Source organism: Megascapheus bottae, chromosome 37 (assembly GCF_031878675.1).
Source record: "Megascapheus bottae isolate mThoBot1 chromosome 37, mThoBot2.hap1, whole genome shotgun sequence".
NCBI lineage: Eukaryota > Metazoa > Chordata > Mammalia > Rodentia > Geomyidae > Megascapheus > Megascapheus bottae.
The window spans coordinates 5898029-6042207 of NC_143545.1; the positions used below are offsets into that span (position 1 = coordinate 5898029).

At 39.1% G+C, this 144179-nt stretch overlaps 3 pseudogenes; all 3 read left to right on the forward strand.

Annotated features, from left to right (window-relative positions):
* Window positions 1-963: 963 nt before the first annotated feature.
* On the forward strand, window positions 964-42987 carry LOC150042148 (vomeronasal type-2 receptor 116-like; annotated as a pseudogene).
* Window positions 42988-79562: 36575 nt separating this feature from the next.
* On the forward strand, window positions 79563-80569 carry LOC150042149 (vomeronasal type-2 receptor 116-like; annotated as a pseudogene).
* Window positions 80570-90013: 9444 nt separating this feature from the next.
* Window positions 90014-98385, forward strand: LOC150042150 (vomeronasal type-2 receptor 116-like; annotated as a pseudogene).
* Window positions 98386-144179: the final 45794 nt, after the last annotated feature.

Below are 144179 nucleotides of genomic sequence, written 5' to 3' on the forward strand. Positions count from 1 at the left end.
GGTAAACTGAACACTAACCAAAAACCTATACCTAACCATAACACCGATTTGACCTGTACTCCAATCCTGAACCCTAATCCTAACCCTACCCTAGACCTAACTTGAACACTAACCCTAACTCGAATCCGAACCTAACCCAAATATGAACCCTTACCTAATACCTAAACTGAACCTGAAAACCCAGACTAACTCTAAACTTAACGTGAATACAAACCTGAACTCTCAATATAACCCAGACCCGAACATTGTCCCTAACGTTAACCAAACAGGAAGCTGAAACCACAAATTCTACATCATTCTGAAGAGCCTGGCTGTCCTTGCCAGAAAAGCCAGGCTCTGGCGATTCCAGAGCTCTGAGGAACACAAGTGTGGCCCACACAAGGAGACAAGGCAGGTGGACAAAGATCTGCTCTGTGTGCAGTGCTCCTTCTCTCAGGAGCACGAGTCTCACAGCCACCATCCCATGGAAACGGCTGCTGAAGAGCAGCAGGAGGCCATTTGCAAGCTGATGCGCACCATCTGGAACAAGGTACAAGAAAACAAGAGGAACATCCACAAGAACAGGAGACTCATCGTCCAGTGGGTTCGCTATGTGAACCTGTACAACCAAGGAGGTTTTTGCAATGCTAGATCGGGAATGCCACGAAGAGGAAAAGCAGCATTCAGAGACTTCTCAGCCAAGGAAGACAGGGTTTTGGCAACTAGGCCAAATGGAGAGCCAGATAATTAAGAAGAGGCGCCAGCTCCAAGAAACCTACCAGGAGCTGATCCAGACATACCAGAAGCCAGACCTGGAACTTCTCCAGGCTGTCAAATTAACACAGGAGAGTTGTAAGGGAGTGCTGGTCTTCATCCCTGGCCCTCTGAGGCCACAGGTCCATACTCTTCCAGTCCCTGGAATACTGAAGATATTCAGCCAGTACCAAGTGGGCATTTCCTTGTGAGAGGTTGCCTGCAATCAAGATGAGCTGCATGCTCCTCCGAGAGGTTGGAGCCGCCCCTGGAGACGCACTTGGGAATCCTGCTGAACACTCCATCCACTCGACCGCCTTTGGGGCCCAGGTCTTCAGCTTGGGGAAACATTACTGGGAGCTCAGTGCCAATGGTTCTTCCACCAGGGCTGTGGGAGTCTGGAGGGACTCAGCGGTATGGAGACACCTCCTCATGGATGAATCTCAGGACCTCTTTCTTTCTTAACTATGAAATCCAACACCTATTACCATCTGTTCACCACTTCTCCACTTGTGTGTCACTACATGGAGATTGCCTTTGGACCTTGTTGGTGTCTTCCTTGACCTGGACAGTGGGAGTGGGAGCTTTTGGAATGTTTCCAAGACATCCCTTATCTGGAGATACCCCAGTGGCACTCTCCAATTTCCGGTCAGGCCTGTTTTTTCACAGGGGCAACCCACTGCAGTGAGTGGAGATGCTTTCCAGGTGTTGGGGACTCTTCACCTGAGAACCTGTCTCACAAGTGTTCGCCATCCCAACTCAACAAACAGGTAAGCCAGGAGCTCTCTGGCCTGTGGTCTCAGCTATGGGGAAATGGTGAACAGGAAGATCACAGTCCAGAAGAGACCATGCCAAAACACAAGAGCCTCTTCCAAAAACAAAAGCCATAACAAAGCAACAGCAAACCAACAACACACCCCACCCCAAATGAAACCAAAACCAAAAAGTGAAGGACTCCTCCCCCCTAACCCTAAGCAAAAAAGCAGGAACACCAAAGGAAAAACAAGGAAAACCGTAATGACAACCAAATGAAAGCAACAAATACGCAAGCCAAGTCAGGTTTTGGTCGTTTGGCCCAGTGCAATGGAGTACTTGCCTCGCTGGATCCCATTCCTTGGGACCACATTCCTAGAGAAAGCTGACTGAGATCCTCCTGTTCCTACTTTCCCCATAGGTGAGATGACCCTAGTGCCCTGAGGGCCCTAGTGCTCCTGGCTTCCATGTCTGTTGAGTTGGGATGGTGATATCTTCTGAGATGAAAGCAGGCCTCAAGGGGTGAAGACCCTGCCCAACAGAGGTTGCTAAGGAGTTCCAAAAATAAACTGTAGGAGGATGCCCCAATACCATGCCATACACTCCCTCAGCTATCTTTAGGAAAGACAAGGCAGGATGGATGTTTCCAGCGAGCTTGCCCACCTTGTTTGGTTAAGTCATAAAGTATGAGATGGAGATAAATGAGTTGGGGGAGGAGGAAGGAGAAAAGTAGTTTTGGGGAGGGGTGTCTCAAGTCTGAACATCCTAGCTACTCAGGAGGCTGAGATCTGAGGACTGCAGTTCAAAGCCTGCCTGGCAACTACAGGACCTGAGACTCTCACCTCAAAAGAATCATTAGAAAAATGGGAAATTGGGCTTTGGCTCCAGGGGTAGGGCAGTAGCCATGAGCTGTAGTTTAGGGACATGGCCCAGAGTTCAAGCCCCATAACCCACAATGCAAGCAAGGAAGCAAAGAAACCAGACAAGAAAAAGGCCAAAATGGGAAAAAAAGGAAGAGCCTTTTGGCCATGGGGTCAAACCTCACTTTCACTGAAAATTCCCCTGAAATGGCTAGTGGTCAGAAGCATTTGCCTGAAAAAGGAATTGAAAGGTGTTGTTGCTGTTGCTGCAATGTAAATTCCAGCACCTATTGATATGTAAATCAATTTCCTGGCACAGGTGCATCGTTGCAAACCCTTCTGGGGGCCCTGTCCATCCCAGCATAAATAAGAGCATTGGTCGGCCTATCAGGCCTCTCGGAGAAAGGGCCACCCCAATGACACCTTCTGTGTTGGGAGCTTGGATAGCACCTCTGAGTGTGAGAACAATAGGATCTGCCCTTTTCATTCTTGTTCATCTTCGCTTTGGTCTTTTATCTGGTCAGTTGTTGGGTCCGTGGTTCGTTCAGTCAGTAGGTCAATCGGTCTCGGGCGGTCAATCGGTCTCGTTGGTTGTGGAGCTTGTATTGCGCCATTGAGTGTGAGAGCCGTAGGATCTGCTCACAAGTTGTTGCCATCCCAACTCAACCAACCGGTAAGCCAGGGGCTCTCTTGCCTGTTGTCTCAGCTATGGGAAAGGGTGATGACTGTTCTAGACAAACCTGAGGTCAAGCTGCCTGGGGCAAGTTGCATTAGGGATTAAGGATTTTAGGAGTTTCATTAAAAGTAACTGGGCAAAGAAAATGTTAGTGTCAACGCTTGGCATAATGAAAGTGCTAACAAAAACTTACCTATTGTCATATTTTAAAAGAATTTCCTTCACATATAATGAGGCTTATTGTTGCCCAAATTTCTATGTGTCATTTCACTGGATAGTTTGAAACAACACAAAGAAGACTTCATTTTTAATAGGATTTCATGATCAGATCTAACTGTAATATAGATAGGAATTATTTTCTCTAAAGGCAAGACAAAAGAATGCATGTCTTTCTACCTCTTCCTACGTCACTTCATTTGTTACTCCTGGGACTTGAACTCAGGACGTGGGCATTGTCCCTGAGCTTTTTGTCCCTCAAGGGTTGAACTCTCTATATAACTTAAACCACGGTTTCACTTCCAATGTTTTTCATGTATTTTTATTGTAGTTAATAGAAGGGTTACATGATATTTGCCAGATAGAAGGTGCATTCATTCACATACATTGATACCCTTTCTCATGTCTTGGTCCCCATGCTCCACCCACACCACTCCCCCCCCCAACTTGTTTGTCCCCCCTTCCATATCCAATTTCAAATAACCAAATACAAATATATCCAATATATCCGATTACAAAGTGAGATACTGTAACAATATGAGATAACCAAGGGACAGCAAAACAGATGATAGATAACATAGCACGTTAAGGACAACAATCACTCATTATATGGCTAGTGTTTCTATATCCTAGAGGTCCTTTCATTTAGCATCATACTATATGGCATTATGTATCTAGGTTTTGCTCTATCACAAATCTCTGCTAGAAGAGCCCAAGTTTTCTACTGAATATGACGAATGAGGGAGACCATTGAGCCTATGTTCATTTGCTCTGGCTTACTTCACTTAATGTGATTTTTTCTAAGTCTTTCCATTTTCTAACAAATGGGGCAATGCCATTCTTTCTGACAGCAGCATATAATGCAATTGTGTACAAATACCCCAAATTGTTGATCCACTCATCAACTGAGGGACATCTGGGTTAGGTCCATATATTTGCTATGGTAAATACTGCTGCAATGAACATCATTCTGTTAGTGGATTTTGTATGTCCTTGTTTCTGGAAATTGGGTAGATGCCTTGTAGTGGAATTGCTCAGTCACATGGGAGCTCTATGCTTACTCTTCTAAAAAAATGCCATACTGCTTTCCTTAGTGGTTGAATGAATTTCCACTCCCTCCAACAGTGTAGTAGTGATCCCTCCTAGCCACATCCCCTCCAGAAGCTGTTGTTATTAGTTTTCTTGATCCTGGCCATTCTAACAGGCGGTGAGGTGGAATCTTAGAGTTGTTTTGATTTGCATTTCTTTTATGACCAGAGATGTTGAACATTTTTTCATGTGTCTACAGGCCATTTTTATTTCTTCTTCAGAGAAGACTCTTTTTATGTCTTGGCCCATCTTTTAATGGGATGGTTGTTGCTTAGGAGATTAGTTGTGGAGTGATTCAATTTTTTGAGCTGTTGATATATTTTAGATATGAGGCCTTTGTCGGTTGTATGGTTCTTCTCCCATTCCGTAGGCTTCCTAATTAATTTACTAGCTATGTCCTTGGCAATACCAAAGCTCTGCAATTTAATGCAGTCCCACTTAACCCGCTTTTCTCTAATTTGTTATGATTCTTGGTCCTTATTAAGGATGTTTGGACCTGTGCCAAAGAGGCGTACTGTATCTCCTATTCCTTCTTGGAAAGCTTTCAGTGTGTTGTCTTTCACTTCGAGGTCTTTCTTCCATTTAGAATTAATTCTAGTGCATGGTGACAAAGAAGTATCCTACTTTAGTTTTCTGCAGGGGTTTAACCAGTTCTCCCAGCACCAGTTGTTGAAGATGCTGTCTTTATTACATTCTATTTTTTGGCTTCCTTGTAAAGGTTAGGTGGCCATAGGTCTGTGGTTTTATATCTGGGTCCTCAGTTCTATTCAATTGGTATTCAGGCCTGTTCTTGTGCCAGTACCAAGCTCTTTTGATAATTATAGCTCTGTAATAGATTCTAAAGTTTGGTATTGAAATTCCTCCTGCACTGTTCTTTCTGCTACAAAGTGTCTTTACTATACTGGGTCTTTTATTATTCCATAGGAAATTTTGGATTGCCTCTTCTGTTTCTTTAAAGAATGACATTGGGATATTTATGGGTATTTTAGAAATGAGGCCTTTGTCCGTTGTTTGGTTGGTGAAGATCTTCTCCCACTCTGTAGGCTTCCTGATTAGTTTACTAGCTATGTCCTTTGCCATACAAAAGCTCTGCAGTTTAATGCAGTCCCACTTATCCAGCCTTTCTCTGGTTTGTTGTGATTCTTGGTCCTTATTAAGAAAGTTTCGACCTGTGCCAAGGAGGCCTAGTGTATCTCCTATTCCTTCCTGTAAAGTTTTCAGTGTGTCAGCTTTTACCTCCAGGTCTTTGATCCACTTGGAGTTAATTCTAGTGCAAGGTGACAAAGAAGGATCCAACTTTAGTTTTCTGCAGGTGCTTAACCAGTTCTGCCAGCACAACTTGTTGAAGAGGCTGTCTTTCTTCCATTCTATTTTTTGGCTCCCTTGTCAAAGATTAGGTGGCCATAGGTCTGTGGTTTAATATCTGGGTCCTCAGTTCTATTCCATTGGTCTTCAGGCCTGTTCCTGTGCCAGTACCAATCTGTTTTGAGAATTATAGCTCTGTAATAGAGTCTAAAGTTTGGAATTGAAATTCCTCCAGCGCTGTTCTTTCTGCTAAGAAGTGTTTTTGCTATACGAGGTCTTTTATTATTCCATATGAAATTTTGGATTGCCTCTTCTATTTCTTTAAAGAATGACATTGGGATGTTGATGGGTATTGCATTGAATTTGTAGATAGCTCTTGGCAAGATTGTCATTTTCACAATGTTGATTCTTCCAATCCAGGAGCATGGGAGCTTTTTCCATTTCCTTAGTTCGGCTTTAATTTCCTTTTTTAGGGTTTTAAAGTTTTAGTCAAAAAGGTCCTTTACATTCTTAGTTAAGCTAATTCCTAGGTACTTTATTTTCTTTGAGGCTATTGTGAAAGGAGTTTCTTTCCTGATTATTGCCTTGTTCCTCTCACTGCTGGCCTAAAGGAAGGCAGTTGATTTTTGAGGGTTGATTTTATAACCTGCTACTCTTCCAAAGTTTTGAATCAGCTCAAGGAGCTTGGGATTAGAGTCTATAGGATTCTTTAAATACAGAATCATGTCATCTGCAAAGAGGGATAGTTTTATTTCCTCTTTCCCTACTTGGATCCCCTTTATGCTTGCTTCTTGCCTTATTGCACTGGGTAGGAATTCTAGTACTATGTTAAAGAGGAGTGGAGAGAGTGGGCATCCTTGTCTCGTTCCTGATTTTAGAGGGAATGGCTTTAGATTTTCACCATTAAGTGTAATACTACCAGTAGGTTTCTCATACACAGCCTTTATTACATTGAGGAATGTTCCATGGATTCCTAGTTTCTCCAGAGGTTTTAACATAAAGGGGTGTTGGATCTTGTCAAATGCCTTTTCCGCGTCTATTGAGACAATCATGTGATTTTTTCCTAGCTCCTGTTGATGTGTTGAATTATATTAATTGATTTGCGTATGTTGAACCAGCTTTGCCTGCCTGTGATGAATCCAGTTTGATCATAGTGTATAATTTTTTTGATGAGTTGTTGTAGACGGTTGGCCGGTATTTTGTTGAGAAGTTTTGCATCGATGTTCATCAAAGATATAGGTCTATAGTTCTCTTTCTTTGATGAATCTCTGTCTGGTTTGGGGATGAGGGTTATACTGGCTTCATAGAATGAGTTTGGTAAGGAATCTTCATTTTCAATTTCGTTGAAGAGCTTGAGGAGTATTGGTGTGAGCTCTGCTTTGAAGACCTTATAGAATTCAGCTGTGAATCCATCTGGCCCTGGGCTTTTCTTAGGTGGAAGTTCTCTAATTGCCATTTCTATTTCAGAGCTTGAAATAGGCCTGTTGAGTTGGCTTAGTTCTTCTTGGTTCAGTGTGGGTATGTTAATATTGGCTAGGAATTCATCCATTTCATCTAGATTTTCAAATTTGTTGGCGTAAAGGTTTGAGAAGTATTCCCTCATGATATTCTGGATCTTGGTAATTTCTGTCGTGATATTACCATTTTCATCTGCGATTTTGTTCATTTCGATATGCTCTCTTCTTTTTTAGGTAAGATTTGCCAAGGGCTTGTCAATTTTGTTAATTCTTTCAAAGAACCAACTCCTTGTTTTGTTGATTCTTTCTATAGTTTTTTTGGATTCCAAATCATTTAATTCTGCTTTGATTTTGCTTTCTTCTACTGAGATTAGGGTTGGTTTGTTGCTCTTTTTCCAGGAGCTTAAGGTGAGACATTAACTTGTTGGTTTGCAATTTGTCCAGCTTGTTGTTGTAGGCACTCAGCGCTATAAATTTTCCTCTGAGTACTTTCTTTGCTGTGTCCCAAAGGAGTTGGTATTTTGTGTGCTCCTTACTGTTATATTTCATAAACTGTTGGATTTCTGTTCTTATCTCTTAGATGACCCATTGGTAATTCAACAATGTGTTGTTCATTCTCTATGAGTTACAGGGTTTTTGTTGGTGGAGATGTGTGTTCAGTTCCAGTTTGATGCCTTTGTGGTCTGAGAGTGTGCATGGAATAATTTCTGTGTTTCTGAATCTGTCCAGGTTTGTTTTATGGCCAAAGATGTGATCTATTTTGGAAAATGTTCCATGTGCTGCTGAGAAAAACGTATATTGTGTTGTTGCTGGGTGGAATATTCTGCAGATGTCTGTTAGATCTAGTTGGTCTATATAGCTGTTCAGTAATAAGGTTTCTCTGTTGAGTTTTTGCCTTGTTGATCTGTCCATAGGTGAGAGTACTGTGTTAAAGTCACCAACAATCACTGTATTTTGATCTATGTATGGTTTCAGTGTAAGTAAAGTTTGCTTGATGAAGTTCGGAGCTCCGGGATTGGGAGTGTAAATATTTAGGATCGTTATGTCTTCCTGGAGGAAACATCCCTTTAGCAGTATGAAGTAACCTTCTTTGTCTTTTGTTACTAATTTTGGTTTGAAGTCTATTTTATCTGATATGAGGATGGCAACTCCAGCCTGTTTTTGGGGGCCGTTAGCTTGGTAGAGTTTATTCCAACCTCTCACTTTCAAAAGACGATTGTTTTTTTGGGTAAGATGTGTCTCTTGAAGACAGCAGAACGATGGCTCTTGCTTTTTGATCCAACTAGACAGCCTATGCCGTTTAATTGGGGAGTTAAGTACATTGATATTGAGAGTTAGGATTGAGAGATATTTTTAGGTCCTACGATTTTTAAAAGCTTTTATTTGGGCCTGTGTCTTGACAGTTCTTGTGGTCCTTAGATGGTATGCTGTTTGGGTTCCATTTCTTTCCCTATATTGCATTTATTTTGGTTTTCTATGTATAGTACCTCTTTGAGAACTCTCTGTAGTGTTGGTTTTGTTGGGACATATTGTTGCAGCTTTTCCCTGGAATGGAATGTTTTTATTGTTCCCTCAGTTATGAATGAGAGCTTAGCTGGGTACAGTATTCTTGGTTGGTAGTTATTTGACTTAAGGGCATGATGTATATGCTTCCAGTCACTTTTTGCTTGCATGGTCTCTGGTGAGAAATCTAGGGTTATTCTGATTGGTTTTCCTTTATAGGTTACTGAACCCTTTTCCCTGGCTGCCTTTAGGATCCTTTTTTTGGTTTCTATTGATCCAGTTCGGGTAACGATGTGGCGGTGGGATGTTCTTTTCTGGTCAGGTCTGTTTGGGGTTCTAAAAGCTTCTTGTATCTGGATGGGTCTGCCCTTCTGGATATTTGGGAAATTCTCTGAGGTGATTGCCTGAAGTATATTTCCAATACCATTGACCTCTTTCTCCACGCCCTCCTCAATACCAATTAGCCTTAAATTAGGTTTTCTAATTGCATCTTGGACCTCCTGAAGCACTCTCTCATTTTTCCTAGATTTGGATTGACTCATTTTCTGTTCTTTCTCTATAATAACTAAATTATCTTCAGCCCCCGAAATTCTCTCCTCTGCATTGTCTTTCCTGCTATCAAAGCTATCTACTTTATTTTTCATCTCCCTTACTACTAATTGCTCATTTTTGATGCCTTGCATCTCTTCTTTTAGTTCATGTATGGATTTCTTTAGCTCCTTGATTTCCGTTTGAGTGGTGAGCTCAGTAGCTTTATTTTCTTTGAACATTTGCTGGAGTTCGGTCACCTTTTTATTTGTGGATTCTATGAATTCATCCATCTTTCTTTGAAAAACCTTTATTATGGTCTCCTTTATGGCTTCTTCTTTTTCACTTATCACCTGGTTTATGGTTTCCTCTTGTTCAGCTATGGCTTCCTCCCTTATCTCTTTCTTCATATTTTCACATTTTTTCATTAATGATGTTTATCAATTGCATTTGTAAAGCACTTGGAAGACTCTCCTTTAGGTTTGCCAGTGACTGTTCCATTGGCTGTTTACATTGGGTGGGGTGGGTGGGGGATGAAGTTTCTTGATTTGACATTTTTCTTGAGTTTCTTGTTCTGCCCATTTGAAAATGGGAGCAAGATTAATACTAAACACGATTATAGTTTTTCAGATATAACCAACCTAAACCTCTGTAGCTGGCAGACTCTAGATTTTCACAAGTTTTGATTGGTGTTATCACTCTTTCTTTTTGTGCAGTTACTGACCACTCTAATAATCCATTGATAAGCGATTTATACCCAAAACAATAAGCCTCTCAATCCAGTCTCTATTGTCTTTAAGTCCCTCTGAGCCTAGAGAATAATTCAACACCTAGATATACAGTGTTGCTCAACAGCTATCAAGTTTAGATCCAAGCAGTATACGGGTTGAAAGACGAGCAGAGGTCCAGAGATAGAAAAATAGAATGAGAGAGGTCAGGGGGTAAGTATGTAGCGTATTTGAGTACAAAGTTTGGAAAGTATTAGAATAAAACTTATGTGTTGCTGCACGACTAGCTTTTAGCCCAACCAGTGGCCTCACAGTGGACCATGGGATGGATCTGCGAGCTTCCGTCTGGGCGCGGTTGGCGGATGTTTTCCTGTGCTGCTTCCAGGGGGCGGCCCCAAGCCAAGGGTCTGGGGATTGAGAGTTTCCGGGGCTCTCAGCAGGACCAGCAGGAGACCCCTCTGTTCCCAGGGGCGGGGCCCAGCTGGGGATGTAGGCTCCAAGGGCGGAGCCGCGCCTTTTCGGTTCTCAGAAGGTGAGCTTGGCTGCTGGTCGGCCCTTCAGATCCCTGCTGTGGTTCCACTGCTTTGTCAGAGTCTGTGACTGTGGGAGGCCCCTCGGTGGTGTCTTGCTCAGGATTCCCAGCTGGAGGATGCCCAGCTCAAGAATTGAGGGGGGACAGATGCTGGCTCCTATTTACCCGCACCCCCTACCCACTGTTGTAAGGCAGGGTCCCAAAGCCCTCCACTCTCCAGATCCAGTGGCCTGGGAGAGGAGCCTGGTGGGCGGCTGGGAGCTGGGACAGCTCTGCCTCCCCTGGTGGGGTGCTGAGTCTTAGGGTCTGCCCGCTATTCAGACTCCAGTAAGAGGGCTGGGGGTTGAGCCCGTTGGGCAGGTGGGAGTTGGGACAGCCCCGCCTCCCTTGGTGGTGTGCTGGATCTTATGGGTAGCCCGCCTGTCAATCTCCAGTCAATGGCCTGAGGGAGGGGGATATTGAGGGAAGGGACAGGATTCTAAATTCCTTGCCCCCCTGCTCCCACCAGTCTTTCTCGGGCGGGGTGTTGGGGTCTGAGTTAAGTTCTATTGCTTGGCACCCGCTCCGCTTTCCCGATGTGTTTGGGGACGTGCCCTATTACTCACGCCTCTGCATCCGTCTGCGGGTGTTCCATGGTGGCGGGGAGTCTTTCACTCCCCTCGGGTCTCCGCGCTGCCTGTGTTCTGCTTCTGGGTTCCGCTGCTTGCTGTTCTGGTTCCACATCTGGGTTCCGCTGCTTCCGCTTTTCACGGCTTGGTCCGGCGCCAGGTGCCGGTTTCCGCGGCTTTCCGCTGCTTTCTGAGGCTTTCCGCGGCTTTCGGGTCTTGGATCCAGCGGCGAGAGGTGGGGGAGGGGTCCTCGCGTTCCGAATTCTTTGAGAAAGTTGGATGTGAGCTTTATCTGGATTTCTTTTCCAGTTTGAGTCCTTCTCCGTTGCTTTTTGAGTTTGTTTTTGTGGATTTCTTAAGGTAGTTTGCTCGTGGGACTCCCTGGTTCTCTCTTTTTGCCAGAGAGAGCTAGGCTGCGTCCCTATTGTCTCGGCGCCATCTTCTCTGGAAACCCATAGTGTTTAATTTATTAGATGAGTTGTTGTAGATAGTTGGTCAGTATTTTGGTGAGAAGTTTTGCATTGATGTTCACCAGGGAAATAAGTAGATAGTTCTCTTTCTTTTATGAATCTCTGTCTTGTTTGTGGTGAGGGTTATACTGGCTTCATAGAATGAGTTTGGTAAAGAGCCCTCATTTTCACTATCCTTGAAGAGCTTGAGTAGTATTGGTGTGAGCTCTCCTTTGAAGACCTTTAAGGATTCAGCTGTGACTCCATCTGGCCCTGGGCTTTTCTTCGGTGGAAGGTCTCTTATTGCCATTTCTATTTCAGTGATTAAAATAGGCCTGTTTAGTTGGGGAAGTTCTTCTTGGTTGAGTTTGGTTATGTTAATATTGGCTAGAAATTCATCCATTTCTTGTAAATTTTCAAATATGTTGGCGTAAAGGTTGGAGAAATATTCCCTCATGATGCTCCCGATCTTGGTAAATTCTGTCGTGATATTACCATTTTCATCTGTGATTTTGTTTATTTCGGTATGCTCCCTTCTTTTTATGGTAAGATTTGCGAAGGTTCTGTCAATTTTGTTAATTTTTCTAAGAACAAACTCCTTGTTTTGTTGATTCTTTCTGTAGTTTTTTTTGGACTCCAATTCATTTAATTCTGCTTTGAGTTTAATAATTTACTTCATTCTACAGGAATTAGGCTTGGTTTGTTGCTCTTTTTCCAGGAGCTTAAGGTTGCACATTAAATTGTTGGTTTGCGATATTTCCAATTTGTTATTGTAGGCACATAGATTTATAAATATTCCTCTGAGTAATGCCTTTGCCGTCTCCCAAAGAGCTGGTATTTTGTGTGCTCTTTTTTGTTAGATTTCATGAACTGTTGGATTTCTGTTCTGATGTCTTCGATGACCCACCCATTGGTGATTCAACAATGTGTTGTTCAGTCTCCATGAGTTACAGAGTTTTTGTTGATGGAGATGTGGTTCAGTTCTAATTTGATGCTCTCTTGGTCTCAGAGAGTGCAGAGAATGATTTCAGGGTTTATGAATCTGCCCAGGTTTTTTGTATGGCCTAAAATGTGGTCTATTTTTGAAAATGTCCCATGCACTATTGAAAAAAATCGTATATTGTGTTGTTGTTGTTGCTGGATGGATTGCCTCTTCTATTTCTTAAAAGAATGACATCGTGATATGATGGGTATTGTGTTGAATTTGTAGATAGCCGTTGGCAAGATTGTCAATTTCACCATACTGATTCTTCCAATCCAGGAGCATGGGAGGTTTTTCCATTTCCTCAGTTTTGCTTGAAGTTCCTTTTTCAATATTTTAAAGTTTTTATCAAAAATGTCCTTTACATTCCTAATTAAGTTAATTCCTAGGTACGTTATTTTTTGAGGCTATTACAAAAGTAATTGTTGCGCTGATTGTTGCCTCATTCCTCTCACTGTTGGCATAGAGGAAGGCAGTTGATTTTTGAGGGTTAATTTTATACCCTGCTACCCTTCCAAAGTTTTAAATCGGCTCAAGGAGCTTGGGAGTAGAGTTTATAGGATTCTTTAAACACAGGATCATGTCATCTGCAAAGAGGGATTGTTTTACTTCCCCTTTCCCTATTTGGATCCACTTTATGCCTGCTTCTTGCGTTATTACACTGGCTAGGAATTCTAATACTATGTTAAAGAGGATTGGAGAGAGTGGGGATCCTTGTCTCATTCCTTATTTACTGAGAATGCCTTTAGCTTTCCACCATTAAGTATAATACTAGCTGTGGGTTTGTCATACGCACCCTTTATTATACTGATGCATGTTCACCAACCATACAATGGACAAAGGCCTTCTTCTCTGAAGATGAAGGAAAAATGCCCTATAGACATATGAAGAAATGCTCAACAATTCTGGTCATAAAAGAAATGCAAATCAAAACAACTTTAAAATTCCACTTCACTCCAGTTAGAATGGCCAGGATCAAGAAAACTAATAAGAACAGATGCTTGAGGGGATGTGGCCAGGAGGGATAACTACTACACTGCTGGTGGGAGTGTAAACTCATTCAACAACTATGGAAAGCAATATGGCATTTCCTCCAAAGTCTAAACATAGAGCTCCCCTATGACCCAGTACTTTCACTACTTGGCATTTACCCAATCATCCGGAAAAAAGGACATACTAAATCCAGCAGAACAACAATGTCCATAGCAAAGATATGGAACCAACCTAGATGTCCCTCAGTTGATGAATGGATCAACAAGATGTGGTATTTGTACATGATGGAATTCTATGCTGCTGTCAGAAAGAATGACATCGCCCCATTTGTTAGGAAATGGAAAGACTTAGAAAAAATCATGTTAAGTGAAGTAAGCCAGACTCAAAGGAATTAGGCTCAATGGTTTCCCTCATATGTCATAATCAGTAGAAACCTTGGGCTCTCCTAGCAGAGATTTGCAATAGAGCAAACCCTTGATACAAAAGGCCATATAGTATGATGCTAAATGAAAGGATCTCTAGTATATAGAAACATAAGCCATATAATGAATTATTGTTGTCCATAAGGTACTATGTTATCTCTCATTTTTTTGCTGTCCCTTGGTTATCTCATGTTGTTACAGTATCTCTCTTTGTTACCTGATTTATCGGATATATTTGTATTTGGTTATTTGAAATTGGATAGGGAGGGGGGAAACAAGATGAGGGTTGAGGGTGGGTGGAGGGAAATTGGGACCAAGACATCTGAAAGGGTGTCAATGTATGTTTATTAATGCACCTTCTATCTGGCAAATATCATGTAACCCTTCTATTTATTACAATAAAATATATTAAAAAATTATCTTTTGTTTAGAACTGATTATATATAATGTGTAATACATATTTTAAAAGATTTATATTTACAGTATTTTATAATATGTATTATATATTACATATCATAGACTGAGTATGACATATATAGTATATTATATATAAAATATTTTTATGGAATGCTTTTCTATAAATAGTATATATTTTTGTTATTTAAAATTACAGTGTTTCCAAAAAATCATGTGCTTCTTAAACTATTGGCATATAATAATAACAATACAATATAATTTTGTAATAAAAACTAGGTGAGGTGAGAATCTAGAGCCAGTGGAATGCATTTTGGAATGGAAGTTGAAGCATCATTGTGTTCTAGGATCATGGTTCTCACTGTTGACAAAAGCTGAATGTATGTCTACCCTGACATAACAAGGGCAAATGCATGTAAGATATTCACTAAAATCATCTGCATAGATCACAATCCAGAATAGGTGGGAATTAAAAACTATCAAAATATCAATTGCATTACAATGGATGAGTAGAATCTTAGAACAATTATTTAATTGAGCAGTACAGTGATGAGACAACATAAACCACCAAACACACAACAGTGTAGGTGATACAACTAAGCAAAATGAGGGCATATGATACACTTCTGTTTATGTAGGACTAAAAAACTGACCATGTGCTTTTATCAGTAGCTTCTGTCTATGATCCCAGCTACTCAGGATGCTGAGGTCCGATGATAGTGGTTTGAAGCCAGCCTAGGAAAAGTCATGAAATTTTGCTCATAAATGGGTATGGGAATGATCACAATATTTCTTTCATCCAGAAATGTCTGAACTGATTCAGGACATTTGTTATGAAGGTCTCATAAGCCTTTTTGTTTGGTCTGATATCCAGAAAGTCTGGGGCCTTTTGCCTTCATATACCATCAGTGGTTCTTTTTTCTGTAGTTATTAGAGAACTAGCTCTCAAATGTCAAGAAATCTTGTTTATAACTCTGGTTTGCCAGCTAAGCTGAAAGGTCATGAATTTTACTTTCTCAGTGTTACCAAAGGAAGAAAAACTGTCATAATGGCTTAGTGTGTGTATCTTGACTGAGATTTTCTTTAAGTAGATTAAATAGGATTGTTGCCAGAAAAATTACATGAGACTTAGCATTTAGTGTAATACAGGTGCTTGATGTGAGGCAATTCACTGTTTGAAAATGTTTCTCAGTAGCACATACAACATGGTGATAAATGAATAAACAATAAGGAGCAGAATTTTCTTATGAGAGTCAACTATAGCTGGGCACTGGTGGCTCATACCTGTAAATCCTGGCTACTCAAGAGACTCTTTTTTCTTTCTAATTATTTGGAGTTTTATACACTTTACTGCCTGGCTGGCTTTGATCTGAAATTCATTTCAAGAGAATGAGATCTGAGGATAAAACTTCAAAGCCAACTCAGGCAGGAATGTCTATTAGAAACTTTACCTCAAATTAGACACCAAAAATCCAGAAGTGTGGCTCAATTGGTAGAGCACTATCCTTGAACAAAAGTGCTCAGGGACAGTGCCCAGGATCTACGCTCAAACCCTAAGACAGGTAGACATATATAAGCAAAAAACGTGAAACACCGGCCGGGAGTTTGGCCTAGTGGTTAAAGTGCCTCCCTAGCATGCATGGAGACCAGGGTTCGATTCCTCGGGCCACATATATAGAAAAACGCCAGAAGTGGTGCTGAGGCTCAAGTGGTAGAGCTCTAGCCTTGAGAAAGTCCAAGGACAGTGCTCAGGCCCTGAGCTCTAGCCCAGGACTGGCAAAAAAACCTGAAACACCAAACAGAATGACATTGCAGATGTATCAAACATCAATCATCTAATAACAAGGAAAACCAGTATTGGAGTTACTGCCTACCTCTAATCATGTCTTTATCTTATATTTCTTACAAATTTGTTGTGGTTTCACATATTGCAAAGTGTATGATTTGGTGACTTAGAATTTTGGATTGTGGGGCCGGGAGTTTGGCCTAGTGGTAGAATGCTTGGCTAGCATGCACCAAGACCTGGGTTCGATTCCTCGGTATCACATACACAGAAAAAAGCCAGAAGTGGTATTGAGGCTCAAGTGGTAGAGCTCTGTCCTTGAGAAAGTCCAAGGACAGTGCTCAGGCTCATCCTCCTAATCAGCTAGGATTAGAGCTTAAGTTACTGGTCCTTGGCTTAACCTACAATTTGGCACTGATTTTCTATTTATATTAATTCCTTTTCTCCATGTATTTCCTAATTAATATTTTTATTGAGTAGTTTAACCTATTAGTTCTACCTAGATTTTGTACTCTTTTTGTGTGCGTGTGTGTGTGTTTTTACTTTCTTGGGCATTTCATTGTACATCTTTAACTTATTACAGTCTAGCATTGAATCTAATTTTATTACAATTATAAGGTATTATAAGATATTGTGTTATAGAATCAACAAGAGCTGCCTAGCTCTTGTATCTTGTGTAATACAGCACAGCCCTGTCCTCTGAAATTAGTGGTGTCAAAACATCACCATCATCAACATCAAAACAATAACCACAGTCCCGATAAGGTCAGGGACATGGCTCCTGTGATACAGGACTTGTCTAGCTTGAATAAAGCTCTGTACCTACAGCATTTTCAAAACAGATGCCAACATAAAATGATTGTAGTAGGGCCAGGGTTTTAACATTGCATACACCGAAACAACCTTGTTTTCATCCCCAGTAGAAAAAAACAAAATCTATGAACTCCTGGATTTGTGCACTTTTTTCCCTTTGTGGATAGGTTATAAACATTACAATGCTTCTTAATCTTTTAGTTCAACCTACTAACCTTCCAAGATTTTTAAATAATAAAGACCATTCTTGATTATCTACCAAAGTTATTACAATTTGTGGTTTCAGTTATTTTATTCTGCTTGTAGGATTTCTGTTCACATATTTTGAAGTATGAAATCTGGGTTTTGATTACTACTATCCCCACCCATGTTTTTTGTCAGTCCAGGTGCTTGAACTCAGGGTCTGGGCATTATCCTTGATCCTCTTTTGCTCAAGGCTAGTGCTCTACCCTTGGCCTACATTGTCATTTCCAGCTTTCTCTGTGGTTAACTGAAGGTAAAATCACACAGAGTTTTCTGTTTGGGCTGGCTTTGTATCATGATCCTCAGATGTCATGTTCCTGAGTAAAAAGGATTAAAGATGGATGCCAATTCTTACTCTTTTTATGTTCCTGGGAAAACATTATTTATCTTTTAATTCTGAGAGGTATTTTCTACCAGATAATAACTTCTAGGCCCAGAGAATTTTTTTAAAATTCTGGTTTGTTTTTCCTTGTAGACTTCACTATTTCACTAGAAAATATGTGGCTGTTTGCATCCCTTTTATATGTAATGTTTCTAATCCCCAAAGACTTTTTAGACATTTTATTAAGTGAAATAAGCCAGACCCAAAGAAACATCCATGATTTCCCTCAATAGTAATTCTTAGTACACACCTAGGACTCTCCTAGCAGAGGATCACAAAATCTTTGTAGATATGGTCATATAGGATGAGGGCAAGCGAAATGAACTCCAGGATATGGAAACAAGAGGTTTATCTTGGGAATTGTTGTTCTTAATATACAATGTGAAATTATTTCTGTTCTCTTTTTTCCCTTGTGGTTTACATCATGTTGTTACTGTATATGACATTGTTATGTAGCATTTTGTAAATGCATTTATTTGAAAGAAGAAAGGGAAAGTAGAAAAAACAAGATGATTGGGAGAGGGTGGGGAAAGAGAAAAATGGGAAAAAAACCTGGGAAGGGGTAACAATGTTCAAGAAGTAATTTACCCACTATCCACGAATGTAACAGTTACCCCTGTATATATCACCGTGGAAATAAAATACAGTAATAAAAAAAATTCAACAGCAACAAGAATATAAAAGACATTTTTTAATTTCAAGGGTATTATTATGTAAATTTGGCCTTAGATATCTTTTCATTAATTATGTTAGAATATTCTGTTTCAATCTCAGCATGTATAAGTCAAAAATAAATCAAATTTGGGAAAAGTTTGGCCAGAATTTCTTCAGAACGTTTCCATCATTTCTTCTGTGCTCTGTTTGAGAACCAGGTAATTACTTAACCAGTTCTTTCGTAAGATGAACATCATAGCATTATGTTCTTCTTTTGTGGTCACGGGGCTTGAACTCAGGGCCTGAGCAGTGTCTCTGAGAATATTTTGCGCAAGGCTATTACTCTACTTCTTAAACCAGAGATCCTCTTCTGGCTTTTTGGTGCTTAATTACTATTTAAAAACTTAAAAGCTTCATGGACTTTTCCTGCTTGGGCTGGATTTGAACTGTGATTCACAGATCTTAGGCTCCTGAGGAGCTAGGGTTACAGATGTGAGCCACCAGTTCCAGCCAGCTAATGTTCTGTTCATATTTGGGTTTATTTTAAATAATTTCAATGTCTATGTCTTTAAGATAGTCAATATTTATTTTGATATATTTCATCCTTTCTCAAATTAATCCAGTATATTTTGATCTGAATATAGATTTCATCTTTGATAATTGAATTCACTTCTTTTTCTTTTTCTTTTGTCCTGATCTGGGACTTGAATTCAGAGCTTGGGCACTGTCCTTGGAATTTCTCAAGGCTAGTGCTCTACCACTTGAGTGTCACAGCACACTTCTGGTTATTCCTGCGTATGTGTTACTGAGGAATCAACCCCAGAGTTCTTGCATGCTAGGTTAGACAAGCACTCTACCACTGGGCCATGCTCCCAACCCCATTCTTTTTATGTATTTTCTAGCTTTCTATTTCATGTGCTCAAGCCTGGCTTTGCCTTGCCTTTTTTGCCTTTCCTTTCTTTTTTGTTCTGGTAGCAGGACTTGAACTTAGGGAATCACACTCTTTCTTGGTTGTTGGCTCATGGCTCTACTATTTCAACCATGCCTCCAGCTTCTTAATGCTCAGGCTGGCTTCAAACATTCATCAGATCTCAGTCTTCTGAGTAGCTTGATTACAAGTGTGAGCAGTGTTCACATGGCTTTGAAATTTTTGCTTTGTTTGTTTTTAATTGTTGTTATTTTAAGTCAGATCCTAGATGTTTTTCATTTTGAAGGGGCTTCTGGATAGTTTGAGAAAAAATTATCCGTGTTTATGTTTGATATTTGTTCTTGGATATGTTGAAGATATTTGGGAAGTTGATTCTTTTGGGTCATGATTTAAATTTTATAAACAAGGGCCAAAGAAATGTTTCATCTAGAGTTAATTATTTACATATTACTGAGGCCAAACCCTTGTTAGTATTCCATAAACTATAAAATTTTCCATTTGGGGGATTTGGTTAAACACATATCTTGGCATTTTTGAGGTATAAACATTGCTCTCCTAATAATTTCTGTTGGATTTTTCCAAAGCCTTGGGTAATTTCCTTCTCTACTTGGTTAATTAATAGTCAAATGAAGATTGTAGGCATCCTTCTGGAGTTTCTGATCGTTGTGTGTTTGTGCAGCTCTCTCCTCTCCTGTGCTCTTATAACCATGGAAATATTTCCAAGATTCTCAGATCGTCTTTCCTCTGAGTGATTGGTAGACACCCAGGCCAAGGTGTGTGAAGACATCCAATGAAGTCAAACAAATGCTCTCTAATTAAACAGGAGTCTATAAGGTTTTGAGGACTTTATATTTTTCTCTTCCAGTGTGTGTGTGTGTGTGTGTGTGTGTGTGTGTGTGTGTGTGTGTGTGTGAGAGAGAGAGAGAGAGACAGAGACAGAGACAGAGACAGAGACAGAGACAGACATCCCCAGACAGAGAGATAGAGAGAGAGAGAGACAGAGAGACAGACAGACAGACAGACAGACAGACAGAGAGAAAAATCCTTCACTTCTTGAAGCTGTTTCATATCTATTTTGTTTATTTTCAGATTTATTGATTAGGAGGTAAGATAAATCTATAATCTTCTGGGTTTTTTTCTTTTGTTGCTGTTTTATTTTTCCTTTGTGATAGTCCTGGGGCTTGAACTCAGGGCTTGGGCAGTGTCCTTGAGTTAGTGCTCTACCACCTAAACTATACAAACAGGTCCAAATTTTCAGTGATTAATTAGAGATAAGTGTCTCATGGAGTTTATTGCCCTGGCTGGCTTTAAATTCTAATCCCCAGATCTCAGACTCCTCAGTAGCTAGGATTACAGACATGAGCCACTGGTGTCTTGCCATAAGTTCATATTATTTTACTCTATTTTTATATACATGGAAATAAAAATTAACTATAATGAGAAAGTGATGACATGTAAATTGTCAAATGAAGTGCAGAAACTAACATTTATTGACTGTGCCTGTCTTGGGCTCTGCTCCGGCACCATTAGCTCAGCCAACATATGAGAGTAGCCACCATATGAGAGTAATACAATGAACTTAATTTATAGTTAAAGCAGATCCCAGAGTGTTTTATATAGCCATTCATTCTCTAAATGGCAGAGCTAAGAATTAAACCTTAGTCTGCTGACAGAGTGCAGTCTGGTTTCTTGTAAAAAGACATCCTCATACTAGACATTTATTAAAGACTTTACACTAATGAATTCACCTACTTGAAAGTGCATTGAAAGCTAGGCATTGGAGGCTTGCATTTGTAGTTGTAGTTGCTCAGGAGACTGGGATCTGAGTACAAAGCCAGCCCAGGTAGAAAAGATCATGAGGCTCTTATTTACAAGTAACCATCACAAAGCCTGAAGTGGAACTTTGGCTCAAGAATGAAGCACCAGCCTTGAGTGAAAAAGCTAAGAGTCAGAACTTTAGCTCTGAGTTCAAGCGCCAATACTGGCACATACACACACACACACACACACACACACACACACACACACACACACACACACTTGCACACACAGATGTCTGAGCAGTCTATCCTAAGCTTGCTTCATGGAAGCTCGTGTAAGACCTGTTTTTCTCATTATAGTCAATACCTCACATAATTTTACGAAGAGAATAAATGAGAAATTGTTATGGATCTAAAACTAACTAAAATATGATGTATGTATGTATGTATGTATGTAGGAAGGTATGTATATCTCTACTTTCTTCTTTAATTCAGTTTCATTTTTCTTTGCCATTCCTGGGCCATGAACTCAGGGCCTGGGCAATGTTCTTGGACACTTTTTGCTCAAGACTAGCGCTTTGTCACATGAACTATAGCACCACTTTCAGCTTTTTCTCTGTATGTAGTACTCAGGAATTGACCCCAGGTGGTTTTGCATGGTAGGATAGTACTATACCACTAGGCTATGCTCCCAGTCTCCCCTGACTTATCTTCTACTTATCTATCATCTATCATCAATTTTCCTGCTATGTATCTATCTATATATCTATCTATGTATCTATCATCCATCCAACCATTTATCATTAGTCTTTTTGGTATCTATCTTCCCTCCATAAATCCACCTATCATCCATCTATGTACCTGTCTATATAGGTATGTATGTACACACGTATGTATGTATGTATGTATGTATGTATGTATGTATGTATGTATGTGCATGTGTGTATGCATATATGTAGGTATGTTTATATATATGTATGTATGTATGCATGTATGTATCTCTCTGTCTGTCTGTCTGTCTTTCTGTCTGTCTATCTATCTGTCTATCTATATGTCTATCGGTCTGTCTGTCTTCCTGTGTGTCTCTATTTTCTATTGTCTGTTTTTGCTATTCATTTGAAATTCTCATGTTGGTATGTTAGACACTTTTTACTGATTAGCCAATGGGTATATTTCTTTCTGAATATTAAAATGTGATGTGGTACATGTTTTTCACATGATTTATTTGAAGAACATACCTGAATTATTGCTGTTCACAGCCAATTCAGAAATTGAATAATTGCATTGCTCAATGCTACTTGATTTATACTGACCTAGGATAGTGTCTTATAAATCTATTTCCTTTTTAAAATTTATTTTATTATTTTTTCCAGTCCAGGGGCTTGAAATAAGGGCCTAAGTACTGTTCTTGAGTTTTCTAAAGTCTAGAACGTTACCACTTGAGTCACAGCATCATCTCTGGCTTTTTTTGTTTGTGCCACCAAGGACTGAACCCAAGTTTTTGTGCATGCTAGGCAAGCAATCTATCACTAGGCCAAAATTCCAGCCCCTCTCTTTCCATTTATATGATAATTTTGTCCTGACACAGGGAAGACACAGACTTTGACCTTTTCAAATGACCCAGGAGTAGCTGATTTTGGAATTCTTTCAGCTTCATTTTAGTCTTGTGTGTGTGTGTGTGTGTGTGTGTGTGTGTGTGTGTGTGTGTGTGTGTATGTGATCTCTGTCTCCCTAGAAACAGGTAATTCTCTATCACCATACTATAGTGCTTTCGCTTGATCCTCTGCTTCAGCTTTCCAAAAATGAGGTAAAATCCTGGAACTCACTTTCTTTTACTAAGTTTTTAACATAGTTTCTATTGTAATTAATAGAAGGGCTACATTGTATTCACCAGTTAAAAGGTACATTACTTCACAAACATTGATACCCTTTCTCATGTCATGGTCCCCACGTCCTTTCTCAAGCCCCCACCCCTCATCTTGTTTTCTCCATTTCCATATCCTATTTCAAATAAACAAATAAGCATATATACAGTCTATCAGATAACAGAAAAATACTGTACCAATATGAGATAACCAATGGAGAGGAAAGAGATGAGTGGTAACATAGTACATTAAGGATAACAATCACTCATTATATGGCTTTTAATACTACATCCTGGTGAACCTTTCATTAGGCTTATACTGTAGGTCCTTATGTATCTAGTTTTTGCTCTATTGTATATCGCTGCTAGGAGAGCCCAAGGTTTCTACTGATTATGAAAAATGAGGGAAACCTTTGAAACTATGATCCTTTGAATCTGGCTTATTTCACTTAATATGATTTTTTCTAAGTCTTTCCATTTCCTTACAAATGAGGTGATGTCTTTATTTCTAACAGCACCATAGAATTCCATTGTGTATAAATACCACATCTTGTTGACCACTCATCAACTGAGGGGCATCTGGGTTGGTTCCATATCTTTGCTATGGTAAATAATGCTACAATGAACATTGTTGTGCTAGTGGATTTAGTATGCCCTTGTTTCTGTATGATTGGGTAAATTCCAAGAAGTGGAATTGCTGGTTCATAGGGGAGCTCTGTGTGTAGTCATTTGAGGAACTGCCATACTGCTTTCCATAGTGGTTGAACGAGTTTGCACTCACACCAGCAGAGTAGTAGTGATCCCTCCTGTCCATATCCCCACCAGCAACTTTTTGTTACTAGATTTCTTAATCCTGGCCATTCTAACTGGAGTGAGGTGGAATCTTAGTTTTGTTTTGATTTGCATTTCTTTTATGGCCAGATATGTTGAGCATTTCTTCATGTGTCTCTAGGCCATTATTATTTCTTCTTCAGAGAAGACTCTCTTTATGTCTTTGGCCCATGGGATTTTTGTTACTTTGGAGATTAGTTTTGGAGTCATTCAATTTTTTGGGCTGTTGATATATTTTAGATATGAGGTCTTTGTATGTTGTATGGTGAGTGAAGATATTCGCCCATTCTGTAGGCTTTCCATTTAACTTGCTAGCTACGTCCTTTACCCTGCAGAAGCTCTGCAGTTTAATGTAGTCCCATTAATCTAGACTTTCTCTGATTTGTTGTATTTCTGGGTCCTTTTTCAGAGAGTTTCGGCCTATGCCATGGAGACCTACAGTACCTCCTACTGCTTTTTGTCAAGTTTTCAGTGTATCTGCTTTTAACTCAAGGTCTTTGATTCCTTTTCAATTCATCCTGGTGCAGGGTGACAAAGAACAATCCAATTTTAGTTTTCTACAGGTTCATAACCAGTTCTGGCAGTACCACTTGTTGAAGAGGCTGTCATTCTTTCATTCTACATTTTTGGCATGCTTATCAAAGATTGGATCGCCACAGGTCTGTGGGATGATATCCAAGTCCTAAGTTGTATTCCATTGGTGCAGCTCTTGTCCCAGTATCAAGCTGTTTGGGTTGCTATAGCTCTGTAATACAGTCTAAGGATTGGTACTGACATACTTCCAGTGCTGTTGTTTCTGCTGAGAATTGTTTTTGCTATATGGGTCTTTTATTACGCCATATAAAATTTTGGATTGCCACATCTATTTCCTTAAAGAATGGCATGGTGGTATTGATGAGTATGCAGTGAATTTGTAGATAGCCCTGGGCAAGTTTGTCATTTTCATGATGTTAATTCTTCCAATCCAGGAGCATGGGAGGTTTTTCTATTTCCTAAGTTCTGCTTTAATTTCGTATTTCAGGGTTTTAAATTTTTCATCAGAAGTTCCTTTACATACTTAGTTAAGTAATTCCTAGGTACTTTATTTTCTTGGAGGCTAGTGCCAAAATAGTTCCTATTCTGATTGTTGCCTCATTCCTCTCATTGTTGGCATAGAGGAAGGCAGTTTATTTTGGGGGCTAATTTTATGCCCTGCTACCTTGCCAAAGTTTTGAATCACCACAAACAGCTTGGAAGTGGAGTCTATATGGTTCTTTAAATACAGAATCATGTCATCTGCCAACAGGAATGTTTCACTTCCCCTTTCCTATTTGGATCATATTTATGCTTGCTTCTTGCCTTATTGAACACACTAGGAATTCTAATACTATGTTTAAGAGAAGTTGAGAGACTGGCCATCCTTGTCTTGTTCATGATTTTAGCGGGAATGTGTTTAGTTTGCCCCATTAAGTATTATGGTAGCTGTGGGTTTGTCATACACAGGAGTATTGGATCTTGTCTCAAACCAACAGTTATATATTATACCTTAACAGCTTGGATAAAGAGCAACAAACCAATCCCAATATCAATAGAAGGAATTAATTATTAAAAATCTTTGCAGAATTTAATGAATTTACAGACAAAACACATAGAAAGAATAAACCAAAGAAGGAGTGGCTCTTTGAAATGTTAACAAAATTGACATACCATAAATAAATTATCCCCCCACAATTGGCAGCATACCAAATTAAACAGAATGATTTAAAAGAATGGAAATATCATTAAAAATTTACCAAATACAAACCCTCATATAGGAATATTTTCCAAACCTTTATGCCAACAAATCTAAGCTTCTAGAAGAATTGGATAAATTTTTATGCAATATTGACATACCCCAACTCAACCAAGAAGTCCTAAACCAAATAAACAGACCTATGTAGAGTACTGAAATAGAAATGGCAATAGGAGACCTCCCATCCAAGAAAAGTTCAGGCCCTATGGATTCATAGCTGAATTACATAAGGCCTTCAAATTCGAGCTCACACCAATACTCCTCAAGCTCTTTAATGAAATTGAAAGAGAAGACTTTTTACCAAACTCATTTTATGAAGCCAGCACAACCCTCATCCCAAAACCAAACAGGGACTCATCAAAGAATGACGTCTATAGAACTATATGTATGATGAATGTTGATGCAGAACTTCTCAACAAAATACTGGCCAACCATCTTCAACAACTCATCAAAAAATTATGCACTATGATCAAACAGGATTCATTAGAATAATGTAAAACTGGTTCCATACACAAGTCAGTAAATATAATTCACATCAACAGGAGCAAGTAAAAGAATCACCTAATTATCTAAATAGATGCAGAAAAGCTATTTAATAAGATAAAACATGCCTTCATGCTAAAAGCTCTGGAGAAACTGGGAATCCATGCAGCATTCTTCAGTATAATAATGGATGTGTATGACATACACACAGCTAGCATTATACTTAATGGCAAAAAACTAAAGCCCACTCTATCCACTCATCTTTATGTACTATTAGAATTCCTAGCTAGAGCAATAAGGCAAGATGCAAATATAAAGGGTATCCAAATAGTAAAAGAGGAAGTGAAACTTTCTTCTTTGCAGTTGACATGATTCTATATTGAAAGAATCATATACATTTCACTCACAAGTTGCTTGAGCTGATTTGAAACTTGAGCAGGAAGCAGTGTATAATATTAACCCTCAAAAATCAACTGCTTTCTTATTTGCCAACAATGAGAGACAAGGCAGAAAATCAGAAAAGCAACTCCGTTTGCAATAACCCCAAAGAAAATAAAGCACTTAGGAATTAATGTAACTAAGAATTTAAAGGACCTTTATGATGAACACTTTAAAAAAACTGAAAAAGGAAATTAAAGCAGAACTGAAGAATTGGGAAAACTTCCAATGTTCTGGGATTGGAAGAATTAACATCATGAAAATGACCATCCTGCCAAGGACTATCTACAAATTCAACGCAATACCCATCAGTATTCCAATGTCATTCTTTGCGGAAATAGAAGAGGCAATTCAAAATTTAATATGGGCTATTAAATAACCCTGTATATATTGTTACAATATTTCACCTTGTTATCTGATATATTTTATATATACTTAATTGGTTATTTGAAATTGGATAGGGAAGGGTGGACATCAAGATGAGTGAGGGGGATGGACATGGGGACTATGACATGAGAAAGGGTATCAACATTTGTGAAGAAATGCACCTTCTATCTGGTGAAAATAATGTAACACTTCTATTAATTACAATAAAAATATATGGAAAAAAGACCCTGTATAGCACAAACAATCCTTAGCAGAAAGAACAGCTGGGGAGCAATATCAATATCAATCTTTAGACACTATTACTGAGCTATAGTAAGCAAAATAGCTTGTTATTGCCATATGAATAGGACTGAGGACTAATTTCATAGTAGTGAAGACCCAGAAGGCAACCTCACCTAATCTTTGTTAAAGGAGCCAAAAAATACAATGCAAAAAAGACAGCCTCTTCAACAAGGGGTGCCGGCAGAATTGGTTAAGCACACACAGAAAATTAATGTTGGATCATTCTATGTCACCCTGCATCCGGATCAATCCCAGATGGATAAAAGTCCTTGAGGAAAATCAGATACTCTGAAAACTTTACAAGAAGGAATAGGAGAGACAATGGGTCTAATTGACACAGGTCAAATTTTCTTAATAATGACTCAGAAGTACAACAATCTAGCATGCTAACATCAGGTCACTTCCCTATGTGCTGGTTCTCTTTATAATTTAATAGGTTTTAATTGTTTGTCAGCAGAAATTCAAACATATATGGAATACCTTACATTTGGAAATCTGCATCATGAAATGTTTATCCTCCAGAGTCTTCATGGAAACACCGTTAAGTGATTTAAGTTCATTTTTTCCTCTTAAAAATGTAATTAATGTGTAACTATATTCTGAAAAGGAGTTGAATTATGTTGACCAAAGTGATGTAAATATTCAAATTCAGTGTCCTGTTTTACACATTTTTATGTGTCCAATCACAACCAAACTATTTTGTTTGGGTAGATATGATCCCTTCCTTAGTTATTTAAAAATATAATTAGATAGTTGGATCAATGATAAATAGATATGGATATGTAATAATATGTAAAGATTGTATGTATACATTCCAATGAAAAAATCTTCTAATTATGGAAAACAGAATTCCCTCCTTAGATCTTATAATGTGACTATCTGGAGTTCAGTATAATTTATTATGTCCAAGTGTATATTTTTTTCTTTTCCCACCTACTGTGTTTACTTATACATTTATACAGATATTTTAGATAGAAAACTATGAAGGAAACAATGCAACCAATATATCTGTGGGTCTGGCTTACTTCATATAATATTTTTCCACATCTTTCCATTTCCTTCTGAATGGTGCAGAATCTAACGGAAGTAGGGAATTTCAATATCACCTTTCTTGATCCATTTGTCCTTTGTGGGACTTTATCCTGAGTCCTGGAAGCAATGCTAGCTGCTGAGAAATTCTTAGCCACTATGTTGACTTCAGCTCTATATGCCTCCCACCTTTGCACACCAAAACCAACAAATGTGCTGATTATTTCCTCACAGACCTTTTTTCTCTATGAACACACTTCACACCTTGGAAACTGTAACCAGGCATCCCAGGATACCCTAAATTGTGAATGATCCTCGTTTTTCTAGTACCCATATATTAAAGAGCTAAAACTTAAAGCATTACAATATGGATAACAAAAAAGGAAACATTTTGTTTAGGTAGTAACTTCAAAGAGCTCACAAAATAAAAGCAAGAATTGACAAATGGATTACATCAGACTCTTTAGCACAACAAGTAAACAATATGTGGTATCAGGAACATCATTGTTTCCTTAGGCAATAGTAAATGGATGCATGTGTGGAGGCATCTGCATGTGGAATTCTTATTGAAACCTGCTTGAATCAACTACCAACGTTCTGTAGCTGTTTTGGGCAATGGGTGTGTGAATTGACCATCTGAGTATGATGCACTAATATCTTTGGTTGACATCTCACTACATACAATTTTTTCTACCCATTTCACTGCATACCTAAAATGGCATACTCTGATGCAATCCAGCTGAATCATGAAAATGGCTTTCATGGAAATAGTTTCTGGACACAGACATTAACCAAACACATCAAATATACCCTCCTCCATGGGAGTCACTCTCTGGTGTCTTGGAGGAAATCATAGCACCTGGGATTGTGAAGGAGAATGTGCCAGCATGTTTTCCAACTCGTGTTTTTCTCCTGCATGCAAGTCCAAAAATGCAGAGCCCCAGGGAAGTTGATTACTCATTCTTCCTGGGAATTCCCTATAGGCTTGCACATCTACTTCTACAGCATACATCTCTATCAATAAAAGACATATAAGTACATATACAGAGATTTATGAATACACATGCCTGACCCAGTGGACCCCACTTCCAGCCAGAATTTCAGCTGGGCAGATGATTCAGAGATGTACCATTTGATTCCATACACATTCTTCTTCAGTTTCCTCTCTCTGTCAGTTTCTTGGCTGGCACTAGCTGCTTTTCTACAATGAAGCAGCAAGCACACATGGATGGAGATGTGATGGTTGATGGGTTTTTTGCTCTCTACACTTTGGGAACCAATCGCAGAAACAGTGATGATTCTGGAGATGAACAGTACATTCCGTAAGTACCTCAACATTTCATTTCCATTTGCGGATTTGTTTTGGGGATGGGCATGGCTGATGGAATTCTATGTTTACACACGTATACTCTCTGTATCCTCTACCATCACCTCCTATCCCTATGCAAGGGAAACACCTTAGTTTCGTTATTTTATCTTGAATCTACCTTTAAGTGATTTTCTGCCTGTTTGTTGAAGAGGATCCTTAGTTTCCTTTTGTGTATCATCTTTCCAGGACAGTAAGCTCTTCATAATTTTTACTTGTTTTATCTCCTTTTTGTTTTTGTAGAAGCTCCTCCTTTTTTCTTTTTTCTTGATACTGCATTTTCAAACCATCTCCTTTACTATTTTAATTGAGATTTTATTATAAAGGTGAAATATAGACAGGTTAAATTTATGTAATTCAAGTAAGGAGTGCCTCTTTTTGAACAGTGTCACTCTTTCCTCATTTTCTCCCACTCTTTGACCTCCTAACTCCACTCCACTCCCCACATCAAACTGTAAAGTTCACTTCGAACACAGTGTCTCATATCACTGAGTTGGCTCATCCTTTGACCTACTCTTTCTGCTTGATTATTTCATTCCTTTTACTAACTTGAAGATTGTTATTTCTAGTTCTTTGAGATTCTGTGTAAATTCTTCAGTTTAATGTCCATTCCCTTACTTTCAATTATTTTTATTTTTATTTTATTTTAAGTTTTTAAATCTTTATTGTACATGATGAACAGAGTAGTTACATAATTCAGATAATGAGTATATTTCTTTTTGAGCAGTGTATATCTCTCCTTTATTTTCTGTTATAACCATTCATACTTGACTCCATGCCAAGTTGTACAGTATGTTACCACCATACTATCTAATGTCTGCTGAATTGGTTCACCCTTTGTCCTGCCCTTTCTGTGTTTCACATTCTATTCCCCAAATCAGACCATCTTATTTGCAAGATAAAGTAGAGAAATAAAAACGATGATGAAAGGGAGTAAACAAAAGAAAAAAGATAGGGAAAATATCAGAAAAAAAGAGGAAAAAAGAACAGCAAATAGTACTATAAAAATCTTGCGTTCCTTGAGATGTAGTGCAGATTCTTTAGCTCAGTATCTGTCTGCTTGATTTAACAAAAAGTTACAGTTTCCTGTTATTCCTCCCACCCCGTTTTATATACATATGGTTTTCATTTTCATTTGTTCCAAGGATAAGTTTATTTAATGGAATTTGTCTTGAAAAACAATTCACTATCATAAATTATTTATTTAATTAAGTTGAACACTTTTCTCATTATTATTTTACTATTTAATTATGATACACAAGTGATTCATTTAACTTTCATACTATGTGAATCTTTTCCTCATTAATTTCTGGCCCTCTTACCGTATGTCTGCATGTGTGCTCAATACACTTTCAATGTTACTTTTTAAAATCTGGCTGACTTTGTGTCCCAGAATACTCAGTATGTTGATGAGCAAAGTTTTATCCAGATGTTGAACAAAATATTCTGTGAGTCTGTATGAGGCTATCAAATCTTCAGCTAGTATTTTACTGAGGACTATTCAAATTCCGATTAACATAGTTCAGTGGTTGGATAATGTGTAAGTAAGTACACATTTCAAACTGCAATTTCATCTTGCAAATTTGATCCTTTCATTACATTACAATTGTGTCACTTTTTGTCACTTAGATTCAAGTCTATTGGATGTGATATGTTAAGATATGGCAGCTTTCTTTTAGATTTCATTTGCATGGACTACCCTTTCTTATACTAACTGACGGGCGTGATGGTGAAGTGTGTTTCTTGACATCAAGGTATCCGTTGACCTTGAGTTTTGCTACATTTAGCCATTCTAACTCTTTTTTGGCCATCGGGGCTTGCATTCTGGGTCTGGGCATTGACACACAGTTTTTCACCTCAAGACAACCACCCTACCCTTGAGCCACACCGCCACTTCCAGTTTTCTAGCAATTAACTAGAGATGAGTTCCTGAGCTGGCTTTGAACTTTTATCCTTAGATCTCAGCCCCCAGGATAGTTAGGATGAGAGATGTGAGTCACCGCACCTGGCCATTCTAAATTTATTGGTAGAATTTCTGGCATTTCCATTCACAGTCATGGTTGACAGATCACATCGCAAGACAGCAAATATGTGACTTGTTCTCTGCGTTACCTGAAGCTACTTCCACATTGTTTTAAGAATTGTAATTAATAGAAGGGTTACATTATATTCGTCAGATACCCTTCTCATGCTTTTATCCGCCTTTCCTTCCCGCCTCACCCTTCCCTCAACTTTTTCCCCCTTCCCGATCCTATTTCAAATAAACAAATAAATATACATGTAATATACTGGATAAAAGGTAAGATACTGTAACAATATGAGATAACCAAGGGACAACAAAAATGATGAGAAATAACATAGTACATGAAGAACAACAGTAACACCTCATATGGGTCTTGTTTCTATATCCTGAATGCCTTTTCAATGTGGCATTATGAATGTAGGTTTTGCCCTACTGTAAACCTCTGCTAAGAAAGTTCAAGATTTATATTAATTATGAAAAATGATGGAAACCATTGACCCTATGCTCTTCTCAGTCTGAATTACTTCACTTAATATGCCTTTATCTAAGTCTTTCTATTTCCTTTATGTCGTTCTTTCTGATGGCAGAATAGAATTCCCCTGTTAATAAATACCACATCTTGATGACCCAATCATCTGCTGAGGGGCATTTAGGTTTGTTCCATAGATTTGCTGTGGAAAATAGTCTTGCAATGAGCATCATTGTGCTAATGCATTTAGTATGTCCTTGTTTGCGGACCACTTGGTAATGCCAAGTAGTGGAATTGCTGGGTCATAGTGGAGTCTTTTGAGAAACCACCGTACTGCTTTCCATAGTGGTTGAATGAATTTGCACTGCCAACAATAGTATAGTAGTGAAACCTCCTGGGCACATCCCCACCAGCATCAGTTGTTATATTGCTTGATCCTGGCCATTCTAACTTGAGCGAGATGGAATCTTAGAGTTGTTTTGTTTTGCAATTCTTTTATGGCCAGAAACATCGAGCATTTCTTCATGTGTCTATAGGCCACACTTATTTCTTCTTCAGAGAATACTCTAAGTCTTTGGCCCATCTTTTAATAGGATGGTTGTTTGGAGATTAGTTTTGGAGTGATACAATTTTTTGAGCTTTTGATATATTTTAGATATTAGGACTTTGTTTGTTGTATGGTTAGTGAAGATCTCCTAATCTGTAGGCTTTCAACATTAAAATTCATACCTGGTTGGATACAAGCAATATACTCCTGCAATAACTTCTACTCGGGTAGGTGAGCTACAAATACTATAATTTGAAGGCAGTCCAACTAAGAACTTTTGTGAGACTCTTAAATTAATTTAACCACGGGGAACGAAAGGCTGGGGTTAGTGACACGTGCCTATCTACTGAGGAAGCCGCCGTCCTCACATCTAAGATTACGTTTCTGTTTGAAGTTGAACCTGTCAGAAAATTGTTTGAGATTCTTATCTCAATTGGCCACCAAAATCTCCAGAAGAACCGTGGGTCAAGTGGTAGAGTGCTTCCCTTATGCGAAAAACAGTCTGAGACCGGGAATTTGGCATAGACTTAGATTTGCTTGCCTAGCATGCATGAACACTTGGGTTCAATTCCTCAGTACCACATACACAGAAAAAGCTGGAAGTGGTGCTGTGGACCAAAGAAAGCACCTAGGTCTTCGTTCATGGCTCAAGACTGGGAAAAAAAGCCCAAGGTCAATGCACAGACCCTGATATCAAACCCCAGGAACAGTGTCAAAAAAGTAGACATTAACACTGATTGTTTAGAATAGCAATGATTTAGAATACCATCATAAAATAGAAGTCCCATATTTCTTAGCAAGTTTTTAACACATTTCCTTTTTTTTGCATTTTTTCATTGTAATTAGTAAAAGGGTTACATGATATTTGCCAGATAGAAGGTGCATTAATTCACATACATTGATACCCTTTCACATGACTTGGTACCTGTTTCCCTCCCTCCCACAGCCTCCACCCGTCTTTGGTTTTCCCCCCTTCCCTATCAAATTTCAAATATCCAAATACAAATAAGTTCAATATGTCAGACAACAAAGTGAGATACTATACCAATATGAGATAACCAAGAGACAGCAAAGGAGATGAGAGACAACATACTACATTAAGGACAATAATCATTCATTATATGGCTTTTGTTTCACTATCCTGGAGGTCCTTTCAATTAGCTTCCCATTATATGTTCTTATGTATCAAGATTTTGCTCTATTGCAAGTCTCTTCTAGCAGAGCCCAAGGTTTCTACTGATTATGACGAATGAGGGAAACCATTGAGCCTAAGTTCCTTTGAGTCTGGCTTACTTCACTTAATATGATTTTTTCTAAGTCTTTCCATTTCCTAACAAATGGGGCGATGTCATTCTTTCTGACAGCAGCATAGAATTCCATTGTGTACAAATACCACAAGTTGTTGATCCACTCATCAACTGAGGGACATCTAGGTTGGTTCCATATCTTTGCTATGGTGAATAGTGCTGCAATGAACATGGTTGTGCTAGTGGGTTTAGTATGTCCTTGTTTCTGGGTGGTTGGGTAAATGCCAAGTAGTGGAATTGCTGGGTCATAGGGGAGTTCTATGTTTAGCCTTTTGAGGCACTGCCACACTGCTTTCCATAGTGGTTGAACGAGTTTGCACTCCCACCAACAGTGTAGTAGTGATCCCTCCTGGCCACATCCCCTACAGCATCTGTTGTCATTCGTTTTCCTGATCTTGGCCATTCTAGCTGGAGTGAGGTGGAATCTTAGAGTTGTTTTGATTTGCATTTCTTTTATGACCAGAGATGTGCAGCATTTCTTCATGTGTCTATAGGCCATTTTTGTTTCTTCTTCAGAGAAGACTCTCTTTAAGTCTTTGGCCCATTTTTTAATGGGATGGTTGTTACTTTGGAGGTTAGTTTTGGAGTGATTCAATTTTTTGAGTTGTTGATATATTTTAGATATGAGGCCTTTGTCCATTGTTTGGGTGGTGAAGATCTTCTCCCACTCTGTAGGCTATATCCGTTGCATACAAAAGCTCTGCAGTTTAATGCAGTCCCACTTATCCAGCCTTTCTCTGATTACTTGTGATTCTTGGTCTTTATTAAGAAAGTTTCGACCTGTGCCAAGGAGGCCTAGAGTATCTCCTATTCCTTCCTGTAGAGTTTTCAGTGTGTCAGCTTTTACCTCCAGGTCTTTGATCCATTTGGAGTTAATTCTAGTGCAAGGTGACAAAGAAGGATCCAGCTTTAGTTTTCTGCAGGTGCTTAACCAGTTCTGTCAGCACAACTTGTTGAAAAGGCTGTCTTTCTTCCATTCTATTTTTTTGGCTCCCTTGTCAAAGATTAGGTGGCCATAGGTCTGTGGATTAATATCTGGGTCCTCAGTTCTATTCCATTGGTCTTCAGGCCTGTTCCTGTGCCAGTACCAAGCTGTTTTGAGTATTATAGCTCTGTAATAGAGTCTAAAGTTTGGAATTGAAAATCCTCCAGCGCTATTCTTTCTGCTAAGAAGTGTTTTTGCTATAACGGGGTCTTTTATTATTCCATATGAAATTTTGGATTGCCTCTTCTATTTCTTTAAAGAATGACATTGGGATGTTGATGGCTATTGCATTGAATTTGTAGATAGCTCTTGGCAAGATTGTCATTTTCACAATGTTGATTCTTCCAATCCAGGAGCATGGGAGCTTTTTCCATTTCCTTAGTTCTGCTTTATTTTCCTTTTTCAGGGTATTAAAATTTTCATCAAAAAGGTCCTTTACATTCTTAGTTAAGCTAATTCCTAGGTACTTTATTTTCTTTGAGGCTATTGTGAAAGGAGTTTCTTTCCTGATTATTGCCTCGTTCCTCTCACTGTTGGCATAAAGGAAGGCAGTTGATTTTTGAGGGTTGATTTTATAGCCTGCTACTCTTCCAAAGCATTGAATCAGCTCAAGGAGCTTGGGAGTAGAGTCTATAGGATTCTTTAAATACAGAATCATGTCATCTGCAAGGAGGGATAGTTTTATTTCCTCTTTCCCTACTTGGATCCCCTTTATGCTTGCTTCTTGCCTTATTGCACTGGCTAGGAATTCTAGTACTATGTTAAAGAGTAGTGGAGAGAGGGGGCATCCTTGTCTCATTCCTGATTTTAGAGGGAATGGCTTTAGATTTTCACCAGTAAGTGTAATACTAGCAGTAGGTTTCTCATACACAGCCTTTATTACATTGAGGAATGTTCCATGGATTCCTAGTTTCTCCAGAGCTTTTAACATAAAGGGGTGTTGAATCTTGTCAAATGCCTTTTCCGCGTCTATTGAGACAATCATGTGATTTTTATCCTTGCTCCTGTTGATGTGTTGAATTATATTAATTGATTTGCGTATGTTGAACCAGCTTTGCCTCCCTGTGATGAATCCAGTTTGATCATAGTGTATAATTTTTTTGATGAGTTGTTGTAGACGGTTGGCCAGTATTTTGTTGAGAAGTTTTGCATCGATGTTCATCAAAGATATAGGTCTATAGTTCTCTTTCTTTGATGAATCTCTGTCTGGTTTGGGGATGAGGGTTATACTGGCTTCATAGAATGAGTTTGGTAAGGAATCTTCATTTTCAATTTCGTTGAAGAGCTTGAGGAGTATTGGTGTGAGCTCTGCTTTGAAGACCTTATAGAATTCAGCTGTGAATCCATCTGGCCCTGGGCTTTTCTTAGGTGGAAGTTCTCTAATTGCCATTTCTATTTCAGAGCTTGAAATAGGCCTGTTGAGTTGGCTTAGTTCTTCTTGGTTCAGTGTGGGTATGTTAATAATGGCTAGGAATTCATCCATTTCATCTAGATTCTCAAATTTGTTGGCGTAAAGGTTTGAGAAGTATTCCCTCATGATATTCTGAATCTTGGTAATTTCTGTCGTGATATTACCATTTTCATCTGCGATATTGTTCATTTCGATATGCTCTCTTCTTTTTTTGGTAAGATTTGCTAAGGGCTTGTCAATTTTGTTAATTCTTTCAAAGAACCAACTTCTTGTATTGTTGATTCTTTCTATAGTTTTTTTGGATTCCAAATCATTTAATTCTGCCTTGATTTTAATTATTTGCTTTCTTCTACTGGGATTAGGGTTGGTTTGTTGCTCTTTTTCCAGGAGCTTAAGGTGAGATATTAACTTGTTGGTTTGCAATTTGTCCAACTTGTTGTTGTAGGCACTCAGCGGTATAAATTTTCCTCTGAGTACTGCCTTTGCTGTGTCCCAAAGGAGTTGGTATTGTGTGTGCTCCTTACTGTTAAATTTCATAAACTGTTGGATTTCTGTTCTGATCTCTTCGATGACCCATTGGTGATTCAATAATGTGTTGTTCAGTCTCCATGAGTTACAGGGTTTTTGTTGGTGGAGATGTGTGTTCAGTTCCAATTTGATGCCTTTGTGGTCTGAGAGTGTGCATGGAATAATTTCTGTGTTTCTGAATCTGTCCAGGTTTGTTTTATGGCCTAACATGTGATCTATTTTGGAAAATGTTCCATGTGCTGCTGAGAAAAACGTATATTGTTTTGTTGCTGGGTGGAATATTCTGCAGATGTCTGTTAGATCTAGTTGGTCTATATAGTTGTTCAGTTCTAAGGTTTCTCTGTTGAGTTTTTGCCTTGTTGATCTGTCCATAGGTGAAAGTGGTGTGTTAAAGTCACCGACAATCACTGTATTTCGATCTATGTATGGTTTCAGTGTAAGTAAAGTTTGCTTGATGAACTTTGGAGCTCCGGGATTGGGTGTGTAAATATTTAGGTTCGTTATGTCTTCCTGGAGGAAAGATCCCTTTAGTAGTATGTAGTAACCTTCTTTGTCTTTTCTTACTAATTTTGGTTTGAAGTCTATTTTATCTGATATGAGGATGGCAACTCCAGCCTGTTTATGGGGGCCATTAGCTTGATAGAGTTTATTCCAACATCTCACTTTAAAAAGATGCTTGTCTTTTTGGGTAAGATATGTCTCTTGAAGACAGCAGAACGATGGCTCTTGCTTTTTGATCCAACTAGACAGCCTATGCCGTTTAATTGGAGAGTTGAGTCCATTGATATTGAGAGTTAGGATTGAGAGATATTTATTAGGTTCTACCATTTTTAAAAGCTTTTATTTGGGCCTGTGTCTTGATAGTTCTTGTGGTCCTTAGGTGGTATGCTGTTTAGGTGACATTTCTTTCCCTATATTGCATTTATTTTGGTTTTCTATGTATAGAACATCTTTCAGAATTCTCTGTAGTGTTGGTTTTGTTGCGACATATTGTTGCAGCTTTTCCCTGGAATGGAATGTTTTTATTGTTCCCTCAGTTATGAATGAGAGCTTAGCTGGGTACATTATTCTTGGTTGGTAGTTATTTGACTTAAGGGCACGACATATATGCTTCCAGTCACTTCTTGCTTGCATGGTCTCTGCTGAGAAATCTGGGGTTATTCTGATTGGTTTTCCTTTATAGGTTACTGAACCCTTTTCCCTGGCTGCCTTTAGGATCCTTTTTTGGTTTCTACTGATCCAGTTCGAAATACGATGTGGCGGTGGGATGTTCTTTTCTGGTCAGGTCTGTTTGGGGTTCTAAACGCTTCTTGTATCTGGATGGGTCTGCCCTTCTGGATATTTGGGAAATTCTCTGAGATGATTCCTTGAAGTATATTTCCAATACCATTGACCTCTTTCTCCAGACCCTCCTCAATATCAATTAGCCTTAAATTAGGCTTCCTAATTGTATCTTGGACCTCCTGAAGCACTCTCTCATTTTTCCTTGATTTGGATTGACTCATTTTCTGTTCTTTCTCTATAATAACTAAATTATCTTCAGCCCCGGAAATTCTCTCCACTGCATTGTCTAACCTGCTATCAAAGCTATCTACTTTATTTTTCATCTCCCTTGCTACTAATTGCTCATTTTTGATGCCTTGCATCTCTTCTTTTAGATCATGTATGGATTTCTTTAGCTCCTTGATTTCCATTTGAGTGGTTAGCTCAGTAGCTTTATTTTCTTTGAACATTTGCTGGAGTTCGGTCACCTTTTTATTTGTGGATTCTATGAATTCATCCATCTTTCTTTGAACAGCCTTTATTATGGCCTCCTTTATGACTTCTTCTTTTTTACTTATCACCTTGTTTATGGTTTCCTCTTGTTCAGCTATGGCTTCCTCCCTTATCTCTTTCTTTATATTTTCACATTTTTCATTAATGATGTTTATCAATTGCATTTGGACAGCACTTGGAAGACTCTCCTCTAGGTTTGCCAATGACTGTTCCATTGGCTGTTTACATTGGGTGGGGGAGGTGGGAGGTGTTGTTTCTTGATTTGACATTTTTCTTGAGTTTCTTGTTCTGCCCATTTGAAAATGGGAGCAAGATTAGTACTAAACATGATTATAGTTTTTCAGATATGTCCAACCTAGACCTCTGTAGCTGGCAGACTCTAGATGTTCACAAGTTTTGATTGGTGTTATCACTCTTTCTTTTTGTGCAGTTACGGACTAGTGTAATTATTCACTGATAAGCGATTTATATCCAAAACAATAAGCCTCTCAAACCAATCTGTATTGTCTTTAAGTCCCTCTGAGCCTAGAGAATGATTAATCACCTAGATATACAATGTTGCCCAACAGCCATCAAGTATAGATCCATGTAGTATAAGGGTTGAAAGAGGAGCAGAGGTTCAGAGATAGAGAAATAGAATGAGAGAGGTCAGGGGGTAAGTAGGTAGAGTATTTGAGTACAATGTTTGGAAAGTATTAGAATAAAACTTATGCGTTGCTGCACGACTAGCTCTTAGCCCAACCAGTGGCCTCACAGTGGACCATGGGATGGATCTGCGAGCTTCTGTCTGAGCGTGGTTTTTGGACGTTTTCCTGTGCTGCTTCCAGGGTCGGCCCCAAGCCAAGGGTGTGGGGATTGAGAGTTTCAGGAGCCCTTAGCAGGACCAGCAGGAGTCCCCTCTTTTCCCAGGGGCGGGGCCCAGCTGGGGACGTGGGCTCCAAGGGCGGAGCTGCGCCTTTTTGGTTGTCAGAAGGGGAGCTTGACTGCTGGTTGGCCCTTCAGATCCCTGCTGTGTTTCCACTGCTTTGTCAGAGTCTGTGACTGTGGGGGGGGCCCTCTGTGGTGTCTTGCTCAGGATTCCCAGCTGGAGGTTGCCCCGCTCGAGAATTGAGGGGGGGCAGATGCTGGCTCCTATTTACCCGCACCCCCTACCCACTGTTGTAAGTCAGGGTCCCAAAGCGCTCCACTCTCCAGATCCAGTGGCCTGGGTCAGGAGCCTGGTGGGCGGCTGGGAGCTGGGATAGCTCCGCCTGCCCTGGTGGGGTGCTGAGTCTTAGGGTCTGCCAGCTTGTCAGTCTCCAGTCAGAGGGCTAGGGGTTGAGCCCGTTGGGCGGGTGGGAGTTGGGGCAGCCCCGCCTCCCTTGGTGGGGTGCTGGGACTTATGGATAGCCCGCCTGTCAATCTCCAGTCAGTGGCCTGAGGGAGGGGGCTGTTGAAGGGAGGGACAAGATTCTAAATTCCTTGCCCCCCTGCTCCCGCCAGTCTTTCTTGGGCGGGGTGTTGGGGTCTGAGTTAAGTTCTATTGCTTGGCACCCGCTCCACTTTCCCGATGTGTTTGGGGATGCGCTGTATTACTCACGCCTCTGCGTCCGTCTGCGGGAGCTCCTCGGTGGTGGGGAGTGTTTCACTCCCCTGGGGTCTCCGCCGCAGCCTGTGTTCTGCGTCTGGGTTCCACCGCTTGCTGTTCTGGTTCCGCGTCTGGGTTCCGCTGCTTTCGCCGTTCGCTGGCCTGGTTCTGTGCTGGTTTCTGCAGCCGTTGGGCTCCCAGCCTGGTGGCCTCCACTGCCGCCACTTTTCGTGGGTTAGAGCCGGTGCCCGCCCCCGCTTTCCCCGCGTGGAGCCGGTGCCCGCTCAAGCCGCTTTTAGTGGCTTGGTCGGTTTAACACATTTTCAAAGTAACACAGGAATCACTTCATGTGGTTGAAATGTTTATTTTGCTTCATTGTGTGGAGGCTTCATTCAGTGGTTAGTTGGTCTACTATTTTAAGCATCTTCAAGGAATCCTTGAATGAGCCTGTGTGAGAAGATTCTCACTTCATGGCCACTAGAAAGTAAGACGATATTATGGCTTGGCCTAGTGGTAGAGTGCTTGCCTAGCAAGTAAGTTACCACATACACACAAAAAGCCTGAAGTGGTGCTGTGGCTCATGTGCTAGAACACTTGCATTGAGAAAGTTCAAGGATAATGCCCAGTCCCTGAAGTCAAGCCCCATGATTGGCAATAAACAAGAAATAATATGCTTAATGGAACATTATGTTAAAACGATATTTTTTGGAGTATTATGTAAAATTCTGAGCAATTACTGACACATATCTAATTTTCTTCAGCCTATTCACTCTGTCTGCAGTGAGAGTTGTGGTTCTGGATTCAGAAAATCTCCTCAGGAGGGAAAGGCTGCCTGTTGCTTTGATTGCACATTATGCCCAGACAATGAGATTGCTAATGGAACAGGTAAGCTCATGTCTTAGGGGGAAATTCATACTGTCTCCTAGTATCCTCATCCATGCCAGTCAATACAAATTCATAATTGCAGATTCAAATTCTTCCTCCTTCACTTAGTAATTTAATTGTGACAGTGGTTGCTACTTCTCTTCGGGGGAAAAAGAAGACATGGGCTCTGATTTACATGTAGGATTTTTTCTGGTCTTTTGTATGTATGTTTACTCAACTACTCAGTAATGTAACATTAACTTCTATCACATTACATGCAAAGAATTTTTAAGAACAAATCTATATCTTCAAGATTCCCTTTGAACTACAAAGAAAACACAGATTTTACACATATTTACTTCCTATTACTTAGAAATCTTGGGGCAGCAGTGCAAGTATTCTGGGTTGGGTTGATTTAAGGATCAGGCACAGAGTCGGGAGTTTGGCCTAGTGGTAGAGTACTTGCCTAGCATGTACAAAGACCCAGGTTCAATTCCTTGGTACCACATACATAGAAAGGCCTGAACTGGTGCTGTGGCTCAAATGGTAGAGCTCCAGCCTTGAGGAAAGCCCAAGGAAGTGCTCAGGCCCTGAATTCAGACTCCAGGACTGAAAAAATAAAAAAAATCAGAATCAGGCACAAGTATTGTGCATAGCATGACTGTATATCTCCAAAGAGTGAATTGATTATCTGTTTCCGTACAGATGACTAGAAGAGACAAACATAACAACTGGAAGGAAGAACCACAGTGTGCTACAGTGACACAAGAACATGCAAGGTTTCCTCCACAAATGTTTCTTTTTTTGCCAGTGCTGGCCCTTGAACTCATGGACTGGACAGTGTCCTTGAGTTTCTGAAATTCAAGGCTCGGTTTCTACCATGGTAGCCAAAGCACCACTTCCATTTTTTCCAGGTATGTGGTCCTAAGTTATCAAACCCAGAGCTTCATGCATATTTGGCAGGCACTGTACCACTAGGCAACACTCCTGGCCCCAAAATATAAAATTTTGAATGAGGGTTGGACTTGTGTACATAAGTCTGAGAGTTATGTCCGCATGAAGAAGAAATGAAATAATTTGTAGGGTATTGAAAATGGCAGTAATATGAACAATCATCACTGGCAGTAAAGAGTTTCACTCAGACTAAAATATGAGAATGTAAGAATTAGGGTAAGTACATGAAGAATGCATAAAAGTAATACTGAGCATATCTGGTAATATTTACTTTATGCTACTAAATTTTCACATGTAAGACTGTTTGCTTTTTAAGTACTTAAAAGGGACTAATGAGAATTTGATTTTCTTATGAGATTTGCATCAGTGTGTGCAATGCCAACAAAATTTGCTGACACAGGATGCCAAAACAGTATGCCAACACAGAGAGGAATCAATGCTTCCAAGAGCTGCAAGTTTCTTGCCTTATGGAGAACCTTTGGGGGTGGCCTTGGCTTGCATGGCTCTTTATCTACACTCACAGCAGTTGTTCTGGGGTATTTGTGAAATATAAGAACACTGACATTGTCAAGGCTAATAACCAGGCTCTCAGCTACATCCTGCTCATCTCCCTCATCTTCTGCTATATCTTTTCCTTGCTCTTTATTGGCCATCCCAACACAGTCACCTGCATTGCACAGCAAACCATATTTGGAATTGTGTTCACTGTAGCTGTTTCTGCTGTCTTGGACAAAACTATAAGTGTAGTTCTGGCCTTTAAGGTCAGTCTTCCAGCAAGTAGGATGAGGTGGCTACTGGTATCGGGGCTCCTAACTTCATCATTCCCATCTGCACCCTGATCCAGGTGACTCTCTAAGGAATTTGGCTGGGAAACTCTCCTCCCTTCATTGACACAGATGCATACTCTGAACATGGTCACCTCATCATCTTATGTAGCAAGGGCTCCCTCACTGCTTTTAAATCTGTCTTGGGATACCTGGGCTCCCTGGCCTTGGCCAGCTTCACTGGGGATTTCTTTGCCAGGAACCTGCCTAACACCTCAATGAAGCCACGTTCCTGACCTTCAGAAAGCTGTTGTTCTGCAGTGTCTGGCTCACTTTCCTGCCTATTTACCACAGTGCCAAAGGGAAAGTCATGGTGGCTGTAGAGGTCTTCTCTATCTTGGCCTCCATTGCTGGGCTTCTGGCCTGAATCTTTGCCCCCAAGTGCACATCATTTTGTTAAGGCCAGACAGAAATTCTCTGCATGGCTTCTGGGACAGAAGATATCTTCAAGGGGCCAGGAGTTTGGCCTAGTGGTTAAAGTGCTTGCCTAGCATGCATGAAGACCCGGGTTCGATTCCTTGGTACCACATATACACGAAAAAAAGCCAGAAGTGGTGCTGAGGCTCAAGTGGTAGAGCTCTAGCCTTGAGAAAGTCCAAGGACAGTGCTCAGGCCCTGAGCTCAAGCCCAGGACTGGCAAAAAAAAAGAAGACATCTTCAAACAAATAGACCCTCTTAAGCCGAAATTTAAGTATTTGACCAAATATACTCATTTGTGTTCTTGGAATCACTTCAACATATGAGTAACATTCATTTCTCTAGTAATGGTACAGTCACAATTAGTAGCCAGAGCTAGATAAATGTGAATTTTTTCTGTATTTTTTGTTTTTTTCCATTTGCTCTTTATTAACCTTCCATCTCCTTTCATCTTCACTATTATATTTTGTGTGTGTGGGTGTGGGTGTATTGTGTGTGTGTATGTGTGTGTATGTGTGTGTGTGTATGTGTGTGTGTCTGTGTGTGTGTGTTCATGTGCGTGTATAATAGGGCTTGAACTTGGCCTGTGTCGCTATCCCCTCGGCCGGCAAGGAAGACTCAACAAGTGAGACTTCTTCTCGAGCAGCAGTTTATTCAGCAAGCTTACAGCTATGCCAGGTCGACCCCGACTTCCTCAATACCCTGGGCTTTTATAGGCCCATCCTCCAATCACGTTTGCTTTCTTACAATTCTATAGCCAATAATATAAGTACACCTCTATAGTACATTCTAAACAAGTAGTAATATGGCATTACACATACTTCCAATCATGCATAAAGCTCATGAACAATCACATCTTTTCCTGGAAACTTTCAGACAAACAACTCAGTGGCGCAACTACAAAGGCGGATGCCAGCGCCATCTTGTAATGGCGAATGTAATAGCTCTCTACATCTCCCCCTTTTTTCTTTTGGCTGAAAGTATAGAGAATTCGAGTAGGAATTCAGAGACTGGCCAGATCTCCAAACGCCTTCCCTATTTTCTCATACTGAGGGTAAGGGATCATGCCTGTCTTAGGTTGGAGAGATGCCTCTTGGTTCTTACCCGTCTTCAACATCCGATACTCGAGCATTGGAGTCTGTCTTAGGTTGATACCAAGACCAATCTCTACTCTTACCCGTCTTTGACTACTGATCCAGCATACCCAGCCACACTTGCGGGGATTCTTGTTGCTGAAGAGCCATAAGAGCTTGTTTAATGACCATGTGATCACGTTTTCTTTGTCTGATAATTTGTCTGCGCAAAACCAAAACAAACCAACACAACAATCCTAATCCAACACATAAAATAACAATTAAGGACACGCTCCCAGCCCATTCTTTAACCCAACCAAGGGATTGAGAAATCCAATCTACCAATTCTCCCACAGTAGCAATGTTTACACGGGTGGAATTAACAATCATAATTTCATGCCGTAATTGATTAGTAAGATTTTCAAACTCTTGAGTCCAAGATCCTTGAAGCATACGACCCAATTCCCGGGATAAATTTGCAGCACAGGAAAGATTATAATAATCCAAAGAAGTAATACATAAACCAGATGTGGTTCCTACACACATTAATTGAGCAAATTGAAACATATAATCCATTTGTTCTTGCAACAAGTCCACTCTTTGATTTAAAATCATAAGTCCTCGGGCCAAATGCTGATTCACTTGCACTTGAGTATCCATAGCTTGTGAAACCGCTTCGGAAAGTGTATTTACAGCAGTCGCAGTCTGAATGGAGGTAACCATAGCGGCAGCAGATGCAACAGCAGTTGCAATCAACGAAGACACCAAAATAATCAAAGCAGTCACTCCAAAATCACGTTTTGATCTTCTTTTCAATTTCACTATTAAATTCTTTTCAGAAGCTTCTACTGGAATAGGAATAAAAGTAGGCATACGCATAACCACAGCAGAATCAAACTCACTAACATTCCAGTACTGACTTAAATATCATACAGTAGAGGAACAATTTATAATTCCATCAACAACATCAAATGAATTAAAAATAACAAACATAAAAGGAAACCATACACATACAGGGGTAGGGCCATAACTGCCATTAAATGCACAATAATCTAGGGTAACATTATTTCTTGGTGCCATAGTTGTACAATGACATGGAGTTGATGCCTTAGTTGTACAAGAACACGAAGTTGAACTGGGGCAACATGGCCCTGAACCGGGACAGACCATCATAAAATCACTTTTAATGGTACTATTACAATGCCTAACCTCTCCTCCATTAATAAAAGCCAAAGCATTACTAACACTACAAGCATATTTCCCACAAATTAGCCAAACATCAAAAGGATTCTCAGTATCTTCATCTGCTGTTTGAAAAATATAATCACGTCTACATGGAGCATGGGTAAAATTCCCAAAATCAGCAATAGCAGGGGAAAAACGAAAACCAGAAGCAACATGAGCATATCTAGAACTCTGACAACCTGTCCACTCCCAGGGCCACCAAGCACCGCTAGTACATTTTGGAAACAATAAAGGAAAACTTTTTGTAGATCCATATTGAATTTCCCCAATTTTCACATGATCTCCATAAGATGGAACATACCCCGAATATCCCACCAATCCTTCCTTTTGAGTTAGCGTAGAAACTGTTGTCAAATCACCATTTGGCTGGGGATAAAACATTCCCATATTTTGTCGAAGAAGAATTATACAGGCACTCAAATTCATAAATAAAGTAAAACACAAGGTTCGAGTTAAATTCAAACTTAAGGAAAAATTTCCACGTCCAGAATCATAAGGAATAGAAGGTAATTTCAAGGATCTGTTAGTGGTGAATATATATGGATATACTTTGGAAGTACTAGTCACTGGCATTGGCAGGGGGAACGTCTTCATTATTGCCCACAGTACTCGAGTCTCCATCAGTGGCCACAACAGCATCATCAGTAGCAGCAGCATCGACAGGATTTTCATGACGCTCATCCTTCTGCACTTTCCTCACCAAACGTTCCGGCACCCAAATAGGATCTTGTGATTTCTGTGAAAACACACAAACAGCTCCTCGTACCCAAGAGAGCACGGGGTCTGGCCCATTCCATTGGCCAGTTAATACATCCTTCCGTTTTACAAATCCTTTATGCAATCCTATAGCTGGTGAAACATGTCTATCAGCGGCAGAATGGCCTTGAATATCCAAATTTAAAAAATTTAAAGTAAAGAGGACTAAGGAAATTCTCTCTTTAGGTGTCCTCTTATGTCCAATTCCCTCCTTTTGTTTTTGTAAATAAATTTTTAAGGTGCGGTGAGCATGTTCCACGATACCTTGTCCTTGAGGATTATAAGGCAGTCCATGTGACAACTGCGCTCCCATGTTTTGGCAAAATTGAAGGAATTGTCTGCTAGTATAAGCAGGGCCATTATCAGTTTTTAATAGATAAGGCATGCCCCAGGAAGCCCAAGCTTCCAGGCAATGAGTAATTACATGATGAGTTGTCTCTCCACTTAAAGGAGTGGCATGAATAATTCCTGAACATGTATCAATTGAGACATGTAAAAATTTCAACTTTCCAAACTCCATAACATGGGTGACATCCATTTGCCAAATTTTTAAAGGAAGAAGACCATGAGGATTAACACCCAATGACGCAACCGGTAGGTGGGTAACACATTTTGGACAATTTAACACAATTTGTCTGGCCGCTTGCCGGGTTAACTTAAACTTAGATTGTAAAGTACGGGCATTAACATGAAAATGACTATGAAATTCCTGAGCTTGTCGTTCCGGGGTAAAAACAGTAAAGGCCATTTGCACACATGTGCACTTATCCACTACATCATTACCCAAACTAATTGGTCCGGGTAATCCTGTATGGGCATGTATATGAACTGGAAAAAATGGAGCTTTGCGGGCACAAATTAATTCCTGCAATTGTGCAAATAATTTATAAACACTACTACTTTTGCTGATAACCCCAGCAAGTTCTAAACTTTTCAAGGCATTTACTACATAAAGGGAATCAGAAATAATATTAAAAGGAAAGGGACAATTCTGAAATACAGCAATAACAGCTTGTAACTCCACCTTCTGTGCCGATCCAGGTTGAAAGTGACATAAAACTGGTTGCTGTCCTTCAATTAAATAGGCCCCTAATCCATTCTTAGAGCCATCGGTAAAAATATTAACTGCTCCAATAATAGGTTGTTTTGCTGTAACTACCGGAAAAACCACGGGATGTTCTTTAAAAAACTGTAAAAAAGGACTCTTAGGATAATGATTATCTATTTTTCCTGTAAACATACAATTTAAAATAGCCCATTCATCGATGGTGGCACTTAAAACTTGAATTTGATCAGAAGTATAAGGAACTATAAGAAGATTAGGTTGACAACCAAAGTGTTGTATACTAAATTTAATACCCAAAATGGACAAATTTGCAACGGCTGTGGGATAGTATTCAATTGATTTTGCAGGTGACAATTTAGGGTGAACCCACGCCAAAGGTCCAGTCTGCCACAAGACTCCTGAAGGCTGTTTAAAAGAAGCCAAAATAATTAAAGAAATTTCTAGTCCTGGTTCTATTCTTTGTAAAAATGCTGAATCTAATCTTTCTTCCAAGACTTCTAAAACTCTTCTGGCTGCAGGGGTTAACATTCTTGGTGAGTCTAAGGCAGAATCACCTTGTAATATATCGAATAAGGGCTTTAATTCACTGTTGCTCATAGGGAGGGAGGTTCTAATCCAATTAATATCTCCCATCAATTTTTGGAAGTCATTTAAGGTCTTAAGGTTGTCTTTTCGTAGTTGTCATTTTAAAGGCCTTACTTTTTGAAATGTTATAATGCTCCCTAAGTACTGAGATACTTTATATTTCTGAACCTTTTCAGGGGCTATGAATAAATTCTTATTTTCCAAATATTTTATTAATAAGGCAAAGGCTTCATCCAATATTTCCTGATTTTTAGAGGTCAACAAAATATCATCCATATAATGTAAACACCTCACTAATGGAAATTCTTTCTGTAGGGGGAGTAACGCGGTATGTACATACAGCTGACACAAGGTGGGGCTGTTAGCCATTCCTTGGGGCAATACCACCCATTCAAAGCGTTCATCCGGACTTTCTTGATTCACAGAAGGCAGGGTAAAAGCAAATCTACAGGTATCCACATCATTCAACGGAATGGAAAAGAAACAATCTTTTATATCAATGACAACTACAGGCCAGCCCCGAGGTAGAGCAGAAAGTAAAGGCAGCCTTCGCTGCACTGGCCCCATGATCTGCATTTGATTAATAATAGCACGCAAATCATGCAATAATCGCCATTTTCCAGATTTTTTCCTAACAACAAAAATAGGAGTATTCCAGGGGGAGATTGAGGGACGAACGTGTCCCAGTTCTAATTGTTCCTGTACTAAATTTCGAGCCGCAATCAATTTTTCAGAGGGAACCCATACAGGTTCCTCTGTTTTCCAACGAATGGGTATAATATCCTCAGTGGCCCCTAGGGAAAACCCAGGCCTTGAATTTTTGGGAGTTGTACTACTGATACTGTTTTCCCAGCCCAGAGCCTGGTTGAAATCCCATCTTAGACATAATTCTTTCTGCTTTACTAAAAGAGTTATTGGTAAGTTTAAAGTTCATTTGCTGTAAAATATCTCTGCCCCAAAGGGAAATAGGGACAGCAAGAACAAATGGTTGAAATATACCTTTATGCCCTTCCTCATCTTTCCAATTTAAAAAGGCAGCACTTAATTGTGGATTAGAGGCATAGCCCAAACCTTGAAGCGTTTGGTTAGTTATTTTCAGGGGCCATGACGCAGGCCAATCGTGTTGTGAAATAATACTTTTGTCAGCCCCTGTATCCAAAAGGCCCATAAAATTCTTTCCATTGACTGTTAATTTACACATAGGTCTTTCACTGAGATCCAGGGACAAAAATGCTGCTGTGCCTGAAGAGCCAAAACCTTGTTGTCCTCGAATATTATCTTTAGCAGGAAAAATTTTATGATGACTAGGAAGTAATAATAATTGAGCTATACGATCTCCAGGGGAAATAGCTGTTATGCCCCGGGGAGACTCAACCATAATTTTAACTATTCCCTGATAATCTGAATCTATCACTCCTGGATGAATATTCAAACCTTTTAGGGTAGACGAAGAACGTCCTAATAAAAGTCCTACTGTATTCTCAGGGAGGGGGCCTTTAAAATCTGTATTAATGAGTTGAACTCCCATCTTAGGAGTTAATATGAGTCTGGTGGTGGAACAGAGGTCAATGCCTGCGGAACCCGGAGTGGCTCGCCTCGCTGACTCGGATGTCTGAGGGTCGGCCATGTTTCGGGAGGCGGCAGGGAGGCAGTTGTCATTGCCCCATATATTTGAGGGCCCTGGGGACGTGGGCCCCGGAGGCCGTTTTTTGGCAGCTGAGAATCTTGTGGGGGCAAGGGCCGTCCTTCCTTATCCTTCACTGAACGACATTCACTAGCCCAATGGTTGCCCTTTTTACATCTGGGACAAAGACCTGGTAAAGCACACCCTACTGGTTGGTCCCCAGTCCTTCCTTTTTCAGGACAGTTTGTTCTTATATGTCCTGGTTTACCACATCTATAGCAGCTACCACTTCCCTTTTTTCCTTGTCTAGTCATTTTAACAACCGCTGCAGCCAAACCTGCATTGGTTAGAGGTCCTCCAATTTCTCTACATACTTTCAACCAAGCCTCAATTCCTTTGGTCTTATAGGGAGTGATGGCAGTCCTACATTCCTTGGTACATTGCTCATATACTAGCTGTTTTACTAAAGGCATGGCTCTATCTGCATCTCCCCAGACTTTACTGGCTGCCTCAACCATTCTGGCCACAAAATCAGAAAAAGGTTCAAGAGGACCCTGAATAATTTTGGTCAAATTTCCAGCCACTTCTCCCCGATTAGGGAGGGCCTTCCAAGCTCGAATGCAGATAGCATTAATCTGAGTATATACTTCATTTGGATATCCATTTTGATCATTCACGAAATTTCCTTGGCCTAGAAGCATGTCTCTGTTCCAGAACGGTCTGCCTGCCTCCACGTTTCTCGCTTCCTGTTCATTGGCAAATTCCATCCAAAAAACTTTCCATTCTAAATACTGTCCAGGACTTAAGCAAGCTTTCGCTAAGGAAGACCAATCTGTGGGGGTCATGGCATATCTACTAAGTGCCTCAACAAGGGCTTGCGTAAACGCCGCATTAACCCCATAGGTTCTCACTGTCTCTGCTAAAGTTTTAACAGTTTTGTAATCTAATGGTTCATGATATCTCTGTTGATTTGGCGACTCAAAAACAGGACAACCTAAGCAAAGATCATTTTCAGCCTGTCGCCAAACCTCTGCGTGGCGTGTACGCCCTGACCCCCTAATTGGTGGGGGGTCTGGAGGAGGTGGAACACTTAAATCTTCCCAATGTCCTGTACGTAAATTCTTTCGGGCTTCTTTTGACCTCATTAAGCATGCCTCAAAAGCACCTTCCTCAGCCTCTAAATCATCCATCTCCCCCTCTTTTGGCAGAGGCGGATAGATAGAGGGTATCACTCTTTCAGTTATCCTAGTAGGTATTTGTCTTTCCATGGGCTCCTCCGTCACACTACTCTGCCTAGACAGGGACGAGAATCTATTCTCTTCTTTAAATTCCTCTAGAGCTATCTTTCCTTCCACCAGGGCAGTGCCGCACCATTCATCAGTCATGCAGCTCCTAACTAATTTCCATATAGGCTTCACTCCTGGTCCGAGTCTGCCCTTTTCCGCAGCTCTATCTAAATCTTTCCCTAGCTTTTCCCAGGCAGGGAGTGAGAGGTTCCCAGAAACTGAGAACCAAGGAGCCACCTCTTCTATATTTAATAGAAAGAGTCTGAGTGTACTTTGTTTCACTTTCAATTCCTTTGCTCGCAAAAGAGCATCTAAAGCTGTTACTAATTGTGTAGATTCCGAGGCCCCCATCTTATTATGGAGAAAACCTCCTGCTCTTTCTTTATCTACAGAAAAGAGCAAAAGGAATTGGTCCCCTCTGCCCAGGACTTTAATTGGTCCTACTCTCCCAAGACCTTAATAGGTCTCTCTTATCTTGGACTTTAATTGGTTCCCCTTACCTGGGAAACTTACCAGTGCACCGCCTCGAGTTCTGAAGTCTGTTGGAAATGAAAGGGCCCCGTACAGGCCACCAGATGTCGCTATCCCCTCGGCCGGCAAGGAAGACGCAACAAGTGAGACTTCTTCTCGAGCAGCAGTTTATTCAGCAAGCTTACAGCTATGCCAGGTCGACCCCGACTTCCTCAATACCCTGGGCTTTTATAGGCCCATCCTCCAATCACGTTTGCTTTCTTACAATTCTATAGCCAATAATATAAGTACACCTCTATAGTACATTCTAAACAAGTAGAAATATGGCATTACACATACTTCCAATCATGCATAAAGCTCATGAACAATCACATCTTTTCCTGGAAACTTTCAGACAAACAACTCAGTGGCGCAACCACAAAGGCGGATGCCAGCGCCATCTTGTAATGGCGAATGTAATAGCTCTCTACAGGCCTGGCCACTGTCCCTGACCTCTACAGTTCTAGGATACCACATTCCCCTTTAGCCAAGTCCCCCTTCCCATTTTCTAGAAGTTAATTGGAATTAAGAGTCTCAGGTCCTTTTGTTCCCGGGCTGCTTTGAAACTTGATCCTCAGAGCTCAGCCTCCTGAGTAGCTAGGATTATAGGCATAAGTCACCACAACCAGCTTCACTATTATATTTTCACTTCTGACTTGTTTTCTTATATTGCTTTATTAATAACTTGTCTAAAATTTCTTATTTTGTGTCAGTTCTGGGGCTTCAACTTAAAGTTTGGGTACTGTCACTGAGTATTTTTGTTCAAAGCTAAGTGCTTTACCTCTTATGCCACAGCCTCACTGTTGGGTCTTTGGTGGTTAACTGAAGATAACATTCTCATGAGCTTTCTTGTCCAGATTGGTTTCCAACTGTGTTAATCAGATCCCAGCTCTTGAGAACCTAGGAACTAAATTTTAAAGAACATTAACTTCTTGCATGCATATCATTAGGCTGCTTAATCCTCAAATACATTTCAATAATATTTTCCTATTAACATGTTCCATGATTTCACATACTCATTACTGCATTTTATTTAATAGTTTCTATTCCCACATCTGCTTTTGCCGTATTTATAAATCTGTATGTTTGAATGAATTTACCTTGCCCCATCCTCTCTAGTTCCCTTCCATGTCTCTTTTCTTTTTCCCTATTTTTCCTCCTCCTACTTCTTCTATATGGTTTTCTATAAGGCTTCTTTTTCTATATGGTTTTAGAATTTCAGTATTGCTTATATATTCTACAAAAATATAATTCTAAGGTATATCACAATGTATTAGATTTATGAAGGAATAGCTGAAGAAAAATGTAGATTCCTAAGTTTGCTTATAAATTGCTGGATATGCTTTCAACATATCTTTGTTTAATTATTTTTTTCATATATTTTTATCATAATTAATATAAGAGTTACATTACATTCGCCAGATAGAAGGTGCAAGGTGCATTAATTCACAAACATTGATATCCTTTCTCTTGTCTTGGTCCCCATTTCCCTCCCCCTCACCACAACCCCTCATCTTGTTTTCCCCCCTTCCCTATCCAATTTCAAATAACCAAATACAAATATATCCAATATATCAGATAACAAAGTGAGATACGTAACAATATGAGATAACCAAGGGCCAGCAAAAGAGATGAGAGATAACATAGTACATTAAGGAAAACAATCACTCATTTTATGGCTTTCGTTTCTATATTCTAGAGGTCCTTTCATTTAGCGTCATACTATAGGGCCTTATGTATCTAGGTTTTTCTCTATAACAAATCTCTGTTTAATTATTTTAAAATTATGGACCATACTTATATTAGATATATACTCGTTTATCTGATGATTATAACAACGTTACATTTCTATTACCTTCTTTTTTGTAATGCATTATTCACTATTTTAAATAGACTGAATTATTGGGCTGTATACATATTTAATGAAACATAACTATTTAAGACATGGTGTCACATAAGGGACATCCTTCCTGTTCCTTTTAATTTTACCTTTATAAATTTATGTTTCTAATAAGTAAGTGATTATATACTGACAATCACTTACTGACAGTGGACTTCTATTACTTTAGTTTAAAACTGGAAGTATAACAAAGTATTGGCCAAAAAATAACAATGTGCTTATGTTCCTTTTAAAAGGGATATCATTGAGCAAATATTTCTAAATTGTTAATATTTTATAAGAGATGGTGAAACTCTTTGTTTCTAATGAAGCTCATTTTTTTATTTCTTTTAAATTTTATCAACAGAGTTGGTTTGTTATTGTTGAGTTAAACACTGCTTACACATTCAGTAGCAATCCAATTAACAATTATCACAATATACAAACTCCCCGATATCAACTGTGCAGAGGTCAGAGTGTATGTTGACTGAGTAAGGAAAAAGAGACAAGTGATGGTCCTTAAGACATACCATCCGTGTTGTGCAAATGTTATACCCACTGTAGACAGAAGCTCTGGTGTTCACAATAGTAATAATAAGCATAAAAATCAAGCGGACAGGCCAGAAGTTTGGCCTAGTGTTAAAATGCTTGCCTAGCATACACGAAGACCTGGGTACCACATACACAAAATATGCCAGAAATGGTGCTGTGGCACAAATGTTAGAGTGCTAGCCTTGAAAAAGCCCAAGGACAGCGCTCAGGACCTGAGTTCAGGACACAAGACTGGCAAAAAAATCAAGAGGGTATGTAAAGGCTTTCTACTCCCTGAAATGATAGTTCATGAGATGAGAAGGCCACTCAAAGTGATAGCAAGTATTTCAGGGAAGTACATCTTAAATACACATAGTATTTTATGTATTTATAGATTCAGTGAAAAGGGCATATGTATGACTGGACTGAGTCCCCTTTCATTAGGATGATGTCCCCAGGCTTCTGATCACCTCATTTTCACAAAATCCGAGTAAAAATCCATTACCATCATGGTTGAATGATGTCACATACTTTAACATTATAATTCCTGCTGAAAGGATATAGAAAATATTGTCTTACACACACAAGAAAAAGTAAAGAAAAAAAGGAACAACTCTTTTAGATGCAGAAAACCAAGATCAATTACAATTCATAGCAAACATACTGGTGATAAAAACAAGATACATCTATTACCCTATCTATTGAGGAAGCTGAGATCTGAGGATCATAGAGCCAGTTTAGGCAGTAAAGTCTATGAGACCCTCAAGTACAATTCACCATCACCACTCTCCAAATTAGAAGTGGAGCTGTGGCACAAGTGGCAGAATGCTAACCTCTGAGTGCAAATGCTCAGAGACAGGACCTAGGCCCAATGACCTCTACACACATCTACACACACACACAAACACACACACACACACACACACACACACACACACACACACACGGACAGGAACATGTGAAGTGGACTTTCAGGCACCATCTGGGGTGGGGTAAATCTTTCACTTAGTCTTCCACATTTGACTTCATGTGATGATCCTTGGATCCTATTGGCCTTCACATTCCTAGTCTTCTCTTGATTAAAAGAAAAAAATGACAAGCAAGGATGTTTTTCAGATAAAGATCAAACAAAATTCTTTGAAATAGGAAATTTAAGTAGCCAAGTAATAGGAAAGTAGCAATCACATTTATAATCTGGAAATAAATACTGCATTCTAACATACTTGTATCAGAATCGTACAACACATACTCTTGGTCCTTCATAAGCTTCAAAATCTAGTCTCATTACTTTTGCCTCAGTACTTCTCCTGTAGTTTTAAATGAACATGTGGCCTTTATTTTCTCTCCTTACCCCAATGTGATAGCAGAGCTGAAACACTGACTTACTCTAAGAGAGACATGAAAAGGCTCTTTAAAATACAAGGAACGTTCCTAGGAAATTGGTCATAATGCAGTACTAAGACGGTAATGCAAATATATTGCAACAGTCTCACACATTCTAGTTAATGTAAAATTGCACTGACGACTTTACTGATAACATTTTATTAAAAGCTCCTGATTCCTTCGAATGAAAAAGATTTTCACATTTCTAGTAGAAGAAATACTGTGTTTATGGACTAAGGTTTGATACTTAGTTTACATTAAATTTTAGAAAAAGGGGACTTAAAATCTTATGTATTCTTTTTTTATTATTTTTATTTTATTTTTCATTGTAATTAGTACAAGGGTTTCATGATATTTGCCAGATGGAAGGTGCATTAATTCACATACATTGATACCCTTTCTCATGTCTTGGTACCCATTACCCTCCTCCCCACACCCCCCCCACCGGTCTTGGTTTTCCCCCCTTCCCTATCAAATTTCAAATAACCAAAAACAAATAAATTCAATGTATCAGATAACAAAGTGAGATACTATAACAAAATGAGATAACCAAGGGACAGCAAAGGAGATGAGAGACAACATAGTACATTAAGGACAACAATCATTCGTTGTATGGCTTTTGTTTCAATATCCTGGAGGTCCTTTCAATTAGCTTCATACTATATGGCCTTATATATCAAGATTTTGCTCTATTGCAGATCTCTGATAGTAGAGCCCAAGGTTTCTACTGATTACAACGAATGAGGGAAACCATTGTGCCTAAGTTCCTTTCAGTCTGGCTTACTTCACCTAATAAGATTTTTTCTAAGTCTTTCCATTTCCTAACAAATGGGGCGATGTCATTCTTTAAGACAGCAGCATAGAATTCCATTGTGTACAAATACCACATCTTGTTGATCCACTCATCAACTGAGGGACATCTAGGTTGGTTCCATATCTTTGCTATGGTGAATAGTGCTGCAATGAACATTGTTGTGCTAGTGGATTTAGTATGTCCTTGTTTCTGGATGGTTGGGTAAATGCCAAGTAGTGGAATTGCTGGGTCATAGGGGAGTTCTATGTTTAGCCTTTTGAGGCACTGCCATACTGCTTTCCATAGTGGTTGAACGAGTTTGCACTCCCACCAACAGTGTAGTAGTGATCCCTCCTGGCCACATCCCTTCCAGCATCTGTTATTATTCATTCTCCTGATCCTGGCCATTCTAACTGGAGTGAGGTGGAATCTTAGAGTTGTTTTGATTTGCATTTCTTTTATAACCAGAGATGTTGAACATTTCTTCATGTGTCTATAGGCCATTTTTGTTTCTTCTTCAGAGAAGACTCTCTTTAAGTCTTTGGCCCATCTTTTAATGGGATGGTTGTTACTTTGGAGATTCGTTTTGGAGTGATTCAATTTTCCTTTTTTCTTTTTTTGCCAGTCCTGGGCTTGAGCTCAGGGCCTGAGCGCTGTCCTTGGACTTTCTCAAGGCTAGCACTCTACCACTTGAGCCTCAGCAGCATTTCCGGCTTTTGTCTATGTATGTGGTACCAAGGAATTGAACCCGGGTCTTCGTGCATGCTAGGCAAGCACTTTAACCACCAGGCCAAACTCCCGGCCCCCTGATTCAATTTTTCCAGCTGTTGATATATTTTAGATATGAGGCCTTTGTCCATTGTTTGGTTGGTGAAGAACTTCTCCCAGTGTATAGGCTTCCTAATTAATTTACTAGCTATGTCCTTTGCCATACTAAAGCTCCACAGTTTAATGCAGTCCCACTTATCCAGCCTTTCTCTGATTTGTTGTGATTCTTGGTCCTTATTATGAAAGTTTCTACCTGGGCCAAGCAGGCCTAGTGTATCTCCTATTCCTTCCTGTAGAGTTTTCAGTGTGTCAGCTTTTACCTCCAGGTCTTTGATCCATTTGGAGTTAATTCTAGTGCAAGGTGACAAAGAAGGATCCAGCTTTAGTTTTCTGCAGGTGCTTAACCAGTTCTGCCAGCACAACTTGTTGAAGAGGCTGTCTTTCTTCCATGCTATATTTTTGGCTCCCTTGTCAAAGATTAGGTGGCCATAGGTCTGTGGTTTAGTATCTGGGTCCTCAGTTCTATTCCATTGGTCTTCAGGCCTGTTCTTGTGCCAGTACCAAGCTGTTTTGAGAATTATAGCTCTGTAATAGAGTCTAAAGTTTGGAATTGAAATTCCTCCGGCGCTGTTCTTTCTGCTAAGAAGTGTTTTTGCTATACGGGGTCTTTTATTATTCCATATGAAATTTTGAATTGCCTCCTATATTTCTTTAAAGTATGCCATTGGGATATTGATGGGTATTGCGTTGAATTTGTAGATAGCCCTTGGCAAGATTGTCGTTTTCACAATGTTGATTCTTCCAATCCAGGAGCATGGGAGGGTTTCCCATTTCCTTAGTTCTGCTTTATTTTCCTTTTTTAGGGATTTAAAGTTTTCATCAAAAAGGTCCTTTACATTCTTAGTTACGCTTATTCCTAGGTACATTATTTTCTTTGAGGATATTGTGAAAGGATTTGCTTTCCTGATTATTGACTCGTTCCTCTCACTGTTGGTGTAAAGGAAGGCAGTTGATTTTTGAGGGTTGATTTTATAGCCTGCTACTCTTCCAAAGTTTTGAATCAGCTCAAGGAGCTTGGGAGTAGAGTCTATAGGATTCTTTAAATACATAATCATGTCATCTGCAAAGAGGGATAGTTTTATTTCCTCTTTCCCTACTTGGATCCCCTTTATGCTTGCTTCTTGCCTTATTGCACTGGCTAGGAATTCTAGTACTATGTTAAAGAGTAGTGGAGAGAGTCGGAATCCATGTTTCGTTCCTGATTTTAGAGGGAATGGCTTTAGATTTTCACCATTAAGTGTAATACTAGCAGTAGGTTTCTCATATACAGCCTTTATTACATTGAGGAATGTTCCATGGATTCCTACTTTCTCCAGAGCTTTTAACATAAAGGGGTGTTGGATATTGTCAAATCTTATGTTTTCTTAAAGAATGAAACATATATACTGTAACAGCCCTTTGGTTAAAGGAAAAATAGCCTTCTTTTTTGGGGGGTTTTTGTTTTCTCTTTTAGTCGTGGTGTTTGAACTCTGGGCCTGATATTTAGCTCAAGGCTATTGCTCTACTACTTTGAGCCATAGCACCACTTCTAGTTTTCTGGTAGCTAATTGGAGATAGGAGTCTCATGGACTTTTGTACCTTGGCTGTCTTTAAACCACAGTTCGCAAATGTCAGACTGCTGAGTAGTTAGGATTACATGAGCCACCAGCACCTGGTTTGAAAAATGAATTATACTGAAAAGTGAACAAGAACAAAAATTCAGTGCCTTGTCATCCTGACAAAGAGTTAAAATTTCCTGATTTCGTCTGAGATTGGGGAGAAAAGGGTAAACTATCCAGGTGGAAATATTGGGTTTTTCGTTTTGTTTTTGTATGTTTTCATTTTGCCATTCCTGGGGCTTGAACGTAGGGCCTGAGCACTGTCCTTGAGTTTTCTTAAGGCTAGTGCCCTACCACTGGAGTCACAGAACCACCTGCTGCTTTTTTTCTGTGTATGTGGAACCAAAATTTGAACTAGTATTAGAGAGCAAGCACTCAACCTCTTAAGCCACAATATTGACTTGGAAAATTGGGGCTTTGCCAATGTTCTGCCATAAAACAGATTTCCCAAATTCCTGACCACGTCAGAACTGTACAAAACCAAAGATTCATACATTGAAGAAAAGTGAATCTGAGATCCGAACTAATATTATTCTGCTCTTCACATATCCACTCTTCAATGACAATGAAAAAATAAAATATCAATGTAAATAATATAACCATGAACAATAAAACAAGGAAAAATTTCTCAATAGAAATGAATCAATTTTCAACAAATCTCAGACACAAAACTTATAAGACAATACACTAGAAATTTGTAAATGTAATGAAGGTGTTCACAGGCATGACAATGAAAAAAAAGCCTCAGAAACAAAGGAAAATTATGCGTGTATAAGAAATATCAAGAATAATTAGATATCATCAGAGAGACTACAGCGAAATTATGCATGTATAAAGTCACTTTAAGGAAGCCATTACTACATTTTCTCAGTGGAGCACTAGGAGAAGAGGACAAAAAAATACATTCATGGGGCTGGAATTTGGTATACTGGTAGAGTGCTTGCCTAGCATGCACAAAGATGCAGGTTCGATTCCTCAGTACCACATACATACAAAAAAAGCTGAAAGTGGTGCTTAGGCTCAAGTGGTAGAGCTCTAGCCTTGAGAAAAACCAAGGACAGTGATCAGGCCAGAGCTCAAGTCCAGGACTGGCAAAAAAGGGAAAGAAAACCTAAAAAAAACATTCATGGGGATAACAATTAATGAATTCATACAGCATGAAGAAAAGTAAACTGAAGAGACTATATCACCAGGTTCTGAATTTTAGGAACTGTTTAAAGGAATTTTCTAGAGAAGGAAAATGTATGTTATCTCTGAGTAAAAAAAAATTCTTGGCTGGGAGTTTGGCATAATGGTAGAGTACTTGCCTAGTATGAAGGAAGATCAGGGTTTGATTTCTCTGTACCACATTCATAGAAAAAAGCTGGATGTGGTGCTGCAGCTTAAGTGGTAGAGATGTAGCCTAACCATGAGATAGTCCAAGGACAGGGCTCAGGCCCTGAGTTCAAGCCCAGGTCTAGCAAAAATAATTCCAGTATAAAATATAATTACATGAATGTGCAGCAAAATATCAGTTGAATTGTGATGAATGCACAGAAATCATGAGAAATTTGTACATAATTTCTCGGGAAAAATCAAATAGAAAACATACAAACATGCATAGTTATCTCTGTAGATCAATGATCACTTTATATTTGAATTATCTACAAAAATAATTACAATATAAAGACAGTAAACTAGAAGAGAAGGACTAATTCCTGTTGCTACACAAGAAAAACCATCTTTAAATATAAAGATACATGTTATGGAGTGGTGCTGGATGTAAATTTTGGTGGAATCAAAATTTCATCTATACAGAAGAAAATAATCTGACAGATCTACAGTAAAAAATGATGATCATATTTAAGAATATCTGGGAAATCTCCACGGAATTCAGTTTTAAGTAACTTCATCACAACAGAATGGTAATTAGGAGCTCATATTTATACCAATATTTATAACAATTTCCCCAACTGGACACTTCCACAATGTAGACATGAGCAACGTATTACATTTTAAATTGTAAATAGATATGAATATCTTTCAAATAATCATGAAGAGACATAGATATAAAGGCATAACAAATATATTTATGTGAAACTGTTCAAATAATATCTCAGGAAAAGGATGACTAAAGGAATAAAGGTTCTAATTAAGATTACAGTTTTTTCCTAGAAATGTACTGATCTTTAATAGGTTTTGTGATGCTAAAGAGAGCATCAAATCACAAGAGAAAGAGAAAACCAAAATCAAGGTCCATAACTCTATGTGGTGATTTTGAGGGATCTAGGTCAGTAATAGATTAAAAAGTCTAGAATGTCAGAAGCGACATTGCTGCGGTTCATAGCATATTCCATCTATTGGACTCATTTAACGTGACAGAACATTTCATGACAGCAACTGCAATGTACACAATCTATCAAATAACATAGTGCATTCACCACCAGATGATGCCGTATTCTACAAAATACATTATAGATTTTAACGTTCATAAATATTGTATTATATGCTCTGTATCTATAAAGCTATGCTGAAATAAAACTAGAAAGCAGCAGGTTTAAATCCTCTGGAGAAGCAAACAAGTAATCACAAATTTTAAACTGCACACACAAAGGGAAGCCTTCAGGAAACTTAAAGGTTCCCAGGATACAGAGACAAGAATGTAGGTTACTAGCAGTGAGCTTACTTAGTACCCAGTATGCTTGAGGAAATAGGGTCAACCTAGAACACCATACAAAAGTGTCCAAGTATATGATAACATATTTTAAGAAGAAAAGCATCTTTGTCCACATAGGACATTAGTGTCTATGTAGTAACATGTGCAAACATTCCTGGAACTAATGGATTGTATCAGTATCATATCATACAAAACCAGAATAATACACAACAAGGCATAATTTGTTTACATTTATTATAAATTCTTCTGTTAACTATATTAACTCAATTATCTTAGTTATATTATTACACTATATTCTATTAACATTTTATTAACTGTGTGGATTAATAATTATGCTAGATTTATATTGAAATAAATTCAGATAACATACTATATAGTATATATATATAATTTGTGGACACTATACAATTATATAGTATATAATGTCTATTACATAATGAATAATATGAATTACTATACAGTAGTCATATATACTGTATAATTGTATATACACTATAGAATGTGTATAGTATATTCAATTATATAGCATAGAATATGAATATTATATGATGTATGTGTATCATATAATTTTACACATAAATTAGTATGCATATGTATGCATTATTACATAGTGTATTATATAATACATTAAAAATAGTATATTAATTATATGTATTGTTATAATATCATTCCATACACACTATATAATTTACATATTATTTATAGATGTAAGTATAGATACATACTTCTCAGTGCTGGTCATAGGCCCTGAACTCAGTGCCTGGGTGCGAAGCCTGAGCTTTATTGCTCAAGGTATTTCTCAACCAATTGAGCCACAGCTCCACTTCTGAGATGTTGGGTTTGGTTTGGTTTCATTTTGAGGTGTGTGTGTGAGTGTGTGTGTGTGTGTGTGTGTGTGTGTGTGTGTGTGTGTGTGTTTGGTCGGTAATTGGAGATTAGGGTCTCATGGCCTTCCCTACCCAGGCTGGCTTTGAACTGTGATCCTTGGATCTTAGCCCCCTGAGTAGTTAAACTGCAGAGCTTTTGTATAGCAAAGGACATAGCTATTAAATAAATTAGGAAGTCTGCAGAGTGGGAGAAGATCTTCACCAACCATGCAACAGACAAAGGCCTAATATCTAAAATAGATCAACAGCTCAAAAAATTGAATCAATCTAAAACTAATTTCCAAAGTAACAACCATCCCATTAAAAAAGGAAGAAAGACTTAATGAGAGTCTTCTCTGAAGAAGAAACAAAAATTTCCTATAGACACATGAAGAAATGGTCAACATCTCTAGTCATAAAAGAAATGCAAATCCAAACAACTCTAAGATTCCACCTCACCCCAGTTAGAATGGGCAGGATCAAGAAAACTAATAACAACAGGTGCTAGAGGGGATGTGGCCAGGAGGGATCACTACTACACTGTTGGTAGTAGTGCAAACTCTTTCAACCACTATGGAAAGCATTATGGCAGTTCCTCAAAAGACTAAACATAGAGCTCCCCTATTACTCAGCAATTCCACTACTTGGTATTTACCCAATCATCCAGAAACAAGGACATACTAAATCCACCAGCACAACAATGTTCATTGCAGACTATTTCCCATAGCAAAGATATGGAACCAACCTAGATGTCCCTCAGTTGATGAAAAGATCAACAAGATGCGGTATTTGTACACAGTGGAATTTTATGTTGCTGTCAGAAAGAACGACATCACCCCATTTGTTAGGAAATGGAAAGACTTCGAAAAAAAATCATATTAAGTGAAGTAAGCCAGACTCAAAGGAACTTAGGCTCAATGGTTTCCCTCATTTGCCATAATCAGTAGAAACCTTGGGCTCTCCTAGGAGAGATTTGCAATAGAGCAAAACCTTGACACCAAAGGCCATAGAGTATGACACTAAATGAAAGGATCTCTAGGATATAGAAACATAAGCTGTATACTGAATGATTGTTGTCGTTAAGGTACTATGTTATCTCTTATCTCTTTTGCTGTCCCTTGGTTATCTCATATAGTTACAGTATCTCGCTTTATTACCTGATATATCAGATATATTTGTATTTGAAATTGGAAAGGGAAGGGGGAAACAAGATAACGGGTGGGGGTGGTGGGGAGGGAAATGGGGACCAAGACAGGTGAAAGGAATCAATGTATGTGAATTAATGTACCTTCTATCTGGCAAATAACATGTAACCCTTCTATTAATTACAATAAAAATATATGAAAAAAGAATCCCTCCTTGAATACTTCCATAACTAACCTCTCTGTATATCACCTTCACAATAAAAATATTTGTAGCATGAAAAAATTTAAAAAAAGAAGGATTCATACAAACATCATATTCTTAGTTTTAGATCCATAAAACACGTCTGTTTTGCAAGTGTGTGTGTGTGTTTGTATATGTGTGTGTTTGTGTGTGTCTGTGTTTGTCTGTGTTTGCCAGTACTGGAGCTTGAATACAGAGCCTAAGTTCTGTCTCTTAGCTTTTTCACTCAAGGATGGTACTTCACTCTTGAGCCATAGCTCCACTTTAGGCTTTTTGATAGTTAGTTGTAAATAAGAGCCTCATGATCCTCTCTACCTGGGCTGGCTTTGTACTCAGATCCCAGTCTCCTGAATGACTATGATTACAAATATGAACGTCCAATGCCTAGCATTCAATGTACTTTCAAGGAAGTGAATTCATTAGTATTATGTCTTTAAGAAATGTCTAGTATGAGGATATTTTTTAAAAGAAACCACACTAAGGGATAGCAAATGTGATGAGAGATAACATAGTACATTAAGGACAACAATCACACTTCATATGGCTTTTGTTTCTATATCCTGGAAGTCTTTCATTTAGCGTCATACTATATGGCCTTATGTACCCAGGTTTTGTTCTATAGTAAATATCTGATAGGAGAGTCCAAGGTTTCTACTGATTATGACAAATGATGGAAACCATTGAGCCTATGTTCCTTTGAGTCTGGCTAACTTCATTTAATATGATTTTTTCTAAGCCTTTCCATTTCTTTACAAATGGGGGGATGTCATTCTTTCTGATAGCAGCATAGAATTCCATTGTGAATAAATAACACAGGCAGCATTTTACCACTTGAACCATGTATTCCTCCTTTAATTTTGCTAGTGAATTAGCAATATATCTCCTGAGAAGCTAAGATTCCACTTGTGAGCCAAAAGTACCAGCTCATCATGCCTTTATATTCTATTTTCATTTTTCATTTCCTGGTAGTTGAAAGAAAATAATTGATAAAGCTAAAACCTTCAAAAAACTCCATTTGTATGCTCCACGTTTCCTTCATCTTTGCCAAGAAATTGGACAATATTCCCATTATCTTGAATTCTTATTTTTTAATATTACCAATATTATATGCTCATAAATCCAGTGTCTTTATATAATTTTCTAATACCAAACTTGACATTTAAACAATATCACTCCACTCCTCCCACTCTTACTTGTGGAAAACCATAGAGGTCCAACTTCAGCAGTTGTTAATGTCGATGGTCCTGTAAGTGCTGCTAGAGATTTGATCTCTCTCTCTCATATAGGAGTAGTTTGTGATTAAATAGTTCCCCAAGAGGCTGTGGAAGTGATTTTTAAATGCTTTTCAAGACTTACAGTGAACATTACATACATCAAACCCAAGACTCAAGTTTTATGTAAAGATCAGGGTTTTCATTGATCTCTTCATAGCAAAAGTCAAGGCCAAAGAAAATTGGTAGTTCTTAAAGATAAATCTGTGAACAGAGCACTGAAATTTAGAATTACTTCAATAAAGATACATCTGTGAACAGAGTATAGAAATTTAGGAGTACTTCAAAGCTCATGATTTTGATGGATTGAATGCTTGCTCCTTTGCCAATGAGTATGTATAAACATGAACCACAATGGGAATGGAACATTAATGCAGTGTATATAGGATTAAGTAAGGACTTGAAGAGAATTTTTCATGAATGAGATTCAGAAACTTATTTCAGCAGAGAAAGTGGTCTATTAACCGATGCACACCCACAAACCTGTCATCCATTAACAATAGAGTAGGCTTTCAGCAGATACCATATATTCTATTACCATTATCTCAGAGTCACTAGCTCTACCTGTGTGAAAAATCTTATTTTGAGACACTCCAGTTTATGTTACGATGACATGAACCTATAAAAATGAAGAGATTTGATCTGAGCAGGAGTTGCATGCTAGACACAAGGTATTTAAGTGCTATTCCTCTGTTGTAGACGTTAAGGTGTATATATTTCTGGTATAGTATTTAATTTCTAATTAAATACCTGCAACCTCAAGTGAAGAAATAACATTGTAAGGAGAGAACTTGCAGATTAGTACCTCAAAGAGTCCCATAGAGATAGTATGAGTTTATATTTTCATTGCTTATTTACATGTTGGTAAAGTTTGTCATGCAAATGCCATGAAAACTGGAGGCTTCTCATTTCATTGATAACATTAAAATATATTCATAGGTAGATAATTTACAGTCCAACTAGTCATTCACGCACATTTGTATCTGGATATATCTCCATAAAATGAAACAGTCAGTGTTCATGCTAATGTTCTGGATCACAGAGCCTGATTCTGAAAATCATTGCTTAATTTCTTTAATATAAAATATATGAAGCAGAAGGTAAATTTAGAAAGTAAATTTATTCCAAATGTACTAGACACTTCTCTGGAAAAAATCACAATGGAATCCTTTAAAAATATAATTTGTACTAATTCACAGACAAAATAAAAATTATAAAAAAGAATTGCAGCTTTTTTGATGGTAAAAATTACGAATTGGGGATATCTCAAGAAAATAAAACTATTTGTTCCTGTAATCATAGCTGACCAAGAGGATGATACCCAAAGAGCCTCAATGAAGACAAGCTGGAGGAGAAAATTCCATGATACTGTTTTTTAAATTTTTTAAAATTTTTTTCATATGTTTTATTGTAATTAATAGAAGGGATACATTACATTTGCCAGATAGAAAGTGCATTAATTCACATACATTTATACCCTTTCGCCTGTCTTGTTCCCCATTTCCCTCCGCCCCACCCGCACCCCTCATCTTGTTTTCCCCCCTTCCCTATCAAATTTCAAATAACCAAATACAAATATATCCAATATATCAGATAACAAAGTGAAATAGTGTAACAATATGAGATAACCAAGGGACAGCAAAAGAGATGAGAGATAACAGTACATTAAGGACAACAATCACTCATTATATCGCTTTTGTTTCTATATCATTGAGGTACTTTCATTTAGCATCATACTGTATGGTCTTATGTATCTAGGTTTTGCTCTATTGCAAATCATTCCAAGACATTCATATATGCAGTTAACCAATGGTAGGCCAGAAGTAAATGGGTGGCTCAAGTGATATGAGAGAGAAAAAAGGATGTGTGAGAAGGTATAAATATGGCCATAAATACAATCAAAGTACATGGCATCTAAGGTAGAACAATATGAATCATTTGGGTGGCAAAAGTAGCCTATTGTATAACAATTGAGAAAAAATTTGGAGCATCAGTGGATGTAGAATTGAGTCAAATCTCTAACTTACCAATTTCTAGTTGCAGCAATACACTTACCTATATGAATAACTTCATGAATAAATAATCATGTCTGTAATCAAAACCAAACATGAAATTTTACCTAACCCAGTGCATAGGGAGTAGGATTTCATAGTAGTACAGATGGATAACATCATCTGTGTACCTAGAGTTCCCTCACCTGCTTCCCATCTTGAGAACAAAATGGTTTATAGAAATAAAATATGGAGTTACTTATGGCTTGTATGTTCATCCCTGGTAGCATCACCGTTACTGCCATCTGTTTCCCGAGTGTAAAAAAAGGAAAAACCCAGAAATCATCACATTTCCATTGACATATGCTCAATATTTAATTGTAGAAAAGCAGCTAGTTCTAGCCAAGGACCTGACAGAAAGGGGAAGCTGTAGAAGACTGAGTATAAAATCAAAGGCCACATCTATGAGATATCTGTCCAGCTAAAATTTTGGCTAGAAGTTGCCCACAATGTCAGGTGTATATGCTCATATATCTTTGTATAGGTGCAGTTTTGTCTTTGTATTGACACTGTAGCTCATCTTTCACCAAATCCTTTGGTGAAGCCACAGGTGGAATATGTAAAACTCTTTTATTGCGGCTCTGCAGCTGTGGCTATGCATCCTGGAGAATACCACGATTTGGAAAACATGTTTTCAGATTCTCCTTGTTCATCTCAGGTGATATGGATTTCCTGCTAGATCACAGTGAGGCCCCAGGAAGGAAGTTAACTTTGATAAGTTTGGTGCAACATCTGTGCCAAGGAACTACTTTCATGATAGCCATTTAGGATGATGCAACTGGATTGCATCAGAGGATGCTACATCAGATGCACATAGAAATGGCTAGAAAAAACTCTTTCCCAGTGACATGTCACCCAAAGTTATTAGGGAATCATACACAGATGGTCAATTTGCACAACAAATTGCCATAAGATCCACACATTACTATTTGATTCAAGCTACTGTACAGAGGCCTCCACAAAAGCAGCCATATGCTATTGCCTAATTCAGCAATGACTTTGGTGAAACCACCAATTTCATGTCAATAAAGTCATTGTCATAAATGTGTTGCATATTTGTATTCTGAAATTGCTCCTTCAAACTGTGCCAGAGCCAGCCGGCATCAAGGCAGGATTCCTGATTTAGGGGGTGAGGATGAGAAGAAAAACACAAAACACAGATGGGGTCGTGAGGTCTACAGCTTAAGACTGGAGCCTAAAGAGACTGCAGATTTATACTGTAGCACCGTTTATTTTTGGTTCTAGTCTTATACACGATCTTAGAAACAGGAAACATCCAGGGGTTACTTTCATATAAAACAACAAGCAAGTTTCAGACATAGCACCCCAGCAAGAAGCAATAAAGCCAGAAAGTTCACAATACTGTTGACACAGCTCAAAGTTGGTAAACATGGCATCATTCATTATGATACAAGTTGTTTTTGATGGCAGCTCATCTCCTGTGTGCTTAGCTCTAACAGTACTGCAGGTGCAAGCTCAGTCTGACTCCACACTCAGCCCCGAACAAAACTGGAAATCTATACTGAACTTTCTACACACACAAATCAGTTTTTTCTGGTAATGTATTTGTCTGAGAACATGTGATGATAGAAGAAAAAGTTCTCTATTACAAGCCTTAATATTATAGCTAACTATGATTTCTACTTGTCAAAATATATTAGACACATTTTCAATGAAGACATCTCATGGCCCTTGAAAACAGATTTACTTCAGGATTGTAATCCCATTCTGTACTTTCTAATGAGAATTCCATTCTATTATAATAGCCTATTCATTACATTTTGTATGATCATAATTTAGAGTCACAAATTTTTATGTCTATATAGTTGTGTTTATATTTCTAATACTTTGTCCATAGCATTGAGTATGGAAATATGGAGTCACTGCTCTTGTACTGTTTGAATCAAATAGCCCAATATTAAGGACAGCATGCGCCTTTTGTTCCTTTGGTCTTGACTTATATCACTCAACATGATTTGCTCTAGATTCATCCACATACCTGCAAATGCCATTATTTTGTCTTGTCTGTTTGTTATGCAGTATTCAATCATCTATCTATCTATCTATCTATCTATCTATCTATCTATCTATCTATCTATCTAAATCACATTTTTTATCCATTCATCTGTAGTAGGGCTTCTGGATTGTTTCCATCCCTTGGCTATTGTGAATAGTGCAGTAATGAACAGAGCTGAGCAGGTGTCCTTATCATATCCATGGTAATGATGTTCAGGATAGAAAAGAGAGACTTATCAAAAGAAGAGGTTAAAATGGTAGACAGCATAAGAGAAAATTCTCATCATCCATGTTCATAAAGGAAATGCTAGTGAAAACAACCCTAACATACCATCTTACCCCAAGAAGAATGGCCAAGATTTTGAACTCAGACAATGATAGATCTTTGCGGGCTTGTGGAGATAAAGGAACCCTACTGCACTGCTGATGGAATTGTATGCTAATTCAGCCACTCTGGAAAACAGTGTGGAGGTTTCTTTTTCTTTTTTCTTTTTTTCATATATTTTTATTGTAATTAATAGAAGGGTTACATTATATTTGCCAGATAGAAGGTGCATTAATTCACATACATTGATACCCTTTCTCATATCTTGGTCCCCATTTCCTTCCCCCCCACCCCCACCCTCATTTTCTTTTCCCCCCTTCCCTATCCAATTTCAAATAACCAAATACAAATATATCCGATATATCAGGTAACAAAGTGGGATACTGAAACAATATGAGAAAACCAAGTGACAGCAAAAAAGATGAGAGATAACATAGTACATTAAGGACCACAATCATTCATTATATGGCTTTTGTTTCAATATCCTGGAGGTCCTTTCATTTAGCATCATTCTATATGGCCTTATGTATCTAGGTTTTGCTCTATTGCAAATCTCTGCTAGGAGAGCCCAAGGTTTCTACTGATTATGCCAAATGAGAGAAACCATTGAGCCTAAGTTCCTTTGAGTCTGGCTTACTTCACTTAATAGGATTTTTTCTAAGTTTTTCCATTTCCTTACAAATGGGGCGATGTTGTTTTTCTGACAGCATCATAGAATTCCATTGTGTACAAATACCACATCTTGTTGATCCACTCATCAAGTGAGGGACATCTAGGATGATTCCATATCTTTGGTATGGTAAATAGTGCTGTAATGAACATTGTTGGGCTACTGGATTTAGTATATCCTTGTTTCTGCACAATTGGGTAAATGCCTAGTAGTGGAATTACTGGGTCATAGGGGAGCTCTATGCTTAGTCTTTTGAGGCACTGCCATACTGCTTTCCATAGTGGTTGAATGAGTTTGCACTCCCACCAACAGTGTAGTAGTGATCCCTCCTGGCCACATCCCCTCCAGCATCTGTTGTTATTAGTTTTCTTGATCCTGGCAATTCTGACTGGAGTGAGGTGGAATCTTAGAGTTGTTTTGCTTTGTTTTGTTTTGTTTTTAATTTATTTTTTATTGTAATTAGTAAAAGGGTTACATGATATTTGCCAGATAGAAGGTGCATTAATTCACATACATTGATACCCTTTCACATGTCTTGCCACCCATTTCCCTCCCCCCCACACCCCCCCACACGTCTTGGTTTTCCCCCCCTCCCTATCAAATTTCAAATATCCAAATACAAATAAATTCAATATATCAGATAACAAAGTGAGATACTCTAACAATATGAGATAACCAAGGACAACAATCATTCATTATATGGCTTTTGTTTCAATATCCTGGAGGTCCTTTCAATTAGCTTCACATTATATGGCCTTATGTATCAAGATTTTGCTCTATTGCAGATCTCTGCTAGTAGAGCCCAAGGTGTATACTGATTATGAAGAATGAGGGAAATCATTGATCCTAAGTTCCCTTGAGTCTGGCTTACTTCACTTAATATGATTTTTTTCTAAGTCTTTCCATTTCCTAAAAAATGGGGAGATGTCATTCTTTCTGACAGCAGCATAGAATTCCATTGTGTACAAATACCACAACTTGTTGATCCACTCATCAACTGAGGGACATCTAGGTTGGTTCCATATCTTTGCTATGGTGAATAGTGCTGCAATGAACATTGTTGTGCTAGTGGATTTAGGATGTCCTTGTTTCTGGATGGTTGGGTAAATGCCAAGTAGTGGAATTGCTGGGTCATAGGGGAGTTCTATGTTTAGCCTTTTGAGGCACTGCCACACTGCTTTCCATAGTGGTTGAACGAGTTTGCACTCCCACCAACAGTGTAGTAGTGATCCCTCCTGGCCACATCCCTTCCAGCATCTGTTATTATTCATTCTCCTGATCCTGGCCATTCTAACTGGAGTGAGGTGGAATCTTAGAGTTGTTTTGATTTGCATTTCTTTTATGACCAGAGATGTTGAGCATTTCTTCATGTGTCTATAGGCCATTTTTGTTTCTTCTTCAGAGAAGACTCTCTTTAAGTCTTTGGCCCATTTTTTAATGGGATGGTTGTTACTTTGGAGGTTAGTTTTGGAGTGATTCAATTTTTTGAGTTGTTGATATATTTTAGATATGAGGCCTTTGTCCGTTTTTTGGTTGGTGAAGATTTTCTCCCACTCTGTAGGCTTCCTAACTAATTTACTAGCTATGTCCTTTGCCATACAAAAGCTCTGCAATTTAATTCAGTCCCACTTATCCAGCCTTTCTCTGATTTGTTGTGATTCTTGTTCCCTATAAAAAAGTTTCTGCCTGTGCCAAGGAGGCCTAGGGCATCTCCTATTCCTTCCTGTAAAGTTTTCACTGTGTCAGCTTTTACCTCCAGGTCTTTGATCCATTTGGAGTTAATTCTAGTACAAGGTGACAAAGAAGGATCCAACTTTAGTTTTCTGCAGGTGCTTAACCAGTTCTGCCAGAACAACTTGTTGAAGAGGCTGTCTTTCTTCCATTCTATTTTTTGGCTCCCTTGTCAAAGATTAGGTGGCCGTAGGTCTGTGGTTTAATATCTGGGTCCTCAGTTCTATTCCATTGGTCTTCAGGCCTGTTCTGGTGCCAGTACCAAGCTGTTTTAAGAATTATAGCTCTGTAATAGAGTCTAAAGTTTGGAATTGAAATTCCTCCGGCGCTGTTCTTTCCTCTAAGAAGTGTTTAGCTATATGGGGTCTTTTATTATTCCATATGAAATTTTGGATTGCCACTTCTATTTCTTTAAAGAATGACATTGGGATATTGATGGGTATTACATTGAATTTGTAGATAGCTCTTGGCAAGATTGTCATTTCCACAATGTTGATTCTTCCAATCCAGGAGCATGGGAGGTTTTTCCATTTCCTTAGTTCTGCTTTAATTTCCTTTTTTAGGGTTTTAAAGTTTTCATCAAAAAGGTCCTTTACATTCTTAGTTACGCTAATTCCTAGGTACATTATTTTCTTTGAGGGTATTGTGAAAGGAGTTTCTTTCCTGATTATTGCCTCGTTCCTCTCACTGTTGGCGTAAAGGAAGGCAGTTGATTTTTGAGGGTTGAGTTTATAGCCTGCTACTCTTCCAAAGCTTTGAATCAGCTCAAGGAGCTTGAGAGTAGAGTCTATAGGATACTTTAAATACAGAATCATGTCATCTGCAAAGAGGGATAGTTTTATTTCCTCTTTCCCTACTTGGATCGCCTTTATGCTTGCTTCTTGCCTTATTGCACTGGCTAGGAATTCTAGTACTATGTTAAAGAGTAGTGGAGAGAGTGGGCATCCTTGTCTTGTTCCTGATTTTAGTGGGAATGGCTTTAGATTTTCACCATTAAGTGTAATACTTGCAGTGGGTTTGTCATACACAGTCTTTAGTACATTGATGAATGTTCCATGGATTCCTAGTTTCTCCAGAGCTTTTAACATAAAGGGGTGTTGGATCTTGTCAAATGCCTTTTCCGCGTGTATTGAGACAATCATGTGATTTTTGTCCTTGCTCCTTTTGATGTGTTGAATTATATTAATTGATTTGAGTATGTTGAACCAGCTTTGCCTCCCCGTGATGAATCCAGTTTTTTCATAGTGTATAATTTTTTTGATGAGTTGTTGTAGAAGGTTGGCCAGTATTTTGTTGAGAAGTTTTGCATAGTACATTAAGGACAACAAAGAAGAGAGCATATCGAAATAAACAAAATCGCAGATGAAAATGGTACTATCACGATAGAAATTACCAAGATCCATAATATCATGAGGGAAACTTCTCAAACCTTTACGCCAACAAATTTGAAAATCTAGATGAAATGGATGAATTCCTGGCCAATATTAACATACCCACACTGAACCAAGAAGAACTAAGCCAACTCAACAGGCCTATTTCAAGCTCTGAAATAGAAATGGCAATTAGAGAACTTCCACCTAAGAAAAGCCCAGGGCCAGATGGATTCACAGCTGAATTCTATAAGGTCTTCAAAGCAGAGCTCACACCAATACTCCTCAAGGTCTTCAACGAAATTGAAAGTGAAGGTTCCTTACCAAAGTCATTCTATGAAGCCAGTGTGTAGGTTTCTTATAGGATCTTTTTATCACTTAAAATTTTAAATTTTCATTATTGTAAGTTAACCATACAAAGAGCTTATATAGAAAAAATACATATATACGTGTAATGGGCTTAATATCATAAAACTCTTTGTACTTCCTTGTGTAACCTACTTGAATCATGTGTAATAGTTCCTTTGCCCTTAATTTCGGCAGCATTTTTTATAAGACTTCCTGAAAGACATCGTGATCAGAGTGAGAAAAAAGTTCCATGTGAAGTAGAAGAAAATGATGGAAAGTGCAGGGAAGAAATTATGTCTCCAGTGAGCAACTGAGGTCTTCTCCAAAGAAACGGTGAGCCAAGTCAGAGGTGGCAACAGTAGCAGAGTCTGCGCAGCTGGTGGTCTGCGCAGCTGGTGAATTTAAATGGGTGGAATAGGAGCCCACTGTTCAGTCAGCCACAGTCCAACATAGAAACATTTCAACTGTCCTGTGAGGACTAGTTCTACAGATCATGGAGGTCTCAGTGTGAATCATGTGTATTTCCCTGATGAAGTGTTTTATCTTCCAAGTCTTCTCTCCTATAATTCTCCACCCAATTCTGACACCTATCCAGGTCCTACGGGATCCTGAAAAAAGCCAGGTCGGAGTGCAGGCTCTTCTTTGAACAGTTGGGAACATTGTTGCTGGCATACTGCCAGCCTTGCTCTTCCCTCCCCACCACCGCGGAGTCATTGGCCACCTGTTGGGGTCTTGGAGGGGAGCCAGGCCAGCTGGGGGGTGAGCAAACAACTCTATTGATGAGCTTTGGTCTCCCTTTTTTCTGGTTAAATTCAAACTGAAGGAACAGCTGAAGCCCACATGCTAGGCCAATATAGTCATGGTTACTTTACCTGACTCAGCTCACCTATACTTTGGTTTATATCTGGAGAATTAAATCTTTCTTGGTGTGAGTTCCTAGATGTATAAATCCTGAGGGGAAACTAAAACTCTGCTTCTGTGGAGAGAGTTTTACTTTTCCCTATTCTCTTTTGGCCATCATCTCCTACTCAACATTGAAATTTATTTTGCTAATCTTGCAGTTTGAACTCAGAGCACTATCCTTGAGGTTTTCCAAAGCTAGAAAGGCACTATTGTCATCTCTGTGACTGATTTACTGATCATAATAAAAAAGTTACCTGTCTTTCCATTTAATTACAAAATTTGCAAAGTCTTTCTTTCTGATAGAAACATAGCAATCTATTGTGTATAAATAATATACATAGTCAAAACACTACTTCCAGATTTTTCTGTTTCCGTTGAAATGTCCAGATTGAGGTATCCTCAAAGAACAATGGGAGACCACCACAGGTGCAAAAAGCAAAAGTGTCTTTATTGCAGGGCAAGCTCCAGGCTGGACTCACACCAGCATATCCTAAAATAGCAGGGCCAGCTGGGAGTGAATCACAAATGGCGTGTGGAAGTGGTTTTATTCGCAATGGTAGGAGGTTAGGGGAGATTCCATCACAGTATTCCCTGGATGGATAGAATTTCAACAAAAAGTTCATTTGTGTTTTGATTGGTCCCGAAGTCTTCACAAAACTGTTGTTTTATGCCCATATTCTCTGCACTTTTGGTTGTTAACTTTAAATTAAGAGTCTCCCAGACACCAAGCCTAAGATGAGTTCAACGGCTAATCCTCAGATGTCAGCTTCAAGAGAAATTAGAAATACAGGCATGAAGCATCAGTACAAAGCTTAGCATATTTTTCTTACTCAACTATATCTACTCATGTTTTGCTGATTTTCCTTTTCTTAATTGCCTAGAATATGGCTGAGTATTTTTATTAGTATTCTAAGAAACATTAAATGTTATGCTTTCACCCGGTGGGTGTTTCTTAGATATCAATAGATATGAAGAGAAGTGCAGGTTGGATTAAATACAATTTTATGTGTGGTATTGAGCACAGATGGCAATATTTTCTCAGGAAATTTTTTCCTGTAGATAAGTGAACTACTGTAATTAGATATTAGTAGGCTAGGTATGGGACTCAATTCTACACCCAATGATGTTCCAAAAATATTGTTATATTATTACAAATTATGGTACTCTGCCAACTGCTTTGAAGACCCTACAGGATTCAGTTGTGAATCCATCTGGCCCTGGGCTTTTCTTAGGTAGAAGTCTCTTTTGACATTTCTTTTTCAGTGCTTGAAATAACCCTGTTTAGTTGGGTTAGGTCTTCTTGGTTCAGTGTGGGTATATTAATATTGACTAGAAATTCATCCATTTCTTCTGGATTCTCAAATTTGTTGGCATAAAAGTTTGATAAGTATGCCCTCACGATGCTCTGGATCTTGGTAAATTCTGTCGTGATATTACCATTTCCATCTGTGATTTTGTTTATTTTGGTATGCTCCCTTCTTTTTTTTGGTAAGATTCGCTAAGGGTCTGTCAACTTTGTTAATTTTTTCAAAGAACCAACTCCTTGTTTTGTTGATTCTTTCTATAGGTTTTGTTTTTTGGATTCCAAGTCATTTAATTCTGCTTTGATTTTAATAATTTGCTTCATTCTACTGGGATTTGGGTTGGTTTGTTTCTCTTTTTCCAGGTGCTTAAGGTAACACGTTAAATTGTTGGTTTTAGATTTTTCCAATTTGTTATTGCAGGCACTCAGATTTATAAATTTTCCTTTGAGTACTGTCTTTGCTGAGTCCCAAAGGAGCTGGTATTTTGTATGCTCCTTTTTGTTATATTTCATAAACTGTTGGATTTCATATCCTTGATGACCGATTTGTGATTCAACAATGTGTTGTTCAGTCTCCATGAGTTACATGGTTGTCGTTTTTAGAGATGGGTGTTCAGTTCCAATTTGATGCCCCTGTGGTCTGAGAGAGTGCAGGGAATTATTTCAGTGTTTCTGAATCTGCCCAGGTTTGTTTTATGCCCTAAAATGTGGATACTGTCCTTGCCCTCTTCATCTCAAGGCTACCATCCTACCCCTGGGCCAGGGAATTTCCCCTGAGCTCTTCAGCTCAAGTCTACCACCCTACCCTTCAGCCAAGACCCAATTCCCATTTTCTGGGTTAACTAGAGATAAGAGTCTCAGGCTGGCTTTGAACGTTAATTCTCAGATCTCGGCCTCCCGAATAGCTAGGATTACAGATATGATCCACCACACCTGGTTTAATAACTGCACCCTTTTTTTAAAGAGTATCCAGTTTCACAGGCTTGCTGGAAACAATTATATTTTTGGATGAAGAAAGAAATTTAAGGCAGAGTATGATCGTTTCAGCATTTGGAATTTTCCAGAAGGTCCTTAACGTAAAGTGATGCCCCACATGGTCATCAGCTGTCATTATTGGAATACAGGATAGAGTGGGCATTAGGAAGTACTGAGGTGGGTTTGATAAAAATCATCATAATTTCAATTACACAGAAGTAAGCAAAAATCTGAAATTTATGCCCCTCTTTCTCATTTATGCCCCTCCATTATACATTTAAGTATATCCAACTTCAAAAATTTTCTTATTCTTGGGCCGGGAGTTTGGCCTAGTGGTAGAGTGCTTGCCTAGCATGCACGAAGACCTGGATTTGATTCCGCGTTACCGTATACGTAGAAAAAAGCTGGAAGTGGTGCTGAGGCTCAAGTGGTAGAGCTCTAGCCTTGAGAAAGTCCAAGGACAGTGATCAGGCGCTGAGCTCAAGCCCAGGACTGGCAAAAAAATTTCTTATTCTTGAGTCTTGGGTGGAAAGGAATGGTAAGTTTGGGAATGTTGATGTATAATCAAAGATAAAGCCTGCTTTAACAAGTCTCCATTTTTATGACAATATTCCTGAGTATAAATTTATAAAGCTGAAGGTTCATTTGATCGCTTTTGTGGGCAAGTCATTCAGTGGTTAGTTGGCCTGATAAAGGGGTATCTGTGGTGACAGAAATTAATGTAATGGCAAGATGTTGCTTGTCTTTGTACATATCTTCACCTGAATGGTATGTAGGGGGATTGTTGGAATTCTTGAAAACAAATAAAATGAATTCCTCTGTGAAAAATAGAAGAACTCCTCAGCAGTAGGGCATATTGATGTTTTCCTGCACTGTTCATGGCAGAATGTGTTGGTGAGGGCATTGGCTGACAACCACATAGTCCCATCACATATGTACATAGGGAAAGCAGGGGCCACCATTTTCATGCACACAGATGAAGTCCAGACTTGACAATTTCATCCACTCAAAGCACAGACACTGATTTCTGAATTAGATTATAAATCAGTGCCACTGTATGACTTCCAAAGTCCAGACTAAATCCAGCAAATGTGGCAATTCATTGTGCAGATGATGAGTCACTTAGAATCACCTTTCACCTGTGCATTTTTTAACTAGCATGGGACATGGATTTGTATTTATATGTGATGCCAATTCAAACAAGACAGTTTAGATACTTAAAGCACACAATAATGAAATTTCTAATGTTGACCTGAATAGTCAAATCAAAGCATTATCTTGTGACTGCTTCAACAGACAAATACATGAAGATCACAGACCTCTTAGGAGACATGCCAAGTCTTATGCATTCCAGGAGCATGCAAATGGGAGGTCTATTCTTTATGTTGCCATATTCTAATGTTTATACTTTGTAAGGTCAGAAAGCAGGGTTTCACGTCTAGAATGTGACCATTATATCCACAGTATTTGAAACATCTGAATGACGTGAGAGGCTTAGAAATTCCCAAAGCTCATCAAATAGTAGACCTCTGAGCATCATCAATTCACAGACACTAATGAAGTCTTTGTTAATGAAGATCACAGGATTTTCTTACATTGAAGCTGGCCTACCAATGTCTCATCTGTGCCTAGAGCTGAGAGGAGGACCAGAAATAAAATTCATTTCCTACTGCCTGGTGTGTATTTATGGGGGAAGATACTGATAATACAGAGCTTGATATTTTGTGGCTGCCATTACCTGGGTAGAATCTAGAGTGTTTGTTGGATTTCTTGTCCAAAAAAGAACAATTTCATCACATGGTAACTGTAAGCATAAAGAAAGTTATGAAGGGCCTCGTGTTCATATATCACTATAAAAGTGATATCTGTGATTTAGAGCATGCTTTGAAAGCTTCAATTTGGGTTCTTTCTCATAGTCCTTCAGTATTTCACATATGAGCAAGTCACAACATATAATGACATAAACTCAAGGAAGTTTCATAGTGTTGGCTAGAAAGACATACTCTTTTACCATTATCCATTATTTTTAAAAGCTCCACTTTCCTCAATAGTTCAATAAGCTGAATGTCAAGACTGTACTATACAAGTTATTTGGAATTTTTCTTTTGGAATCTATAGCAGAATTTCATGCAAGATTAGATTTAGGCACGAAGTATTATGCTTGACAGTTGAATTATTTAAAAAGAGTGAACACTTGTGATTTCTAGATAATTTCAAAGTAGCTACTGATACCTTTCTTCCTTCCTTTTTCTCAGATACCTCATTCAGTTTGCAGTGACAGTTGTGAATCTGGATTCAGGAAATCCCCCCAGGAGGGAAAGGCTGCCTGTTGTTTTGATTGCATCCCTTGCCCAGAGAATGAAATTGCTAATGTGACTGGAAAGCATATGTCCTATGTAGTCATTCTCCAACTCTCCACATTTTTCTCAATATTCATCTAACTTGATAAAATAGTTCTAAATTACGATGGTAAGAAAAAAATTGTTGTTTCCTTATGATATTTGTGTTGTGTGTGTGTGTCTTGTGCCTGGGCACTGTCCCTAATCTTTTTTACTCAAGGTTAATATTCTAACACTTGAGGCACAATTCTACTTACAGCCCTTTTGTTAGTTATTTGATTATAATTCTCACAGAATTTTCTGTCCCACTGAATTCAAACTGAGATCTTGAAAATATCTTTCTAAGTTTCCATAAGGCCTGAGCCACTGGCACTTGGGAAAACTGCTTTTTATAATAACACAAACTGTGGGGTTTGAATGTATAGGTGTTTATTTCAAGAAATTCTCTCCTCTCTCTATTCAGCAAATTGAGTTGAACCTCTATCAAAAATAATGTGAAGTATTATTTAGAATAGTGTCTCCATGTTTTTTAAAATAGGTTTCAACTACAAAAAAAACAATAAAAATTTATTCCCACTGCTTGCAACTGCTGTTTCCACAGAGCAAGTGACCAGAAAACTGAGTTTACTTTAACAAAGTAGGTACAAGTGTTATGCATACATAACATGACTACAGAGCTTTAATGAGTTCTTTGGTTCTTGTTCTACAGTACGTGAGGTGAGAAATATAACGTGCTAAATTCAAGGGAGGGCTAAAAGGCTTCTATTAATGTTAGCCAAACACACAGGAAAGTATAAGTTTTATTATCGATAATTTTGACTGGTGTTCACTGATTTGTGAATACAGTAAAGAACATTAATATTGTAGCATCATAAATTGTAGTAATTATTGTCAAGATACTAGAAATTACAAAACTATCACAATATCACTATGTATGATAAGAACTAAAGGTAAAAAGTAGTTACATTCAGATAGTAAAAAATAGAGCATGGTGTCTCTCTCCCTTTGACAGCACCCAAACTCTGACAGAGTGTTTCTCTGCCTTTCTGATTATCCATGTGCTTCTTTGCTTAACTTCTTCCTTATTTATTCACTTAATAAAGATCCAGAAAGGTTTCTTAACACTAAAAAATAGAACACAGGAATCAAGGTGAATTATGGTGATAGAGAGAGATAGAAATAGAATAGCAGATATTTCTTGAAGTATCTGAGAATTCTTGCTTTTGCCACCGTAAATCCTGCCATGTTAAATTTACCATTAAATGGTGATTGCCAAATTTCATTTGAAGAAAGGATACTATGGAACACAGGCTAATGATAATTCATATTCCTCACTAGATGTGGAGCAATATGTGAGGTGTCCAGATAATCAATATGCCAACCCAGAGAGAAACCATTGCCTCCTAAAATCTGTAAGTTTCATGGCTAATGGAGAAACCTTAGGGATGGCCCTGGACTGTATGACTGTTTGCTTCTCTCTTCTCACTTCTATTGTTCTAAGAGTTTTAGTGAAACACCACAACACTCCAATTGATAAGGCCAATAACCAGGCTCTCAGCTACATCCTGCTCATCTCCCTTATGTTCGGTTTCCTCTGTTCCCTTCTGTTTATTGTCCGTTGCGACCGAATCACCTGCATCCTGCAGCAGATCACATTTGGAATTGTGTTCAGCTTAGCAGTTTCCACAGTGCTCTCACAAACTATGACTGTGATACAAGAATTCAAGGTCACTTCTCTAGGAAAAAGAATAAAGTGGCTGTTGTTATCAGGGACTCTTAATTTCATTTTCCCCCTCTGCACCCTTATGCAGGTGGCAATCTCTAGATTCTGGGTCAAAGCCTCTCCTCCTTCATTGACACAGATGCACACTATGAATATGGCCACATCCTCGTCGTGTGCAATGAAGGTTCCTTCCCTGCTTTCTATTGTGTTCTACGATACCTTGACTCCCTGGCCCTGGCCAACTTTGCTGTAGCTTTCCTTGACAGGAACCTACCTGATGCTTCCAATGAACCCAAGTTCCTAACATTCAGAATGCTGGTGTTCTGCAGTGTCTGGGCTAATTTTCTGCCAGTATATCATAGCAGCAAGGGGAAGAACGTGGTAGCTGTGAAGATATTCTCTATCTTGGCTTCCAGTGCAGGGCTCTTAGGCTGCATCTTTGCCCCCAAATGTTACCTCATCATGTTAAGACCAGAAAGAAATTCTGTCCATGGCTTCAGATATAAAACACATACTAGAGGAACAAAGCCTACCCTACATGACTAATGTGAATGGTCATATGATTGAAGTTCTGAACTTAATCCGTATTTCTTTCCTGGAATTACATTAGATAATAATATAGAATTTATTTCAATGAGTAGGAGATCAGCGGAAGATGGCAGCAGTTCAGTGTGAGTCGTTCTGAGCTCCTGACAAGATACAACTTCTGGCTGCCTAGGGGACAGTTCTCTACCAAAAGTTTATTGGCACACAAATGCTGAATGCAGACAGAGGCACACAGAGCCTGTGGGAGCCAAGAGACGACACCTGGCCATGCACCGAGCTGCCAGCTACACGGAACCGGAGAATCCAGCAATTTGTGAGTACCTCCAAGGAGAAGTTTCCACTTCTGCTCACAGAAGGGCATTGGGAGGGTGGAGGGTGCCCTCTCATGCACCAGCTGAGAGGGGCACCTTCTTGACTGCTGGCAAAGACCCGGCCAAAGCAATTGGTGCCTGAGAGGTGGTGCTGGCAGTGCCACCATTCTAACTGGCAAAGGATTTCCCAGAGTTACCTTATCCGGAAATCTGACCCTGGTGATTCAGATGTCTGTCCCCAGCGCTGCGCCACAGACCTGGTAAACAAAGCCGCCAGCAAATATTTCAGCTTTGTTTTCCCAATCCAGCACTCTGATCCAAAAAACCACAAAGAAAAATCAGAATAGAAAAAGACTTTGTGAAGTGTTTGGATCCCGAATTTAATGGAGACACAAGTTTCCTACCCTGCCCACCCCCCCTTAAAAACCTGAAGAATACCCTTTTTTGTTGTTATTGTAGTTCTTCCATCCTTATTCATTTGCATTTTTAGGAGTTATTATTTTCTCTTTGCCATTTTACCTACACCTTTTATTAAAAGTTATGATTCATTCTTTTTTTTTCTTTTTTTTCTCTTCTCCTTTCCCGCATTCCTTCAGCCACTGTGGTCATTCCTAGAAACACAGTGACAGCTCTGGGTGTAGTCTAAACAAAAATGTATCTATATTGATACTGTCACCTGCTTTTTAAGCTACTGGTTCTCAACCCTAGAATCTCTTGGGTAAGAACTCACAATACTGAGGAATCTCCCCCAACCTTTTTTTTCCTTTTTTGTTGTGTTCTCTTTTGTTTTGTTGTTGTTTTGTTTCTTTCCCTTTTTAAAATTTGTATCATTGAAATCTCCAATATCTACCACCCTCTTTTCTTCTTAATGCTCTTCTTATTTTCTTAAGTATTATCTAAGTTCATCTAAACTTTGAACAAAAATAATATACCAGTCTATCACCCTAGGTCAATTATCCTTACTCTATACCTTTTATTCATTACTATAATAACTTACATTCCTGCTTTATTCTTTTCCGACCTCCCTTATTGTATTTCATATTATTTTTCTATCTCTGGTCCTCTGATCATCCTTCAACTCTTATAATGCATGGATCTACATTTGAAGGTTGTTGAGCAATGCTATGTATCTAGGTGTTCAATTACATTCTAGGTTAAGAGGCACTTAAATAAAATAGAGATTGGATTGGGGGATTACTGTTTTGGTCATATATTGGTAATGTGTGGTTGTATTAGATTTGTATGTAAGTGCACGAAAAGAAAGAGAGAGTGATATTACATCTAAAAGAGCGAACATCTATAGTCAGCCAACTAAAAAGGTCTATGTTGGGTATATCCGAAAAATTATAACCTTGTTTAGTATTAATCTTGCTCCCATTTTCAAATGGACACAACAAGAAACTCAAGAAAATTGTCAAATCAAGGAATAGCATCTCCCACCCAATATAAACAGGCAATGGAGCCATCAGGGGTGAATCAAGAGGAGAGTATTCCAAGTGCTATGCAAATGCAATTGATAAACATCATTAATGAAAAGTGTGAAAACCTAAAGAAAGAGATAAGGGAGGAAGCCATAGCTAAACAAGCGTAAACCATAAACAAGGTGATATGTGAAAAAGGGGAAGCCATAAAGGAGGCCATAATAAAGGTTTTTCAAAGAAAAATGGATGAATTCAATGAATTCACAACAAAAAGGTGACCGAAATCCAACAAGTGTCCAAAGAGAATAAAACTGCTGAGATTACCACTCAAAGGAAAATCAAGGAGCAAAAGAAATCCATGCATGATCTAAAACAAGAGATGCAAGGCATCAAAAATGAGCAATTAGAAGCAAGGGAGGTGAAGAATAAAGTACAAAGCAGGTTATACAATACAGAAGAGAGAATTTTGGGGGTTGAAGATAATTTAGTTGTTATAGAGAAAGAAGAGAAAATGAGTCAATTCAAATCTAGGAAATATGAGAAAATGCTTTAGGAGGTCCAAAATACAATTAGGAAGCGTAATTTAAGGCTAATTGGTATTGAGGGTGGTCTAGAGAAAAAGGTCAATTGTACTGGAAATATACTTCAGGGAATCATCTCAGAGAACTTCCCAAATCTCCAGAAGGGCAGGCCCATTCAGATACAAGAAGTTTTTAGAACCCCAAACAGACCTGACTAGAAAAGAACATCCCACCGCCACAGTATAATCCAAACTGGATCAATAGAGACCAAAGAAAGGATCCTAAAGGAAGCCAGGGAAAGGGATGAATCAGCTACAAAGGCAAACCTGTCAGAATAACCACAGATTTCTCAGCAGAGACCATGCAAACAAGAAGAGATTGGAAGCATATATGTCATGCCCTGAAGTCAAAAAAACTACCAACCAAGGATACTGTACCCAGCTAAGCTCTCATTCATAATGGAGGGAACAATAAAAACATTCCAGGGAAAAGCTGCAACATTATATAGCAACAAAATCAACATTACAGAAAATTCTTAAAGTTGTTCTACACATAGAAAATCAACACAAATGTAATACAGAGAAAGAAATGGCACCTAAAAGTGATACCATCTAAGTACCACAAGAACTGTCAAGACACAGGGCCTATTGAAAGCTTTCTAAAATGGCAGGAACTAATAAATATTTCTCAATCCTAACTCTCAATATCAATGGACAACTCCCCAATTAAATGACATAGACTATCTAGTTGGATCAAAAATCAAGGTCCATCATTCTGCTGTCTTCAAGAGACACATCTTACCAAAAAACAAACATTTTTGAAAGTGAGAGGTTGGAAGAAATTTTATCAGACTAATGGCCCCCATAAACACGCTGGAGTTGCCATCCTCATGTCAGATAAAATGGACTTCAAACTTAAATTAGTGAGAAAAGACAAAGAAGGTTGCTACATGCTACTAAAGGGGTCTTTCCCCCAGGAGGATATAACCATCCTAAATATCTACACACCTAATCTCAGAACACTGAACTTCATCAAGCAAACTTTACTTTCACTGAAAACATACATAGATTGAAACACACAGATTGTTGGTGACTTAACACACCACTCTCACCCATGGACAGATCAACCAGGCAAAAACTCAACAGAGAAACCTTAGATTTGAACATCTGTATAGACCAACTAGATCTAACAGACATCTGTAGATTATTCCACCCAGCAACAACACAATGTACGTTTTTTTCAGCAGCACATGGAACATTTTCTAAAATAGACCACATTTTAGGGCATAAAACAAACCTGGGTTGAATCAGAAGCACTGAAATTATTCCCTCCACTCTCTCAGACCATAAGGGCATCAAATTAGAACTGAACACCCATCTCCACCAAGGAAAACCCTGTAAGTCATGGATACTGAACAACATATTGTTGAATCACCAATGAATCATCGAGGATATCAGAACAGAAATACAACAGTTTATGAAATTTAACAAATAGGAGCACACAAAATACCAGCTCCTTTCAGGATGGCAATGGCAGTACTCAGAGGAAAATGTATACCTCTGAGTGCCTACAATAACAAATTGAAAATATTGCAAACCAACAATTTAATGTGTCACATTAAGCTCCTGGGAAAAGGGGAACAAACCAACCCGAATTCCAGTAGAAGCAAGCAAATTATTAAAATCAAAGCAGATTTAAATGAATTGGAGTCCAAAAACGCTATAGAAAGAATCACAAACAAGGAGTTTATTCTTCGAAAAAATTAACAAATTGACAGACCCTTAGCAAATCTTTTCAAAAAAAGAAGAGAGCATACCAAAACAAACAAAATCACAGAAGAAAATGGTAATTTCCACAAGAGAAATTACCAAGATCCAGACGATCATGAGGGAATACTTCTCAAACCTTTTTGCCAACAAATTTGAGAATCTAGAAGAAATGGATGAATTTCTAGCCAAATATTAACATACCCACACTGAACCAAGGAAAACTAACCCAACTAAACAGGCCTATTTCAAGCCCTGAAATAGAAATGGCAATTCGAGACCTTCCAACTAAGAAAAGTCTAGGGCCACATGGATTCACAGCTGAATTCTATAAGGTCTTCAAAGCAGTGCTCACACCAATACTCTTCAAGAACTTCAATGAAATTAAAAATGAAGACTCTTTACCAAGCTCATTCTATAAAGCCAGTATAACCCTCATCCCCAAAGCAGACAGAAATTCCTCAAAGACAGAGAACTATAGACCCATTTCTTTGATGAACATTGATGCAATACTTCTCAACAAAATACTGGCCAAACGTCTACAACAACTCATCAAAAAAGTTATACACTATAATGAAAGAGGATTCATCACAGGGAGGCAAAGATGGATCAACATACGCAAATCAATTCATATAATTCAACACATTAACAGGAGCAAGGACAAAAATCACATGATTGTCTAAAAAGAATCAAACATCCCATTAAAAGATGGGCCAAAGACTTAAAGATAGTCTTCTCTGAAGAAGAAACCAAAATGATGTATAGAAACACGAAGAAATGCTCAACAGCTCTGTTCATAAAAGAAATGCAAATCTGAACAACTCTAAGATTCCACCTCACTCCAGTTAGAATGGCCAGGAACAAGAAAACTAATAACAACAGATTCTGGAGGGGATGTGGCCAGGAGGGATCACTACTACACTGTTGGTAGGAGTGCAAATGCATACAACCACTATGGAAAGCAGTATGGTAGTTCCTCAAAACACTGAACATAGGGCTCGCCTATGACCCAGTAATTCCATTTCTAGGCATTGATGCAATTGTCCATAAACAAGGACATAGTATATCCATGAGCACGATGTTCTTTGGAGCACTATTTACCATAGCAAAGCTATGGAACCAACCTAGATGTCCCTCAGTTGATGAGTGTATCAACAAGATGTGGTATTTGTACACAACGGAATTCTATGCTGCTATCAGAAAGAATGACATTGTCCCATTTTTAGGAAATGGACAGACTTAGAAAAAAAAATGATATTAAGTGAAGTAAGCCAGGCTCAAAGGAACATATGCTCAGTGTGTCATAATCTGTAGAAACCTTGGGCTCTCAGCAGAGATTTACAATAGAACAAAACCTAGATACATAAGGCCATATAGTATGACACTAAAGGCAAGGGCCTCCAGGATGTAGAAACAAAAGCCTTCTTATGAATGGTTGTTGTCCTTAATGTACTATGTTACCTCTCATCTCTTTTATTGTCCCTTGGTTTGTCCTGGTTATCAGATATATTGTATATATACACATTTGGATATTTGAAATTGGATCGGGAAGGGAGGAAAACAAAATACAGCATCCATTCATGTTGAAAGCACTATAAAAAATAGGAATAAGAGATACATTCCTCAAAACAGTTAAAGCCATATATGGAAAACCTACAGCCAGTTTCATACTAAATGGTAAAATACTGTAACCATTTACCTTAAAATCAGGAATTAGGCAGGGATGCCCAATCTCTCCACTTCTCTTCAATAAAGTGTTGGAACCCTTAGCCAGAGCAATAATGCAAGAAAAGGACATCAAAGGATCCACAAAGGGAAAGAAGAAATTAAACAATCCCTATTTGCAGATACATTGATCCGCTACTTGAGTCACCCAACAAACTCCACTCCCAAAATCCTAGAATTAATAAACTACTTTAGTAAAGTGGAAGGATACAAAATTAAACTTCAGAAGTCAGTAGCCTTTTTTACACTAACAATTCACAAACGGAAGGCCAAATCAAGAAAATGAACCCATTCACAATAGCCCCCCCCCAAAAAATACTTAGGAATAAACTTAACCAAAGATGTAAAGGAATTATTCAACGAAACTATAAAAGCCTAAGGAAAAAATTAAAGAGGACACTGGGAAATGGAAAAACATCCCATGCTCATGGCTGGGAGAACCAACATAGTGGAAATGGGTATATTGCCAAAATTAATATACAATTTCAATGCAATCTCTATCAAAATCCCAAAGACATTCTTAACTGAAATAGAGTATTCTTAAAATTTTTATCTTATATTTAACTTACTACAAATGACATTACAAAATAGTTCGTTCTGATAGTTCTATACATGTGCACACTACATTTGAACTAAATTTGCCTCCTCTTTCATAGATTTTCTAATAAAGAAATCTAGCTGTGATTTTGAGTATCTACCTCTGTTTTACAGAACTTTTGCAAGAAAACTGGCTGTTTGGTTTTATACAGATGTAGATTCAGCACAAACGTGAATGGATTACAAATAAGAACGTTTGTTATCCAGGCTGGCACTGAGTCCCGACACCCAGCAGTGTGTATTCTTGGGGGAATATATTTTTTGCCAGTCGTAGGGACTGAACTCAGGGCCTGAGCACTGTCCTTGGCCTTTCTCAAGGCTGGAATACCACCACATGAGCCATACCACCACTACTGGGTTTTTTTCTACGTATGTGGTGATTTCTGAATTGGGAGTTTTAATTTCTACTTTACAGATGTTCTGGTAATGAGGGGTCTTAAAAAGAGTACAGAAAATTATTTTTGAATAATTCTAATAATCTGAGATAGTAATGGGGATGAGAGTAAAAGAGAAAACAATCACAAAAGAAATAAAAATACATAACTAAATAACAGATGTTACAGTGGAAATTTTTCATTTAAGATATTAAGATGAAACATTAAAGGCAAACAAATCTGCAATGGCATTATAATCCTCCCATCATTTGTAATATTTGACATCTAATTTTATGCTGTTCTATAAAAATGTTCAAATATACTTATATTAATATTTACCCCTTGCAAAAAATTGTGTATGATTTTCTAGCATATTTACAATGTTAAGGTATTCTCAGATCTCTTTTATACACACTCTTACTAGTAAGTTTGATACTTTCTTGTATATTCTTCTTGTTCATAAATGGTTCTGCCATTGGACAGGATAATTTCATATATCTTTTACAGGTCTGGTGAAATATATTCTCTTAACTTGTCTTGTCTGGGAATATCATTATCCATTTAACCTTCATATTGAAATAACATTTCTACTTGGTACAGCATCTTGGTGAATAGTTTGTAATTTTACCTTAGAGTTTTGCCTTATACTTTTTTAATATTTTTATCTGAATATATGTCTTAAAATGCTCTTCTGTTTCTGAGATTTCTAGTGAAGAACCAGCTGTTACAGACATAGGTGCAGACATAGCTTCCATAAACATGTATACATATAAGGCACCTTGTTGTAGATGTGTTCATGTCTTGGTTAAATACTTGATGAACTTTCAGCTTTAGAGAGGTTATATAAGCATCCTTATCTACACTGGGAATGTCAAATTTTGTCATTACTTATAATAAAAATCATTTCAACTTTTGCTTTCTTAACCATTTAATGAATCTCCTAAACAGAAATGTGTGCTTTTGGAACTAATGTTGTCAGGTTGCTGCTCCACATTTGTATGTTCAATTAGTTCTTCTTCACACTCACTATTTTCTTCTTCTTGGAATATATCATGAGAATGATAATCATTCATTTTGAAATGTGACATATACATACACTTTGTTTAGAGCAAATTCATCCTCCCTCTTGCATTTCTATCTTGCCTCCATTGTTTCCTCTTTAAAAATGTGTTTTTATTTAATACTAATTTTTTCATAATGTGTGTGTATTCACACAAACCCTTGCACAGACGAAGGAAAGAAAAATGATATTTACATCATCTTTACTCATCTATTATTTTCATTCCAGTTTCTCAATTGATAAATACATTAGGAAGACAGTAGTTATCATTTCATTTTACAATGGTGACCATGGCACTGGGATTTCAATGTAAAGCTTACTTACAATTCTCTCTTCTTCCCACATGCTGGAGGCTTCTCACTCTATAAGGAAATACTCAAAGTTGGATGAAAGTGTTTGGTTTCATTAGATAAATAAAAATAAAATTCACTGGCCTGATATATAAATTCTTTTTCTGGTTGATCTGGCAGGTAGAGCTGGTCAATAACTTGGGTCTGCTAGTACAGCTTTCTGTAGACTCTTGCTTAAGTGATACTTTACTTTTGAAAGCTGCTCTAAAAGTGAAGATTTGTTAATTAGCCTGGCCTGCCATATAACCACATAACATAAACTTTGATTCAAAACACAAGAGTTTTCACAGATTGTGTTACTTATTACAAGGGAAAGACAAAAGAATATTTGGTGTCTCTGATGAATTATATAGTATTCTAAACATTCACACACAGAGGCTAAAGGATCATACCTAATGGAGTGGTTGAAAAAGCCATAGGAGCAATGTTCAATTGATCATATAAAATAATATTCTATGAAATTAACTCTAAAAAAATGAGACAACAGCTATTTCAGTTGACATTGTTGCTATTTTTTGTTTTCATTTCCTTTAACCTAGTTTATTCTACATAACCATATTTGTTCTACATAAATGGTAGAACAAAGTTGAAAAGTAAACTGTGTTACTCACTAGACACTATGTGGGAAATGAAGTGTATATCTTGTGGGTGGAGACAGGAAAGAAAACCAGGAGAGAGCAACAAAAGAGGAGAGATGGTTCAAAAAGAATTATACTTGCTATTCACTTCCTGATTCATGTAACTAATCCCACCACATATCAACTCCACAATAACAATAAAAGTTTAAAATCATTAAATAAATAAAAATGTATTATCTGCAGGGCAAAACTGCTGTTCATGAAAGAGTATTTTATGCTTAATACACAGCAGATTTATTGTGAAATGTAAGGTAGCAGGGACTAAGCAAGCTGTTTTTCTTGACTCAAGTTTTATTCTGAATGCCGTTCATAACAAATTCTCTTCATGTCCTTATCTAATCATATATACAAGGATAAGACACAACATTCCCATTTGATCTTAATTGGGAGTAATGTTTTAATATTCCTTGGCAGTGGTGCAAGAATTGTATTCATCAAAATAATAAGTTGTGAAATAATTTTCCTAAATTTCTATACTAATCACACAGGTTAATCTTCAAGAACTACCAGTTTGTTTTGGCCTTGACATTTGCTATTGAAGAGATCAACCAAAACCCTGTTCTAATACATAATTTGACTCTGTGATTTCATATCTGCAATATTCAATTTGGATTTCCAATGGCATTTAAAAATCCCTTCTTTTGCCTCTTTGGGAAGTACAATAGTCTAAACAACTCCTGTATGAGCAACAGCAAGTCTATAGCAGCATTTACAGGACAACCAGGATTAGCATCTGCACAGATAGGAACACTGCTGGGTCTCTACATGTTTCCACAGGTGAGGGTGGGAAGAGTGGGGCAATATTTAAAGGTGTCTAATTTGGTGCCATTTCAGGTGTTAGAAGAGAATTAAAATAAGGACCAGATTTACAAATCTAGCAAAAATTATGATACCGAAGAGTGAGTATTCAAGGAAATGGGCTGAGTATGGTCGCATTCTTTGGAAAGGGATTGGAAATTTAGATCAGACAAAGGGATTATTCGGAATCTTATATCTTATCAATAATTTTCTTTAAAAAGGAAATGGCTTGAAAGTATAAAGATATGCTGGTTTCTTACCCTTGTAACCATAGCTACATAGGAATCATCAAATTAACTAACAAAAAGCAGGTAATAAAGTGTGGTATACCCTTGTAATGTGTTCTAACCTTGAGGGGAAAAAGCAAAGAAACTGCATGAGGTTCTGAGGGTCAGTGGAGCTGTGCTAGCAAACACAAACACACATGTGTGCACACATGCACACAGAAGCACACACACAGGCACAGATACACATGCAGAAGTTATTATGTTGAATGAAGTAAGTCAGGCTCCTATTTTGTAAATATTAAATAAAAACCACGAGCATAAAATCGGATATACATGCAGAACATGGCCAGATGGTGGCCTAGTGGTAGAGTGCTTGCCCATCATCCATGAACACCTGGGTTCACTTCTTCAGTATCATATACCCCCGAAAAAAAACAGCCAGAAGTGGTGCTGTTTTTCAAATGGTAGAGTCTCAGCCTTGAGAAAGCTCAAGGAGAGTGCCCAGGCCCAGGGTTCAAGCCCTAGGACTAGAAAAAATTCAGAGAAATATAAAATTTACATTAATAGGTAAACACAAACACACATATGTATATGATTAATGTGGAAAGTATGTTACATAGGGGTGAAATTGGAGGGCATAATCTCTCCAATCAAATCAGAAACAATATAAAACAAACCAAATACCATATAAATGAGTCATATCTTATCTGAGGGGGGTTGGGGCTCATGGGTTGTGCATGGGGTCAGAAGAATAGGGAATATATATGTTGGAAAATACAACATAATATTCAATGTACATATGTGACAATGGAACTAGGAAAGTCAGAGAATGGTTTGGGTTGATATAGAAGGAAGGAGTTGAGAAATCACAGACAAAGTTCAAGAGACAATGTACAAGCAGAGTAATATGTTGTAGAACTAAAACCCATTTTCATGTTTTTTGAAACCTGAAAGCAAAAGCCAACTTTTGCTTACTTTAACTGATTCCTTAACATGTATCTTCACTGAGATTCTGTTGCTTAGAATTTTTCTCATTCATTCATTATATGGCTTTGTTTCAATATCCTGGACGTCCTTTAAATTAGCTTCATACTATATGGCCTTATGTATCAAGGTTTTGCACTATTGAAGATCTCTGCTAGTAGAGCACAAGGTTTCTACTGATTATGACAAATGAGGGAAACCATTGAGCCTAAGTTCCTTTGAGTCTGGCTTATCTCACTTTATATGATTTTTTCTAAGTCTTTCCATTTCCTAACAAATGGGGAGATGTCATTCTTTCTGACAGCAGCATAGAATTCCATTGTGTACAAATAACACAACTTGTTGATCCACTCATCAACTGAGGGACATCTAGGTTCGGTCCATATCTTTGCTATGGGAAATAGTGCTGCAATGAACATTGTTGTGCTGGTGGATTTAGTATGTCCTTGTTTCTGTTTGATTGGGTAAATGCCAAGTAGTGGAATTGCTGGGTCATAGGGGAGTTCTGTGTTTAGCCTTTTGAGGCACTGCCATACTGCTTTCCATAGTGGTTGAATGAGTTTGGACTCCCACCAACAGTGTAGAAGTGATCCCTCCTGGCCACATCCCCTCCAGCAATTCTAACTGGAGTGAGGTGGAATCTTAGAGTTGTTTTGATTTGCATTTATTTTATGACCAGAGATGTGGAGCATTTCTTCATGTGTCTATAGGCCATTTTTGTTTCTTCTTCAGAGAAGACTCTCTTTAAGTCTTTGGCCCATTTTTTAATGGGACGGTTGTTACTTTGGAGATTAGTTTTGGAGTGATTCAATTTTTTGAGCTGTTGATATATTTTAGATATGAGGCCTTTGTCTATTGTTTGGTTGGTGAAGATCTTCTCCCACTCTGTAGGCTTCCTAATTAATTTACTAGCTATGTCCTTTGGCATACAAAAGCTCTGAAGTTTAATCCAGTCCCACCTATCCAGCCTTTCTCTGATTTGTTGTGATTCTTGTCCTTATTAAGGAAGTTTCGACCTGTGCCAAGGAGACCTAGTGTATCTCCTATTCCTTCCTGTAAAGTTTTCACTGTGTCAGCTTTTACCTCCAGGTCTTTGATCCATTTGGAGTTAATTCTAGTGCAGGGTGATAAAGAAGGATCCAACTTTAGTTTTCTGCAGGTGCTTAACCAGTTCTGCCAGCACAACTTGTTGAAGAGGCTGTCTTTCTTCCATTCTATTTTTTTGGCTCCCTTGTCAAAGATTAGGTGGCCATAGGTCTGTGGTTTAATATCTGGGTCCTCAGTTCTATTCCATTGTTCTTCAGGCCTGTTCTTGTGCCAGTACCAAGCTGTTTTGATAATTATAGCTCTGTAATAGAGTGTAAAGTTTGGAATTGAAATTCCTACAGTGCTGTTCTTTCTGCTAAGAAGTTTTTTTGGTATACAGGGTCTTTTATTATTCCTTATGAAATTTTGAATTGCCTCTTCTATTTCTTTATAGAATTCCATTGGGATATTGATGGGTATTACGTTGAATTTGTAGATAGCCCTTGGTAAGATTGTCATTTTCACAATGTTGATTCTTCCAATCCAGGAGCATGGGAGGTTTTTCCATTTCCTTAGTTCTGCTTTAATTTCCTTTTTTAGGGTTTTAAAGCTTTCGTCAAAAAGTTCCTTTACATTCTTAGTTACCCTAATTCCTAGGTACTTTACTTTCTTTTAGGCTATTGTGAAAGGAGTTGCTTTCCTGATTATTGCTTTGTTCCTGTCACTGTTGGCGTAAAGGAAGGCAGTTGATTTTTGAGGGTTAATTTTATAGCCTGCTGCTCTTCCAAAGTTTTGAATCAGCTCAAGGAGCTTGGGAGTAGAGTCTATAGGATACTTTAAATACAGAATCATGTCATCTGCTATGTTATCCGTCATATACTTTGCTGTCCCTTGGGCATCTCACTTTGTTATCGGATATATTGAATTTATTTGTATTTGGTTATCTAAAACTTGATAGGGAAGGGGGGAAACCAATACAGGGAGTGGGTGGTGGGTGGGGGGAGGGTAATGGATACCAATACATGTGAAAGGGTATCAATATATGTGAATTAATACACCTTCTATCTGGCAAATATCATGTAACCCTTTTATTAATTACAATAAAAATTTATAAAAAAAAAAGAAGCAAAGACTGACAAAAAAAGAAATTTTCTCATTCATTTACAATCCAATTTTCATTCCCTTTAACTTACCTTTGGGTCTTTTGATCATGCTCTTAGTGACCATCAAAAGTTTCCTGCTCTCTATCAGATGGCCTCAAAGGATACATGGATAGCTACGGCCGTGGTTTCCTTATTGCTTCACTTCACCTTGAACTGGGTGGGATTGTTAACTTTACAAGATGAGAATGGTTTGCAGATTGTTCCTGAGTTGAAAGAACAGATGGCCAACAAGAGAGTTTGAATAGCCTTTGAGCTAACTATCCCAAACTATACCCTGTCATTTAAAGTTATGGCACTTTATAACCAGATTAATAATACTTCAGCAAATGTCCTCATCATATATGCTGATAATAAATCGCTACTAAATGTATTGATGTGTATTGAGCAGTATTTAATAAAAGGCAAAGTTTGTATCATGAACTCACAGTTGGATTTAACCACAAGGAGAACATATTTCATGCAAGGTTCATTTCATGTGCCATATATTTTTTCACACCATTCCCCAGAGCTTTCTGGATTCACAGATTTTGTCAAGGCACTTAGCCCTTCCAAATACCCAAAAGAAATGTTCCTTGCTAGGCTGTGATCTCTCTCTTTTAATTGTTCACATTCTGAGTCTGACTGTGCAACATGGAAAAACTGTCCTCATGAAGCTTTCTTGGGTTGGTTGCCTAGGCACATTTTTGTCATGACTATATCTGAACACAGTAACAATATATACAATGCTGTGTATGCTGTGGCCCAGGCTCTGCATGAACTCCTTCTAACCATGGGAAATAGGAAAGGGATAGTATCTTCCTCTGTACAGGTAAGGCCTTCTCTTTTGGATGATTCAAACTATGAGGCAATTCACATCCTAGAGGTATTTCTTACCATATCACATTAAATATTTCAGATATTTTTCCAAAAGTGAAGAAATTATACTTCTGTAAATGTTTGTTAGGCAATCTAAACATGTGCTCATATGCTCTTAAGGAAGAACATGCCAATAACAAGGACCAAATGAATTCCATGTTTTACAAATTCTTTAAGTAACAAATAGACTCAATATATTTGTAAGTAATGTTTTGAAAAAGAAAAATTGTATACAATTCCCTATTAGTTTCTACGGTCTGCTGAACAAAACTAACTAACTACATATATATATATACACACACACACATATATATATATATATATATATATGGGGGTGGGTGTGTATGCATATATATTTGTCAGTGACCTAGTTGCAGTCTACTGTAGGTATTACAATTTTCAAGAACTCAAACTATAGACTCTGATAGAGTTTATGTTTGTGGCAAACTGGAAATAGCTATATGAGAAATGTCTCATTTATGATTATTTATGTGAAATAAGAGTCTCTTGAAAAAATGCTTTCTACTCCTTTGCCAATTGATCAATATTCAGAAAGATTATTTTCACTCCTTCAAAGACTTTCCTCTGGAGTACTTCATTAGATGTTTCTTCTATCCTTGAATTCTGAATCAGAGATTAAAAGCAATCAGGAACTTTGCTCAGTTCAGGTTTTCTAACTGAACCTTGGAATATACTTCACAATAAGATAATGTATCTCTTTCTGAATCAACAGAGGTGGCTTGCATTTAATGGTAATATTTTAACGACATAGAGGTTAACTTTACCCTAAATATATATAGCTGATTGTATGGGAACAAGTGATTTCTATAACGGTAGATATTCAGGTCTGACTATCACAGGTTTGAAGTGAATTCAAGCAGGAATACCTGGACCACTGTTATCTTAATTTATCCACCCCATATCAGGTCTGTGTCCTGGTGACTGATGCCTGTAATCCTATCTAATCAGGACGCTGCCTTGCTCAGATATAAAACTACAGACGAATTTTAAGCCTAACTGTTTGCAAGGTCTGTGAGACTCTGTCAATATATAACCAATAAAATAAGCTTCAGCTCTTGGTCAAATGGTACAGTGCTAAATTTGAGTAAGAAAAGGTCTATTATACTGTCTGGACCCTGAATTCAAGCTCCAAAATCAGCATCCCCCTAAGAAACTGTAAATTTGTTTCTAAATATTTATTTATCAAAAATACAATTTGCATATTTCTTAGCATGTTCCAACCTTGTTATAGGTTATCTGAGGGATCACTTTATGTGTTTGAATGGTTTATTTTGATCTATTTTGTGGAAGTTCATTTAATTGTAGGTTGGTCTGCTACACAGATATTTTTAAGAAAGGAATCATTGAATGAAATCATTGAATTTGTGAGAAAAAGATTCTCCCAGTACAGATACTGGAAAAATAAGAACATAATATATATATATGTGCTTCACATGATCCTAAATAGTGAGCTCTGTGCTTTACCTTATAGCATATTTTTTAATTCTTCCTCCTCGCTCTTTACCATTTCACAGATGAGTAGGAGACATGAAATGACATGAATTCAAAGATACTGCACAAAGATTTACATTCTCAATATTAATTTCTGAATTTTAAAAAGTTCATGTTTATCAGTAGTTCAACAGACTAGAGAACAACCCGATAGCACATAAGACTTTTCGGTCACATGATGTGTAAACCATAACACCATTTAAGTAACGGACTGGATTTATATGTGTAGTAATACTGTCTTTCATAATCCAATTATTTCAAATAATAGAACTTTGGGAGACTTAGGAAAAAGGCTAAACAGATACTGGCACTCATTTGATTTTTTTAGCCTACTCACTCTGCCTGCAGTGAGAGTTGTGCTCCTGGATTCAGGAAATTCTCTCAGAAGGAAAAGGCTGCCTGTTGCTTTGACTGTAATCCTTGCTCAGAGAATGAGACTGCTAATGAGAAAGGTATGTTCTCGGCTTTGGGAGAAATTTATACTCTTGCCTAGTGCCCCCCCAAATAAATGCAAATGTGTGAGAATATTGTGCATTAAGAATCAGTCTTCCTTCTTTTACTTAGTAATTTAATTGTGACAAAGGATGACACTGCTTTTTTTTTGCCGGTCCTGGACTTGAGCTAAGGGCCTGAGCACTGTCCTTGGGTTTTTCAAGGGTAGATCTCTTGAGCCTCAGCAATGCTTCTGGCTTTTTGCTATGTATGTGGTGTACCAATGAATCGAACCCGGGTCTTTGAGCATGCTAGGCAAGCACTCTACCACTAGGACAAACTCCTGGCTCCTAATACTGCTTTTTGAAAAAAATTTAGTGGGTTCTGAATTACATATAAAATTGTCTCTTCTGGAGTCTATTGTATTCATGTTTATTCAACTACTCCATAATTTAAATTTGATCTCTGTCATATTATGTGAAAAACCCTTTTAATTACAAGGGCTCAGTTCTCTCTAAATTATTTTTATATTATAAAGGAAACACAGATCTTCCACAGATTTGTTTCTTGTGGGCAGGTATGTTCTTAAAATAGAGCAAGTGTTGGGTCAGGTTTGATGTAAGAAGAAGCTACAAATGTTGTATATATCGTGAATTTATACCTTCAATAAATGATTGGGTTCTGGGTTCCTTACTGCATGACAGGTGAGTAGCAGAGACAAATATAACTGCAAGGAAGGGCCACAGGGCAAGTATTCATGTTGCACATAGACATACAGGAGAGTGCAAGCTTTCCTATTCACCTTGTTGAGTACACTGTGTTGCGCATGAAAGAATGAGAATTATGATGGAAGCATGAAGATATATAGAGAATTATTGTTAGTTATTAGATATGCAAGACACAACATGCATGCTAGTCATCTCAAGTAAACAGCTTCAGCTTGGATTGTGGCTGTCAATATGAGAACATATTAGATATAAAAATAGTAATGAGCATACCTTATAATATTTAGTAAAAATATTGGTTTGTTAGTAATTATTGACATGTCAATATTATATCTACATAAGGATTTATTAATTTCCTTTTAAATCCTTTAAGAGGGTCTGATTATTATTTGAGTTCTGCACCATATGTGGAGCAATGTGTGAGTTGCCCAGATCATCAGTATGCTAAGAGAGAGAAACAAGTGCTTGCAAAAAGCAACCAGTATCCTAGGTTTTGGAGAGCCTTTCGGGATGGCTTAACATGTATATCTCTTGTTTTTTCTACACTCACAGCAGTTGTTCTTGGGGTGTTTGTGAAACATCAGAACACCCCTATTGTCAAGGGTAATAACCAGGCTCTCAACTACATCCTGCTCCTCTCCCTCATCTTCTGATTTCTCTATCCTTTGCTCTTTATTTGCTGTCCGAACACAGTCACCTGCATTCTACAACAAACCGCATTTGGAGTTGCATTCACTGTAACTGTTTCTGCAGTCTTGGCTAAAATTCTAACTGTAGTTCTGGCTTTCAATGCCACTTCTTCTGGGAGAAGGATGAGGTGGCTGCTGGTATCAGGGGAAACCTAACTTCATTTTTCCCATCTGCACCCTGATCCAAGTTGCTCTTTGTGGAATCTGACTGGGAACCTCTCCTCCATTCATTGACACAGATATACACTCTGAACGTGGCCACATCATTATCTTCTGTAACAAAGACTCCCTCACTGTTTTCTACTGTGTTCTGGAATACCTGAACTCCCTGGCCATGGCCAGCTTCACTGATGATTTCATGGCCAGGAACCTTCTTGACACCTTCAGTGAAGCCAAGTTCCTGACCTTCAGCATGCTGGTAGTTTGCAGTGTCTGGCTCACTTTCTGTCTGTCTACTACAGTGACAAGGGGAAGCTTATGGTGGCTATAGAGGTCTTCTCCATCTTGGTCTCTAGTGCAGGGCTCCTGGGCTGCATCTTTGTTCCCAAATGCTACATCAACTTGTGAAGACCAGATAAAAATTGTCTGCATGGATTCCAGATTATTCAAATGTATAGAAGATTTAGAATAAATCTACTCTGATTTTTTCTATCAAATATGACTTCATATGGTAGGAATCACTTCATTTACTAAGTGACTCTTATGCCTTTGTCTAGTAATTCTACACTCAATAGTTCTAGCCATAACCAGTAAAATTTAAATTTAAATTTGTGTATTTTTGATGCTTTTTAGTTAGTCTGGACTTATCTCATCATTTCCACTACTATATTTTTACTGTTGCCTCTTCTTTTACTTTTTCTTTCATAATTCTTTGCTAAAATGTGTGTTTTCATTACTTGTCCTGGATCTTGAACTTAAAACCTGGCTATCATCCCTGGGTGTTTGATTAAAGTTGGGGCTTTACCACTTCAACCACCAACATCACATTTGGCTATTTGCTGAGTAATTAGAGATAAGAATTTTTCTTCAGGTTGTATTCAAACCGTGATCACCAATCAATAGCTTTCTGAGTGTCTATAATTATAGATATTATTCTATATTTTAAATTACACTAACTTTATGCCTATACTTCACTATGCTGTTTAATCCTTACATACATTTTGTTAGCATTTTCCCCTTAAGAATGCTCTTATATGGACTTATGTATCTAGCATATAGAAACAAAAGCCATATAATGAGTGATTGTTGTCCTTAATGTAGTGTGTTATCTCTCTTCTCTTTTGCTCTCCCTTGGTTATATCATACTGTTACAGTACTTTACCTTGCTATCTGATATATTGTACATACGCTTATTTGGTTATTTGAAATAGGTTAGGGAAGGGGGTAAACAAGGTGAGGGGCAGGAGTGGAGGGAGGGAAATTGGGAACAAGACATGTGAAAGGGTATCAATGTTTGTGAAGTAATGCACCTACCATCTGGTGTATATAATGTAACCGTTCTATTAATTACAATAAAAATATATGTTAAAAAAGATGTTCCATATTTTCATATGCTCAGAATGTATTACATTTATGGATTAAGAGCTGAGGAAAGAATAGACAAACAAAAGTTTGCTTAAACATGGCTGAATACTTCCCTGAAGTATATTTCCAATAACATTGACCTCTTTCTCCAGACCCTCATCAATACCAATTAGCCTTAAATAATGCTTCCTAATTGTATCTTGGACTTCTTGTAGCGTTTTCTCATATTTCCTACATTTGAATTGACTCATTTTCTGTTCTTTCTCTTTAAGAACTAAATTATCTTCAACCTCAAAAATTCTTTCTTCTCCATTGTATAAGATGCTATCAAAGCTATCTACTTTATTCTTCATCTCCTTTCTTCTAATTGCTCATTTTTGATGCCTTGCATCTCTGCTTTTAGATCATGTATGGATTTCTGTAGCTCCTTGATTTCCATTTGAGTAGTTAGCTAAGTAGCTTTATTTTTTTACTGATTTTATAAATTTATATTTTATTGTAATTAATAGAAGGGTTACATTATATTCACCAGATACAACGTACATTTCTTAATAATTATTGCTACCCCTTCTCATGTTTTTCTCTCCATTTCCTTCCCCCACCTGCTCCCATCATCTTGTTTTACCCCTTCCCTATCCTATTTCAAAGAAACAAATAAACATATATGCAATATATCAGATGACATGATAAGATGAGAAATAACATAGTACATTAAGAACAACAGTCACACCTTATATGGCTCTTGTTATGTCTTGAAGGTCCTTTCATTTAGACTCATTCTATATGGCCTTAGGTATCTAGGTTTTTCCCTATTGTAAACTTCTGCTAGGAGAGTCCAAGGTCTATACTAATTATGACAAACGAGGGAAACCATTGAGCCTATATTCCTTTGAGTCTGGCTTACTTCACTTAATATGATTTTTTTCCAAGTCTTTCCATTTCTGTAAAAATGGGGCTATGTTGTTTGTTCTGATGGCAGCATAGAAATCTACTCTGTATAAATACCACATCTTGTTGATCCACTCATCAACTGAAGGGCATCTGGGTTGGTTCCATATCTTTGCTATTATAAATAGTGCTGCAAGGAACATAGTTGTGCTAGTGGATTTAGTATGTCCTTGTTCCTGGATGATTGGGTAAATGACAAGTAGTGGAATTGCTGGGTCATAGGGGAGATTAACTTTTTGAGGAAATTCCATACAGCTTTCCATAGGGGTTGAACGAGTTTACACTCCCACGAACACTGTAATAGTGATCCCTCCTGGCCACATCCCCATCAGCATCTGTTATTAGATTTCTTGATCATGGCCATTCTAACTGGGGTGAGGTGAATCTCAGAGTTATTTTGATTTGCATTTCTTTTATTGCCATTGATGTCGAGCATTTCTTCGTGTGACTATAGGCCATTTTTATTTGTTTATCAGAAAAGACTCTTTAATCTTTGGCCCATCTTTTAATTGGATGGTTGTTTCTTTGGAGATTAGTTTTGGAGTGACTCAATTTTTTGAGCTGCTCATATATTTTACATATCAGGCCTTTGTCCGTTGGATGGTCAGTCAAGATCTCCCACTCTGTAGGCTTTCTAGTTAGTTTGCTAGTTATGTCCTTGGTCATACACAGCTCTATAGTTTAATGCAGTCCCACTTATCCAGGCTTTCTCTGATTTTTCATGTTTCTTGGTCCTTATTAAGAAAGTTTTGACCTATGTCAAGGAGACCTAGTGAATCTCCTAATCTTTCTTGTAAAGTTTTCAGTTGAAGTGCCGATTTTTGATTGAAAAAATAACTCTGACTATAGGAATAAATATAATGGTTATCTCTAATGAAGTGCAGCTTTGTGTCAGAGAGGTAGAATAATAGTAATACTGGTGTGAGAAAGGGATTATTATTAATTAGAATGTATTATTTTAAATAAATTTCTGCACATGGTATCTTTAAAAGTAAAGCAAAATCAAGTAATATGATAATTAAGAATTCAGATATAAAAGAATATCTTTGTGATATGTTTATATAAATTCATATAAAATTTATGAATTATATTTATGTTTATATAATCTGTTGTGATGAAGCAATAGCTACATTCTTTTGGATTATATTCAGAAAAAGTAGGCTAGAGGATACCTTTTGGGTACTGAAAATATTTCACATGCCTCAGTCCAAATCTTTTAGGGAGCAGCATTTAATCATTTCTCATTATCTACATGGCTATTTTGTAAACATTATTTACATACCATTTATAAAATTGTGTATCTCATACATTTTGTTTTTTTATTTTAGTTATGAATGAGTGCAATTGTTTTGTCAAACATGTTTTCATAATTTTTTTTTCGTATTATTTTTTTATTGTATTTAACAAAAGGGTAACATGATATTTGCCACATAGAAGGTGCATTAGCTCTTTGGACATTTGCTGTAGTTCAGTCACATTTTTGTGTGTGGATTCTAGGAATTCATCCATTTTTCTTTGAAAAATCTTTATTTTTTTAATATTTTTTATTGTAATTAATAAAAGGGTTACATGATATTTCTCAGATAGAATGTGCATTAATTCACATACATTGACACCCTTTCACATGTCTTGGTCCCCATTTTCCTCCCCCCGACCCCACCCTCATCTTTTTTTCCCCCTTCCCTCTCCAATTTCAAATAACCAAATACAAATATATCTGATATATCAGGTAACAAAGTGAGATACTGTAACAATATGAGATAACCAAAGGGACATCAAAAGAGATGAGAGATAACACAGCACATTAAGGACAGCAATCATTCATTATATGGCTTTTGTTTCAATATCCTAGGGGTCCATTCAATTAGCTTCATACTATATGGCCTTATGTATCGAGGTTTTGCTCTATTGCAGATCTCTGCTAGTAGAGCCCAAGGTTTCTACTAGATATGATGAATGAGGGAAACCATTGAGCCTAACTTCCTTTGAGTCTGGCTTAATTCACTTAATATGATTTTTTCTAGGTCTTTCCATTTCCTAACAAATGGGGCGATGTCGTTTTTTTTTTGACAGCAGCACAGAATTCCATTGTGTACAAATACCACATCTTGTTGATCCATTCATCAACTGAGGGACATCTAGGTTGTTTCCATATCTTTGCTATGGTGAGTAATGCTGCAACGAACATTGATGTGCTAGTGGATTTAGTATGCCCTAGTTTCTGGATGGTTGGGTAAATGCCAAATAGTGGAATTGCTGGGTCATAGCAGAGCTCTATGTTTACCCTTTTGAGGCAGTGCCATACTGCTTTCCATAGTGGTTGAATGAGTTTGCACTCCCACCAACAGTGTAGTAGTGATCCCTCCTGGCCACATCCCCTCCAGCATCTGTTGTTATTGGTTTTCTTGATCCTGGCCATTCTAACTGGAGTGAGGTGGAATCTTAGCGTTATTTTGATTTGCATTTCTTTTATGACCAGAGATGTTGAGCATTTCTTCATGTGTCTATAGGACATTTTGTTTCTTCTTCAGAGAAGACTTTCTTTAAATATTTGGCCCATTTTTTAATGGGATGGTTGTTACTTTGGAGATTAGTTTTGGAGTGATTCAGTTTTTTGAGCTGTTGATATATTTTAGATATGAGGCCTTTGTCCGTTGTATGGTTGGTGAAGATATTCTCCCACACTGTATGCTTCCTAACTAATTTACTAGCTATATCCTTTGGCATACAAAACCTCTGAAGTTTAATGCAGTCCCACTTATCCAGCCTTTCTCTGATTTGTTGTGATTCTTGGTCCTTATTAAGACAGTTTCGACCTGTGCCAAGGAGGTCTAGTATATCTCCAACTCCTTCTTGTAAAGTTTTTAGTGTGTCAGCTTTTACCTCCAGGTCTTTGATCCATTTGAAGTTAATTATAGTGCAGGGTGACAAAGAAGGATCCAACTTATTTTTCTGCAAGTGCTTAGTCAGTTCTGCCAGCACAACTTGTTGAAGAGGCTGTCTTTCTTCCATTCTATTTTTTGGCTCCCTTGTCAAAGATTAGGTGGCCATAGGTCTGTGGTTTAATATCTGGGTCCTCAGTTCTATTCCACTGGTCTTCAGGCCTGATCTTGTGCCAGTACCAAGCTGTTTTGAGAATTATAGCTCTGTAATAGAGTCTAAAGTTTGGAATTGAAAGTCTTCCTGCGCTGTTCTTTCTGCTAAGAAGTGTTTTTGCTCTGCGGGGTCTTTTATTATTCAACATGAAATTTTGGATTGCCTCTTCTATTTCTTTAAAGAATGACATTGGGATATTGATGGGTATTGCGTTGAATTTGTAGATAGCCCTTGGCAAGATTGTCATTTTCACAATGTTGATTATTCCAATCCAGGAGCATGGGAGGTTTTTCCATTTCCTTATTTCTGCTTTAATTTCCTTTTTCAGGGTTTTAAAGTTTTCATCAGATAGGTCCTTTACATTCTTAGTTAAGCTAACTCCTAGGTACTTCATTTTCTTTGAGGCTATTGAGAAGGGGGTTGCTTTCCTGATTGTTCCCTCGTTCCTATCACTGTTGGTGTAGAGGAAGGCACTTGATTTTTGAGGGTTAATTTTATAGCCTTCTACCCTTCCAAAGTTTTGAATCAGCTCAAGGAGTTTAGGAGTAGAGTCTATATGATTCTTTAAATACAGAATCATATCATCTGCAAAGAGGGATATTTTTACTTCCTCTTTCCCTACTTGGATCCCTTTATGCTTGCTTCTTTCCTTATTGAATTGGCTAGGAATTCTAATACTATGTTAAAGAGGAGTGGAGAGACTGGGCATCCTTGTCTCATGCCTGATTTTAGAAGGAATGGCTTTAGCTTTTTGTCATCAAGTATAAAACTAGCTGTGGGTTTGTCATACATAGCCTTTATTATATTGAGGAATGTTCCTTGGATTCCTATTTTCTCCAGAGCTTTTAACATAAAGGGGTGTTGGATCTTGTCAAATGCCTTTTCCGCATCTATTGAGACAATCATGTGATTTTTGTCCTTGCTCCTGCTGATGTGCTGATTTATATTAATTGATTTGTGTATGTTGAACCAGGTTTGCCTCCCTGTGATGAATCCAGTTTGATCATAGTGTATAATTTTTTTGATAAGTTGTTGTAGACGGTTGGCCAGTATTTTGTTGAGAAGTGTTGCATCGATGTTCATCAAAGAAATAGGGCTATAGTTCTCTTTCTTTGATGAGTCTCTATCTTATTTGTGGATGAGGCTTATACTGGCTTCATAGAATGAGTTTGGTAAAGAACCTTCACTTTCAATTTCATTGAAGTGCTTGAGGAGTATTGGTGTGAGTTCTGCGTTGAAGACCTTATAGAATTCAGCTGTGAATCCATCTGGCCATGGGCTTTTCTTAGGTGGAAGGTCTCCTATTGCCATTTCTATTTCAGTGCTTGAAATCGGCCTGTTTAGTTGGGTCAGTTCTTCTTGGTTCAGTGTGGGTATGTTGATATTGGCTAGAAATTCATCCATTTTTTCTAGATTCTCAAATTTGTTGGCATACAGGCTTGAGAAGTAGTCCCTCAAGATACTCTGGATCTTGATAATTTCTGTCTTGATTTTACCATTTTCGTCTGCAATTTTGTTTATTTCGGTATGCTCTGTTCTTTTTTTGGTAAGGTTTGCTAAGGGTTTGTCAATTTTGTTAATTCTTTCAAAGAACCAACTCCTTGTTTTGTTGAAACTTTCTATACTTTTTTTGGATTCCAAATCATTTAATTCTGCTTTGATTTTAATAATTTGCTTCCTTGTACTGGGATTAGGGTTGGTTTTTTGCTCTTTTTCCAGGAACTTAAGGTGACACATTAACTTCTTGGTTTTCAATTTTTTCCAACTTGATGTTGCAGGCAAACAGACGTATAAAATTTCCTCTGAGTACTGCCTTTGCTGTGTCCCAAAGGAGTTGGTATTTTGTGTGCTCCTTACTGTTAAATTTCATAAACTGTTGGATTTCTGTTCTGATCTCTTCGATGACCCATTGGTTATTTAACAACGTGTTGTTTAATCTCCATGAGTTACAGGTTTTCGTTCGTGGAGATGTGTGTTCAGTTCCAATTTGATGCCTTTGTGATCTGAGAGCGTGCAGGGAATAATTTCCGTGTTTCTGAATCTGTCCAGGTTTGTTTTATGGCCTAAGATGTGGTCTATTTTGGAAAATGTTCCATGTGCTACTGAAAAAAAACGTATATTGTGTTGTTGCTGGGTGGAATATTCTGCAGATGTCTGTTAGATCTAGTTGGTCTATATAGTTGTTCAGTTCTAAGGTTTCTCTGTTGAGTTTTTGCCTTGTTGATCTGTCAATAGGTCAGAGTGGTGTGTTAAAGTCACCAACAATCACTGTGTGTCGATCTATATAGGTTTCAGTGAAAGTAGCATTTACTTGATGAAGTTTGGAACTGTGGATTGGGTGTGTAGATATTTAGGATCGTTATGTCTTCCTGGAAGAAAGATCCCTTTAGTAGTATGTAGTAACCTTCTTTGTCTTTTTTCACCAATTTTAGTTTGAAGTCTATTTTATCTGATATGAGGATGGCAACTCCAGCCTGTTTATGGATGCCATTAGCTTGATAGATTATTCCAACCTCTCACTTTCAAAAAATGTTTTTTTTGGTGGGAGCGTAAGATGTGTCTCTTGAAGACACCAGAATGATGGATCTTGCTTTTTGATCCAAGTAGACAGTCTATGCCATTTAATTGGAAAGTTAAGTCCATTGATATTGAGAGTTAGATTTGAGAGATATTTATTAGTTCCTATCATTTTAAAAGCTTTTATTGGGGTCTGTGTCTTGACCGTTTTTGTGGTACTTAGATGGTATGCTGTTTAGGTGCCATTTCTTTCCCTATATTGCATTTATTTTGGTTTTCTATATAGAACATCTTTGAGAATTCTCTGTAGTGTTAGTTTTGTTGCTACATATTGTTGCAGCTTTTCCCTGGAATGGAATGTTTTTATTGTTCCCTCAGTTATGAATGAGAGCTTAGCTGGGTACAGTATTCTTGGTTGGTAGTTATTTGACTTAAGGGCATGACATATATGCTTCCAGACACTTCTTGCTTCCATGGTCTATGCTGAGAATTCTGGGGTTATTCTGATTGGTTTGCATTTGTAGGTGATTGTTCCTTTCTCCCTGGCTGCCTTTAGTATCCTTTCTTTGGTCTCTATTGATCCAGTACAGATTACAATGTGGCAGTGGGATGCTTTTTCTGATCAGGCCTGTTTAGGGTTCTAAAAGCTTCTTGTATCTGGATGGGCCTGCCCTTCTGGATATTTGGGAAATTCTTTGAGATGATTCCCTGAAGTATATTTCCAATACCATTGACCTCTTTCTCCAGACCAATTAGCCTTAAGTTAGGCTTCCTAATTGTATCTTGGACCTCCTGAAGCGCTCTTTCATATTTCCTAGATTTGGATTGACTCATTTTCTGTTCTTTCTCTAAAACAACTAAATTATCTTCAGCCCCAGAAATTCTCTCTTCTGCATTACCTGCTATCAAAGCTATCTACTTTATTCTTACTCCCTTGGTTCTAATTGCTCATTTTTGATGCCTTGCATCTCGTCTTTTAGATCATGTAAGCATTTCTTGAGCTCCTTTATTTCCTTTGAGTGGTTAGCTCAATAGCTTTATTCTCTTTGGACATTTGTTGGATTTCGGTCGCCTTTTTGTTTGTGGATTCATTGAGTTCATCCATTGTTCTTTGAAAAACCTTTATGATAGCCTCCTTAATGGCTTCTCCTTTTTCACTTATAACCTTGTTAACAGTTTCCTCTTGTTTAGCTATGGCTTCCTCCCTTATCTCTTTCTTTATATTTTCACATTTTTCATTAAAGATGTTTTTCAATTGCGTTTGTAAAGCACTTGGAAGACTCTCCTCTAGGTTTGCCAGTGACTGTTCCGTTGTGTGTTTATATTGGGTGGAGGATGCTATTCCTTGATTTGACATTTGTTTTGAGTTTCTTGTTCTGCCCATTTGAAAATGGGAGGATGGTTAATACTAAACACGATTATAGTTTTTCAGATATAACCAACCTCGACCTCTTTAGCTGGCAGACACTAGATGTTTACAATTTTTGATTGGTATTATCACTCTTTCTTTTTCACACTTACAGACAAGTCTAATACAACCACTGGTCACCGATTTATGACCAAAACAATAAGCCTCTCAATCCAATCTCTATTGTATTTAGGTCCCTCTGGACCTACAGTATCATTAAACACCTAGATTTACAGTATTGCTCAACAGCCATCAAGTGTAGATCATGCATTATAAGGGTTGAAAGATGAACAGAGGACCAGAGATAGGAAAATAGTATGAGAGATAACAGGGGAGGTATGAGGGGAATAACGTAGTTGGGTAAGATTATTATACTAATGAAGAAAAATTATAGTGTAAGGATAACTGACCTAAGTTTATTAGCACGTAGCGTATTTGAGTACAAAGTTTGGAAAGGATTTGATTAAACTTGTGAAAGTAAGAAGGGTAATGAGAAAAATATATCGAGAAAAGAGGGAGGTAGATATTGGAGATTTCAATGATCGAAAATTTTAAAAATAAAGAAAGAAAAAGAAGGAAAGTAAGACAACAAGAAGCACAAAAAATATAAAAAACCATACAGAAAAAAAAACAGAGAAACAAAAAAAAGAAAAACAAAAAAGCAAGAACAACAACAAAAAAATCAATAAAAAAAAAAGAAAAAGAAAATGGTTGGGGGAGGTTCCTCACTATTGTGATCTCTTACTTAAGAAATTCTAGGGTTGAGACCAGGAGATTAAAAAGGAAGTGACTGTATCAATATAGATATCATTTCTATTAAGACTGTACCCAGAGCTGTCACTATGTTTCCAGAAATGAGCATGGTGACAGAAGGATGCGGGAGAGAAAAGAGAAAAAAAAAGTGTAGGTAGGATGGTAAAGATAAAATAAGAACACCTATAAATACAAATGAAAGAAGGGGTGGAAGAAAAAAAGAAAAATCCCCAAAACAAAGAAAAAGAACAAAAAAAGAATCAAAAAAATAAAAATTAAAAAAAGGTATCTTCAAGATATTTTATTTGGGGGGGGGTCAGGGCAGGATAGGATACTTGTGTCTCCACTAAATTCGGGATCAGAACACTTCAGAAAGTCTTTTTCTCTTTTGATCTGGCTGTGAGGTTTTTTGGATCCTATTGTTTGTTTGGGAAAAGGAAGCTGAAAGATTGGTGGGCGGGTTTTGTTTACCAGGCTTGTGGCTGTCACAGGGGATGAACTCCAGCAGCTCTGGAGCCGGATTTCTGGCTAAGGGATCTCTGGGAAATCCTTTGCCAGTAAGAAAGATAGTGCCGCCAGCACCACCCCTCAGGTTCCAATTGTTTTGCCCTGCGTCGTTGCCAGTAGTTAAGATGGAGCTCTGCTCAGCTTTTGGTGCAGGGGCTCCCTCCCAATGCCGATCTGTGAGTAGAAGTGGAAACTTCTCATCGGTGGTACAAATTGCTGGATTCTCTGGTTCCGTGAAGCTGGTAGGTCTGTTCACAGCCGGGTGTTGGCTCTGGGCTCCCGCAGGCTCTGTGTCGCTCTGTCTGCAGCTGACGGGTTACAGCACCAAGAAGCACTGCTGCTCAAATTCAGAAGAGCCACTTTGACTCCGTGGCTGCTCCGAGCGGCTGCAACCAGTCCCCGCTGTCTTCCTTGTGCCGTATGTCTGCCTTTTCCCTCTGTGACTGAGATCTGTGTGTTGCTAAAGCTTACTTAGGATCTATTTGTGGTATGTACTGTCCCCTATGCTGCCAAAACTGGTGTCTTGGCGAGAGCTCAGAAAGACTCCAACTGAACCGCTGCCATCTTCTGCCCAACTCCCCTGAAAAATCTTTATTATGGCCTCTTTTATGGCCTCTTTTTCACATATCACCTTATTTATAGTTTCCTCTTGTTTAGCTATGGCTTCCTCCCTTATCTCTTTCTTCATATTTTCACATTTTTCATTAAGGATATTTGTCAATTGCATTTGTATAGCACTTGGAAAACTCTCCTCTAGGTTTGCCAATGACTGTTCCATTGTCTGTTTATATTGAGTGGGGGATGTTATTCCTTGATTTGACATTTTTCTTGAGTTTCTTCTTCTGCCCATTTGAAAATGGGAGCAAGACTAATACTAAACAAGATTATAAATTTTCAGACATAACTAGCCTTGACCTCTTTAGCTGGGAGACACTAGATGTTCACAATTTTTGATTGGTATTATCACTCTTTCTTTTTGTGCACTTACAGACCAGTCTAATACAACCACTGATAACAGATTTATGACCAAAACAATAAGCCTCTCAATCAAATCTCTATTGTATTTAGGTCCCTCTGGACCTAGAATATAATTGAACACCTAGATATACAGTATTGCTCAACAACCATTAAAGTGTAGATCCAGGCAATATAAAGGTTGAAAGATGAACAGAGGACCAGAGATAGAAAAATAGTATGAGAGATAACAGGGGAATAACGAGGGGAATAACGTAGGAGTGTAAGATTATTATACTAATGAAGAAAAGGTATAGCGTAGGGATAACTGACCTAAGTTGATTAGCAGGTAGCGTATATGAGTACAAAGTTTGGAAAGGATTAGATAAAACTTATGAAAGTAAGAAGGGTAATACGAAGAATATATCGATAAAAGAGGGAGGCAGATATAGGAGATTTCAATGATGAAAAATTTTAAAAAGAAAGAAAGAAAAAAAAGTAAAGTAAGACAAAAACAACAACAAGCACAAAAAACAAAAAAAACATACAGAACAAAAAACAGAGAAACAAAAACCAAAAACAAACAAGCAAAATCAACATCAACAACAACAACAACAAGAAAAAAATAAACAAAATCAAAAAAAGAAAAGCAAAAGAAATAGGTGGGGGAAGAGTCCTCACTATTGTGAGCTCTTGCTTAAGAAATACTAGGGTTGAGATGATCAGATTAAAGAGCAGGTGACTCTATCAATATAGATATCATTTGTATTCAGACTGTACCCAGAGCTGTCACTATGTTTCAGGAACAACCACAATGACAGAGGGATGCGGGAGAGTGCCGAGGCCTACCGGCAGCAAATTGGGGTTCCTGAAATAGGGGGCAAGGACTGGAAAAAAATAGAAGAGAGACAAACACATGGGGTCTGGTAGGTCTGCAGGCCAGGTAAAGACTGCAGCCAATTTTAAAGACAAAACTGGACAAGGAAAAATATGTAACACGAACAAGACAGAGAAGCGGAGACTTTTAAATAACTTCTAATGGCATGCCCTGTTAGCGACAAGAAACTCAAAAGGGGGGTCAAGGCTTCCCTTGACCACCCAGGCCTCTGTTTTAAGCCCACAGTGCACCTTTTTTAAAAAAACAAAAAACAAAAAACTAAAACAAAACACAGACATACAGGGGGTCGGCCGACTTCTACTTACCTCCGGAGGCCTTTGCTTTTCACCTGGGCATCTTTCACAAAAGCGGTTGTTAAGGAGAGGGATGGTAAAGACAAACTAACAAGAACAATTCTTTATCTCAATAGCATACAATTTGTAAAAGAACAATTGTCACATGTTACATTAAATTGTGTAGAGTCAATTGATATGTTAAAAGGTCCCGACATAATAGCAAAAGGAGGAGAAACACAGCTCATATGAATGTGTTGAACAAGTGGATCAGGAGCAGTCCCATTGACATGCACAAATAACTCAGGTCCTTCCCACGTCACAGGAGGGTTGGGGGTGTAAGCCCAGTGAGTTGCTGCTTGGATGGCCACTGTCACTCTCCATAGTCTGAATGCAGCGTTCAGGCAGCCAGCGGGCGTCATTTTCTTCCTGTGAAAAAAAACATACATGCCCACGACCCCAGGTTAGAACAGGAACGGGTCCGTTCTAAGCACCATTTAGGGGATCCTTCCACTTTACTAAGGCAAAAGCACGCTGCTCTCTTTTTTTATGCTTTGTACGCAATAGATATCAGAGGATCTAAATCCTCTCTGTCCACGTGCGACAGAGGAATTGGCAGTCTCCCTGGAAGGTAAAGGCACAAGCACTAGCTGTGCTATTTTTTGTCCTGCTGGGATCGATATTACATGTCTCGGGGCAGAGGCCATAACCTTGATTTCTCCAGTAAAATCCTGGTCAATTATGCCAGATGTAGGTTGTATCCCTTTAAGGGCTGAGCTACTTCGCCCTAACAGCAATCCAGCCACTCCTGGGGGATGGGGGCCGAAGACCCCCGTGGGGAGAGCTTGTATCCCCATCTCTGGGGTCAATACTGAGCAGGTAGAGGAACAGAGGTCCAATCCTGCACTGCCTGTGGTGGCACGGAAGAGGCTGGAGACTGATTTGGGGGGGATGTTAGAAGATGTATTTGTGGCTGAGAAGAGGAAGGGACTGCCCCATAGTTTTGTGGGGCCAGGGGCTGGCCCCTTCTCTGGTATCCCAAAAACAGGCGGCCATTTCGATTTGTTGCTGACTTGCAATCTTTAGCCTAGTGCTTCCCTTTACCACAGCGTGGACATGTGCCAGGTGATGGTTCTTTCTCTAACTTGGCCTGGCGTGGGCATTGTGCCATCCAATATCCTACTTGTCCACAAGAGAAGCAACGCCCTGGGGGTCTAGCAGCCCGAGAATGCTGCTTGCCTCTATATTTTATACATTCAGTAACAGTCTTTCCTTTAGGAGCGGCGGCTAAAGTGAGGCCTTGTACATGGGAGGGTCCTTTATCAGCACACAGTGTAATATAGTCTGTAATTCCTCCCTTATTCCTATGGGGTCTGATAGCCACCCGACAGGCGGTGTTGGCATTTTCATAGGCCATTTATCTAACTATAGCCTTCCTTGCATTCTCATCTTGTACTAGGCAGTCTGCAGTCTCCATTAATCGAGACAAAAATTCTTGATAAGGTTCATCAGATCCCTGTCTAATTTCAACTAGATTTTTATTACGGTTAGAATTTGGTAATTTTTTCCAAGTCTCTTTCGCTGCTGCATTTATTTGTATATAGGCTTCCATTGCATAGCCCAATTGATCTTTGGTGTTTTTATAGGTTCCCGCACCTAGCAACTGATCAAAAGTGTAAGGCAGGTTCTCAGCCCTATTTGCTGCAATTTTAGCTCGACACTGTGCAGTGAACTCTGTTTCCCATAATAAGTACTCTCCCCCATTAAGGCATGCTCTGGCAAGCTGCTTCCAGTCATTTGGGCATAAAATGTCAGCACATGTGGCATCCAATGCTACTTGAGTAAAAGAGGCAGTTGGTCAATATTGGGAGCAGGCACTCTTTAAGTCCCATAATAGTTTAAAAGGAACAACCTCTGCTGGGGTCTTTTCAGGGCCATATACACTATAATAGTCTTGAATTGCTTTCCCTATTCTCGGCCAGGTTTCTAAATTTAGGGATTCCTCCTCTGGAAACCATGGGCATGCCTCCTCGATAAACTGTAGGAAGCTCTCAAGCTGCCCTTGTCCCACCCGTGTTCCATGGGCTTCAAATATGACTCTTAGGACCGGTACATATAGCCTTCAGCCAATAACTTGACCCATAATTTTTACTCCCGACAATACAGCCTCCTGTTCTCTCACTCTCTTAAAATCCTCTCCTAATACTCCTATGAGGCGTCACTCACCACAGCAGGGGTCCTCCTCCTTCGTCCCAGATTTTCAGGGTCCCTGTTCGGGCGCCACTTGCCGGGGCATACCAGTAGCAAATTGGGGTTACTGAAATAGGGATCAGGGACTGGAAAAAATAGAAGAGAGACAAACACATGGGGTCCGGGAGGTCTGCAGGCCAGGTAAAGACTGCAGCCCCATTATATATAAACTCAAGGCTTATATCCCTTCTTGAAACCAGGGAACTTCCAGGTGTTACATTCATATGGTAAATGTCAGGTCATTTAAACAGAATAAGGCCAGAAAACAATAAGAAAATAAAGCAATTGTCTGATGCAAATCAAGGTACATTTTGATTCCACTCTGGCTCCCAACAGGAAAGGAAAGAGAAAAAAAAAGGTGTAGGTAGGATGGAAAAGAGAAAATAAGAACACATAAAAATGCAAATAAAAAAAGGGATGGAAGAAAAAAAAGAAAAAAAACCAAAACAAAGGAAAAGAACAAAAAAAGTTAAAAAATATAAAAGGGTATTCTTCAGGATTTTTTTGGGGGGGGTGGTCAGGGCAGGATAGAAAACTTGTGTCTCCACTAAATTCGAGATCCAAACACTTCAGAAAGGCTTATCCTGTTGTGATTTGGCTATGAGGTTTTTCAGTTCTGATTGTTTGTTTGTGAAAACAAGCTGAAAGATTCGCGGGTGGGTTTTGTTTACCAGCCTTGTGGCTGACACAGGGGATGGACTTCAGCAGTGCTGGGGCTGGATTTCTGGCGAAGGAATCTCTTTCCAGTAAGAAAGATGGTGCTGTCAGCAACACCTCCCAGTTTACCATTGTTTTGGCCAGGTTTTGCCAGTAGTCAAGATGGCGCTGCTCTCAGCTTGTTGGAGAGAGGCTCCCTCCCAATGCCAATCCTCAAGCAGAAGTGGAAACTTCTCCTCGGAGGTACTCACAAATTGCTGGATTTTCCGGTTCCGTGAAGCTGGCAGGTCCCTGCATGGCCGGTGTCGGCTCTGGGCTTGTGCAGGCTCTGTGGGGCTCTGTCTGCAGCCGGTTGGTCTGCAGCACTGAACAGTGCTTCTGCTCAGATTCAGAAGAGCCGCTTTGTCTCTGTGGCCGCTCCTAGCGGCTGGAAGTGGTCCCAGCTGTCTTCTGTGTGCCAAATTTCTACCTTTTTCCTCTGTGTCTGAGGCCTCTGTATCTCTCTAGAGCTTATTTAGGATTGATTTGAGGTATGTACTGTCCCCTACGCTGCCAAAACTGGTATCTTGCTGAGAGCTCAGAAAGACTCACACTGAAACGCTGCCATCTTCTGGGTCAATCACCTATAAAGGCAAGCCAATCAGAATAACCCCAGTTTTCTCAGCAGAGACCATGCAAGCAAGAAGAGATTGGAAGCATATATGTCATGCCTTTAAATCAAATAAATACCAACCAAGAATGCGGTAACCAGCTAAGCTCTCATTCATAACTGTGGGACCAATAAAAACATTCCATTCCAGGGAAAAGCTGCAACATTATGTAGCATCCAAACCAACATTACAAAAAATTCTCAAAGATCTTATACACATAGAAAACCAACATAAATGCAATACAGAGAAAGAAATGACACCTAAACATCATACCATCTAGGTACCACAAGAACTGTCAAGACACAGGCCCTAATGAAAACTTTAAAAAATGGTAGGAACAAATGAATAACTCTCAATCCTAACTCTCAATGTCAATGGACTTAACTCTCCAATTAAAGGTCATAGACTGAGTAGTTGGGTCAAAAATCAAGATCCATCATTCTGCTGTCTTCAAGAGACACATCTTACCCCCAAAAAAACAAATATTTTTTGAAAGTGAGAGGTTGGAATAAACTGTATTAAGCTAATGGCCCCCACAAATAGGATGGAGTTGCCATCCTCATAACAGATAAAATAGACTTCAAACTAAAATTAGTGAGAAAAGATAAAGAAGGTTACTACATACCACTAAAGGGTTCTTTCCTCCAGAAAGACATAAGGATTCAAAATATGTACACACTTAATCCCAGAGCTCAGAACATCATCAAGCAAACTTTACTTTCACTGAAACCATACATAGATCGACACACGGTGTTTCTTGGTGACTTTAACACACCACTCTCACCTATGGACAGATCAACAAGGCAAAAATTCAACAGAAAAACCATAGAATTGAACAAACACATACACCAACTAGATCTAACAGACATCTGCAGAATATTCCACCCAGCAACAACACAATATACGTTTTTTTCAGCAGCACATGGAACATTTTTCAAAATAGACCACATCGTAGGCCATAAAACAAACCCGGACAGATTCAGAAACACTGAAAGTATTCCCTGCATGCTCTCAGACCACAGGGGCATCAAATTGGAACAGAACACCCATCTCCACCAACGAAAACCCTGTAAATCATTGAGATGGAACAACACATTTTGGAATCACCAATGGGTCATCGAAGAGATCAAAAAAGAAATCCAACAGTTTAATGAAATTTAACAATAAGGAGCACACAAAATACCAGCTCCTAAGGGACACAGCAAAGGCAGTACTCAGAGGAAAATTTATAGCTCTGAGTGCCTACAACAACAAGTTGGAAAAATGACAAAACAGCAAGTTAATGTGTAACATTCAGCTCCTGGAAAAAGAGCTAAAAACCAACCCTAATCCCAGTAGAAGGAAGCAAATTATTAAAATCAAAGAAGAATTAAATGCATTGGAGTCTAAAAAAAAACCATAGAAAGAATCAACAAAACAAGGAGTTGGTTCTTTGAAAGAATTAACAAAACTGACAAACCCTTAGCAAATCTTACCAAAAAAAGAAGAGAGCATATCGAAATGAACAAAATCGCAGGCGAAAATGGTAAAATTAAGGCAGAAATTACCAAGATCCACAGCATTATGAGGGAATACTTCTCAAACAATTATGCCAACAAAAATTTAATAACATAGTATTAGAATTCCTATCCAGTGCACTAAGGCAAGATGCAAAAAGGGAAAGAGGAAGTAAAATCTCCCTCTTTTCAGATGACATGATTCTGTATTTAAAGAATCCTATAGACTCTACTCCCAAGCTCCTTGAGCTGATTCAAAACTTTGAAGGGTAGCAGGCTACAAAATTAACCCTCAAAAATCAACTGCCTTCCTCTATGCCAACAGTGAGAGGAACGAGGCAACAATCAGGAAAGCAACTCCATTTGTAAGAGCCACAAAGGAAATAAAGTACCTAGGAATTACCTTACCTAAGAATGTAAAGGACAATTTTGATGAAAACTTTAATATCCTAAAAAAGGAAATTAAAGCAGAACTGAGGAAATGGAAAAATCTCCCATGCTCCTGGATTGGAAGAATCAACATTGTGAAAATGACAATCTTGCCAAGGGCTATCTACAAATCCAACGCAATACCCATCAATATCCCAATCGCATTCTTTGAAGAATAGAGGTGGCTTATCCAAAATTTCATATGGAATAATAAAAGACCCCACATAGCAAAAACACTTCTTAGCAAAAAGAACAGCGCAGGAGGAATTTCAATTCCAAACTTTACACTCTATTACAGAGTTATAATTATCAAAAGAGCTTGGTACTAGCACAAGAACAGGCCTGATGACCAATGTAATAGAACTGAGGACCCAGATATTATACCACAGAACTATGACCATCTAATCTTTGACAAGGGAGCAAAAAAATAGAATGGAAGAAAGTTATCCTCTACAACAACTGGTGCTGCAGAACTGGTTAAGCACCTGCAGAAAACTAAATTTGGAACCTTCTTTGTCACCCTGCACTAGAATTAACTCCAAATGGATCAAAGACCTTGAGGTAAAAGTCGACACACTGAAAACTTTACAAGAAGGAACAGGAGAACCACTAGGCCTCCTTGGCACAGGTTGAAACCTTAATAAGGACCAAGAATCACAACAAATCAGAGAAAAAGTGGATAAGTGGTACTGTATTAAACTGCAGAGCTTTTGTATGGCAAAGGACATAGCTAGTAAACTAATTAGGAAGCCTACGGAGTGGGAGAAGATCTTCACCTACCATACAACGGACAAAGGTCTCATATCTAAAATATATCAATAGGTCAAAAAATTGAATCACTCCAAAACTAATCTCCAAAGTAACAACCATCCCATTAAAAATGGGCCAAAGACTTAAAGAGAGTCTTCTCTGAAGAAGAAACAAAAATGGCCTATAGACACATGAAGAAATGCTCAACATCTCTGGTCATAAAAGAAATGTAAATCCAAAGAACACTAAGATTCCACCTCACTCCAGTTAGAACAGCCAGGATCAGGAAAACTAATAACAACAGATGCTGGAGCGGATGTGGCCAGGGGGGATCACTTCTGCTTTGTTGGAGGGAGTGCAAACTCATTCGACCACTATGGAAAGCAGTACAGCAGTTCCTCAAAAGATTAAACATAGAGCTCCCCTATGACCCAGCAATTCCACTACTTGGCATTTACCGAATTCAGAAAGAAGGACATACTAAATCCACTAGCACAACAATGTTCATTGCAGCACTATTTACCATAGCAAAGATATGGAACCAACCATGGCAACATGGCAAATATCATGTAACCCTTTTATTAATTACAATAAAAAAGAGAGAAAAAAAAGATGAAGGACAGGTGTGGGGGTGGGAATTGGGGACCAAGACATGAGAAGGGATATCAATGTTTGTAAAGTAATGCACCTTCTATGTGGTGAATATAATGTATCCCTTCATTTAATTAAAATAAAACTATGTATCTAAAAATAAAAAAATAAAATTGAGATGTGAGGAGAAAAATACAACAAAAAATGGCTGAATGCATTTTTCAAATTATTTTTAATCACTTTACATTTTATATATATATGTAATTATATATGATAGATATGCATATTTTACTTTTTATGTTATCAATTAGTGTTACAGTTTTTTCATATAACTTTTATGGTAATTAATAGAATGGGTACATGATACTTGCCAGATAGATGGTGCATTAATTCCCAGACATTGATTCCCTTTCACATGTCTTGGTCCCCATTTCCCTCTCCCTCACCTCCACCCCTCATCTTGTTTTCCCCCATTCCCTATCCAATTTCAAATAACCAAATACAAATATATCCAATATATCAGGTAACACAGTGAGTTATTGTAACAATATGTGATAACCAAGGGACAGCAAAAGAGATGAGAGATAACATACTACCTTAAGCACAACAATCATTCATTGTAGGGCTTATGTTTCTATATCCTACAGATCCTTTCATTTAGTGTCTTTCTATATGGACTTTTGTATCAAGGTTTTGCTCTGTTGCAAATCTCTGCTAGGAGAGGACAAGGATTCTACTGATTATGACAAATGAGGGAAACCATTGAGCGTAAGTTCCTCTGAGTCTGGCTTACTTCACTTAATAGGATCTTTTCTAAGTCTTTCCATTTCCTAACAAATGGGGCAATGTCTTTCTTTCTGAGAGCAGCATAGAATTCCATTGTGTACAAATACCACATATAATTGACCCACTCATCAACTGAGGGACATCTAGGTGTTCTTACAGTTTATACCAAGAAGACATTGTATTTCCAGTACATTATTATTAATTATTTTAAACACATTGAATTACTGTGTTCTACATACTTAAAGAAACTTATGACCCTTAACACATATAATTACATAATGGCAGCCTTTCACATTCATTTATACATTGCACTACACACTTATTCACATTGTACTTTACTTCTCACCTTTGTGTTACTAATAGACATCTATTACATTAGTTTTATACTGGAAATATAATAATGTGGTTGTCAAAAAACCCATTGTGTTTATGTTTGTTTTAAATGGCACACTACTAAGCACATATTCCTAAATTGTTAGCATTCTTATTAAATATATGGTGACAATATTTCAGTTACTACTGAAGTTCATAATTTATTTTCTGATTTATTTTAATAATTTATCAAATGGAGTTGGATTATTATTCATGAGTAAAACAGTGATGTCTCATTTAGTAAGAATCAACTCATACTCATCAGAACACATGAATTTCCAAATGCCCACTATTCATATGTCAGTATGCATGTTGGCCATCAGAAAGGAAATAAGGATATCAAGAGATGATGCTTTAGATGTGATAATTGAGCATGAACCCGAACCCTAACCTTTATCCTAACCTTAACTGAAACACGGACCCTAACATTAACCCTAATCCAAATCCTAACCCTAACTCGAACAACCCAATCCCTAAACATAACACTAACCATAACCTGAAACTAACCCCAACCCTAACCTGAAACCTAACCCTAAATCTAACCTGACCCTAACCCAAAACCTAACCCTAAACCTAACACTAACACTAACCCAATCCTGAACAGAAACCCTAAGCAGAACCCTAAGGCTAACCCTAACCAGAATCCTAACCCTAACATGAAACTTATCCCTAACATGAACAACAAACCTAAGCCTCACCCAAACCCTAGCCATAACCCTAACCATACCGGAACCCAAACCAGAACCCTAACCCTAACCGAAACCAAACCCGAACCCTAACCGGAACACTATCCCTAACATGAACCCAAACCATATCCCTAAAATCAACCCAAAACTAACCCTAAAACGAACGTGTACTTGAACAGAAGCCCAAACCCTAACACTAACCCTAATCTTAACTGTAATCTGCAAACTAATTCTAACCCTAATGATAACCCTAACCCTATCCTGATACTGAACCCTAACTCTAACCCTAAAATAAACTCTAACCTGTATCCTAATCCAAATACAAAGATAACCCTAACCCTAAACAGAAACCTACACCGAGTCCTAACCCGATCCAAACTTGAACACAATTCCTATCCCTAAACCTAATTCTAAGCATAAACCTAATCAAAAGGCGAATCATAACCCTAATCTAACCCAAACATGAGCCCTGAGTCGAACCCAAAACCAAACTTAAACCAAAACCAAAATCTAACTCTAACCTAAGACGAAACTGAAAATTAACCCCAAACATAAGCCAAACTCTAATCCTAACCCTAACCTTAACCCTTACCCAAACCCTAAACCTAGCACTATCCCTAACTTGGACCCTAACACTAACCCTAAAACAAACCCAATAAAAAACCCTAACCCTAACTGGAACATGAACCCACACCCAACCCTAACCATAATCCTAACCATAATCCTAATCCTAACCCTAACCAGAACCCTAAACTTACCTGAATCCTAACCTGTACCCTAAACTGAACACTAACCCAAACCTTAAACCTATCCCTAACCCTAAGCAGTCCCCTACCCCTAAGCCGAACCTGAACCCGAACACGACCCTACCCATAACCATAACCTGAACCCGAACTTAACCCTACCCTAACAATAATCCTAACCCTAATCCTAACCGAAGTGTAACCTTAACCAGAGTCCTAACCCTAACCCCAACCAGAACTCAAATATGAAACCTAACCCTAACACTAACTGTAATCCTAAATTGCATCCTAACACAGCATCCTTACTCTAACCCAAACCCTAACCTTGCCAGAAACCAAAACCAAACCCTAACCTGAAAACTAACCCTAAACTGTACTCTAACCTGAAACCAAATGCTAACATAAAATCTAACCCTAACCTTAACCCAAGCCTTAACCTAAACCCTAATCATCAGTGGAAACCTTACTCTAAACCTAACCCAAACTTGAACCCTAACTCTAAACAGAACCCTAAACCAAACCCTAAACCTAAACCAAACCATAACTCTACACCTAATTCTAAATCTAACCGTAACCACAACTCGAACCCAAACCGAACCCTAACCTGAACACTATCCCTAACCTAACATGAAACCTAACCTTAACCTGAACACCAAACCTAACCCAAACCATAATTCTTCCTCTAAACCCTAAACCTAACCCTACCCCTAAACCAAAACCAACACCGAATCCTAACCATAACCCAAACGTGAACCCAAACTAATCCTGTCCCTAAACCTATGGATAACCCTGATCTAACCTGAATCCCAAATCTAACCCTAACCATAACACTAACCAAAACTAAATCCTTACCCTAATCCTAACAATAACCTAACGATAAACTGTACCTGAACCCTATCCTGAACCCTAACCCGAACCAGAATCCTAAAACTAACCATAACCCTAACCTGAGTCCTAACCCTAACCCTAAACTGAAACATATGCCAAATCCTAATCCTAGCTCCAAACTTAATCAGACCTGAACCCAAACCCAAACTTAACCAGAACAGTGACCCTAACTGTGATCCAAACCCTAACCAAACTCTAACCCTAACCAAAACTGTAATCCTATCCCTAACCTGACCCCTTCACCACACACTAAAGCAAATCCTAAACCTGACCCAACCCTAACCCTACTATTAACCCTAACCCTTACCGTAATATGAACCTGAGCCTGAACCCTAACCCTAACTCTACCAAAAGCCAAACCCTAAAGCGAACAGTAACATGAAAACTGTCAATAACCCTAACCTGAATCTGAACGCTAACCCTTACCTGAAGTCTAACCCTATTCCAAATGCTAACTCTAACCTCAACATGAATCCAAACCTGAAAACCAATCCTAACCTGAACGCTAATCCTAACAGTAACCATATACCTAACCCAAACCCTAACATGAAAACTATCAGTAACTGTGACCCTAACACAGACCCTAACCCTAACCCAAACATGAACCCAAACCCCAAACCCAACCTTAACCTGAACCCTAACCCCAGCCCTAGCCCTAACCTGAAACTGAAACCTAAACCCAAACCTAACCCGAATCCTAACCCTAACCGCAACCCTAATAGGAAACCAAAATCTAACCCTATCCAGAAATAAACCCTAACCCTAACCCTAAACTGAACTCTAATCTTAACCCAAATCAGAACTCAAACCCTAACACTACCAGTAACCCGAACCCTCAACCTAAACCAACCCTGAACCCTAACCCTAAACAGAACCAAACCCTAACTCTAACCTAAATCTGAAGACAAAGCCGAATAATAACCCTAACCTGAAACCTACCTACAACCCCAACATAACCATAATCTGAAACCTAAACTTAACCCTAAACAGAGCCCTAACCCTAACCTGAACACTAAACCTAAACCTGAAATCTAACACTAATCCAAACCCTAACCTGAAACCTAATTGAAAACCTTACCATACTCTAAACTGTAACCTATATAACATCCTAACTATAACCATAACCCTAACAGGAACCTGAAACTAACCACCCGAACCCGCATTAAAACCCTAATGCGAATCCTAAGCCTAACTGAACCCTAACCCTAACTCTAACCTAAACGGTAAACCTAACTCTAACACTAACCCTAACCCCAAACAGAAGGTAAATCCTAACCCTAAAACTAACCCCCTTCCCAACACCTAACCCTCACTCTAACCAGAACCCTAACCTGAATCCTACCTCTAACCCTTAACCTAAGGCTAAACTGAACCTCAACCTTAACCCTAACCCTAAACCAAATCCTAATCCTAACAATATCCAGAACCCAAATATGAAACCTTAACTTAACTAGAATCTGAAGCATACCCCTAACCCGAACGATAACACTAATCCTAACCCAAAACCTAAACCTTGTCTGAACCCAATCCTGAACCCTAAATCTAAACCTACTCCTACCCCAAACACTAGCCATAATCAAAATTAACCTGAACCCTAACATAACCCTAACCTGAACTTTAACCCAAAAACTAACATAAAACGAAACCCCCAAACAATAACCCTTCCCCTAATATTAATCCTTACCCATACCCTAACCCAAAATCTATCCCTAACTATAACCCAAACCCCAAACCTAACCTGAAAGCTAACCCGAATGCAAACCATAATCCTAACCCTAAACATAACCTGAAAACTAACCCTAACCCTAACCCTTAACCAAAACCTACACTGAAACCTAACCCTTATCCCTAACTTGAACAAAAAACCCTAATCCTATCACTACACCTAACTGTAAATTTAACTGTGTATCTAATGTTAATCCTTCTCTAATACCTATCCCAAACCCAAAACCTAACCCTAACGCTAAACTCAATCCAAAACCTAACCAGAATCGAACCCAAAACTTACACCCAACCTTAATATTAAGGTAAACTGAACACTAACCAAAAATCTATACCTAACCATAATACCGATTCAAACAGTACTCCAATCCTGAACCCTAATTCTAACCATACCCTAAACCTGTCTCGAACACTAACCCGAACGCTAATCTGAATCCAAACCTAACCCAAATATGAACCCTTACCCAATACCTACACCGAACCTGAAAACAGACTAACCCTAAACCTAACGTGAATACTAACCTGAACTCTCAATCTAACCCAGACCCGAACACTGTCCCTAACCTTAACCAAACAGGAGGCTGAAACCACAAACTCTACAACATTCTGAGAGCCTACTGGCCCTTGCCAGAAAAGCCAGCCTCTGGTGATTCCTGAGCTCTGAGGAACACAAGTGTGGCCCACACAAGGAGACAAGGCACATCTTCTACCAGGTGGACAAGGATCTGCTCTGTGCCCAGTGCTCCCTCTCTCAGGAGCAAGAGTCTCACAGCCACCATCCCATGGAAAGGGCTGCTGAAGAGCAGCAGGATGCCATTTGCAAGCTGATACCAACCATCTGGAACAAGATACAAGGAAAGCAGAGGAACACAGACAAGAACAGGAGACTAATCATCCAGTGGGTTTGCTATGTGAACCTGTACCACCAAGGAGGTTTTTGCAATGTTAGATCAGGAATGTCAGAGAGACTTCTCAGCCAAGGAAGACAGGTTTTAGGGCAACTCAGCCAAATGGAGACCCAGATGATTCAGAAGAGGTGCCAGCTAAGAGAAACCTACCAGGAGCTGATCTAGACGTACCAGAAGGGAGACCTGGAACTTCTCCTGGCTGTCAACTTGACACTGGAGAGTTGTAAGGGAGTGCTGGCCTTTATGCCTGGCCCTCTGATGCCACAGCTCAGTGCTCTTCCAGTCCCTGGAACACTGGAGAGACTCAACAAGTACCAAGTGGGCACTTCCTTGCGAGAGGCTGCCTACAATGAAGATGAGCTGCACGCTCCTCCACAAGAGGTTGGAACCACCTGTGGAGATGTGCTTGGGAATCCTACTGAACACTCCATCGACTCTACCGCATTTGGGGCCCAGGTCTTCAGCTCTGTTAAACATTACTGGGAGCTCATTGCCAATGGTTCTTTCACCTGGGCTGTAGGAGTCTGCAGGGACTCGGCGTTGGGGAGAGAACTCCCCATGGATATATGTCAGGACATCTTTCTTCTCTTAAGTATGAAATCCAACAGCTATTACAGTCTTTTCACCACTTTTCCACTTATGTCTCACTACATGGAGATTGCGTCTGGACCTAGTTGGGGACTTCCTTGACCTGGACAGTGGGAGCGGGAGCTTTTGGAATTTCGAAAAGAGTTCCCTTATCTGGAGATACCCTAATGACACTCTGCAATTTCCGGTCAGGCCCGTTTTTCACAGGGGCAACCCATTGCAGTGAGTGGAGAGCCTTTCCAGGTGTTGGGAACTCCGCACCCGAGAACCCGTCTCACAGGTGTTAGCCGTGCCAACTCAACCAACAGGTAAGCCAGGGGCTCTGTGGCCTGTCATCTCAGCTATGGGGAAATGGTGAACAGGAAGATCACAGTCCAGAAAAGACCATGCCAAAACACAAGAGCCTCTTCCAAAAACAAAAGCCAAAACAAAGTAACAACAAAACAACAACAATCCCCACCCCGAAATGAAACCAAAAACCAAACAATGAACGACTCCTCCCCCACAACCCTAAACAGAGAAACAGCAACAACAAAGGAAAAAGAAAGAAAACCGTAACCACAACCAAAAGAAGGAAACAAGTATGCAAGGAAAGACAGGCTCCAGTCCTTTGGCCCAGTGCAATGGAGTGCTGGCCTACCTGGATCCCATTCCTTGCTACCATTTTATTTGACAAAGCTGACTGAGATCCTCCTGTTCACGCTTTCCCCATAGCTGAGATGATGAGCCCTAGTGCTCCTGGCTTCCCTGTCTATAGAGTTGGGTTGTTGGTAACTCTTGAGATGAGGGCAGGGCTCAAAGGGTGAAGACCCTGCCCAAAAGAGGTTCCTAAGGCATTCAAAAATATACTGTAGGAGGATGCCCAAATAACATGAAATACACTCCCTCAGCTATTTTGTGTAAACATGGGGTACAATGGATGTTTCCAGCCAGCTTGCCCACCTTGGGTGTTTAAGTCATAAAGTGAGAGACGCAGAGAAATGAGTTGGTGGAGGAAAGAGGATAAAAAATGGTTTGGGCAGGGATGTCTCAAGTCTGAACATCATAGTTACACAGGAGACTGAGATCTGAGGATTGCATTGAAAAGCCAGTCTGGCAACAACAGGAACTGAGGCTCTCACCTCCAAGTAATCATAAGAAAATGGGAAGCTGTAATGTGGCTCCAGAGGTAGGGCAGTAGCCATGAGCTGAAGATTTCAGGGTGCAAAGAGTTCAAGCCCTATAACCCACAAAGCAAGAAAGGAAGCAAAGAAACCAGACAAGAAAAAGGACAAAAAGGGAAGAAAAGAAACATTTTAGCCATGGCGTCAAACCTCACATTCACTGAAAATTCACCTGAAATTGACAGGGTAGAAAGAAGTTGTCAGAACCATTTGCATGAAGAAGGAATTGAAAGGTGCTCCTGATGCTGCAATGTAAATTCCAGCACCTATTGATAATGTAAATCAAGTTGTCTGGAACAGGTGCATCGCTGAAAGCCCTTCAGGGGACCCCGCCCCTCTCAGCATAAATAAGAGTGCTGGTTGGCCTCTCAGGCCTCTGAGAGAAGGGACCAGCCCAGCGAGACCGACTGCATTGGGAGCTTGGATACCGCCGCTGAGTGTGCGATCAGTAGGATCTTCTCTTTTCATTCTTGTTGAACGTTGGTTTGGTCTTTTATCTGGTCACTTGGTTGATTGGTTCACTCGTTCCTTCGGTCATTCTGTCGGTCGGTCTCGGGCGATTGTTGGGCTAGCACCCAGGCCTGAGGGCTATCCCTGAGTTCCACTGGGCTCTGGACTAGCGCTGTGCCACAGCGCTGGGGATGATTACCGAGTGGTTGTTCGGAGGGAGGAGAGAAGGGGGTCAGGCGTGCTTTCCTGTGAAGGCAGGCCAGGAAGCAGGACCTTCAGATCTCAGCCCGCGAGTACCTGAGATCAGCGGTGTGAGCGTGTGTTGCCCAGCTCCCGAGTTTCAACTATGGATGGCGAAGCTCTGCAAGCCTTCCAGAAGGAGCTGAGCTGCGCCGTCTGCAGAAATACCTTCCTAGACCCAGTCACCATAGACTGCGGCCACAGTTTCTGTCGACCTTGTCTCAGCCTGTCCTGGGAAGAAAGGAAGACCCTTCCTAGATTGTGCCCTGACTGGCGGGAACCCACCCAGAAGGGAGAGCTCAAGAATCACGACGTTTTGAAGAGCCTGGCATCCCTGGCCAGAAAAGCCAGCCTCTGGCGATTCCTGAGCTCATAGGAACAGAAGTGTTGACCACACAAGGAGACAAGGCACATCTTCTGCCAGGTCGACAAGGACCTGCTCTGTGCACAGTGTTCCCACTCTCATGAGCAAGAGTCTCACTGCCACCATCCTGTGGAAAGGGCTGCTGAAGTGCAGTGGGAGGCCATTTGCAAGCTGATGCCAACCATCTGGAACAAGATACAAGAAATCCAGAGGAACATCCACAAGAACAGGAGACTCATCATTGCTGGGAACCATACAGCGGTTGCTATGATATCCAGAAACTAAGTTTCTTTAAGCTGAACTTAGTACCTGTAAGACTCTGTAACTGAAAGAATTGCTGATTGTTTCAACTACCCCTTCCTTGACCACCCAACTGCAATATTCTGTAAGCTAAAATAACTTGATTTATGTATCTTGTTTGGCAAACACTTTGACTACCTCCTGATTCTCTCCCCAAGTTTGTTTCAGGTACATGTTGTATAGGGATGGTTACTCAGCAATATCACTAGGCAACCTGATTGCCTCAGTCACCTTTCTGGTAAACCTATATCTTCTGCTGTTCAAAAATAATGATTGAGAATTTGATCAGAATACTGTCTTGGTCTCCTTTCTCATGACTGGTTTGTCTCTCATTCAGGTCCACTCCTCCTTGAGCTCTAGTTGACTACCCTGGAAGCCTGGGCAAGTGGTTCCCAAAATGGGGCTGAAGGCACAGAAAACTGAGGTGAACGTCGCTAGGAAATCTGGTTGTTTTCTTTAGTTCACCCTCTTGTGTAAGAGGGGCTGCATAACGGCCATCACAGAGGAACTCATTGGCCATACCGGCCCAGGAAGGTAAGAGAAGACCCCAATATGGACCACGAGAGAAACCATCTGTGACACAGTCCCAGGAATAAGTACCACCACAGAGAGACCCACCTGTGGCACAGGCCCAAGTAAGGTTGGGAGAGCAACGATTATGTGACAAACACTTAGTAAGCATGAGTTGTTTATTCAAGGGCTTAAAACCTCACTCAAGGCCCGAGGAAAAAGGGTTAAGAAAAAAGATTTGGTAGATTTCTTTATGTTTCTGGAGGATCTTTGTCCTTGGTTCCCACAAGAGGGAACTATAGATGAAAACAGATGGCAGCGTGTAGGTGATTGTCTTAAAGACTTTTACCTCAATTTCGGCCCCCCAAAAAGGTGACTATTCAAGCTTTCTCCTATTGGAACCTCCTAAATGAGGTCCTGCAGGTGCACCACTATCAAGCAGATGTCTCTGAGGTAGTGAAAAATGGAGAAATTTCCTAAAGGATAAATGTAAGGGAAGCCAGTCTTCTCTTCAAAAAGCATCTTCCAAAACTTCGAATCCCCTCCTGCCGCTTCTCCTTGTCCCTCCGTCTCCATCCCTATGCCCACAAATAATATTGGTGCAAAGCCCCATAAGCGAAAATGCATTTATCATGTTCTTTCGGGTATACACTTTGGTGATATTGGTGGTGATTTCCTCTCCCCAGAAGAGGAAGCCTCACTAGAGGAAAAGGCCGCCAAATATCATAACTCTGATCAGCCTCCAACAGCCTCCCTTTCAACCAAGCCCCCATCCTATAAAACAGCCCCTCCCTTCTGTGCTCCAGCACTTGCCTCTGCGCCCATAAATGATTTGACAGAAGTTACCCGACAAGCCATTTTAAGAGTTTCTAGAGAAGCCCAGAGCTTAAAAACTCATATTCAAATTAAAAAGGAAAAGTCTGTCTTGCTTAAACAGCCTTGATAACTAGATATAGAAATAAGTTCCTCATCCAATAACTCACTGAAAGCTAAGACAAAGGATAGACGAACTCTTCATGTCTTTTCCATAACTAGATCTCAGGTAAAGTCTGCCAAGAGCCCCCTAATGAAACAGAAAACCAAGGAGACAGTTAAGGGAAAGAAAAGGAGGAAGAGGATGGGGAGGAAAAGGTGCCAGTTAGTAAAGAATCATCAACCTCCGGAGAAGAGAAAGAAAATAACCCCCTAATTATTAAAGCCCAAAAATATTGTCCTTTAAAATTCAAATATATTAAGGAACTTAAAAGCTCTGTCTCCATGTATGGCCCAGTTGCCCCCTTTACTCTCTCTCTTTCAGAATCCATGGGTGAAGACTGGCTTACAGTAAATGACTGGGGAATGCTAGCTAAAGCTGCACTTAGCAGAGGCCAATATTTTTCATGGAAGGCTGATTATGCTGAAATTCGTCAGGACATTGCACGTCGCAATATGACTGCTACAGGTCCATCTAAGACATGGAACCCAACTAAGCTATTAGGACAAAGCCCCTATGATAACAATGAAAAACAAGGCAAATTTCCCCCAGGGCTACTTGTTCAAATTCAGCATGCAGCCCTTCAGGCTTGGAAGAGCCTCCCTTCTCAAGGGTCGGCTGTATCTTCCATAGCAAAAAGAAGGTGGCTATTGGAGCCAACTTCAAAGATTTTACCCAGGGACCCAAGGCTAAGACATTCTATAACTGCAAATAACCTGGTCATTTTTTGCAAGAGTGCCCAGCTCCTAAGGCAGAGCGGCCTCCCCCTTCACCAATTTGTCCCCGATGCAAACGAGGAAAACATTGGGCCTCGGAGTGTAAGTCCAAAACTGATAACCAGGGAAAACCATTGCCCCAAAACAGCGAAACTTGATGAGCGGCCGACCCCAGGGCCCCAAGCCAACACTGGGATTGAACCCTGGGGCTGTCAGGTTCGTCCCCCAATCTCCAGCTCATCTAATGTCATCTCCCTCATGTAAGCAATGCCAGGTAGAGCAGGACTGGACGTCTCTGCCACCTCCCACTCAGTATTGACTCCTGATTCTGGGACTCAGATCCTTTCCACTGGAATTTTTGGCCCTTTGCCCCCAAAAACATTTGGCTTAATTTTCGAGCACGGAAGCTCCACCATCTAGGGTCTTAATATTTTACCAAGCATTATTGATAATGATTACACTGGGGAAATCAAAATAGTGGCAACTGCTTCTCAAGGACCTACAACTATTTACCTTGGCGAGAGGATTGCTCTATTGGTATTGCTTCCTCTCATTACTGATAACCCCAGTCACAAATGCCGGAGAGGCAGTCATAATTTTGGTTCCTCAGATACCTATTGGGTACAGGAAATTACACATAAGAAACCTTTATTAAAGGTAAAATTAGATGGAAGGATTTTTGAGGGCATAATTGATACAGGAGCAGAAGCTACTATCATCTCCATTAGGGATTGGCATTCAGCCTTTCCCCTTAATCCTGCCTTGCCCCTTAACCCTGCTATCACTCACTTAAAAGTAATAGGACAGACTTCTAACCCTCTTCAAAGTTCTAAAATTATTTTGTGGGAAGATGAGGAATGAAACAAAGGCACGGTGGAGGCTTATGTAGTCACCGGCCTCCCAGTTAACTTATGGGGTAGAGACATTCTTTCTCAGATGGGACTCATTATGTGCAGCCCCAATGAATTAATTACACAACAGATACTTAATCAAGGATATCCCCCAGGTCAGGGGCTGGGAAAGAATTCTCAGGGTCTTATGGTGCCCATCCAGGTGGATGCTAAGGCTGCTCACGCTGGCATAGGCTATAAAATTTTCCTTAGTGGCCATTGACATGCCTGTACTCCATGCAGACAAAAAAGAACAGAGCCTGTGTGGGTTGATCAGTGGCCTCTAACAATTGAAAAGTTGACTGCAACCACAGCATTTGTACAGGAACAGCTTGCTGCAGGCCACATTGGCTCTACTACTTCCCCTTGGAACACACCCATTTTTGTAATAAAAAAGAAATCAGGAAAGTGGAGACTTCTTCAAGATCTGAGGGAAATTAATAAGGCCATGATTCCCATGGGTGCCCTTCAACTTGGCCTTCCTACTCCGGTTGCCATTCCCAAGGGATATTATGCAATTGTTATTGATTTAAATGATTGCGTTTTCACCATCCCTTTCCATCTGGAGGATCGCCAATACTTTGCATTCAGTCTACCAGTAGTGAATTTCAAAGGCCCTATGCCTAGGTTTCAGTGGAACGTTTTGCCCCAGGGGATGGCCAATAGCCCTACATTATGTCAAAAATTTGTTGCTCAGATTATAGATCCATTCAGATTAAAGGATTCCTCTCTCTATGTAATTCATTATATGGATGATATTCTTCTTGCTGGACCAGATGCTGATTGCCTTCTCCATTTTTCTCACCAACTATCAAATGCTCTTACCAGTGCAGGTCTTCAATTTGCACCAAATAAGATTCAGTGAAAACCTCCATATCTATTTTTAGGCTTTGAGCTTTTTTCCAATAAAATATTATCCCAAAAATTCAACTTAGGATTAATCATCTTAAAACCTTAAATGATTTCCAAAAACTCTTAGGTGACATCAACTGGCTCCGCCCCTATCTTAAACTGACTACGGGTGAGCTTAAACCCTTGTTTGATAGTCTTAGAGGAGATTCCGACCCCCTTTATAAATGCTCTTTGGAAGCTCCTTCTCAAGAAGCTCTCTCCAGAGTAGAGGCAGCCATTTATAACCAGCAAATTACTTTTCTTAATTATGACCTACTCTTACAGTGTGTCATTTGTGCATCTAATTTCACACCCACTGGAGTCTTTTGGCAAAAAGAACACCTTTCTTGTGTACACCTGCCTGCTGCACCAGCTAAGGTCTTTACACCCTACACTACGTGGGTGATGGAGCTAATTAAAATAGGAAGGGAACAAAGCAGAAAAAATTTTGGCAAAGACCCAGATAAAACAATTTTACCATATACTCCTTCCCAGATTCAATGGTTAATTCAAAATGATGATAATTGGGTTGTTTCATGCATTTCCTTTTTGATAATCATTATCCTGTTGATAAACTTCTTCAGTTTTGGCGATATCAACCCATTACCTTCTCTGTAAAGACCTTCCAAAAGCCCATTCCTAATGCCTCCATTGTGTTCACAGATGGCTCCTCCAATGGGCAAGCTGCCTTTTCTATTAATGGCAAAATTACTTCCTTAAAGTCCCCCTGTTGTTCTGCCCAGTTGGTTGAGTTGTTTGCAGTCTTACAAGTTTTTGCTCAGATACATACTTCTTCTTTTAATCTGTACACTGATAGTGCCTATATTGCTCATTCTATACCATTGCTTGAAACAGTGCCTTTTATTAAGCCAACTACAAATGCTGCTCCTCTATTTTTCTTAATTCAAGGATGTATTCAAACTAGAAGTTGCCCCTTCTTTAGACGTGACATCCTTGCCCACTCAGGCCTCCATGGACTTTTCACAACGAGCAATGAAACAATAGACCAAGCTACCCAATTGGTACTTTTAGCTAAAAATGACCTGATAGCCCAGACCAGAAAAGCTCATTCGCTACATCACATTAATGCCCAGACCCTTCGTCTTCTTTTTAAAATCACCAGAGAGCAGGCATGGCAAATTGTTAAACAGTGCCCAAATGGTATTACCCTGTTGCCAATACCCCATTTGGGTGTTAATCCCTGAGGATTGGTTCCTAATGAATTGTGACAAATAGATGTTACTTGGGTTCTCTATTTTTGAATCTCATAAATGTCTTCATGTTACTGTAGATACCTTTAGTGGATTTATTTTTGCCCACCACATTCTGGTGAGGCCTCCAAAAATGTTATCACCCATATACTTTATTGCATGGCAGTTATGGGAAAGCCTAAGATTATTAAGACTGATATTGGCCCCGGATATACTGGCATAAATTTTCAACATTTCTGCCGCCAGATGCAACTAAAACACATCACTGCTATTCACCATAATCCTCAAGGAAAAGGAATTGTTGATTGAGCTCATCAAACCCTTAAAAATACTTTTCAAAAGTTAAGAACACAAAACTTTTCTCCCATAGAAGGAACTCCAAAAATATTCTTCTGCATGCTCTATTTGTTCTTAATAAAGAGCTAAAAAAAGCGCCCCCATTCTGAAGCAGCAACCATCTTGTTGTTTATGTAAGCTGTTCAGGGTGTAGAGATGAAAAATAACTACCCCCAGACCCAAAATAATTCCCCATCACTCAGCAGAATAAAAAGGAAAGTCTGATTCGAATAATCTCCAAGGACTCAAAGGCTGAATAAACAGGAAGTTCTGGACCCTAGTTGGCCATTGTTCACACAGGTGTCCATAAGCTCCAGGAACTAACTTATTTTGTGTCAGAATTAGACTGCCTGTATAGCATTGCATAGCACTTGCTTCTCAAACCACACAGCAAAGGCAGTACTCAGAGGAAAATTTATAGCGCTGAGTGCCTACAACAACAAGTTGGACAAATTGCAAACCAACAAGATAATGTCTCACCTTAAGCTCCTGGAAAAAGAGCAACAAACCAACCCTAATCCCAGTAGAAGACAGCAAATTATTAAAATCAAAGCACAATTAAATCATTTGGAATCCAAAAAAACGACAGAAAGAATCAACAAAACAAGGAGTTGGTTTTTTGAAAGAATTAACAAAATTGACAAGCCCTTAGCAAATCTTACCAAAAAAAAGAAGAGAGCATATCGAAATACACAAAATCGCAGATAAAAATGGTAATACCACGACAGATATTACCAAGATCCAGAATATCATGAGGGAATACTTCTCAAACCTTTATGCCAACAAATTTGAGAATCTAGATGTGTTCCGAGTCTGGGTTCCACTGCTTGCTGTTCTGGTTCCCAGTCTGGGTTCCGCAGCTTCAGCCGTTCGCTCGCCCGATTGTGTGTTGGTGTCTGAGGCAATCTGGCTCCCAGGCAGGCTCCCTCCCCCCGCCGCCTGTTTTCATGGTACACTGCCACTTTCCCTGGCCTGCAGCTGCTTTCCCTGTCTTGGAACTGGCAGAGGGATGTGGGGGAGGGGTCCTCGCCCTCCGAATTCTTTGAGAAAGTTGGATGTGAGCTTTATCTGGATTTCTCTTCCGGTTTGAGTCCTTCTCCGTTGCTTTTTGAGTTTGTTGTTGTGGATTTCTTAAGATAAATGGCTCATGGGACTCCCTGGTTCTCTCTTTTTGTGAGAGAGAGCTAGGCAGCGTCCCTATTATCTCGACGCCATCTTTGTAAAGGACCTTTTTGACGAAAACTTTAAAACCCTAAAAAAGGAAATTAAAGCAGAACTAAGGAAATGGAAAAACCTCCCATGCTCCTGGATTGGAAGAATCAACATTGTGAAAATGTCAAACTTGCCAAGAGCTATCTACATATTCAACGCAATACCCATCAATATCCCAATGGCATTCTTTAAAGAAATAGAAGAGGCAATTCAAAATTTCATATGGAATAATAAAAGACCCCGTATAGCAAAAACACTGCTTAGCAGAAAGAACAGCGCTGGAGGAATTTCAATTCCAAACTTTAGACTCTATTACAGAGCTATAATTCTCAAAAGAGCTTGGTACTGGCACAAGGACAGGCCTGAACACCAATGGAATAGAACTGAGGACCCAGAAATTAAACCACAGACCTATGGCCACCTAATCTTTGACAAGGGAGCCAAAAAAATAGAATGGAAGAAAGACAGCCTCTTCAAAAAGTTGTAAGCACCTGCAGAAAAATAAAGTTGGATCCTTCTTTGTCACCTTGCACTAGAATTAACTCGAAATGGATAAAAGACCTGGAGGTAAAAGCTGACACACTGAAAAGTTTACAGGAAGGAATAGGAGATACACTAGGCCTCCTTGGCACAGGTCGAAACTGTCTTAATAAGGACCAAGAATCACAACAAATCAGAGAAAGGCTGGATAAGTGGGACTGCATTAAACTGCAGAGCTTTTGTATGGCAAAGGACATAGCTAGTAAACTAATCAGGAAGCCTACAGAGTGGGAGAAGATCTTCACCAACCAAACAACGGACAAATGCCTCATATCTAAAATATATCAACAACTCAAAAAATTGAATCACTCCAAAACTAACCTCCAAAATAACAACCATCCCATTAATAAATGGGCCAAAGACTTAAAGAGAGTCTTCTCTGAAGAAGAAACAAAAATGGCCTATAGACACATGAAGAAATGCTCCACATTTCTGGTCATAAAAGAAATGCAAACCAAAACAACTCTATGATTCCACCTCACTCCAGTTAGAATGGCCAGCATCAGGAAAACGAATATTAACAGATGCTGGAGGGTATGTGGCCAGGAGGGATCATTACTATACTGTTGGTGGGAGTGCAAACTCATTCAACCAGTATGAAAAGTAGTGTGGCAGTGCCTCAAAAGGCTAAACATAGAACTCCCTTATGACCCAGCAATTCCACTACTTGGCATTTACCCAACCATCAAGAAACAAGGACATACTAAATCCACTAGCACAACAATGTTCATTGCAGCACTATTCACCATAGCAAAGATATGGAACCAACCTAGATGTCCCTCAGTTGATGAGTGGATCAACCAGTTGTGGTATTTGTACACAATGGAATTCTATGCTGCTGTCAGAAAGAATGACATCGCCCCATTTGTTAGGAAATGGAAAGACTTAGAAAAAATCATATTAAGTGAAGTAAGCCATACTCAAAGGAACATAGGCTCAATGGTTTCCCTCATTCATCATAATCACTAGAAACCTTGGGCTATACTAGCAGAGATCTGCAATAGAGCAAAATCTTGATACATAAGGCCAAATAGTATGAAGCTAATTGAAAGGACCTCCAGGATATTGAAACAAAAGCCATATAACGAATGATTGTTGTCCTTAATGTATTATGTTGTCTCTAATCTCCTTTGCTGTCCCTTGGTTATCTCATATGGTTATAGTATCTCACTTTGTTATCTGATATATTGAATTTATTTGTATTTGGTTATTTGAAATTTGATAGGGAAGGGGGGAAAACCAAGACGGATGGGGGATGTGGGGGGGGAGGGAAATGGGTACCAAGACATGTGAAATGGTATTAATGTATGTGAATTAATGCACCTTCTATCTGGCAAATACCATGTAACCATTTTACTAATTACAATAAAAAATGCAAATAAATAAATAAATAATAAAAACCCATTCCTGAAAAAGAAAAAAACAAACAAACTACTGTTTGACATTTGAATGGTCCAGCCGGCATGAGAATTTCCGTCAGTTTCCACAGGCCTGGGAAGCTTCCTAATCCCTATCTTGTCTCACTCGACCACCTGATGGGTGTAAACTTGTGATGTTTGCCTTTAAAAAGACTGTGTGAACACTATCAACTTTCTCTTCCCCCACCTCACTGCCTCACAGGTTGGGGTGTGCGTGGACAGAGTTCCGTGTCTGGCTTGTAACCCGCAATAAAGTTTTTGCTTTTGCATTTCAGGTGCCTCTATCTCGGTGGTTTTCTTTGGGGACCCCGTCTCAGGGCACAACAATTAATTTTTTAACACTGAATATTAATGAAAAATGTGCAACTGATCACCTTTGGCACCCCCAAACTATTAATAATTATGCACCTGTTTTGTGGAAGGATCTTCTGACTTCCCAATGGAAGGGCCCTGACCCAGTGTTGATCTCGGGAAGAGAATCAGCCTGTATATTTGATAATAAAGAAGGCGCAGCTCGTTGGCTCCCAGCATGACTCGTAAAGCATATTGATAACTCACCTTCCCGGGAAGGCAAGCTGTCTGAGAAAAAAAAAACCCTTTCTTCTATTCTAGAAAATCGTCCAAACTGCTGTGGATCCTACAAATGTCAGTCTTGCTGTTGCTGCTGTCATCATCGGAGGACACAGACTTCTACTAGATAAAGAAACCCTCCTGCTTTCTCTTTTGGCAACCCCTTTGATGGCCATGGGGGCACACCAATCCTGATTGCCATTCCAACAATAATTCCCTTAGCCCTATTAATTCTGCCTATCAATTCTTTGTGCTTTTTTAGTCAATCTCAGAATAATACCTTTGATATACATGTAGGAGTAATTTCTTTTAGCAATTGTTTAGCAGTAATTAATTACTCTTCTCCTACTATTTCCCTTTGCCCTCCTGTAGGAAAAGTATTTGTCTGTGGAGGCAACCTGGCCTTAACGCAACACCCTGTAAAATGGACTGGAGTTTGTGTACTTGCTTCACTGCTCTCGGATATAGACATTATTCCTGGAAGTGAAGCTCTGCCAATTCCCGGCCTAGAAATGGTAGGAGGAAGACATAAGCGAGGTGGTTTTATTCCCTTCCTGGCAGGATTGGGAATCACGGCAGCCTGAGGTGCAGGACGGGCAGGATTTGGACTGTCAAGGGTGATGGGTTCCTACTTCCTTTCATGGGTTAATGCCAATCTTGCTTAAAATATTGATCTCTCTAAGATATGGTTTTGCTTAAAACTGCTTCACCTGTATTATAACAATATTTGGCCTTTTATTAAATTAAATAAAGAGGGAAGAGGGGCTGGGCAACAAACAGCTGATGCTATGACATGCAGAAACCACAAGATATGATAAGCTGAAAGAATTAAGTAATAAACTGAAAGAACATATTAACTGCAAGACTCTGTAACTTGAAAGAATTGCTAATTGTTTCTACTACCCCTTCCATGACACCCAACTGCAATATTCTGTAAGCAAAAAGAACTTGATTCATGTATCCTGTTTGGCAAACATTTTGACCACCTCCTGAACCCCTCCCCCAGTTTGTTTCAGGTAAATCTTGTATGGAGATGGTTACTAAGAAATATCACTAGGCAACCTGCTTGCATCAATCACCTTTCTACTAAAACTATATATTTTGTTGTGCAAAAATAAAGATTGAGACTGTGATCAGATTACTGTCTTGGTCTACTTTATGGTGTCTGGTTTCTCTCTCATTAGTTCTACTCCTCCTCCAGTCTTAGATGACTACCTTGAAGGCCGGGACACATCATCAGTTGGGTTCACTATGTGAACCTATACCAAGGGACCACCAAGGAGGTTTTTGTAATGCTGGATAAGGATTGCAATGAGGAAGAAAACCAGCATTCAGAGAGACTTCTCAGCCAAGGAAGACAGGTTTTAGGGCCACTCAGCCAAATGGAGACCCAGATGATTCAGAAGAGGCACCAGCTCAGAGAAACCTACCAGGAGCTGATCCAAACATACCAGAAGCCACACCTGGAACTTCTCCAGGTTGTCGACTTGGCACTGGAGAGTTGTAAGGAAGTGCTGGCCTTCATGCCTGGCCCTGTGAGGCCAGAGCTCTGTGCTCTTCCAGTCCCTGGAGTACTGGAGAGACTCAACAGGTACCAAGTGGGCATTTCCTTGGGAGAGGCTACCCGCAATCAAGATGAGCCGCCCGCTCCTCTGCAAGAGGTTGGACCCGCCCGTGGAGATGCGCTTGGGAATCCTGCTGAATTCTCCATCGACCTGACCGCCTTCGAGGCCCAGGTCTTCAGCTCTGGGAAACAGTACTGGGAGGTGAGTGCTAATGTTTCTTCCACCTGGGCTGTAGGAGTCTGCAGGGACTCGGCGGAGGGGAGCGACCTCTCCATGGATGAATCTAGGACTTCTTTCTTCTCTTAACTATGAAATCCAAAGATACGACAGTCTGTTACCAGTTCTCAACTTGTGTCTCACTACATGGAGATACCTCTGTACCTGGTTGGGGTCTTCCTAGACCTGGAGAGTCAGAGTGTGAGGTTTTGGAATGTCACCAAGAGTTCCCTTATCTGGAGATACCCCAATGGCACTGTGCAATTTCCGGTCAGTCCCGTTTTTCACAGGGGCAAGCCAGTGCAGTGAGTGGAGAGCCTTTCCAGGTGTTGGGAACTCCGCACCCGAGATCCCGGCTCACAAGTTTTTGCCATCCCAACTCAACCAACCGGTAAGCCATGGGCTCTCTGGCCTGTCGTCTCAGCTATGGGGAAAGGGTGGACAGGAAGATCATAGTCCAGAAGAGACCATGCCAAAACACAAGAGCCTCTTCCAAAAACAAAAGCCAAAACAAAGCAACAACACACCCCACCCCAAATGAAACCAAAAACCAAAAAGTGAATGACTCCTCCCCCCAAACCCTAAACAGAAAAACAGGAACACCAAAGGAAAAACAAAGAAAACCGTAAACATAACCAAAAGGAAGCAACAAATATGCAAGGAAAGACAGACTCCGGACGTTTGGCCCAGTGCAATGGAGTGCTTGCCTAGCTGGATCTCATTCCTTGGAACCACATTCCTAGACAAAACTGACTGAGATCCTCCTGTTCATGCTTTCCCCATAGCTGAGATGACCCTAGTGCCCTGGGGGCCCTAGTGCTCCTGGCTTCCCGTCTGTTGAGTTGGGATGGTGATATCTTGTGAGATGAGGGCAGGGCTCAAGTGGTGAAGATCGCATCCAGCAGAGGTTCCTAAGGAGTTCCAAAACTAAACTGAAGGAGGATGCGCCAATACCATAACCAACACACCCTCAGCTGTCTTTAGGAAGCAAAAGGTAGGATCAATGTTTCAGGCGAGCTTGCTCACCTCGTGTGGATATGTCATAAAGTATGAGATGGAGAGAAATGAGTTGGGGGAGGGAGAGGATAAAAGACTGTTGGGGAGGGTGTCTCAAATCTAAACATCGTAGCTACAAAGGAGCCTGAGGTCTGAGGACTGCAGTTCCCTCTCAGCATAAATAAGAGCATTGGTCGGCCTATCAGGCCTCTCAGGGAAAGGGCCAGCCCAGTGAGACCATTTGCGTTGGGAGTTTGGGCATCGCCTCTGAGGGTGAGAGGGGTAGGATCTGCACTTTTCATTCTTGTTCATTTTCGCTTTGGTCTTTTATATGGTCACTTGTTGCGTCCGTTGTTAGTTCTGTCTGTCTGTCTGTCTGTCGGTCGGTCAATCGGTTGGTCAGTCAGTTGTGGGGCTAGTGCCCGGACAGGGCTCAAGTTGTGAAGACCCTGCCCACAGAATTTCCTAAGGAGTTCCAAAAATAAACAGTAGGAGGATGCCCCAATACCATGACATACAGTCCCTCAGCAATCTTTAGGAAACACAAGGTAGGATGGATGTTTCCAGTGAGCTTGCCCACCTTGTGTGGTTAAGTCACAAAGTACGAGATGGAGAGAAATGAGTTGGAGGAGGAGGGAGGAAAAAAGTCTGTTTGGGGAGGGATGTCTCAAGACTGAATATCCTAGCTACTCAGGAGGCTGAGACAGGTGAGGACAGCAGTTCAAGCCTGCCTGGCAACTACAAGACCTGAGACTCTCACCTCCAAGGAATCATTAGAAAAATGGGAAGTTGGGCTGTGGCTCCAGGGGTAGGGCAGCAGCCATGAGCTGAAGAGTTCTGGGATGGGGCCCAAAGTTCAAGCCCCATAACCCACAAAGCAAGGAAGGAAGCAAAGAAACCAGACAAGAAAAAGGCCAAAAAAGGAAAGAAAAGAAAGAGCCTTTTGGCCATGGGGTCAAACCTCACTTTCACTGAAAATTCCCCTGAAATGGCCAGTGTAGAAATAAGTGGTCCGAAGCATTTGCCTGAAAAAGGAATTGAAACGTGTTGTTGCTGCTGCTGTAATGTAAATTCCAGCACCTATTGATATGTAAATCAAGTTGCCTGGCACAGGTGCATAGTTGAAAGCCCTTCCAGTGGCCCTGCCCCTCTCAGCATAAATAAGTGTGCTGGTCAGCCTCTCAGGCCTCTTGGAGGAAGGGCCACCCCAGCGAGACCATCTGCATTGGGATCTTGGATTGCGCCGCTGAATGTGAGAGTTGTAGGATCTGCTCACAAGTTGTCTCCATCCCAACTCAAACAACCGGTAAGCCAGAGGCTCTCTGGCCTGTGGTCTCAGCTACGGGAAAGGGTGATGACTGTTCTAGACAAACCTGAGGTCAAGTTGCCTGGGGCAAGTTTCATTAGGGATTAAGGATTTTAGGAGTTTCATTAAAAGTAACTGGGCAAAGAAAATGTTAGTGTCAATGCTTGGCATATTGAAAATGCTAACAAAAATCTAGCTATTGTCATATTTTAAAATAATTTCCTTCACATACAATGAGGCTTATTGTTGCCCAAATTTCTATGTGTCATTAACGGGATAGTTTGAAATAATATAAAGACTTCATTTTTACTAGGATTTCATGATCTGATCTTGATGTCATATAGATAGGAATTATTTTCTCCAAAGGCAAGACAAAAAATGCATGTCTTTTCTACCTCTTCCAACCTCACTTCATCCGTTAGTCCTAAGACTTTAACTCAGGACGTGGGCATTGTCCATGAGATTTTTGTCCCTCAAGGCTTGCACTCGATGTACCACTTAAGCCACGGTTCCACTTCCAGATTTATTCATATATTTTTATTTTAATTAATAGAAGGGTTACATGATACTTGCCAGATAGAAGGTGCATTAATTGACATGTATTGATACCCTTTCTCATGTCTTGGTCCCCATGTCCCTCCCACACGACTCCCACCCCTCAACTTGTTTCCCCCCTTCCCTATCCAAATTCAAATATATCCAATATATCCGATTACGAAGTGAGATACTGTAACAATATGAGATAACCAAGGGACAGCACAACAGATGAGAGATAACATAGCACATTAAGGAAAACAATCACTCATTATATGGCTATTGATTCTATATCCTAAAGGTCCTTTCATTTAGCGTCATACTATATGGCATTATGTATCTAGGTTTTGCTCTATCACAAATCTCTGCTAGGAGAGCCCAAGTTTTCTACTGATTATGACAAATGAGGGAGACCATTGAGCCTATGTTTATTTGCTCTGGCTTACTTCACTTAATGTGATTTTTTCTAAGTCTTTCCATTTCCTAACAAATGGGGCAATGCCATTCTTTCTGACAGCAGCATAGAATACAATTGTGTACAAATACCCCAAATTGTTGATCCACTCATCAACTGAGGGACATCTGGGTTAGGTTCATATATTTGCTATGGTAAATAGTGCTACAATGAACATCATTGTGTTAGTGGATTTAGCATGTACTTGTTTCTGGAAAATTGGGTAGATGCCTTGTAGTGGAATTGCTGGGTCATATGGGAGCTCTATGTTACTCTTCTAAAAATGCCATAATGATTTCCTTAGTGGTTGAACGAGTTTCCATTCCCACCAACAGTGTAGTAGTGATCCCACCTAGCCACATCCCCTCCAACAGCTGTTATTATTAGTTTTCTTGATCCTGGCCATTCTAAGGGGGGGGGTGAGGTGGAATCTTAGAGTTGTTCTGATTTGCATTTCTTTTATGACCAGAGATGTTGAACATTTTTTCATGTGTCTACAGGCCATTTTTATTTCTTCTTCAGAGAAGACTCTTTTTATGTTTCGGCCCATCTTTTAATGGGATGGTTGTTACTTTGGAGATTAATTTTGGAGTGATTCAATCTTTTGAGCTGTTGATATATTTTGGATATGAGGCCTTTGTCGGTTGTATGGTTCTTCTCCCATTCTGTAGGCTTCCTAATTAATTTACTAGCTATGTCTTACCAATAACAAAGCTCTGCAATTTAATGCAGTCTCACTTATCCCGCCTTAATCTGATTTGTTGTGATTCTTGATCCTAATTAAGGATGTTTGGACCTGTGCCAAAGAGGCCTACTGTATCTCCTATTCCTTCTTGGAAAGTTTTCACTGTGTTGACTTTCAATTAGAGGTATTTGTTCCACGCAGAATTAATTCTACTGCAGGGTGACAAAGAAAGATCCAACTTTACTTTTCTGCAGTGACTTAACCCGTTCTACCAGCACCAGTTGTTGAAGAGGCTGTCTTTATACCATTCTATTTTTTGGCTTCCTTGTTAAAGATAATGTGGCCATAGGTCTGTGGTTTAATATCTGGGTCCGCAGTTCTAGTCCATTGGTCTTCAGGCCTGTTCTTGTGCCAGTACCAAGCTCTTTTGATAATTATAGCTGTGTAATAGATTCTAAAGTTTGTTATTGAAATTCCTCCTGCACTGTTCTTTCTGCTAAGAAGTGTCTTTGCTATACTGGGTCTTTTATTATTCCATAAGAAATTTTGGATTGCCTATTCTATTTTTTAAAAGAATGAGATTGGGATATTGATGGGTATTATGTTGAATTTGTAGATAGCCCTTGACAAAACTGCCATTTTCACGATTCTTTCACGATTCTTTGGAGTTTTCCTGTTTCCTCAGTTCTCTTTAAATTCCTTTTGCAGGCTTTCAAATTTTTCATGAAAAATGTCCTTTACATTCTTAGTTAAGATAATTCCTAGGTACTTTATTTTCTTTGAGGCTATTGCCAAAGTAGTTGTTTTCCTGATTGGTGCCTCATTCCTCTCACTGTTGGAGTAGAGGAAGGCAGTTGATTTTTGAGGGTTAATTTTATACCCTGCTACCCTTCCAAAGTTTTGAATCAGCTCAAGTAGCTTGCGAGTGGAGTCTATAGGATTCTTTAAATAGAGGATCATGTCATCTGGAAAGAGGAAAAGTTTTACTTCCTCTTTCCATATTTGGATCCTCTTTGGATCCATTGCTTCTTGCCTTATTGCATTGGCTAGGAATTCTAATACTATGTTAAGAAGGAGTGGAGAAAGTGGGCATTCTTGTCTTGTTCCTTATTTTAATGGGAATGGCTTTAGCTTTCTGCCATTAAGTACAATACTATCTATGGGTTTGTTGTATGCAGCCTTTATTATACTGATGAGTGCTCCATGGATTTCTAATTTCTCCAGAGCTTTTAACATAAATGACTGTTGGATCTTGTCAAATGCCTTTTCTGCATCAATTGAGACAATCATGTGATTTTTGACCTTGCTACTGTTGATGTGTTGAATTATATTAATTGATTTTCATATGTTAAACCAGCTTTGCCTCACTGTGATGAATCCTGTTTGATCATAGCGTTTAATTTTTTTGATGAGTTGTTGTAGACGGTTGGCCAGTATTTTGGTGAGAAGTTTTGCATTGATGTTCACCAAGGAAATAAGTCTACACTTCTGTTTCTTTGATGAATCTCTTTCGGGTTTGGGGATAAGGGTTATACTCGCTTCATAGAATGAGTTTGGTAAAGAGCCTTCATTTGCACTATCCTTGAAGAGCTTGAGTAGTACTGGTGTGAGATCTGCTTTGAAGTCCTTATAGAATTCAGCTGTGACTCCATCATGCCCTGGGCTTTTCTTCCGTGGAAGGTTTCTTACTGCCATTTCTATTTCAGTGCTTAAAATAGGCCGATGTAATTCGGTTAGTTCTTCTTGGTTCAGTTTGAGTATGTTAATATTGGCTAGAAATTCATCCATTTCTTCTAGATTTTCAAATTTGTTGGCATAAGGTTTGAGAAGTATTCCCTCATAATGCTCTGGATCTTGGTAAATTCTGTCGTGATATTACCATTTTCATCTGTGATTTTGTTTATTTCAGTATGATCCATTCTTTTTATGGTAAGATTTGCAAAGGTTTTGTCAATTTTTTCAAAGAACCAAGTCCTTGTTTTGTTGATTATTTCTATAGTTTTTTTTGGACTCCAGTTCATTTAATTGCTCTTTGATTTTAATAATTTGCTTCATTCTACTGGACTTAGGGTTGGTTTGTTGCTCTTTTTCCAGGAGCTTAAGGTGACACATTAAATTGTTGGTTTGTGATATTTCCAATTTGTTATTGTAGGCACACAGATTTATAAATATTCCTCTGAGTAATGCCTTTGCTGTCTCCAGAAGAGCTGGTATTTTCTGTGCTCCTTTTTGTTAAATTTCATAAACTGTTGGATTTCTGTTCTGATCTCTTCGATGACCCACCCATTGGCGATTCCACAATATGCTGTTCAATCTCCCTGAGTTACAGGGTTTTCGTTGGTGGAGATGGGTGTTCAGTTCTAATTTGATGCCCTTGTGGTCTAAGAGAGTGCAGAGTATGATTTCAGCATTTCTGAATCTGCCCAGGATTGTTTTATGGCCTAAAATGTGGTCTATTTTGGAAAATGTCCCATGTGCTGTTGAAAAAAACCTGTATTGTGTT